This window comes from Vigna angularis, chromosome 3, assembly GCF_016808095.1.
Source record: "Vigna angularis cultivar LongXiaoDou No.4 chromosome 3, ASM1680809v1, whole genome shotgun sequence".
NCBI classification, from domain to species: Eukaryota; Viridiplantae; Streptophyta; class Magnoliopsida; order Fabales; family Fabaceae; genus Vigna; species Vigna angularis.
The window spans coordinates 15,517,364-15,640,693 of NC_068972.1; the positions used below are offsets into that span (position 1 = coordinate 15,517,364).

General features: G+C 31.1%; 12 protein-coding genes, 3 long non-coding RNA genes, 2 other non-coding genes and 1 pseudogene across 29 annotated transcripts; 10 read left to right on the forward strand and 8 right to left on the reverse strand.

Annotated features, from left to right (window-relative positions):
- The first annotated feature begins 7,569 nt into the window (after positions 1–7,569).
- Positions 7,570–9,735, forward strand: LOC108324280 (dormancy-associated protein homolog 3). Of its 2 annotated transcripts, none has more exons than XM_017557188.2 (3): positions 7,570–7,800; positions 8,019–8,183; positions 9,294–9,735. In XM_017557188.2, exons 1-3 carry the CDS (start codon positions 7,686–7,688, stop codon positions 9,395–9,397), a joined length of 384 nt encoding a protein of 127 aa, XP_017412677.1. In that variant the 5' UTR covers positions 7,570–7,685; the 3' UTR covers positions 9,398–9,735. The 2 variants fall into 2 exon arrangements, with proteins under 2 accessions (XP_017412677.1, XP_017412676.1); XM_017557187.2 differs by having other exon boundaries at positions 7,630–7,800; positions 8,019–8,188.
- Positions 9,736–12,444: 2,709 nt separating this feature from the next.
- On the forward strand, positions 12,445–15,455 carry LOC108324952 (uncharacterized). The gene is made up of 4 exons (XM_017557909.2): positions 12,445–12,629; positions 13,906–14,255; positions 14,587–14,921; positions 15,225–15,455. Exons 1-4 carry the CDS (start codon positions 12,539–12,541, stop codon positions 15,352–15,354), a joined length of 906 nt encoding a protein of 301 aa, XP_017413398.1. The 5' UTR covers positions 12,445–12,538; the 3' UTR covers positions 15,355–15,455.
- Positions 15,456–18,124: 2,669 nt separating this feature from the next.
- LOC108326089 (60S ribosomal protein L18-3) lies at positions 18,125–20,304 on the forward strand. The gene is made up of 5 exons (XM_017559359.2): positions 18,125–18,271; positions 18,362–18,451; positions 19,089–19,217; positions 19,298–19,480; positions 20,003–20,304. The coding sequence occupies exons 1-5, from the start codon at positions 18,269–18,271 to the stop codon at positions 20,159–20,161; spliced, it is 564 nt and encodes a 187-aa protein (XP_017414848.1). The 5' UTR covers positions 18,125–18,268; the 3' UTR covers positions 20,162–20,304.
- On the forward strand, positions 18,489–18,585 carry LOC128196074 (small nucleolar RNA snoR69Y). Its single transcript, XR_008248174.1, has one exon. It is a non-coding gene; the product is annotated as a small nucleolar RNA snoR69Y (small nucleolar RNA).
- Positions 18,826–18,910, forward strand: LOC128196075 (small nucleolar RNA snoR53Y). Its single transcript, XR_008248175.1, has one exon. It is a non-coding gene; the product is annotated as a small nucleolar RNA snoR53Y (small nucleolar RNA).
- A 692-nt stretch (positions 20,305–20,996) lies between the features above and the next one.
- LOC108326090 (uncharacterized) lies at positions 20,997–22,560 on the reverse strand (annotated as a pseudogene).
- On the forward strand, positions 21,215–22,165 carry LOC128195759 (uncharacterized). The gene is made up of 3 exons (XR_008247592.1): positions 21,215–21,351; positions 21,628–21,927; positions 22,030–22,165. It is a non-coding gene; the product is annotated as an uncharacterized LOC128195759 (long non-coding RNA).
- Positions 22,561–23,992: 1,432 nt separating the features above from the next.
- LOC108326088 (uncharacterized) lies at positions 23,993–25,655 on the reverse strand. The gene is made up of 3 exons (XM_017559358.2): positions 25,098–25,655; positions 24,561–24,805; positions 23,993–24,371 (listed from the first exon to the last, which is right to left on the reverse strand). Exons 1-3 carry the CDS (start codon positions 25,569–25,571, stop codon positions 24,122–24,124), a joined length of 969 nt encoding a protein of 322 aa, XP_017414847.1. The 5' UTR covers positions 25,572–25,655; the 3' UTR covers positions 23,993–24,121.
- Positions 25,656–27,157: 1,502 nt separating this feature from the next.
- On the reverse strand, positions 27,158–29,038 carry LOC108324693 (putative pectinesterase/pectinesterase inhibitor 28). The gene is made up of 2 exons (XM_017557631.1): positions 28,003–29,038; positions 27,158–27,858 (listed from the first exon to the last, which is right to left on the reverse strand). Exons 1-2 carry the CDS (start codon positions 29,036–29,038, stop codon positions 27,158–27,160), a joined length of 1,737 nt encoding a protein of 578 aa, XP_017413120.1.
- Positions 29,039–29,883: 845 nt separating this feature from the next.
- On the reverse strand, positions 29,884–32,044 carry LOC108325407 (pectinesterase). Its single transcript, XM_017558476.2, has 2 exons — positions 31,089–32,044; positions 29,884–30,687 (listed from the first exon to the last, which is right to left on the reverse strand). Exons 1-2 carry the CDS (start codon positions 31,981–31,983, stop codon positions 29,987–29,989), a joined length of 1,596 nt encoding a protein of 531 aa, XP_017413965.1. The 5' UTR covers positions 31,984–32,044; the 3' UTR covers positions 29,884–29,986.
- A 3,213-nt stretch (positions 32,045–35,257) lies between these two features.
- Positions 35,258–37,447, forward strand: LOC128195760 (uncharacterized). Its single transcript, XR_008247593.1, has 3 exons — positions 35,258–35,427; positions 35,576–35,653; positions 37,227–37,447. It is a non-coding gene; the product is annotated as an uncharacterized LOC128195760 (long non-coding RNA).
- A 965-nt stretch (positions 37,448–38,412) lies between these two features.
- On the reverse strand, positions 38,413–42,510 carry LOC108318706 (glycine-rich domain-containing protein 2). 6 transcript variants are annotated; one of them, XM_017556381.2, is made up of 9 exons: positions 42,001–42,506; positions 41,804–41,921; positions 41,313–41,717; positions 40,818–41,096; positions 40,064–40,381; positions 39,861–39,928; positions 39,647–39,771; positions 39,238–39,398; positions 38,413–39,141 (listed from the first exon to the last, which is right to left on the reverse strand). In XM_017556381.2, exons 1-9 carry the CDS (start codon positions 42,195–42,197, stop codon positions 38,599–38,601), a joined length of 2,214 nt encoding a protein of 737 aa, XP_017411870.1. In that variant the 5' UTR covers positions 42,198–42,506; the 3' UTR covers positions 38,413–38,598. The 6 variants fall into 6 exon arrangements, with proteins under 6 accessions (XP_017411870.1, XP_052730253.1, XP_017411869.1 ...); XM_052874293.1 differs by having other exon boundaries at positions 39,282–39,398; positions 39,861–40,381; positions 42,001–42,509; XM_017556380.2 differs by having other exon boundaries at positions 39,861–40,381; positions 42,001–42,505.
- A 9,425-nt stretch (positions 42,511–51,935) lies between these two features.
- On the reverse strand, positions 51,936–53,391 carry LOC108325392 (F-box protein PP2-B15). The gene is made up of 3 exons (XM_017558461.2): positions 52,877–53,391; positions 52,657–52,775; positions 51,936–52,541 (listed from the first exon to the last, which is right to left on the reverse strand). The coding sequence occupies exons 1-3, from the start codon at positions 53,129–53,131 to the stop codon at positions 52,103–52,105; spliced, it is 813 nt and encodes a 270-aa protein (XP_017413950.1). The 5' UTR covers positions 53,132–53,391; the 3' UTR covers positions 51,936–52,102.
- A 2,285-nt stretch (positions 53,392–55,676) lies between these two features.
- Positions 55,677–59,042, forward strand: LOC108324191 (uncharacterized). Of its 6 annotated transcripts, none has more exons than XR_001831760.2 (8): positions 55,677–55,973; positions 56,180–56,246; positions 56,326–56,365; positions 56,536–56,668; positions 56,764–56,835; positions 57,976–58,049; positions 58,666–58,748; positions 58,838–59,042. XR_001831760.2 is itself a non-coding variant. In XM_017557050.2 (8 exons), exons 1-8 carry the CDS (start codon positions 55,722–55,724, stop codon positions 58,902–58,904), a joined length of 774 nt encoding a protein of 257 aa, XP_017412539.1. In that variant the 5' UTR covers positions 55,677–55,721; the 3' UTR covers positions 58,905–59,042. The 6 variants fall into 6 exon arrangements, 3 of the variants coding, with proteins under 3 accessions (XP_017412539.1, XP_017412540.1, XP_052730876.1); XR_001831761.2 differs by having other exon boundaries at positions 58,687–58,748; XR_008247833.1 differs by having other exon boundaries at positions 57,969–58,049; positions 58,838–58,876.
- A 1,252-nt stretch (positions 59,043–60,294) lies between these two features.
- LOC108325615 (uncharacterized) lies at positions 60,295–64,467 on the reverse strand. Of its 2 annotated transcripts, XR_008247510.1 has the most exons (8): positions 64,118–64,467; positions 63,642–63,905; positions 63,461–63,533; positions 62,992–63,072; positions 62,834–62,893; positions 62,237–62,303; positions 61,458–62,123; positions 60,298–61,115 (listed from the first exon to the last, which is right to left on the reverse strand). It is a non-coding gene; the product is annotated as an uncharacterized LOC108325615 (long non-coding RNA). The 2 variants fall into 2 exon arrangements; XR_001831849.2 differs by having other exon boundaries at positions 60,295–62,123.
- A 4,342-nt stretch (positions 64,468–68,809) lies between these two features.
- On the forward strand, positions 68,810–78,654 carry LOC108324250 (phospholipase D zeta 1). The gene is made up of 20 exons (XM_017557144.2): positions 68,810–69,145; positions 69,999–70,100; positions 70,492–70,607; positions 70,754–70,895; positions 71,233–71,400; positions 72,374–72,547; positions 72,646–72,888; positions 72,960–73,076; positions 73,210–73,349; positions 73,443–73,592; positions 73,837–73,993; positions 74,076–74,525; positions 75,358–75,468; positions 75,883–76,029; positions 76,113–76,310; positions 76,505–76,606; positions 76,681–76,812; positions 77,342–77,407; positions 77,689–77,750; positions 77,853–78,654. The coding sequence occupies exons 1-20, from the start codon at positions 68,957–68,959 to the stop codon at positions 78,100–78,102; spliced, it is 3,216 nt and encodes a 1,071-aa protein (XP_017412633.1). The 5' UTR covers positions 68,810–68,956; the 3' UTR covers positions 78,103–78,654.
- Positions 78,655–96,904: 18,250 nt separating this feature from the next.
- On the forward strand, positions 96,905–99,918 carry LOC108324335 (probable protein phosphatase 2C 34). The gene is made up of 6 exons (XM_017557271.2): positions 96,905–97,126; positions 98,114–98,434; positions 98,534–98,848; positions 99,029–99,146; positions 99,237–99,460; positions 99,602–99,918. Exons 2-6 carry the CDS (start codon positions 98,192–98,194, stop codon positions 99,806–99,808), a joined length of 1,107 nt encoding a protein of 368 aa, XP_017412760.1. The 5' UTR covers positions 96,905–97,126; positions 98,114–98,191; the 3' UTR covers positions 99,809–99,918.
- Positions 99,919–109,098: 9,180 nt separating this feature from the next.
- Positions 109,099–111,200, reverse strand: LOC108325341 (9-cis-epoxycarotenoid dioxygenase NCED2, chloroplastic). Its single transcript, XM_017558400.2, has one exon. It carries the CDS (start codon positions 111,175–111,177, stop codon positions 109,285–109,287), a length of 1,893 nt encoding a protein of 630 aa, XP_017413889.1. The 5' UTR covers positions 111,178–111,200; the 3' UTR covers positions 109,099–109,284.
- Positions 111,201–123,330: the final 12,130 nt, after the last annotated feature.

Below are 123,330 nucleotides of genomic sequence, written 5' to 3' on the forward strand. Positions count from 1 at the left end.
TGTTGATTTTGAGGTGGTTGAATTGATGGACGTGTATAATCACATAAGATGAAATGTATTTTGGAGGAAAGACATTGGATATATGCACCACAACTACATAAAGTCAGCATAGACAAATTGATGAAGAAGAATGCAACTAGTTATGTTTTTGTGTGGGATATATATGAACAATTATCTAAGGATTAAAGTTAAAAAAATAAATAGAGCAGTTATCATTTTTCTTAAATAATTCACAAAATAAGATTGTGGCATACATCAGTTTACATTAATTTCTGATTCTATCTTAACCTTTCTAGCTCATTTATTTCTTTAAAATGATTTATATTTATGCACTTGGTAGTAAATAATAAACTATTATGTTATAACTTTATTATGTAGGGTACATGGAGATGGTTGTATTATTGTACATTAAATGAAATTAATAGTAAAATGGTTTTTTGGTTTCAAATTTCATGATTGCAAGTAAGATTGTAAATTTAATATTGTCAGACGAATTCCACATATTCCAGCCTAACAAACCTCATACTGTCCACAATGAGGTATAATTCTAAACCAGCCACCACCTACTAAAGGGAAAGAATTCGTACAATCAGATGGCCATTTGCACCACTTGAAGTCTAAAAATATTTATACAAATTAATTTTCAACCTCTTGTCCTTTTTATGCAATAAATAGTAACATGACTTCAATAACAATGTACAAATTTTATTACATTTCATTTTTATTTTTTCTTGTTTTCAAGGACAGATACAACACATTATTGAAGAATAAAAGAAAAGTTGAACTAATTTTTTATGATTAGCTTAATTCTTGTAATCAAAAACCAAACTCATAGTCATTTATATATTTAAAATATTTACGATTAATAGTCACGTTAACATATTAATTTATATATTATACTTTTGTATAATTAATTTTTACTATACAAAATTATTGTATAATATATTAACATTAAATATGGTTAGAAAATTATTAATGTTTATATTTTCATTATAATAGAATAAATCATTAGAATAAATATAATAAATTTTATAATATAACAAAGATAATAATAACTATATTAATAATAATAAAATTATAAAATAATAATAAATTATTAATAAAATAAAAAAATTATAAAATAATAATAATAAAATTGTTATAAACACAAAATAACATAAATAATAAACAATAGTACTAACAACAGTAAACTTTTAATTAAATTAAATTATTCATTTTTAAAATATATTGTTTTATCATTTTTTAAAATTTATTATATCAATGAAACTCTCATTCTCATCTTCAATCTATCTAAGAAAACTGTGCATAATTATGCTCTCCTCTCTCCTGATTCGGCACATAAAATAAATTATTGTAAATATAATTTTACTTTTTACTATTATTTTCAGCTACAAAGCTTATGTGTTTACATAACTAATACTAAAAGGTAAAACTAAAATTTATTTCTTACAAAGGGAAACAGAGTTTTCACCTTGTTTATTTTTTACAATAATTAGATTTAAAATGAAAGTAATGAGGAAAAAAATACTTTTAGTAAATTTAATTTACAAAAATAAAGTTTTTTGAAACATAGATTTATAAAGTTGAAATATAAAATTGGCTTAAAAAAAAAACCAACCTAGAAATCTTTGTTTAAAACAGTGAAGGTCATTTTTTGAGTTTTAATCTTTGTTTCTCCAGATAAATAATTCAGTGTTGATTTCTGTGTAAGTTACGTAATTTCCCTGGAAATTTTGGCTTGTGTGATGCCATTAGTTCTCAAGCCATGTGACATAATCATAGAACATAGTTAGTTCCGATGACTCTGATATTTGTGCATTGCGTGTTGAAATGGTCCTATATTCATTATCCCAATTGCTTGCGTTTTAAGGTTCTTCTGCTTCTTGTTTTTTTTCCACATTTTTGACCTTACATAAATGAATTAAGTAATGAACTCTGTTTCACTTGCATGCAGAACCAACCAAGATGAGTAAAGTCCCCCACCTCTTAAGCTGAAGTTTCAGCTTCAGTCTTTCCTTTTGGACTATCTCTAACCATTAACATAACATAACCACTATCACTTCATTACATCATATTCTACATCACATTCTTTTTTGGTCAACCATGTTAAAATTCTCTACCCTGTAATAATAATAATACTATTCAGATATTAAAAAATGTGAAGTTAGTCTAACATTATTGACATTATTTCTCTTAACAATAAGTTTAGCATATATTAATAATGATATTAATGTCATTATAGGACACACGATTCACATCCATTTCCAACAAATGAAAATTCATCAAATGTTCATTATGTTTTTTTGTTTAGTACTGTGATACTGATAAGAGAAGGGAAGTTTTGGAAAAATTCATCTCAAATAGTTTGAAACACAAAAATGGTACAGAGTAGTGATAGATAACCATTTAACATCGGTTTCCAAGAAAACATTTGCTGGTGGGGTAAGAGATTTGTTTTGAATTTTGCTTACATATATATATATATATATATATATATATATATATTTAAGAAAAGCATGACAGTTTTGAGTTTGTTAAGAATTCTGCACAATGAACAATGAAAAGAAAAAAATAAATAAAGCTTTGTTAAGTTCCAAGAGGTAATTCCATTGATACCAGAAGACAACAGTCACTTGAAATTTGACCAGGGATAACATATTACTGAACTAGGACAAAGAAATTACATAGCCAAAACTGAATCTATCCTAGCTATAACCATGAAGCAGATCTGTGAGTAGAATCCAAGAAATGGAAGTGTAGTATGCGCTGGTCAGTGCAGAGCAGCACATGTCATCCTTGGCTGCAGTTAACTTGAGAAGTTTGTATGAATTACAATTCCTTTTCATTCTTCTTCTTCTATGTGCAGTTGGCAAGTACATTCCATCTCAACCTGCAGAACACAAAATCACATGCAGAACTCTGTTTCTGGATAACCATGCTGTTTCTAAAACATGTGCAACAAAAAGAAAAAAAAGTGAAGCATATTCAACTTATAAGATGAAAATCTCATGCATGCAACTATACTCAGGAAGACAACCTCAGTTGAACAGGAACCTAGTAAGAAAACACAAAGATGGAGCAGAAGGAGGTAGGAAAATCGTGTTGGAGAAGGGGAGCACGTGCAAAATCAAATGAACTACTGAAAGTGAGTTGCACGTGCCCTGCTTCTCCAACAGGACCTAGCCACCAATGGAGAATGCAGCGAAGCATGATGACAGTAGGAGTGAGTTGAGAGTGGTGAAGAAGGTGGAAGAGTGCATTTATATACTGGTTGTAAAGAGAGAGACAAACAGAGAGTTGCTGTGTGAGTTTAAGACATTGAGTCTTCAAGTGGACATTCTTTAATAGTAGAGTATGTGACATGATATCTATGATGACCTACACAAGTAATCAACCCCTCATTTCCAAACCCGATTCAGAGTCTGAGATTTTGGACTCTTGTACCAAGATTTCTATGTTCCTGATATACACTTAGGCCAATATCATAAATAAGCTGTTTTTGGAGAGTGTGGTGCAGGATCTGTTATCTGTGGAAAATATGTGTAATCCTATTTTGGATTTGACCCTGAATTTGACATGCATCATGCATGCCTCAGTAAATCTTATTCTTTTCTTTCTGGGTTCATCAAACCCTGTGATTCAATAACTATGCTCATATAAATTACACATTTGTAGGTCAGTTATGTTGACAGTTTGTGCCGCCAAAACAGAGAATTAGGCCCCCACCTGCAGACATACCTTGTGGGCATGGTGGAAGCAAATTTTTTCACCCATAATAATTACATTTACTCGCCTCAACTTCTCTTTTTCTACTCAGATTGACGTTGATTGACACTTAACAACAGAGATAACTTAGATAAAAATCAATAAAAATAGTCTAAAAACTTCAATCTCACCATCACAGTTCATAATCAACCTATCCATTTCTTAAACTGTGAGAAGTTACTTTCAGATGACTATGGCTTCTCATAATTAAGTTCCACACTTTATGTCATTTTTATCAAATGAAACAACACACTTATTTAATTTTGAGAAATGAAAGGGGAAATGAGCGAAATGTATGGTGTAATTTTTTTGAAAAATTAAATGACTTGAGAAAGATAAATATATCTATAGCAAAAGGATAGACTGTTTGTAAAGAGTGCAATCTGAACACGGTGGTTGGAGATTATTAATATAGCTTACTTTATAGATGCACTTTCTATTATTTGAAAATAAAATAATATTTTGATAACTGTAATTATATATTATTCATTTTTCAAATACTCGCATCTTACAAATATATCCAAGAAGAATATTTTACATAATAAAATTAGACTTGAATTTATTTTTACTTTTTTTTTTAAATTAGGTTACTTTTTATTTTCGTTCTATAAATTAAAAAATATGTATATTGTAGTCTCTTAATTTCATACAAAGTTCATTTTAATCCATCAACACTGTTATTGGTCACACTACAGACAGAGGATGTTTAACAGCAATAATATCTATACTATCATAAAAGACATAATTCGGTTAATTTTTTTTAGTGGATACAAAATTATTTATTTATATTTAATAAAATAAATAATTGAGTACTATTTTTATTTAAAATTAATTAGATAACTTTTGTTTGTTAAAAATAATAGTTATATAATTCTAACTTAATTTTCACAAAAAAGTATATATATTTTTAAATTGTATCGTTTTTATATTTTAATTATTTTATAATTATAAATAAAAGGATTCTTTTCTTGAACTCAATATAATTCATTTTATTGTTTTTATTCTTTAAGTTTTGTAATTTTTTTAAAACTCAATTAATTATATATAATCAAATAACTTTTTATGATCAAATTATAAAAAATATTTATTTTATAATTATTTTTTATGAACATATTTTTTATAAATTTAATAATTATAATTAAAATATTTTTAATTTTTATTATATAAGATAAAAGTGGATTCTAATGTGTAGAGTGCATTTGTTTCTACTAGTACATTTAGTTAATATTTAAAAAATATATTTATATATATAATTAATACAGTGAAGACAAAATTTATTCTTTTAAATTTTTAATTAAAATAATTTTCAATCCTTTGAATTAAGGTTAATGTTTATTTTAGTTCTTTGAATTTAAAATTAATCTTTTAATTATTCATGTTTACAATAAATTTTTAATCTCTCATACAGAAAAAATAATCCCAAAAATTATAATTATTTTTTAGTTAGTTAAATCTAAAATTGTAGTCCCTTAAATTTAAACAATATTTTCTTGATCCTTTTTTTAATAATTCTGGATTCATTCACTAAGCAAAAAAAATTAAAATGGAATTGTAAGGTTATACTGAATCTAGATTTATCATTTTGAGTTAATCTCTCTAATTTTAAATTAGATGTGAAATTTTCATGTATTTAGACTCTTTCATAAAATTTGAGAAATAAAGATAGAGAAATTGTCCCAAAAATTATATGTCAACTTCTTTTTTATATTAAATATATATTGTTTAATACATTCCAATTACCTTAATCTCCAAAAAAAGAAATTGTAAGAGTTCAACTTCCTTTTTATATTAAATATATATTGTCCCAAAAATTATATGTCAACTTCCTTTTTATATTAAATATATATTGTTTAATACATTCCAATTACCTTAATCTCCAAAAAAAAGAAATTGTAAGAGTTCAACTTATGCCTATCAATTTAAAGTGAGGAAGATAGAAGATATAAAGATTGCATGATTTATTTTGATGTATCCCCATGTCATTATTAGAATAAGAGTGAAAAGTGGAGAAAAAAATAATTCAACTTGGAAGATAAATTAAAAGACTTAAAGAATCATTTATAAATTTGAAAGCTAACAAAAATTTTAAAATATAAATTTCATGTTTGAGAGAATAAATGTTGATCCATAATTTAATTGTAGGAAAAAAAATTGATACATATTCTACATAGTACCAATTTTTAAGTTAAAGTTTAGGTGACATTAATGTTTGTTGTTTTTTTTTTAAAAACTAAACAATTGTACAAAACTCATAATTATTTAATTATTTGATGCAATAGAGAGATAGACTGGTGCTTGTTTTTCAACACCATTCATGGTTTCATTGCTTTAAGTTCTACCTTGTAGTTATCTTCTGATGGGGTAACATTTATTTTGTCTCCACAGCTAATTTTGTTAAACTATATAAAGTTGTAATTTTAAGTGATTATTGATGTGAATGTAAATAGTAGTTAGTTAGCATTGAGAACTAAGAAAAAATGAAGAATTCTAAAGTTGAACTTGTAAGAGACAAAAGAAGTGAAATGTGATTTAGTAATTAATTATAAAAGAATGTTATAAAAATTGTGTTGAGTAAAAGGAGTGATTTAAAATAGAGTGAGTAAGGAGTGGTGCAGAAACTGTAACGAATTGTCCTTTGAGGTTGCGTCTTGGAGTGTAGATTTTGGATTATGCGAGGAAGAAAAAATTCTGGTGGTGACAGGAAACACCTGGAGCACTTTCTAACTTTCTATACCTTCACTCTTCAACCATAACTCACACTCCCAATGCTCATAACCCTATTATACCTACTCCTACCTCCATTCCAAAATTCCATTCCTCATTTACTTCCTTTTCCTTCTTCACCAACTTTACCTGCTTCCTTAACTCAACTCAAATATTAATACAATTTTCTCTAATTCCAATATTCAATATATTCTTAACAGTGTCGTGTTCTGTGTGTTTTTCTCTTTTTTTTTCTCTTTTTCCTGTTTTCCTTTTTATCTTCTACATTTTAAAACCTTCTTGCTTATCCCTTTGACCACGATTGATGGAAAGTTATATCTTACTGTTATTGATGAAAGGATTAAGATATAAGAACCCTTTTGGTCATTCCAGTCATCTTGAGAGGATTGTAAGTTCAGAAACTTTATCATGTTGAAAAGTAAACACAGTTAGCCAATTGTTTTTACCCTCTTTTTGCAAGTGGCTAAATGTCTCTCTCTCATCTCCCATGTCAATTTTCAAAACCCAATAATAGAGAAATAGGACACACAAAGAGAAGGGATTAAAGCAGAAAGAAAACAAACTAACAAAAAAGACAAAGCCACAAACAAATAACAAAGAAATGGATTTCGTTGTCTCTATTAGACACTAATCATGTTATATATATAGAGAGAGAGAAATATATATATATATATATATATATATATTTCCACACAACAGAATGAAATGTTCTGTGTAATTCTTTTTTTTAATTTTGAACTGTGAGAGTTTTAGCAAGTTAACAAGATTCTATTAGGAATTGTAAAAAGGGTTCTCTTACAATTTTGTTAAGAAAAGTTGCAATAAAACTATCTCATAAAGTTCTTATCTTTGGGATTTGGACAACAGTCATGGGCATTTTGGAACATACTCCTTCGGGAAAATGACATGTCACGCAAAGTTTCCTCCTTCATACACACATCCAACGTCACGTGTCGCCCACTCATCCTAATCCTACAAACTGTGGGACCCACTAGTACGGGAAACCTTATCTCTAGCAGAATCTGGATCCAAAAGCCACGCAATATGCACCCACGTGGTGCCTGACAAAATCGACGGTGCAGATTTCCTCCTGGGCCCATGACTTGTTGGACCTTTAACGCTTCGCCGTCGTTAAATATTCCTCTCACGCTGCTTATTCCCGGAACCTGCTTACTGGATCCATCTGTTCCGCTCTCATGGGGCTACTCGATCACTTGTGGGATGACACTGTCGCCGGCCCTCCGCCGGAGAACGGCCTCGGCAAGCTCCGAAAGCACAACACCTTTGCTTTCCGATCCAACTCTGGCAAGGGTACGCATGCATGCCCGTCGAACTTCATTCGACTTCCCGAATTAATTTTAGCTATTAAAGAAAACGTGAATCGCAACAGGAAATGACTTTTCGAAATTATTCTTACACACTCACGCGATACTGCATGTGTTAAATCTTAAAATGATTAAAAACAAAAAAATCTGCTTATGCTAACGAGAAAGCGTTGTCGTTGTGTGATTTTGGTTTTGGTGGATCAGAATCAGACAGCGGAAGCGTGAAGTCATACGGTGAGGATTCGCCGGAAGATGCGATGAGAGTTACACGCAGTATCATGATCGTGAAGCCACCTGGATACCAGAGTCAGAGTGGATCGGCGCCGGTTTCACCCGCCGGTTCTACTCCTCCGCTGTCTCCGTTTTCAGGTAAGGTTGTCCTTTACCATTTTTTTTATTGTCAGTGAAATGACGAATTAGACCTTGGATTTGGTTTCGGAACTGGGGTTGTCTTATCTCCTGGGAAACTGGAGTGACAGTGTGACTGAGGCGGTTACTCTGAAATTTTTTACAAGGGTAATTCTGTCTATTCGAACAGAGTTTCTCTTTCCTATGATAGCGTTAACTAGGGTTAGTCATGGTGGCGGTTTTGTTTCCTTTCCACACATCTTCAGCAATGTGCTTATCCATATCTGGATACACGTAGTACTACAGGTCAAAAGTACTTATAGTAAATTTTAAGATTACTTTATTTTTTATCAATTATGTTAGTGTATTTCAATCTTTAAATAATATTATTGGTGAACGGAGGGAGAAAAGATAAAATAAGAAGTTATACAATAACTTTATTAAAATTAAGAAGTTAAGAAAGTTTGTTATATTTTTGGTTTTATAAAATTAACTTTTAAAAGGACATAGGAAATGAAAACTAACCCTGAGGTAACTTTCAATTCAGCTCGTTACATCTATATATAATAAAAGGCTTCTTATATATATAAGAATTTCACGTGTTATTTAAAAACAGAAGCGGCTGGATATTTATCTATTATTGTTGGAAAGTTTATTTTAGAAGATGCTTTTGATGACATTAAAGGTACATACAGCATAGTAATAATATCTGTACAGATGATGAAGTGATTCGTATGACAGTGAAAGCATCTGTATAGTTTAACTCTCAACGCTACGTTTTGTTATTGTCCGAATAAAATCTATGAAGAAAACTGGAAAAGGTCTGCAATCTGATCACTAACCGCTAATGTAACGATGGTCGCAATATGAAGCAGTTTAATGAAGAATATATAGTATGATATAGTTGTTATCGATAATATGAAATTTGATCATGAAGTGAAGAATATATCATGATATATATATATATATATATATATATATATATATATATATATATATATATATATATATATATATATATATATATATATATACACTCACACACACTTGTTATTGATAGTGAAGTTTTGTCATGCAATGAAGAATATAAGATGTATACTTATTATGCATGGATGTGTGGTACTGATATAGGAGGAGCTAGAGAGTCCTTCCGCTTTCGAAGAAGGTCGACATCGGATGCGTTCGAGAAGACTCGCCAGAACAGACCAAGCTCTTCTTCTCCTTTCGATGTGTGAGAAATGACCCTCGTCGCTCTCCTCCATGATCACTAAAAAAATGAAATTATAGTTTGTTTTCCTCTGCTGTTTTTGATCATGCTGTATCCATTTTTGTTTACCTTTTGTGCATATATATATGGGTGTGTGTGTATGAGTTCATCAGTTGAGCGGTTGAAATCGTGGAATGATGCAGAGGTAGGTTTGTGTGGTTTAACAGCTCAGTGTTAGTTTGTCTATGTTAAACTAGTTATGGTTATGGTCGGTTAGCTGTAAATATGTAAAAACGCAGGTATGGGCGTGCTTTTGCTAAGTGTTCTGTGTATATATATATAAAGCCTTTTGAAAGGTTTGTTTAATAGTGTTTGCTTTCACGCTCTAAGCTGTTTCTGGGTAATTCTTTCCACACATTTTGTATCTGTTTTCTGAAAAATGAGGTATCCCTGAGAGCTTGAAGTTGTGTTCTTGTATTCATGGAGGATAGAGGGAGATGAACATAAAAACTAAAAGTTTGAGAGAGGGTCCAATATGTCTGGCTTTAAGGATGGCGATGAGTTTTGTGGAGAGGTGGCCTTGTCTTGAAGCAGGGTTTGGAAAGCGACACTTTATAATGGGCTTGGTCCACGAATATTCGTTAACATATTTTACCTATCTTTTTGTCGGAGCCTCCTTTTTTAAGCAACTCGTGAAAAAGTTTATTTTAGAACTTCAAATCTTTCTTATATATGCAAACCAGGTTATTCTCCTTTGATCTTCAAACAATTGAGTCGTTTTTCACTTTGAGGAATGACTGAATGAATCTGATAAGTAAATTTTTTTTGTTATTTTTTTTTGTTATTTATTTGAGTAGATTTGAAGGTAAGGGAAAGTAAATTTAAAAATAAATGTTTTTAATTTGTTATATCAATCAAATTTTACACTAGTTGTATAACATATTCTGACAGAGTTGTATAATATGTTACGGACATGTTCTGATAGAGTTGTATAATATGTTACATAGATTATATGTAAAATTTTCTTTTTCCTTCGCAACATGATAATTTTGGGGACGTAATTTGGAACAATAATTCCAAATCAACAGCCAGTACAGTGGTTTTTATCAGCCATTACAGCCGGACAAACTAACCAAAACACAGTAAATAAATGAAATTTAAACGGAACGATTGCATGAATGTAAAACTTGTTTTGCTAAAGCATTCTCTCCGGTCTGCTTCCCAAATCTTCTCATTGAATTTAAAGGTAATTTTACAATTTATAGAAAAAAAATAACATTAGTTGATTGTCATATAAAATTAATAAAATCGTTATAATCTCGTATCACTAGATAATTTCGTGCTATATTCTGCCTGATTTATGAAAAAATAAAATAAAAATACTGAGACTAATGGAGAATGGAACCAAAAAATCATCCTAGTATATTTATTTGACTTTCCTTAGATAAAAGGAATCCCTAATCTATTAATTATAGATTATAAGAGAAATTTGCGTGGAGAAAATATACTAACCTATGACCACTGTTTTTCTTTTTTTATCAGCCGACATATATATTAGAGTAAGTTGAGGGGTCTTTCGAATAATTAATTGGAAATATACAATATGCCTCGTGCTAACATCTAACATACTTAAGGTGATATTAATATAATCTTTTAAATGACCATTTTGTTTACATTTAACAGTTCTTTTGATTTAACTTTTTTTAAAACTAATCATCTTTAATTAAAAAAAATCACTTTTGATTACAATAAAAATTATTTAAATTTAATTTTATAATTATAATAATAACATTAATAATCATTTTATTAGTTTTATTATCATAAAAAAAAAGTAAACACATGTCGGTTGTGTTTGCACTAGTATACATTCTTTTATATCTTGCTATCAGTTAGAGGGTATTGATCCCTCCACCACCACCTCTTACTCCCTCCACAACTCCATTCCTGTTTTTTCTCTCTCTTTATTTTTCCATTCCTATTTTATCCTTAGTAAAATTTTAGGGTTAATATTTTTTAACCTCTATCCACTCCAATCCTCTATATGTATGCATCGACAACTTTTCTTTCTCTTTATCGTTTGTCCCTCATTGTTTCATTGTGCTCTTCTTTCTCTTTTTCACGTTCCACTTCTTCCTCTCATTCTTTAATTGTGATAGAATTGTGGTCTCAAAGTGTGGTGGACTTTCATTAGCTGGTGCGCTTAGTGAGAGATTGCAAGTGGTGGTGGAAGCAATTGATCAGCCGTGCCAAGATCAGTGTGTGGTGGTGGTGGTGTAGTGGTGCTTTAAGGATTCGTCGTGAAAGTGCGTAATAAACCCTAAAAAATAAACGTATAATCTTTAAACGGATGTCAACATCCGTTAATGGATGTTGACATCCGTTGACGGATGCTCACATGTATTTTAATAATGTATTTTTGAAGATCTTTATTGTTATTAGTTTATATTTATATTTTTTTGTATTTTGCAGTTATATATAATTAGTTTTTTGTTTTAATGTTTTTGTATAATATATATTTTTTATATATGGTTTTTGTATTCTTTAACAATTTTATAATTATATAAAAATTTATTTATTACTTTAATTATATATTTCAATTTTATTATATTAATACTTTTGTAATTAAAACAAACGGATGTGGTGGAGTTGGGGGTGAGAATCTGAAAAGAGAGAGGAGAGTTGGGAGGTGGGGCTGAGTGAAAAGTAAAAATGGGTAAAAAGATAGAGTTTGAGTTTAAAGTAAATAAACATGATTAAAAATAAAAAAAGTTATTTTTGTAATTAAAATTTTTTGCAAAAGATTGGGAAGGTGAAAGAAAAGTGGTGGTGGTGGAGGGAGCAACACCCTCAGTTAGAAGATGTTATTGGTAAAAATAAATAATGAAATAAAAATTCAAAAACGTTGTTATTTGTTCAGGCTCGTCTGTGTGCTCGTTACGTATATCATATGGTTGCCCAATTAGAATAAGCTACCTGGAGGAGATTGGGCTTTCCTATGTGGGCCATCTTTGGAGGAGTATAACGAATTTGGGCTTATAATTTTTAAGCCTTGATGTATTGAGAAAAAGAAATGATTTGGAAGGTTCCCATTTGGATTGAATAGCACCGTGTTTGGCTGCAGCGTAGTTAGTGTTGGAGACTCAATGAAATCTATGGTGGTTTAGCGGGTATGGATCGGAAGCAGTCCCGGCTTGGACCCATGGTTTATAGCTTCTTGCTTTTGCTCCTCCTCTTTCATGGCGTCCTTCCTCACTCTTCTGGTTTACCTTCTCTCTTTTATACCTTTTCACTTAAAGAAAAAATAAATAAAAAGACATCTTCTACTGATTTTACAATTTTTCATTGTGATCATCATCGCGTTAAGATAAAATTCGATATTAAGCTTAAGCATGGATACGCCGAAATAGAAAGGGCAGTTATTTTATTCTTTTTGAAATGCTTTGTAGTTTGAATAGTTAGTACTGTGATCGTTTTCGATCCGGGTAATTCTTCAATTATGTTCCTTTCTGATAGATACGCACTCTAGCGTTGCTATATGAATTCGCTTCTTGAATTGTTTTGGAATGTTCGGTAGACGCATAGTGATGTTTTTGAGTTGGTCTTACAAGGTTCATTTCTGATTAGTAGTAACTTGACCCGCGCTGGCAGTGTTGGTCCTTGATCTTTGGTCTCATTTCCGTGATTCCGTCTTTCTCAGATAGGACATTCTATCAGAACCAAAATACCAAATGTGACATTTGTTTTTCTTTGTTTTGGCCATTCATTGTGTTGGTGAAGTATACTCCTCAACAGGACTATATAAATGGAACTGATTTATTGGATCACGTGTTGATATAAAGAAAAATTGAGTTTGTTTCAGCCAACCAAAAACCTTAATTTTGTTGCGAACGTGGGATAAATCGATGTACCTGTTATTACGACACATATGACGTATTTACCTACTTTGTCTCTTTGTTTCTTGCTTATTTCTCATGGACACACACATGAAATAGTGTAATCTACCAATGTCTAGTCTTTGCGCTTTGGCTTGCCTTGTCGGGATCATCGTTTCATCCTAGTTTCCGCTCACTTCTTTTTTCAACAAAGCTAAAATGGACAACTGAGCATGCTTGCCATTGCTTATGCATATCCTTTAGTAAGCATGATGTTGTTGGAAATTTATCATGGTAATAAATCCTGATCGTAAGTTTACAATGAGTAGTGAACTATTTTTTTTAGTGTTAGCTTATTGTGGATCATAATGGGCAAACCATTACTGTTCTGTCATAATCGCAATCTGCCTTGTAATTCAATTTTCATTCCATTTTATGCATTTTTTGTTTGCAATTAGTAATGCATCTTGTGATAAAATGTGTAACAACTGGTTTTTATGCAATTGAGAAGGTATCTACTCAAATGAGATAAGCAACAAATTGTTTTTGTAGGTCTTACTCTAATTTTATCTTACTTGTTACTGTTCCTTTGTTACATAAACTTATTAGCAGTGTTCTTCTATGCATTTAATTCTCAGTTCTCTTTATCTTTTTCTGAATGAAGGTAAATCCAATGGAGTGTGTGTTTCTCAAGGAGGTCGTTTTCCTCCCTTCAAATCTGAGGGTAGTGTTCCCAAAAAGGGTCCTAAAGATTTGACCCTCTGCCGGATATTTCGTAAAAAGACTTGTTGTGGTGTAACCCATACACATCCTGCTCTGATGTCTGTAAGGAAGCTAGCTACAACTGGGGAAGCTAACCCAGAGTGCTTGCACTTATGGGAACTGTTGGAATGTTCCATTTGTGATCCGCGTGTTGGTACTCAGCCTGGACCTCCTCTTATTTGTGCATCTTTATGTGAGAGAATTTATGAGGCATGCTCAAATGCTTACTTCTCTATGGATGTGAAAACACAGGTTTGTGGATGACTGTCTCTTTTTCAAAATAGTTTATACAAGATTATGAAAAAGCATAGAGTCTGCATCAGTTGGTTAAGAAACAAAAATTTACATGTCGTTTGTCAAACATTAATTTGTTCTTTTGTCAAGAACCAAAAATTTACACATGATTGGTTTGTCGTTAATAATTCACAACAAAATGTTTTTAAGCTTTTAGCTCTGACATAAGCTTTTTATTTTTATTTTTGTGGAATAGAGAGTTTGGTATGTTTATATTATCCTTTTTAATACCACAACATTGTTTAACATGGCACCTTATACCCATTTTTTGAATGATTTGAAACACCAGATTCTAGCACCCTGTGGCGTAAATGACTTTGTATGTGGTAGAGCTGCTGAATGGGTCTCCAACGGTACAGATCTTTGTGTTGCTGCAGGTTTTCGAGTGAGCTCATCTGATATTGGATTTATTGCCTCAGAAGAGGCTTCTTGCTATGGTGATAAATCCAGTCTAGGTTCTGTTGCTGATACATGGAAGACTTCACAGTTTGAGTTGACCCAGAAAGGTGAGAGCTTGAGGATGTTGGATGATTTCCACCAATGGGTGAGGGAAATGCCATTCGGTGAAAGGGTTTCTTGGGCTATTGGAGGGATGGTTCTAACAGCAGGCTTGGTGTTTGTAAGGTCCGAATGTACTTTTATTTCCTATTATTGAGTAGCTGTGCATTTTTGTATGGTCCCGTTCCTATTAGAAGCGATTCTTCATGATTTTCTGTACTCGATGCATGCTGTCAAATTGCAGATAGTTGTGATAAAATTAATATTTTGCCCTTTGACATTGTACCAAATTCAAGTAGAGTTGCATCTTAAGCAGAATCTTGAATTTTTCTTATCTACTTTCTTAATGTTCATTCATTGACAAATGATTCCTTCATAATTATTCTTGGAATGGTGCTTATCTTCTTTTTATATATTGTACTCATACAGCAAAAGAAAAAGCCATAGCCAACGCCAGAAACTAGCTGCTATAAAGCGAACTGCCAGAAAGCTTGGGGGCAGGATGGTGGAGCAACTGCCTTCTAATGCTCAAGAACATAGAAGAAGAATTTCCAGATGAGTGTTCCTTGTATGTGATGTTGAGAACATAATTAACGGTGCTAATTTGTAGTTGAATCCTTGAGTTTCTTGTTATAATTATCAAAATGAAATCTTGCTGTATTTTGTACTCTCGCTTTTCTTCTTTTTGCATAGTTTTTTTGTAGTATTTTTCCCTTGAAGATAGTTTTCTTCAGACCGAAGTATAGTTGTTAAAAAGAGTTTGTTTGGTCTTATGGATTTTTTTCTGTAGAAAAATTATTGATATATGAAAAACCATAGTTGTATAAAAGCGGGAGGTGCTTCCACATCTCTAACCCTTGTCCTCTCAGATTGCTCACTGCCTCATGCACCATGAGTCAATTCTATCGAGTCATTGATGTGCAAATGCTGTCAGGGTATGGGAGGTATTATACCCTTCTTTAAAAGATTAGCAAAGGATGTCAGTACCTTCGGGGTAGTGGAGAAATGTTAGAGGCATTTATAATTACATTTAAGGAAGAAAACGGACAAAAGTGATGCTGATTAAATCAAGAATATTTTTGGTCTTGGAAATATGATAGATTATAAGTTAAAAAAAAGTTCTCCATTTATTTTAAAAGTTTTATGCTAAGTTTGTGAGGAGTACTATGTATATCATAGCACATTCGACTTTATATATTATGTATTATGTCGGTTAAAATTTATTAAAACTACAAAATCAGAAATTGGATTTCTGTTAGCTAATAGTGAAGTGATTTTACCAATCACAAAGTTTTATACATGAGATTTATAAAATGATTAGATGTCCAATAAAATTTAGTTAAGTAGTGTTAAAAACTCTGTTGCTTACTGTTTTCATACTTCTTTTATGATAAGAATTAGACATAAATTTGAAAAGTTCTGGCTGATTGGAGCACTTCTAATTTTGTGGTAGAATTAGAAGCTGCTGATGAAAGCATTGACAGATAAAGGTTTTCGAGCCATAGTCTCAGACGTTCAAATCTTGTTCTTCAGAGAAGGATAGGAGCTGATTATCACGAATTTTAATATTCTACTCCATTTTTAAAATACACTGATTTTGATATTTTAAATATAATTTTTTAATATATTAACATTAGTATATTTTGAAGGTTGAGCAATGAAAAATATAAAAAAAATCAATAAAAAGTCTAGACTCTAGTATCATTGCTGGACAGTGGAGTTCAAATGGGGTTATAGATTTTATTTGTTGGACTTTACCATCTCATTTTGTTGCATATCCAACATATCTCTTAATTAACTGTTAGAAGCTAATTCTTTCCAAACACACTGATTATTAAAATAAGTTTTATTTTTTTCCATATACACCTAAATTAAGACCAATTACATAGAATCAAGAAATGGATTCTTTTCACTTCTAATTGGAATCAAACTAATTATATTTCATTGAACTGTTAAATTTAACTTATATGAATCAATCCAACTGTTCAATATAGTTTATATATATATATATATATATATATATATATATATATGTATGTATTTATCTATATATATAACTTATAATTTATTGTTATTTGCAATCGTTTTTTTTTAAATAACTGATTTCTAGGAGAAACAATTAAAATAAAAGCTTTTGATTTTAATAAGATTTTATATTTATATTGTTTTCGTGGGATTACTTGAAAAACATAAAATTTATGGATGTTTTTTTTTAAAGTCAATTGTTTTGTTTTAAAAATTATAACAAATAAGTTCTAATACATTTTAAGTAGAGCTGTCAAAATGGATCACAACCCGCGAGCCAACCCGGTTCACCACGGGTTTGAGCCGGGTTGGGTTAGAAAAAATTGTATCTTTTTTATGCAGGTCAGATTTCAACCCGCCTCGTTTAAACCTGGCTCATGCGGGTTGAACCCGTGGTGGGCCGGGTTGGCCCACCAACCCACTTACCTAATTTTATTTTATTAAAATTTAATTTTAATTTTATAAAAAAATATTTATTATTTTGTTTTTGCTTGAAAAAATTATTTAAGTTCCTTATTTTCAAAATTAATTAAACAATCATGTTGGGAGTCAAATTTGAGAGTGAAATTTGTTTAGATTTGTATTATAGAAAATTTGTAATTTCTTTTTATTTTAAAAAAATTGTAATTAAGTGAGCCAGTAAGTCAACCCGTGGTGGGTTGAGCCGGGTTCGAATTTTTCTGGCTCGCTAATAAATGAGCCGGGTTGGGTTGGCTCACTAAGTGACCAATCCGTGGTGGACCGGGTGACCCGTTTTGACAGCTCTAATTTTAAGTTTAATGGTATTTTGAATCTTTACTAAATTTGAAAACCTTTAATTCAATATCTATTGAGTTTCTGTTACAGGTATTTTAGTTTGGTCATAAAATTTATTATGTTATTTTCGTCATATTCTGGTTAAAAATTAATAAAATTTTATATAATAAATACAAAAAATAGATACTAAATAAAGCACATAAATAATCATTTAAAATATTTTTTACTTTGAATATAAAATAAACTATAAAAAAATATACTACCATTTAGTTATATTATCATAGCTCATTTCCATATCAAACTAACCTACCTAACTTAACTAAATTGATTTAGTTTGGGTTTTCAAAATCTAAACTAAATAAGTTCTTTATTTGCAAAATAAATCAAATCTATCTAATTAAACATGACAAACTAAATGCTATTTTATGTGAAACTCGAACTGATGCAACTGGCGAACATAATATTATAAAGTTTGATTTGATTTTAATAATTGTGTTAGGTCTTTGTTACGGAAATTTGGGCCGAAGATAGTGAGCGAAGAGTTGAGCCCATGTTTCAGAACCAAAGCTGGCCCATATTTTGAGCCCTATTATGAAAGTGTAGAAGTAAAAAACCCTAATTTGCTTGCTATCATAAATCGCAGGTGTAGCGGCAAAGAGTGAAGGAGGTTCGTTCCGAGACCCGAAGCAGCAATGGTTCTTCGTCTCTCTCTGTCTCATTGTTCCGCATCTATAACAATGTTAATTTTCTGTCTCTAACTATGTTCATTTGAATTGGACACACAGGGGATCGATCTGAAAGCCGGAGGTAAGAGCAAAAAGACGAAAAGAACAGCACCAAAGTCCAATGATATCTATCTCAAGCTTTTGGTTAAGGTAGGTTTCAACTCACTTCTCTCATGCTTTTTTCTTTGTGGTCAGTGATGATAAATGTGATCCCAGCTCATTATGAGACCTTCACCATTGAAACGTCCGGGAATAGAATTTTCCACATTTTTCTGAGCCACTTTCTCCCATAAGCAGTGCCGTTTTTATTTTTTGTTTGATTTCTTCTGTTATGATGTTTTTAGAAGCTGTTAAAGAAAGTTTCATTTAACCCTTGTGAGACTTCACCTCATTTTTTGTTGTTGTATGCTTGTTTGTTTTACTGCAGTGCAGATCCGTTTTTACCTTAAGGCTGAATTTTAAATTTGAAATATTAGCTCTAGAATTCCCTTGATTATGGATTGATGGAGCTTGTACATGGAAAGGTTCCCGATGATGTTTTATCTCATTTTACCATGCTAATTCTGATTATAGATGATTAATATTTTCAGTTTAATTACTGAGGGAACTAGTCTATTTCACTGGTACTTGACAATATTGATATTCAAGTTTACAGTTGTTATTATCTTTCTATTATTTTTTGTACCGTTTCTTCTCAAAATTTTCCCGTTTTATCTACAATATTTATTTGAATATGTGCATTTTTATATATACTTTGAAGTGTTCTGATTTGTTTTAAAATGATCAGCTTTATCGCTTCCTTGTCCGGAGAACTGGCAGCAATTTCAATGCTGTTATACTCAAGCGATTGTTCATGAGCAAGGTTAACAAGGCCCCACTTTCTTTGTCAAGGTTGATTAAGTATACCAAGGGAAAGGTTCGTTTGTTTTGTAATATTTTTCATTTTTAATTTTGCATTTGTTTCCATTGGTTTAATTTTAAAATTTATCTATGCAGGAAGATAGGATTGCTGTTGTGGTGGGGACTGTAACTGATGATATCCGTGTTTATGAAGTTCCACCCTTGAAAGTTACAGCACTCAGGTTTACAGAGACTGCTCGTGCAAGAATTGAAAAGGCTGGCGGTGAATGTTTAACATTTGATCAGTTGGCTCTTAGGGCACCTCTTGGACAGAACACGGTATGCTTAGAGGCTACTGTTGGCTTTTTCGTTATCTGAATATCTGCTTTTGTTCTCTTGAAAGCTTTTGTTTTTTTTTCTCGTGTTATATCAGACATCACCATATCCTTTATAGTTCCTCCTTTAATCTTCTGTTTTTCTTGAAGTTATTTTTTCTTATACGTTTGGTTCGTCTCAATTTCTTTTGCTTTTTGATACATACTAATCAAACCAAAGATTAATATTGATTAATAAAAACTGAGTGATTAGATGAGAAACATGGGATACATATAGTTTAACCTATTTGTGCCTAGAATTAGTTCTTTTTCTGAATATTGAGTGGTCTGCTCGTGGTTGAATTTTTTCATATTACCTTCACATTGTTTCAGTCATTTGCTTTAAATATTTTATGATGAATTAATAATCCTTACTACATGTTGTATTGATCTAAGTCGCGTACTTTTTAATTTTATCTGGTTGCTGAAGCTTTTTGTATGTATTGCATTTGCCGAGTTACCTGAACTGTGTAATTACTGAATGCAGGTCCTTCTTAGAGGCCCAAAGAATGCTCGTGAAGCTGTGAAGCACTTTGGTCCTGCTCCTGGTGTTCCTCACAGCCACACCAAACCTTATGTTCGATCTAAGGGAAGGAAGTTCGAGAGGGCTAGAGGAAGGAGGAACAGCCGAGGATTTAGGGTGTGATGTGATAGCAGTGTTTAATTCTACGCTGGTATTATTACCTCTGGGATGCAAATTTTTCTTATATTTTAGACTGTTGAGGCAGTTTTCTTGTTATTTGTATTCTGATAATGATTTAAGTACGAAGTTTTCATTTTTGGCTTTTATTTTCCGATTATGTGTTTTGTGAATGCTTTAACTCAGTTTTGATGTCATAGATTGGATAATCGTTAATTATGTGATACATACTTTGGCCTCTCCTAAATCTTACCATATCCAGACTACGAAATTTTTGAACGACTAGCATCTATTTTTTTTCTCATGAAAAGGCTATACTTAACTCTTCGGTACTGTTTTCAGTGATATTTCTGGCACCCAATCACTTTATGGCTAAACTTCAAATTATTGTAGATAAATTAAACTTGTATCTTGATGCGCTGATGGCTTTTAATCCTAGACTAAACAAAAACATTGTCACGTTTTTTCTATATTGAATATATATTTTGAACCCACATTGATTATTCGTGATTGATTTGAGATCTGATTTTTAGAATTTGCATACACTTTTTTTTATACTTGAATAGTCTATTAACTTTTTCTTGTGTAAATTACCGTAATAAAAAGATTATATGTTAGAAAAACAGTTACTACATAAATTTAATAATAATGATAAGATTATAGGAGGGCACGTAAAAGAATATTTTACATGGATCAATTCAATTTATTTATAATCTGTGAATCAGTTCAGTCTAGGATATACTAGTTTAGTATATAGTTAAGTTTTTCCCAATAATTGCTCATAGCAATCTGCTTACGTTTGTGTTCTTGCAGGAAACTGAACAAACACAACACGATCTCATGAAATAAAAGTTGATATCATATTTTTACCTTGCCAAACAAGCATAAATAGAGCTTTAAGAAACGGAGCTAGCAAAAGTTGCCATAAAATAGAGTCTGTGACATAGTTTGTAATAACATGTTGGAGTGAGTTATTGATATGCCCATGATTCAGGGTCCGAACTTCTTAAGAAAATGATAGATGTGATTGCTCACATTCTCTGCTGCTTCTTGGTTGCTGAAGTGTGCAACACCTTCCAGCACCACCACTTCCTCCAAAGTCGGCACATCTTTCTTGAAACCACCGTTGTGAACGTACTCCTTCGTCCCCGGTGAAGTGTACATCAAATCATCGCCAACTGTAATGAACTTTACCGGTACATTCTCGATTCCAATTCCAGTCCACGATGCTGTTAGCTCCCAGTTTCTGCAAAAACCATTCAAGATGCTACTATTAGCCACATGCTAATTTCTTATTATTTTTATCCAACTATAATAATATCAAAATGAATAAAATTTAGCACATGTCGTTGAGATTGAACAGAATCATTAAAATGAAAACGTCGTAGTATTAGTTTCTCAGCACACAAGCACATGTACATAAGAAAACAAATGAATGGATATCACAAGTTGAGATTTCTGTTGTAGCTCAGGCCTCCGGTGAAGCCAGTCTTCTGAAATTTAGTAACGTAATAATGAAGATCTTGTTGAGAGAGCCAAGACGGCAAGGTGGGTGAAGAATGGGGATTAAACCCAGTTCTATGGCCCGCTTTTGGAAAAACTGGTGGACCTGATATGTCTTGAAAACCAGCACAAAGAAGAACATAAGAGAACAGTGATAAACTCAAACTGTACTCCATGATGAATGTAAAACAGATACAATTGTGAGACCAGTTTTACGGGACGTAAATATGTTGTTCAACAGATACGCAGGCCATGGCAGCATCAATCATGTTCATACCATAAACTAAAACTATTTCATTTGAAACCACACTCACTGCTGCAAATAAAATGGCAGATGATTCATACTAATAAACCATTCTTTGTGTTCTCAGATTTGATATGCAGAGAAAGAATATACGAAGTATTTGATTTACCTGAAATCTGCATATGTAGTAGTCATCTCCATACAAGGCACGAAAACCGTATACGGTCTTCTGTTGAGGATTTTTTCCGAGGAAGGGTCGGAAGGGGACACTGAGGGAAACATAGGCGTTGATTCTGTCTGGCCGGAACATGCAGAGGTACCAACCGATGATGGCACCCCAATCGTGTCCCACCAAGAACACTTTTTTCCACACCCAGAGAATCTATGAGCGCAACGATGTCTCCCACGAGGTGAAAACACGTGTAGCTGCTCTCCGGAACAGGGGCCTCCGTGTCACCGTAGCCTCGGAGATCAGGCGCCACAGCACGATAACCGCGGGAAGTGAGAGCCAGAATTTGGTGGCGCCAGGAGTACCATAGTTCAGGGAAGCCATGCAAGAACAACACCACTGGGCCTTCTCCTTTCTCCGCAACATGCATCTTTATGCCATTTACTTCCACCATACTGTGCTTTATGCTCTCCATCTCTCTTCTCTCTCTTTTCCTCCTCCACACCCTACCCAAACTTCCCAACAATCCAAAATTTAATATTACGGCCTGTTACGTTGGGGACAAGCTAGAAAAAGGTAACCTTTTATTCACACCATATAACTTGCTCTCCAAGTTCATATTTTACTTCTCTTTTTCTTGTTTCGAAACTAAAGTTCTCATTCTCATCTCTCTCACACCCATTTGCCTGTATCCCCTCCCCATCTCAAAGTCTCAAATTTTCCAGCGGTGCTTGAATCTTGAAAATTTCCACCATTCTCAAGAACTCTATAGCTCACTGTTTTCTATATTAATTTTCTAGTCAACCTTGGGCGTTGAGATTTGCCAGTTTTGACTTCGAATTATTTGACCAAAGTCTGTGTTCCAATAGTTAGAGCCTCTTTTGGGGCTCAAAACGTTGAGATCAATCTTTCTTCCTGTAGAGCATTTTCAACAATAGAAAGAAGCATTAATGCTTCTTTCGTATAGTATCAAAATTGATACTGTGCTTCTACTGTTTCTTTAAGTTTTCTTTCTTCATCTTGATATTTTTCATAACAGTGTTTAAACTGCTTCTAGTGTTTTTATAACGCCGAGCGCAATCTTTTCGCACTGCAAATGGAAAGAGGTTGAAATAATACTCAGAACAAATTTAAATGCAGAAAAAATTGACAAAAAGACAAATTCTATTTTCGTATTAAAATTTAAAAGTTAAAAACATATTTAATTCTTAAAATAATAAAAAAAATAAAACGAATATTTTATTTATTACATAAAATATTATAATTGATTTTTAATAATATTTAAATAATACAATAACTATTCAAAGTAAGATGATCAGTAAAATAAAAGTATAATGTACAAAGTTGGAAAAAAGTATATTAACTAAATAAACATAATAATTTTTATTTTATGCATTTAAGAAATTTTCTAATGTTAGTCATACCCTCAACAATTTTCTAATGTTGTCATAATCAACAAATTTTATATGAAAACGATTTATAATTGTTGTGTAAAAAACTATTATCCATTCACCTGGATAATGATTTTAAAATGTCTAAAATTTGGAAAAAGTACTTTACATTATGTCATCAATAAAATTTTACTCCATTATTATCTAATGCAATACTCTTTTGTTTTCCTGAAGGATGCTGTAATAAATGGTGCAAGATACCTTAACATATTAATTGTAATTTTATTTGTATGACTTTTACATGAGCTGCGTTTCTAGTAAAGTATTTTGTCGTATCATTAAAAGCTTCTTGACTTATACTCAATACTAAAAAAACTATACAGTAGACATTTTACTCACATAATTAATAGTTTCTCTGTCTATACACAAGATTAATAGACATATTAATTAATGATCTTTTTATCTGCCTTCAAGAATAGGACATTCTTATGGAGGAAAAAGTGATAGTACTTTTGCTTAAGATCTGACTATAACTCTGGGAAAAAAGTAATTTTATTGAAATCATCCCAATAACTTTTCTTTGTTAACAGTTTACACGCATAACCGAAACTTGATTTGCAGAATTGAAAGTGGGTTTGCTTTGAGATAGAAACTGTGACTCAGAACTTGTTGATGAAGTCATGAATGTGATTGGCCACATCGTGTGCTGCTTCTTGGTTGTTGAAATGGCCAACTCCTTCCTGCACCACCACTTCCTCCAGAGATGCCACATCTTTCTTAAAACCACCATTGTGAATGTACTCCTTCATCCCCGGGGAATTGTACACCAAGTCAACGCTACCTGTAATGAACTTAACCGGTACATTCTCGATTCCTACTCCAGTCCACGCTGCTGTCAGCTCCCAATTTCTGCAAAACCATCACCAAAATCATAACTTTTTCAAACCATATTGCTTAATGCTTCATTGTATCAAATCTCATGTTAAGAACATTAGATAGATTAAGCTATGAAGCTCCCAGATTCTGTGCCAGTTTTGTTTTCCTTTTCTGTAAACAAACATCTGATATAATCCCAAATAGATTACTAAAGGAACTCACAGGTTGAGATTTCTGTAATAGTTCAAGCCTCCACTGAAGCCAGACTTGTTGAATTTGGTAACGAAATAATCAAGATCTTGTTGAGTGAGCCAAGAGGGCAGGGTATCTGGAGTATGGGGATTAAATCCAGTTCCATATTCCCCTTTCGGGAAAATGGGTGGACCGGAATGGCGCGTTGTGAGTATGTTCTTCATCAGATATGCAGTGTCAACGCGAGCCAGCTCAGCTTCCATCTTCCCTGGTTCCTGTGCGACACATCACATCAACACATACACTACTATGCTTAAAATTTATGAGATATAACATAACCCACTTCAAGCAAAATACAATCTCGTAACATCAATAGCAGTAGCATAGATTCACAAGGACACCACTCTATATGTAGCAGTACCATACACTTTTGGTGCTTACTTATCATTCTTTACTTTGATTTTTGTCTTGTTCCAGAGATATAGATCTCTGATATTACTTTATTGGAAGTATTCTAGAAGCAGTGTTGGTAGCTGATACGGAAGAGTTTAAAAGAAGAGAAAGTACCTGAAATCTGCATATGTAGTAGTCTTCTCCGTACAAGGCACGAAAAATATCGACGGTTTTCTGTTGGGGGTTTCGTCCGAGGAAGGGTCGGAAGGGGACACTGAGACAGACATACGCCTTGACTCTGTCTGGTCGGAAGAGGCAGAGGTACCAACCGAGGATGGCACCCCAGTCATGGGCCACAAGGAACACTTTGTCCACACCCAGAGAGTCGATGAGCGCCACGATGTCACCCAGAAGGTGGAAACACGTGTAGGCGGTGATTGGCGCAGGGGTATCGGAGTCACCGTAGCCTCGGAGGTCAGGGGCAACAGCACGGTAACCGAGGGAACTGAGATGGAGAATCTGGTGGCGCCATGAGTACCAGAGTTCGGGGAAGCCATGCAAGAACAAGACCACTGGACCTTCTCCCTTCTCTGCAACATGCATCTTTATGCCATTTACTTCCACCGTTCTGTGAACTATGCTCTCCATCGTTTCTTTTATCTCTCTGTTATCTGTTCTGGTTATCTTCTGCAGATGAACACCTCCTTCCCTTACTTATACTTCCCACCTCATTCAAAACAATTTATTCTTTTTTATTATTTATATTCTTTCTTCTTCTCTTTTATCAAAATATTTCAATTTTAATAAAAATGCGGCATAAGTACCATATATGATATTACAGTATTTCAATTTTCATATGATGGAGTCTATTTGAATTTTCTTTTTAATAAATTTATTGGTTTAACTAAATAAATTGTTTGACTTTGTTTAAAAGATAAATTTTATGTAATATTACATGAAAGAGTGAAATATTTATTACAAAATAAAAATAACGTTTGCAAGTTAAGATTGCTTTTAGGGACTAAAAAGCGACCAAAACATATTAATAAACAAAAGCGACCAAAACATATTAATAAACAAAAGCGACATATATCGGTGATAAAAAAAAGTGATATATGTATCACATGTTATTAATATAATCTTTGAAACTTTAATCAGCGGCGGCTCATCTTTTCTAATATAATATAGTTTGGGATAAAGTCGGGTGTATCAAATTCAATGCATGTAGTACTGTTATAATAATAGTAGTAAAATAATAGATTTTACTTTTGTTTACGTGTGAATGGACAGGTCCGCACTCGGTGTCTTTTTACTTTTTCAAACACTTTTTTTAAAACATTATAGTAATTCTTTAAAGTTAAAAACAATAATAATTCATGCACACTAAAAAGATTTATCAAGACTTAAAAAATACATTTAGAGAGAAAATTTAATTATAGGATATATCATATGATAAGAAAAGAAATAAAATAATAAATATGTAACAAATGTATATAAAATTAAAATGTATTACTTTTTGAACATGCTTTTTTATAAAGAAGATCATTTTACAGAAAGTATAAACAATAATAAGTTTATAAGATATATAATGTAATATGAAGAGAAAAATATAAACAAGAAAACATGTGTTTAAGATAAAGATGTATAGTTTTAGGATGAATACTAAGATATGTTAACAATTTTTTGAAAAGGAATTTTTTTATAATAGATCATGTGTTATTATTTTATTGGTATGTACATTTGAAATGACTCACAAAAATTACGGTAAAAAAATTATAAAAAAACATTTTCCTTTCATTGTTTAATTTGGTTTCATTGTTCCGCTTTCATGATGCTATATATAAATCTAACACTTTGATTTTACTTGAATTTTCTCTCACTGACGTCAGATTACAATGACTTTTGAAATTGGACAAGTTATCATGTTAGTAGGACTTTATAAGAAGTTGTATCGATCTGAAAAGATTTGGCATTTGAAGTGATGAGAATAATACGAAGTATATATATTCAATTTTGTTAACAACAAAATCTCCTAAGGAGAGGTTTAATTACATTAAATCTATGTACTCCTAAAGGAACGAGTGATGATCTTTCTGCAGTTGGAGAATTTTGGCATTACAGAATATAGAAAAAGTTGAAACTAATGAAATAAAAGTGAAAGATAGAAGCCTTAATTAAACGAGTCTAGTCTCTGGGATGCATATTAGCACGCATGCTCCTTTCTAAAAAAATGTTTAGCGCTTGGGGAGGATGTCAGGGTAGTAAGGAATCCTAGTAATTCTAACCCATTGATCTCCATGAAAAAACTTGAGTGGTGTGAATTGCCTCGCAGATTTTGAATTGAGTTTCTTGATCCCACGCCATTTTACACGCTTGGATTTGTTTGAACCAGGACCACTGTTATTGTACTCACCATAGAAACAAGTGTTCATACCTGAAGGACCCCGTCGTCCTTGCTTTGCCATATACCCCTCAGGTTTAATAATGTCCTCCATGTAAGTGTTCATGAAGATGGTCCTCGAGTAATTCTTCAGTGGACGACCAAGGTAAGCCTTCCTATCAGACTTCACTTTACGCTTGGCCACGATGGAACTTCCTTGGATCACTATTCCTGATGGTTGCTGCTTCTCCTTTCTACCTTGAGAAGTCACAATCAATTGTTGGTTTTTCAATGGCTTTCTCACCACGAAGGTGCACTTTTGAAAAACAGCCACTGCATCACCGAAGACAAAATCCAGCGTGCCTGAAACGGTGCATTCCCGATAAAATTGACGCATGGCATGAACATGCAACGTGCCCTCGTACCCATCTATTGAGCATCTGTAGAAAATGGATCTGTCTGCTTGGACCCTTAGGGCTACTGCTTCATGTTTCTGAGGACCAGCGGAATTCTCAAACCCTATATTGAGGGCCACAAAGTAATCTCCATGGATAGCTGCATGCATACAACAACTAATTAACATGGCAATATAACATGATCACTTCATCACCACCGATATTCTTCAAACTGTTTGTAAAAAAGACTTAATTTTGTTTATTTTTCGTAGCAAGATCCTATTTAAGGAAAGGATATGCATACCAACTGAGGCGGTTTTGTAAGTAATCATCCCATCCACGAAGTTTCTCTTGCCTGTGATTCGTGTTCTATTGGGACCATCACCGACAAACACGACCCGAGTCATGGTTTTAGCGACTTCAACGTACTCACGATAAACACCCTCCCTAATGTAAATCACGAATGGCTTCTTGTTCTTCTTAGGCACCATCTTTAATGCCTCGCCGATGCTCTTGAACTTTTCGCTACCATCTTTCGCCACAATCGCATTGGCCTTCAGTCTGTGAGAACTTTGATGAAGGAGTCTACGAACACCAGCACCACTATCATCATCAACAACCCACGAGGGAATAACCTCACCGTGACCAAAAACGTGTTCGCCACCCTCAGCAAGTTGGCGACTCCCGATTTCCGTACCCAATTCGACAGTACTAACAAGTGCTGAGATGATGGCAAGGGCGTTGCTGCTCAAGTGCATGGAAGTGGTCAACAAGTTCCTCATCTTAATCCGTGCATGGGTGGTGGTGTTCTTGAAACCATCCAGGCAAGTTTCTTGGTACGTGATTGCACCGCTAAGCCAAACTTTCAAACTAGTGAGAATGTTGTTCAGATTGTCGAGATCAAACTTGCCCATTTTCTCAATTGACCTTTTGAATTCTCCAGTGGAAAGACCGAGCAGTTGCTTGCATGTTGCAAGCGCCATCTTGGCTCTGGGGTCACTCTCATTCTTGTGCATGTTATCTATTTTTTTTAGTTCTTTACCTATTTTCTTCAAGGTTACATTGAATGCAATTTTAATGAGTTCTCTGGAGTCTGTGATGTTCCCAGCATCTTTCATCAGGCTTTTCTCACATTCTTTCTGGTACATTGTGGGTTTACAAAGGATTTTCACCGCTTTCACAGAGGAAATAACGCGGTCCTTCTGTCGTCCTGCATTGTTGGAACTTTCTGTCTCCACGTTAACGCTAAATGCGATGCCTATGACACAACCCACAAGGAAGATGGTACAGACAGTAATAAAGGCGATATTCCTCTTCCTTGGTCCATCTTCCTCGCTCATTTTCAATTAACCGCGCCCTTTCAACACTTCAATAGTGCAATACAATAAGACTAAGCGTAACGCATACTTTACTAATAACCAAACAGGTTATTAAACCTTGTCGGTGGTTTTTTTATTTTGGTTCCTGCGCGTGTTGTGTAACAGAAAGAGACGCGCAGAGAAGTGAAGAGAAAGGGCCCGCTGAGGCTGCGGCAATCCCCCGTCAAACCCTTTTGGAGTTTGCATCTCTGTGATCGGTATGGCCAAAATAGAAAATCCTTTGTATGTAGATCAAATAGTGGTTCAGAACTTGGTTATGCTCAAAATAGTAAAATATCCTTTCTTTTCTAAAACTGATCAAGCTCAGAAACCGCACAATATATAGAAACAATTTGAGGTTTCTGTTCTTACCTTGGATTCTGATAATTTTAGCATCATCAGCCCTGTTTTGAATCCTTCATCTCATTTGCAGATCTTTGTTCACGCCATTTCGCCATTTCCTTTTCCTTTTGTTCATGAATCAGCGGGCACCAATTTAACCCATGTGTCATTTATTAGCTCGGGCAAACAAAAACAAGAAAATTTAGCTAGCCTGATAAAAGGAAATTAAAAAATGTTTCGACGTATCCTAACTTTTTTATTAAATGATTTTTCTTCTCTAATGTTATAGTGTTAAATATATTTTAACTCATATCATCATCACATTGTGAACTAAGGGGAGAGATTTTTTAACAATTAAGATATTTAATCTCTCTTCTTTCAAACCAAACAGGGCGTTTCATACATTTTTCCATTAATAATAAGGCAAAACTTTCCTTAAGAACTCATTTGATTAATTTAATTTTTCAATTTCTTGACATGCATAATATGCGTTCACAATATAAAGGTTATAGATTTACATCAGGCATCACTTGATACGATCAATTTAATCAAAACAAGTTGAAGTGTGTAAGCTGCACCAAAGAAAAATTACTGTAACCCAGCGTTGAAAGGTACTCCTGTGGAGGGTAGCCATTTATCACCTTGAATAAACTTCTGCACCGTGAAGTCAAGTGCATCGTTTTCATCTATGAGATGGTAACCTTCCCATGTGACCCTATTGCTGGTGTTTGAACCAGGTCCCCAGTTAGCAAACTCTGCATAATACAGTGTGCTCAAAGCAAAATCCCCTGACCATTCTGTCCACCCCTTCGGATCAATTAGGCCATCCATGCAAGATTTTATGTAAACAGTCCTAGAATACTCCTTCCAAGGCCTACCCAAATATGTCTGTATCCCATTATAGTTGCTAGTAGCATCACCCAATTCTCTGGCTCCTATTATGCAGCAGTTCTGTATGGAGATTCCAGTGTTTTGGTTTGGATCTGTTCGGCCTTGTGCGGTGATTGCATTGAACTGGTTTTGCATTGGGAGTCTTGGATACATGCTACAATCCTGGAATACTGTTGCTGCATTGCCGAATATAAAATCCACTGTGCCATAAATGTCACAGCGTTTGTAGAATTGCCTTAGGGAGTGTACGTACAGTGTGTCTTGGTAACCCTCAAAACTGCAATTATAGAACGTAGACATGTCTGCCCCGTTTCTCACAGCCACAGCTTGATGCTTGCTGGACCCAGCAGTGTTACGAAATGTTATGTTCACGGCAACAAACCCTTTTCCAACAACAGCTGCACAACAACACAACACAGTTGTAGCAGACACAGTAGTCTAACTTTGACACAAATATATATATTTTTTATATATGTATGTATGACAATTTTAGTAGCCATACTATAGATAGTTACTCGTATTAATGTTGAATTTGACAGCATGTAACTAACTAACTTCGTTTCCGTCTTTTTCATGTTGAGAATCAGAAGACTATGTCCACTAAAAATATAGGGATTGAATTAGGTTTAAAAACTCACTTCGAATATAATATTAGATTAACTTTTACGCATGAAATGAAATGTCTATGATGTGAAACGGTGTGTCACGTCAAACTCACTTTTCTAATACAGTGCTGGAAATTAATGCGCATGCATAAGCAGAAAATACGTGACATAATATGCAATCGAACATAGCTTACCAAAAGTTGCAGATTGGAAAGTGGTCCAGCCATCGACAACGCTTCGATCGCCAGTGAGTACGGTGCGGTTGATACCATCTCCAACCAACATCAGGTTCTGCTTGCTCTTAGGAATAGACACGTACTCATTGTAAATCCCCGCGACAACATAGATTACATGGTACCCGTTGTTGGTGCCGCTGTTTTCAGGTGCAGCAGCCACAGCATCATTTATGGTGGTGAAATCACCAGACCCATCAGGGTTCACCACCACCTTTTGCCTCACCTCCACATTGTCAACGCTTGTTTGGAGTAACTTTCTATTAGTAATCGTCTCAACTGTGGCTGATCCTTCCATGGCATCGCTAACCCAACCACGGGTGAAAAGGGCCAGAGATATGCTATATAGTTTGATCGCATCGGAAAGTGGACTTGACAAGGCATTAGTAACTACAGGAAAGGGAGTCACCTCGTTAAAACCATTCAAGCACGTTTGTTGATTGGTTAAAGTGGCACTGAGCAAGGTATGCAAATCGTAGACTTGATAGCCAGTGACGGTGCTATGAATGGCTTGGAGGACATTGGAGAAGAAATCAATATTGAGTTGTGAAAGGTTGAAGCAATCTTGAAGGGCGTGTAATGTTGAACTAGGAATTGCGTAGTTGTTTGAGAGATAAGAAGAGAGCAATGCAGCAAGCGTTTTTGTTGTTGATAAGGATTGGTGAAGGAGGAAACGGCATTGGTCATGTGTGGATAAATATTGAGGTGGTAGAGTGGTTTTGCAGAATGCAGGGTAGGGAGTAGTGTTGCATTTGCTATCTGAGAAGGAGAAAGCAACATGAGAGGAAGAAACGAAGAGAATGAAGAGGAAAACAAGGGTGTACAATGTGGTCCAGGTCTTCATTTTTGTTGCCATAGCAATGTGTTGATGTCTGTGGAGACTTATGCTTTTGTATATTTATATTTAGCTGCATTAAATTCTGGGTACAAAATCTGGTCGATTTTTCTAAAATAATTATGAAGTTAAATTTTAGTTTAAATCTGAGTCTCTATATTATTCTCATGTAAATATATATATTTTTCCTCCTCAGACCAGAGTTATATCCTCTTTCATAGTGTATATTAAGAAAATGGGTTTTTTAGAATACATTTGAAAACACTTATGAAACATGAATAAAAGAAACTAATTATAGATTAAAAATTTAGAAATACATCCTAGATTGATTAAAAGCTAAGAAAATGGATACTCGCGATGATAAAGTGTGCAACTTCCACGTTCTTTTTGTATCTTGATTGGTAGCAAACACGAGGATATTAGGCAAGACGTGTGAGAAAGAAATAACCTTTGATTTCACTGAAGGAAGAAAGGGTTGAGTTAGTGAGTGGAAGGCATGTTTAAATTCCAACGTGCGTAGAAGTCAATAGTTATTTGGTGATATCGTCACAAATAGATTATACTTGTAAAATCGCATATCTTTTATTCAATAATCACTAACAAATCATCAACTCTACACAATTGTTGACATTGTCTACTAAATAAATAATTATTGCAAAAATATCTTTATTATAGCTTCCTCCAAACGAAATTTAGTTATTATAAATTTTTCATAAGTGTGTTCAAATTCATACAAAACACGAAAAATAAATTAAAATCAGCACAAGTGGTGACTTAGACACTGTATAATATAGAAAATTTGATAGCTATATTAGTTTGTTCTATTAATTCTAACTAATATTTCAAAATATAGTATCACTAGTTATTTAAACTAATATACTTGTCCTCTTTTTCCATCATAATCATTTCATTCACAATATCACAAAAGTTTTACAAAACAATCAAACATTACTATTCATAAGATATTTCTTTCATACCTATATATCATATAGTATAATAATTAATGAATAAAAATAATTAACTTCCAATATCTTGACTTAAAATCTTAATTTAACTAAGTTTCAAAGACTCTACCTCATACATACATGATATTATATCTATACAAAAAAAATTCATATCAATTATAAATATATACTAATGATCATATATGGATACAGATTCATTTCGAACCCAAAAAAAAGTCACATATACAAGCATATTTTCGAAATTGGATTCTCAACTGATTTTTTTCCCCTCTTCATAATACACTTATGACACTTATTTTAATGTTTTAAAATATATTTAAAAGATTTGCAAAATATTAATATCAATGTATTAGATTTTCAAAATCACTCCAAACCAAAATAAAAGATAAATTTACTCGATTAAAGATTTCGATTAAAGATTCTGATTTACTAGTATTGTAATATTTTATCTAAGACTCCTATGCTATAGAGGAAAGGCAAAAAGTAACTCTAAGAGAGATAGTAATTTTTATAATATAAAACTCAATTAACTAATTCTTTTTATTTGTAGTTTGACCTTTTTAATAATGAAATAATCAAGTTCCATTTATAAATACTACTTCTACTCTTAGAGACTTTCTATATCTTACAAAAGTCTTATCAATAAATGAAATATAACAAGAGATAATTCATTAAATTAATATGTATCTTTCATTTATAAAATATGACATTGCAACGAGATTTATTATTCATTGAGTTTATCTTGTCACATCAAATATAAACAAGAGAGATTTACAATATTTAAATGGGTTGTTCAATAATCATCTAACAACGAGATTTTATATCATATTAAAATACTGCTATTTAAAAGGAAAAAGTTTTTTTAACAACTTTTTTTAACAACAACCTATGTGGTAGCTTGTGATTAGTCTATTTCAAATATACGGATCAATAAAATAGTGACACATATTCTACTGTCAAAAAGTTGTTAAAAAAAGTTGTTAACATATCATGGTCCTATTTAAAACCCTCAACTCCATAAGATTGACTTACTATATAAGATTTATCTTCAATTATATACTATGATTTGATATTATCTATGATCAATATTGTAGGATCTTTCACATAGTCACTCACCTTAAGGATTAAACATGGGAATTGAAGAAGATCCAATAATAAATGACTCGATAAAAATAAAAATTAACTAAGATTTTTTATTTATTTTAATATTATATTAAAAGGAAAAAAATATTTATCTATAATATCTAATCATATTTTATTTTAATATAAAATGTTATTCCTAAATATCTACCTGAAGTTGACATTTTTATGTTTGATTAAATTTTTTTAGAAGTCCAATATGACTCAAATATTAATTTGACAGGTTTACAAGTATATTTAAGAGTCTGTTACGTGATAATTTAACATTAAGATGAGACAAAATTTGTAAGTAAAAATTTACAAGAATCAAATTAAAACTATTTAAATGATATAGTATATTTTAAAGGTGTAGCGTGAAATTCATAACAACTTGTTTATAAGAACAAAATTTGCAATAAGATATCTAGATAAAATAAACCATTTTTAATGAACTTATTCATCAATTTTTCATTTATTTTGCATGTAATGAAACGCATTTAATATTTTAAAATATAATTAAATATGCAATTTAAATATATTACAAAAAAATTTAATATCGTAATAATAATTATTATTATATTTATGTAAACAAGTTTTTAAACAACTTGGTATGTGAAGCTTGAAAATATTTTAAATTAGTTACATTATAATATTCTTAATAGAATAAATTTTAATAAAAATGTTTGTTTGATTTAGTTTCTCTAAAATTATACTAATATGATATTATACTTGTGTATTATTTTCAATTATAGTAATATGACATGATTTTAATTTTACAAAACAAAAGAATAGACAAATCTTCTCTTAATAATAATTTTCATATAATTTCACAAATATGTTAAAAGTTAGGTAGACTAATTATACATTTATCTTGTAATATTTATAAATTTGATAAATTGAACATATATTATTTTATAATATGTTTAGACATAGTAAAATAATTTGGAATTATTTTGTTAGAGAAATTTTATCAGTAATAATGTATGGTTTTTTTATTTATTATATTTCACTAAATATACTTTTATTAATCACTATATGTTATTGGAATAACTACTTATTAATAATAAATTAAACTATGAATTTTTTTAATACGGTAAAATTAGTAATGTAAGAGCCTGAAAATGTAAGGCTATTGGACCCTGCAGCCTGGCCCAAGAAGCTAAGGACACTAGGACCTTAGAAGAGGTCTCATTTTCCAACTCTGAGTTCTTCATCCAGTTCCTCTTTCTCTCTCTAAGTTCAGCTTCATTTTCTTATTCTTGCTCTGACTTCTCTCTACTTTTCCACCACTTCCCACCGTTGAAATTTCAAATAGGTAGTGTGTTTCGTTCACGGAGTTGAGAGCTTTCCCTTCATCCGATTAGATTTTCGTTTTGGACGGGTAAGTTATCTTTTTCTGTTTCCCCTTTTTCCTTTGAACCTAGGGCATGCAATTTTCTAGTTGCATGTAGTCAATGGTTTTCCTCTCTAGATTCTCTATCTATTCTAACTCTAAGAGATGTCTCTGTACCCAATTTGACGTTTTGTAGATCCTGTTGAACTTGCTTCTGTGCAAGAGTACTGTTTTGGGGTTTCCTCTAAAGAGTGTTGTGCTTGTAACCACTAAGGTAAGGGGAGCTAATTATTTTTGTATGAATTTATTTTATAAAAATATATGCATATGAATGTTGAACTGGTGTGCTCTTGTGAAACTGTTTTATGACTTTTATTGTATTGGATGTTATAACTGAGACTGTGAAATTGTGCATGTTGTGATGTGATGAATTCAATCTGTTTTGAATGAGTTTGTTGGCTGAAAATGATCTTGTTGGAAGGTCTGGAATAAGGGTTCTGTAATAGCATGTATATGGGTATCAAATAGACGTACAGGTACTGTTTGAGGTTGCTGTGAGAGGAAGTGAAAATATTAAAATTAGGCATTTCAGATTTAGAGCATAAGAGAACAGGGTAGATAATTTAAATAAATTAATTGTTAATTGTTGAGAGCCTTTCTTTGTTGGTAGGATAGAGGAACCTTAAAAACCTGAGTTGGCACATCCCTGATCATAGAGCAGCCCTGGCCTGGTCCAGTTGTGACTAGTCATATGTGTTGGCGTCGAAGGTGAGTTTGATGCGTTCAGACATCTGGGTCCTCTCCGGTGACCAATTGGGGTAAAGAAAGATCTCTACTAGGATGAAAATAAAATAAAACAAGTTGATTGTAGATGCATAAAGTTATCATGTGTTAATTTCTAGTAAATTATAATTTTAGGAAATCAGTCACTGTGTGATTGGAATTTAAAGTAAGGATCCATATATAAATATATATATATATATATATATATTTAATATAATATATATTAGTTTAATATAATATAAAAATATATATTTATAACGTTACGTATCATATATATATATATATATATATATATATATATATAATAAAGTAAGGATAATTGTTTTTTATATTGAAACGTGAGTGTTAATCAATAATTATATTACTTGTAGGTATGTATAAATTGATGCATTTTATGAGCTGTTATGGGTTAGTTGGAGCTGTTTGGTTCTTGGTATTGATTAACTTAGATTCAATTGTGGAGATGTTATTTTTATAATTTGTGAGTGGTGAGTAATGTATATTGTTGAGATTGTGTATATGTTGATTGTGGCAGAAAGTATATGATTACAAAGTGATGAAAGTATGATCCAAGTTGTAAATCAAGTTCCATCTGTGTAGGATCTCTTGGTGAGATCCTTAGTATTTTAGAATGAAAGTAGAAGCTCAGTCTTGGGGGTCATTTTGAAACTCCAATGGCTAATCATACTCAAGTAGAGGGATTAATCCATGTGGTGAGGAGTAGTAGGAGGTCTTAGTCTTGGGGGCTTCCAGTATGCCTCAAGGCCCGGAACAGGCTAACCTCGTGAGTGTGGCAGGGTGGGGAACCCAAGTTTCATAAGTCACCACGAATGCAAGACCCGCCATAGCTCAACTATCATTCTAAGTCCGGACGAGTCAAGTCTAGTTTATGACATGTTTCTTTGTATGATTTAACTTGTTTGGCTTAAAGTATTTATTTGATGAATTGTTTACTCTAATATAGTATGATTGCTTGTAAAACTAGCTCACCCTTGCTTGTGTGTTCGTGCTTTGTTTGGGTATGCTTTCTTTTGCAATGATCATCCAAAATTGGATGTGGGGAGATGAAGAGGAGGTGTCTGTGGAGCAAGCGCTGGAAGACGGTGATGTTGCAGCTTAGTATGTCTAGGATCTTGATTAGTAGTATTATTCTGATGATAATTCACAGTGGTCCTTTATGTTTAAGAGACCAACTCTGATTTTATTTTGGATGACTGTAACCAATATAGTCTGTTATATGTCTCTAACTACTTTTCAATATTATAATTGAATGACGTCTTTATTATATATGCATGTCGTATATTTTGGAGATGTCACAAGTAACACTAGCATTATCATTTAAAATAAATACATGATTAAATTATTGATTATAAAATTAATGTAAAATAATTAATAAATAGTTTTTGAATTTTAGAAATATATATATAATTTTGACGACTTTATAAAATATGATATATTTTTATGGTGATTTTTAATTTTCAATATGATATAAAATATTATAAAATAAGAGTAATTTGTGTAAACAAATTTTATTAGTCAGTAAATTCTTTTATTTTTCTAACAATAATATCAGTATTTAAATTTTTTTTTATGTCATAAATAAGTTTTTGACACATGTAATTAAGATAATTATTATAATCTTCAGAAACTTTACTTGTTATAATTTTTAATTGCTAAAGTCTACAATGTTAACCTCCACAATATTTTCTTTTAAGTATAATATGGGTAAGTCACGTGACATTCTCAATTAATTTAGTTTATTTCCACTCTTTATCTACGAGATAATAAATTGAATTCAGCACCTTAAATATCGTGATACCGAGCACACAAAAATGTAAATCAAAATTTTACCAAACTTAAAATCAGACTTAATTTGTACATATAAATAAAGTATATAAAAAAAATTACGGTTAATCGAATTTTGAAATATAATAAAAAGAAATTCACACTTAATCATGAAAACAAAAACAAAAAATTCACGAACTTCAAAATTCGGTGACCAGCTCCTTTCTCTCTCGGTTCCTCCATTCTCTGATTCCTATTAAGTAGCTCCAATTTATATGCACCTACCACTGTGGGTTTTTTTTTATTAAAATATTAGTGACGAAGTTGAAAATTTATTGATGATGAATTGTAAAAAAAGATGTTGTAATTGTTGAAATTGGACATAAGAGTTATCACATGACTGATAATTAAATTATAAAATTACAATTTATACATGCAAACAACTAAGGTCAGCAAGGAGGCAGGTACTCACAAGCCACAAACAAACCAATTTATTGAACTGGTTTTACAATATTTATATAAATTGTTATCCTCCAACAAATTTTTGGGGCTCAGGGTTTTGAATTCCAATAAAAATGTGAACTTGAAGCAAGCTAAAATTTTGGAAACAATGATAGTAATAGATAGTATTTGCTAGAATTGAAGACAGGATTAACTTAGAATGCTTTGTTTGTACAACATGTCAGTACCTTCCACTGGTGACTGACGTAACGTTGGATACCTCTTTAGCTGATCTACTGCATCAGATTTCATGACAACCCCAGCATGCCAATGCCAAGGTTGAAGATAAGTTGAATCAATGGATGAGGACCATGAACATGGATGAAGTATCACAGAACCCCAATCTCTACTTCCAAACCTTGCTTCCTTTAATCTTCTTCTCACCAACAACCCTCCCACGTCTTGTTTCTTCATTTCTGATACACTTCTCAGTATTGAAATGCAAAGGAGAAGCATCAGCACTGCATCTTCTTCGGGCGATACTTCAACAACCAATAGCCTCCAATTTAGAAGTGCAGTTGCTTTTCCATCTTGGTTTTCTTCTGTCAAACGCACTACTGTTACAAAATAATCCTCCTCTTCCTCTTCCTCAATCTCTTTCCCCTCTAACTCTATTCTCATGTCTTCACCTTTTCTCTTTGACTTTGTTTTCTTTACTTCATATTGCATTTGCCTCCCTCTCAATAACTGCACCTGCGATTATTTATTGCAAACTTGGGAGTTAGCCAAATTAGGAAGCAAAAAATTGCATTTGTTTCATGACAACATTTAGGAAAGTTGACACTCTACCGATGACTCTGGAGAGGTTTGATTTAGCAAACAAAAGGTGAGACCTGACACTGATTGTGATGACTCCCATTGTATTGTTAGCTCATCTCCAGTTGAAAACTTCCATGCAGCTTTACATTGTTCAGTAGGTTCCTTTGGCGTTGCAGTGGCCACCACCTTCTCTGTACTAGACAAACAAAACTAGAAAATATTACTAGATCGAAACAAAACACGACAATATTTCAGACAACTTTTGAATCCGGACTAATATGAATGATATAAGGTATGAGAACAAGGCATTTGAAAGCAGAATTGTGGTTTTCTTATTATTCAGACCAATATCAATTCTGCAAGGAAGATAAGACAAGACAAACACAAACACAAACACATTGATCGTCATTAAATTTATGTAACATGTCATAAAACATACCAGGGGCTCTACCAATGGGACCAGCAACATAAGACCAAGAGCCCTCACGTATCTCTATAATCCTATCTTCCCATTTAACAGCTGAAGGAGTTTCGATCCCTCTTCTCCAAAATCCTCCTGCTACCCTGTAGTTCAAACATTTGCCATTTAGTTAGTAAAAAAATGCTATAAACCATGCCAACTATATCTTACTGGAAGAATTGAAGAACTTCACCTAATTCTAACAACAAAACACACTCTCCCTGCATGATCAAGAACCGTGCGAGACAACCATCGCCCTTCCTGTGGACGATAACTACTCATTTTCAGAATGACATCAGATATCATTGACCCAGCATCGTCAGTGACTCGATCAGGTACACATTTCAACAAGTACGGTGCTTGAACTGGTGGAGTTATTGATGTAAAAACATTCACCTGTTGACTAATTTCCTTTTCCAAAGTTAAAGAATCTGCTCTCAATAAATCATTCCAGCCGAATGAAACCGTGTCCAGCAGGCTACTTCCTCTCAGACATTTACCACCATGACGACGAAACTCAAGCATAACTCCCTTGGTTCCAAATTCACAGTAAAAGTGCCAAGCTTTTTTCCATGAATCATCGGTGAAATTGGAGAAGGCTTTATCTAGCTTTAGTTCACTATGACACCTTGTTATTCTGAGGCGTAGGAAATCACGGTTTATATCCTTCTGCAATGTTTTTATTCTCTGCTTAAGTCTCACGAACACACAGGCCTGCATGATAAAAATTAGCCGCACTTCATTCTTGTGTAATACTGTCACGTTTGTCCATGATATTCTGTTTCAGGGATTGTTTGAAATATTTGTTATATATGGTTGCAACACCATCACTTATACTCTATTGCATAGAAGCTTCGGTAAGTTCATCATACATGTATGAAAATATTACAAACCAAAACATCTGAGTGATACTGTACAGCAAATTTCCTGTTTAGGCAAACTCAAGCAAAAGAACGTAGCTATAGGATTACACTTTTCCTACCACAAAAATTGATGATGGTGTTTCCTAACATTAACCGCACAAAAACAACTTCAGGTCATTTACCACAAAGACTTGAAAGAAAAATAGGAATCCAGTACACAACATTCTGACAAGTATACTAGAAAAAAAGACAACAATAGAAGGAGAGAAAGAGAGTAAGAAATTGACCTCAAGTAAAAATCTTGGAAGCATGGATCTGTATTTTGTATTGACATCTGTGCTTGATTCTTCCCAATAGACAGGGGATTTAATTGAGGTAACACCTTCCAATGTGAAAGGCAGCTCCCCACCTGCTTTCTCATAAGGTTGATTGAATGCCCTATCCCACAATTTCTTGGTTTCTTCAAAATCCTTTTCCTTCGGGGTTTCAGACAAAGTTACCACCTTCCGCAGATCATTTTCTACGGCTAATGCTTTCAAATCATCAAAATACACTGTTGGGTAGCTCTACTCCGTTAAAAGCAAAACAATTGAAAGAACATAGCAGAAAGTCAGAAAGAGGAATTGAGAAAATTAACTGAGGCTGAGTCATCAAAAGAACAAATAGCGAAATAAATTTCATTCTAGTGGTTACTTCATCCGGGAGTGAGAAATCAAGACTTAAGATGTTGAGTGTGAAAGCATTTAATTAAGAGGAGAACGAAACGCAACAAAAAGACACACCTGGTGGGTCAGCCACATTAAGAGGATGTCCGAAGCAGGAACAAAACGCGAAGAAAACTCATGCGCGAACCTCTGCAGCATAAACAAGAAAGCCCTGTATCGCTGTCTGGCGGCAATCAAGTACACAACCTCAGACCTGTACGGCTCAACGAACATGGAGCACAACAACAACCTCTGCTTCTCAACTTCCTTAAACACACCCTCCTTCAAACTCCCCCCAACAACCTCGCCACCCGAATCCTGCGAATCCGAACTCGCCTCGTTCTCAAACGACTCCAACGGGTATCTGCTGCTCCAAATCTCAATGCATCGCATCAACGCGTACTCTCGGTTCTCTTCGTCGAAAATTCCCGCCCTCCCTATCAGCTTCGAGAATCTCGTCTCGCAGTACTCCCTGTAACTCACCTAAAACGGTAAACAACATTACAAACTGATTTACTTCACTTTATTTTTCTTTAATTTTCACGAAAACAAACGATAAACGAACTCACGGGGTTTAAAGTGTGACAGAACCAAACCCATTGGACGTCAAGCGCAGGAAGAATTACGGGAGGAGGAGAGTCCGGAAGCGTGAGATCAGCAATCAACGGCATCCAGAAATCATGGTACCTGCAAAACCGCTCCACCGTCAGATGAGTTAAGTAAACCAAAACAAACAAGCGAGGTAACTTTTTTCCATAGAGTTTACCTTCTTATGGCCTCCACCATAATGGACGTGTGGTGAAGCCATACCGAATCGGCCACGGTCGTCAAGAAGGCGATATTTCGCCTGGCCGCCGACACGAGATCGATCCCGAGCCGTATCGCGGCGATTTCCGGTAACTCGCCGAGACTTGTGGAGGAGGTGCTGGGCGAGATTTCGGAACCGTGGAGATTGTCCGACATGGTTTTGGTGGAGGAGTATGATAGTGTTTTTTAGTTAGTGAGAGGCATGATTGAGTTGCGTGGAGAGGGAAACATAGTTGCGTCTTTCATGAGAGTAAATAATATCTGGTGAAATGGATGAAGACGATGTTGTTGTTGTTGACTTGTTTGCTGTCGGAATTTGGAACAAAGAGAATGAGAGTAAGTAGAAATGGAGTTGATTGAGGAAGACAAGAATGACCGTGAGACTGAGTTCTGAGCTGTCCCTGTTTGAACACGTGTGACCATCCCCTCCCTCATTCACTCACACTCTGCTCCCAAGGTTAAGGTTATGGGATAGGGATTAGAATAAATGATCATTTTTCTAATTTTGGAATAGAAAATAAACAATAATATATTTAAAAGAAAAAACTAGATTTTCCTTTAAATGATATGTCAAGTCCTTTGAGGATTCAAAATCAACTTTGTCATTATTATAGAAAATTTACAAAATAGAATGTAGAATGAGATTTGTAAGAGCATACATATTGTGATTTTGCTAATCATATGAGTTTGTAAAACCACTTAACGAAACAGGGGAGATAAAATTCTGTGTTCTGCCATGGTGATGGTAGTGTTGTGGTCCCATGCATAGATCAGAAAATAATAATGCGATGCACATGTCAGAAGGTGGCTATAAAAAGTGGTATATCATGTCACTTGCATATTGGTACAGTTGAAAGGTCTTATATGGGTTAAGCACAAATACTTACCTTGATCGCAATTAAAGCTACCCACTACGTGATGTTATGTTCCATCACATCTTATATGCGTTGTTGGTTTTGAAATTTGGAAAGTGTAGTCCTTCGTATAATGCATGTTTTGAGTTTTTTACCTAGCCACTCTCTCACGCTACTCGCTTACATTCCCCACTTGTCTTGCGTTGAGGCTATTACACGTATCTCTTGTTTGAATAAAAACATATGTATTAAAAGAAAATCAAACTATGGAGAAAACTTAGTTTTACTGTAGATTTACTTCAATAAAAATAAAATATAAAAAACAAAAAATATGAAGATTTGTAAACCAAGTTTTCAAATGTCCAAAAATCAAACGAAACATTTCACAATATTTTTTACCAATAAACAAAAACCATACTTATTTTATAATATTCATGGCATTAATATAAGTTTTTTTAGTTCAAAACAATTATCTATATCTCAAAATGCTAACTGCATAAGTCTAAAATCGAAGCAAAACCAGCATTCTTCTAACTTATTCAAAAGCTTTACAAATTTTTTGTCTTCATCAAATTATACTTACAACCTTAACATGAGTCGAAGATCCATCATCTGTCAGTGGTTCACTTTCAAAAGTAATTTCCTCCACATCGAAGGTAACATATCAACATTCAACTGTTTGTGTTAATAATGTAAAATGTTCACAATCAGCAACTAAAAGAAGTTGAGACAAAACGTTTGGCCTCATCTTAATTGCGTATGTCTATATTAAAATTTAGGTATAACTATCGTTGTAATATACAACTTTTTTTTGTCTTTTTAAATTTTTCATTCTTGTTAAAATAAAATATTTCAGGTTGAATTTCCCATCAAATCTAACAGAAACACTATAAGAAAAAAAATAACACTAATTGCACTTAATGAAATGACATGACTTCAGCATATTAATTCAATTATAACATTTGTTATAAAGAAAAATATTTTTAACTCCTAACTATGATGATTACTGTAAAAAAAATTGAAGTCGTGACACCTCGACTTTAACTAACATAAGAAAAATTGCTTCTATCCGAAATATTGCCATGTGTTACTGTTTAATGAGAAAAAAAAATCTAATCTGAAATTTGTTTAGGTCATACTTGAGGTGAAACAAAGCTAATTCACATTTTCAATTTTGTACTTGCAAACACAATTTCACGCTATATTATATGATTTTAAAAATTCAACCACATTACTAAATATAAAAGTAAATCAATCCTCATTTGATTAATTAACTGTAGTTTCATCATCAATTAATTAATTTTGGTTCGGCTTACCAAACTCTTTCCGTTGAATACTTATTTCAATTTTGGTTGTTTTCTATGTTATCTTCTTAACTAATTTTATAACTTTCTTTTTTAATACTTGTTAATAATGTTTACATTTAAGCACCTAAGGTCGTGTTCTTTTGAGTGGATTTGAGAAGATGGATTTGAGGGGATTTGAGAGGATTTGAAGATAATTTTTTTTGTCGTTTATTTGAGTGAATTTGAAGGTAAATAAAAGTGAATTTAGAAATAATTTTTTTTAATTTGTCATGTCAATACAATTCTATACTAATTCTCACAAATTTTATTTCCAAATTCACTCTCATTTACCTCCAAATTCACTCAAATAAACGACAAAAAAAATTATCTTCAAATCTTCTCAAATCCCCTCAAATTCATCCTCTCAAATCCACTCAAAAGAACATGACCTAAAAGAAATTGAGGCAAAACGTTTGGCCTCACCGTAATTTTATAGGTATAACGATAGTTATACCTAATTTTTAATATTGACTGTGAACATTTTACATTATTAACACGACAGTTAAATAATATAAACATTATTTTAGTTTGTTGATGGCTACATAGAATTGTCAATAAAATAATAAAGGTTCTTTCAGCGATGAAAATTAAAATTCCATAGATTATTAATTGTCATACGACAATAAAATAAATCAATCGAATTTTTTTTTCGATCAACTCTAATATAAAAAAAACATTTTCTATCATAAAAATAACATTAAAATAATATATATCGATTAACGTTCTAATCTTAATTAAGTTGACAGTTAGCATTGAGTTAATTAAAAATTTTGATTAGAAAGAAACATAAATTTGATAATATAAAAAAGTTTAAATTTATAAAGGTGATTTTTTATAAAGAAAGGCCAATGCAATCTGTTTTAGGAAAGATATTAGTTGCAATACAACTTATAATAAAAAAAATTATAATACTAGTCCTTATGTACGTGTTTAAAACGAAATTTATAGCTTTTCTTTGTCGTGCTTTGGATATTTGAGGTTTAAGAAAATAAATTTTTTTCAATAAGTTGAAATTTTAACAAGTATTTCTACCATATTTAATAGTTTTCTTTCATAGTCTATTAGATAGTTTAAATGTTTTTTGATTTTGATAGGTTTTTAAAAACAAAATTACGATGAAATACATATTTTAAAACCGATAATATCTTATTAAATATAATTAATCTTAACTATAACAATTAAAGCATTTATAATTGAAATATTGAGACCAATAACAAATTTTGATACGTTTTAAAAACAAAATCATGAGATAGTTCCACACTCTAAAATAAACAATATTTTGAATAAGAGATAATTGACTTTAACGATGTAACTCTAAAATTGTAATAATTTATATTAGTATATTATTTTTTGTTGAAACAATAAATTGTATAGTTAGTTAATAAAGTTTAAATTGTAAGTGGTTGAATTATTGGAATAAAATAGAAAGTATTGAAATGTTGATATCTTAAAGGAAATTATCTTTGAAAGTAAACCGCTGACAGATGATGGATCTTTGACTCATGTTAAGGTTGTAAGTATAATGTGATGAAGACAAAATATTGTAAAGCTTTGAATAAGTCAGAATGCTGGTTTTCTTCAATTTTAGACTTATGGAGTTAGTATTTTGAGATATAGATAATCGTTTTGAAGTAAAAAATCTTATATTAATGCTATGAATTATAAAATAAGTATGGTGTTTGTTTATTGGTAAAAAATATTGTGAAATGTTTGGTTTGATTTTTGGACGTTTGAAAACTTGGTTTACAAATCTTCATATATTTTTTTTCATTTATTTTTGTTGAAGTAAAATTGACAGTAAAACTAAGTTTTCTTTATAGTTTGATTTTCTTTTATTACATATGTTCTCACTCAAACAACAATAGATGAGATGAAACCAATATTTCTTATGAAATGTTTTCGTTCAAGTAAGAATCATATTGTTTAAGCGATGGTGATTTTTTCCAAGCAAGATTGTGTAATTGAATTAAGATTTTGTGATAATATTTACTTATAAACAACAACAAGTTTGTATTCAAATATTTAAATATATTATGTTATTTATTTTATGATGTATTTGTTGTTAAAAGCATTTGAATTCATCACCAAAACATGTGGGTTGATTGTTTTGTAAATATTGTTTTAATAATTTTACCTTTTAAGCAAAAGGTTTGCAAGCATAGCCTTGATTGAGTGTGTAACATTTCTATTTTTAAATAATTATATATTATTTATGTTATTTTTATTTTAAAAATAATAGTTAGAAAATCATGTGTTTTGATTCTTGTGATTAAATTTATCATATATAATTGATATATAATTGGAATATTAAAAAGTAAATTAATATGTTTTTAAAAATTAATATGACTTCAGCATATTAATTCCATTAATATAAATTACTTAATCTCTTAATAATTTATTAAGTCAGTTAAACTCTTATCGCATTCATCTAAAGACACAAAAAAACTCATAAGACAACGAAGAACTTCATCCTATAGGATATTACACTGATTTATACAATAAACTCATAAGCTATTACACTGATTTATACCGATAATATTTATATTAGGATTATTATTTAATATATTTTTTTCAATTATTTTATTTTAACTATTTTTTAATTTTTTTTCAAATTCTTACTAATATAAATGACTACAATTTTTCCTTGTTTTATTGTTTTTATCATGTATTCAATTAATTAAATTAATTTTAAATATTAAATTAATTAAATGAAAAAAGATAAAAAAACAAATATCATTAAAACATAATAGAAACAACTTTAATTATATATAAAAAATGCTTCTAATTGAATTGGTGTCGGTGTGACCATTTTAGTGGAAAAAGAAAAAATCAGTCTGAAGTATGTCTAGATCAGTGAGATAGAGCTGTTGCCAATTAGCAACATTATTATTTGACTTGTCATGGAAATAAGAATATTAATATAGTTTATGACTTTCTTTATTTCCTAAAAGGTCACTTGTTTTTTATGTTAAGAAGAAACTAATTTTAATAATTAGATGTGAGAAAAACTTAATACCATTTCATTTAAAGATTTGCATAAATAATAAACTAATTGTTTTGTGGGAATATGTAAGATATGATTAATACAAGCACACTTTTAAATTATTTTTAAAATGAAAACTAAGATATAAATTGAGAAACAAGTTTTAATAAAATTTAAAATTAATTAAACTAAATTATTATATATTTAAAAAAAATTAAGTTTATTTGTTGACGTGCATTTTCATTAATAAATTTTATTCATTTAAATTCTCAAGACATTATTCATTTTATGTAATATTACATCGGTTATAATATAAGAAATTTCTTTTTGAAGTAATAGTCATTGGAATCATTAATATTATTCAATAAACAACATAGTTTTAGAAGAAGAAAAAAACTTATATTTTTACACATAAATATTTTTATGTAATTAAGTACATCGTAGAGCATCATTTTCCTATTTTTTGTAATTTTTGAGTAAAACTTTTAATTCTGAAGTAATTTTAATTCATCAGTATCGAGCAAATCTTGTAGTTACGTTTTTCTTTTAAATTCTTCTAATTTAGTAATGTGTAATTAATATTTGCAGAATGAGGGAAGATTATGAAGTGATGATATTTTTCTGAGGAAAAAATATTCAATGGATATTAATAAATTTAAAATAATTATTGCGTATTTTTTAACCTTTTTTATTTTATTTTTTATAAATGATACTAGTACAAACATTTTTTTTTATTTCTCACAGAATGCTTTACACGTTTTGGGCCCAAGTTGCTAGCGGTCCATTTTGATATAAATGAATTGGTGACCTTTTTTATACGGTATATTGTTTAATAAGTTTGTTTTTCAATAATATTTTTTTTGTTTTTATTCCTATTTTAATAATTAATTTTGTTTTTATTAACGATTTTGTTTATGTTTAGTAAGTTTGTTTTTCAATAATATTTTTTTTGTTTTTATTCCTATTTTAATAATTAATTTTGTTGTTATTAACGATTTTGTTTATGTTTTATTTTTTTTCTCAAAATTTTTATTTATGCATTTATTTCATTATTCAAAATACTTTATAAAAACAAAATAAAAAACGTATTATTGACAAATAAATTTAAGAAAAATTATCAGAGGCATAAAAAAATAGAAAATTTTTTAGAGAAAAAAAACATGTTAAAGCATTTAATTTTCATACATTATGATTTTATAGAATTTGTTTTCCTCACTTTAACGTTGCCTTTACATTTTAGTCGGTCGAAAATATGAATTTAATTATGATGCACTACAGTAATATTATATTATCATTCAATCATAAAATGTTATTGATGTGCTTTTAAAATAATATCATAAAATTTTGAAAATTTTATATAAAACTATTTAGTAGGATCATGTTTTCTTTTTCAAATTATATCACATAATATCTAAAGTAATTATTATAAAAAAAATATTTAACTTACCATAGATACACATTAGACAATATGTTATAAATACCTTTGACCAGCAGGACATCTAAATTAAATTATAACATTGTAAGAGACGTCGCTTGCACAGCATAATTAAAAAAAAAACAAAAATTATAATGTATTGTGTTGATTTTCACATTGTACCTAATTTAATTTGATGCTAAAGTAAGTTCAAAAGACACCATGAATGAGACAGATATAAAAAATGATAAAAAAAAACTGATTTTTTTTTTTGCAAGTGTCTTCAAAAAAATGAAATAAAATAAAAATTTTCTAAAGAAAACTATAATCAATTTACATACATGTTACGTTGCAAATTAATCAATATATAGATTAATTTTACCTCATTAAAAATAAGTTTAATTTTTTATTTACTTTTTACAATTACTTACAAGATAGTTCGTTTAGACAAGTTCTATAATCGTATTTAATTACTTTACATACTCCACATCGTGTTTGTTTTTGGATATTAACGGTTCATCAAGAAAGGAACACGTGACTTTTTGAATATTCAATAAAAGAAAGTTGAAGCTATTTATTGTTTTGAAATAATTCAACTTCCAACTTAAGACATCTATGAAGGAAAGTTGACATTATAAACTTTAAATTGGCGTAACAATAAATAGCTTTAAAATTAGTTTACGTTTATTCTAAATTTTAACAATAAATAACTTTAAGTTGACATTTAATTTGCAATTTAGAAAAGTTTGAATAGAAACTTACATTTGAAAATTTAGATTTAGTAATTGTATTTAAAATTAGTTATATATTTTTATATATTAATTATTGTTAAATTGTTAAATAAATTTTATTATTTATTTTTATTTAAAAAAAAATTAGTTTACGTTTATTCTAAATTTTATAAATTATATATATATATATATATATATATATATATATATATATATATATATATATATATATATATATATATATATATATATATAGTTTTGAAGGGTATTCAAAACCTAGTTGGTCATATAAGCACACAATTTTTTTTTTCAGTAAGCGCGGGTATGGTTGATTTGGACATCGTATTCCAAAAAGACACGTTTTAAGGTTTTTGTATTAAAAAAATTAGGTTGTATGTTACAATGGTTATTATTAAAGTAATTTGATGATGATGTTTAGAAATTTTTTCGAAACTTAAAGAATGAATAGACATTAAAAGTTAAATAATTTTGTTGTCAAATTTTTGTATCCCTGGATTTGTTTTGGTGTTAGATGACTAAGTATCTAGATACTCAAAAGTCTAGGAACTCAAGCATTTAATCATTCTAAATGTCTAAGCATTCAAGTATTTAACATCTTTGAGAGTTTAACACTTCAGATTGTACAACATCTCAGACGTTCAGACGTGTTTAATATCTCAGACGCTCTAACAACCTAAATATGTCTAACACCCAAACATTCTAGACGGTTTAACACCCAAACCTCATATGCGTCTAACACCCCAGACGATCTAACATGACCAACGCGTCTCACACCCCAAATGATCAACGTCCCAAACCATCTAATACCCCATGCAATCTAACAACTTATACTCGTCTACCACCCAAGACCGTGTAACATCCTAGAAAGTCTAACACCCTAGATGCGTCTAACACCTCAGACAGTCTAACACCCCAGACATGTCTAACAACCCAGACGGTATAACACCCTAGATAGTCTAATACCCTATATGGTCTAACCGTATAAATGGTCTAAACATCATAGAGTGTCTAACACCCAAGACCTTCTAACACCCGAGACTAACACCCTAGATGGTCTAACACCCCAGACGGTCTAACATCTGAGACGATCTAATATTCCAGACGGTCTAACACCCTGAATGATCTAACACTATAAACAGTCTAACACTGTAGACAATTTAACACCCAAGATCGTTTAACACCCAGACAATCTAACACTCATAAGACGCGAGATGGTCTAACAAATGTTTAGAAAAATTCCAATAATTTTCACTATACCCGTTCCAAATCAAGAGGTTTTTAGTCATTTGCATTATACTGATTTGACAGATAGCAACTTTTGAAAAGTTCGGTATCAATGTAAACAACTCGGCAAAGTTGGGAAATGAGCTTATGAAGCTCGACCAGTGTGCATGGGGCATCTCGACAACATAGTGAACAACTCATCAAGGGTGGTCACGGAACTTATTAACACCTTCAACCCATTGTTTTTTGTTCAGACAATGATATTTTAACAACTTTTTGACAACAGACTACATGTCATTATTTTATTAGTCCGTATATTTGAAACAGACCAATCACAAACTACCACATATGTTGTATTAAAAAAGTTGTCAAAAAAAATTGTTAAAAAGATATTTTTCTTTTTGTTCAATGCATATTGTGAACAAATTTGCGTTCATTAGTAGATAAATTGATATAGTACATAGAATATATGGATTTGCAGAACCAAAGCTAGCAATTCATGATATGGATTTGCATTATGCTAAAATCCATTATGTCTGCTAAAATCATTCTAAACTACAAAAAATTGTAATCACAATACTTGTGTACGAAATATGGGTATGTGTTGCGGATTATAGCTTGAATCTGATGATCAAAGTCCAAGATTAAAAATAAGTTTAATTTTTTATTATACTTTTTACAATTACTTATAAAAAAGTTTGTTTAAACAAGTTCTATAATCATGTTTAATTACTTTACACACTTCACATCGTGTTTGCTTTTGGATATTAACTGTTTATCAAGAAAGGAACACATGATTTTTGGAGTGTGCAATAAAAGAAAGCTGAAGTTATTTATTGTTTTGAAATAATTCAACTTCCAACTTTTAAGACATCAATTAATGATAAACTTTAAATTGGCGTAACAAACCATTTAATTTGCAATTTAAAAAAGTTTGAATAGAAACTTAAATTTGAAAATTTTGATTTAGTAATTGTTATTTAAAATTAGTAAATATATTAATTATAGTTAAATTATTAACCAAATTTTATTATTTATTAATTTTTCTAAAACAAAAATAGTTTACGTTAGTCTAAATTTTATAATATATATATATATATATATATATATATATATATATATATATATATATATATATATATATATATAGTTTTGAAGCGCAGTACGGGCATTGAAAACCTAGCTGAAATATAATAATTGGTCATAAAAGCACACAATATAATAATTGGTCATAAAAGGACACCGGTATTCAAAAAACACACGGTTTAAGGTTTTCCTAGTTTTGGGAGAAACTTTTTCTTCGAAAATGTAAAACAAGGAGTTGAAGAAGGGAACGCTGATATTTATTGAAGATTAAAAAAATATACATGGGAATTAGAAAATAAAAGAAAATAAAAGAAAAGAGAGAAATTAAGTTGTTACATTGGATGTGTTTAGTTTTGGTTACTGTAAAAAACAGTGAAAAGAATGAAACATTTGATTGGAGAATTAAGAATGATGATGTTTGGGTCTAACTTCGATGCCTTCGACGACAAGTCCTCCCTTCAACTGGTAACCTACCTCCATCAAACTCATCGTAACGTGTTCGTCATTTTCACCACTGAAGAACTCACCCACCTTGATTTCCATCCACCCATCTTCTCTTTTTGCTGCAACTCCCATAACTTCCTCTTCTTCCATCTTCAACACCCTCCCCTTCTTACCCTTTTTCTCATCTTTCTCGCACAGATAAACCTTCCCACTCTGCACTTTCTCCCCCACTGCAACACTCACCTCACACGCCACCCGATCAAGCCCGTACTCGCGGTGCGAAATTTTCATTATCAGATAAACCGCATACCACGTGTTCGCTGTTAGAATCCGCGTCCATATTTCCCCCCGAATTTCTAACCAGCTTACCATTCTCAGCTCTGCCACTTCTTTGAATCTGCATAATCATTAATCGTCCATTCTAATTAACATTCATCGTACCACACTTCATCTCCAAATTCCTCAATATCGTACAAATTTGAAAGGGTTGAATTAATTAATAAATTAATTACCTTGATTCTGGGACCGTTCTCCAGCACCAGTACAAGGGGTCACTGCTCCACGTTATCGACAATTGTCTAGCGGATAGGATGTACGATTTTTTACCTGAAGACTTCTCTAATTTGAAGCTCTGCATGTTGTAGACAGAGGAACATGAAAATATGAGTTAGTAATTTGTAGAAATGAAAAGAAGAATGAAAGGAATTGATTTTATTAGATAAACATATGTACCATGTTGCCGCCATCTAGGAGAAGTGGATGACAGAGAGAACAGAAGAGGTGTTTGTAAGAAGAGGAATCAAGGGTGTGGGGATGAAGAGCCCTTGATAGAATGCGACGATAATCAGAGGGACAGAAGCTTTGCCATAGGAGGTCAGAGTCAGCGGCTGAACGGAGGGTTGAAGACACCATTGAGAATCTACATGCGTCATGTGGAGATGTGTACGACAAGATCTTTGAAACACAATCATCCGGCAACGAATCCATGATGAATTTAGGAGAAAGGAAAAAATATTGAATGTATATAAAAGCGAAAGAGTGTGTCTTGTTTTTTATCTGACAGCCGCCAGCGTTCTGATTCTCGTGAACATGGGACGCTGAGCTTTCCCTGTTCTAAACTCAAAGCAGTTTCACAGGTGTAACTTTGACCTTTCGTAAATGTGTAGCTGTCGACTTTCGGAGACATACTAGGCTTTCCAAATCGTGGTACTTATACTCATCCACCTTATCACATAACTTTCCCCACACCACCACAAATAATTTCTTAGGTTGTTTTTTAATATCAACATCTATTAGGGACTAAAATTAATTAATGTAATACGAGCACGATCCAAACGAGAGCACCGTACTAACAAACTTTTTATATTCATTGTTTATTGTTTTGGTGGGTGAAGAAACTCTGAATCTTGAAATATTTATGACCTGATCCTTGGCGCGCTACTTTTTATCTTTTATATTTGCGGTGTGCAAAACTCAGACGGTATTATCTTTTGTTAACAGCCGGACAAATACGAAGGATGAGAATGACCCTCAACTAATCCGACCACTAGCTAGTGTCTTCTTGGATCATTGCACAAAAAGAAACATTAGTGGATTTTTCGTCATTATTTTAATTTCCCACATGACACAACTTTCGGATTTTTGTTCAATCAAATTAAATAATCTTATATCACTTTAAGAGTCGAACATAAAATAGATAAAAAACCTGTTTTTAAACGTTTTGTAAAACTAAAATCGTAACGAATTTTTAATCTCTTAAAGCCTCCATTAATGATTAGCGGTAAGTAAATTTTAATGTACAATAACTTCAGTAAAAGTAGCTTTGTTGACATCTTTCTACCCAGTTGGCACATTTCACGCAAAAGTGAAATCAAACGAGACCTTTTATTTATATACACACACATATATAAGAAAGAAAAAGATTTAATAATACTCTGTTAAGCAAAAAAATTATATCCGTCAAAGAAAACTTTTTATTCTATTTTTATTTTTATATAAGAGATAAAACTGCACTGGTTTCGTTAAGATATTGAGTAATATGACTCATTAATTAAGACTAAGACATTGAGATTTTGTCCATAGATCAATTACGGGCCGATTAAAAGAATGATATAACAACATTGGAAAATAACTCTTTTAAGGTTTATATGATAGTCTACAAAAGTAAGCACAAGATATAATGTCTGTAAAATAATGTTTAAAACTATGAGTGCACAAAATTAATTGCATTGTATTTAATTGTTAAAAGTTATACTCAACCAACAAATAATTCAAATAAATTATTTGAACGGAATTAAAATTTAATTCAGACAAATTAAATTAAACAATTTCTTTTTTCTAATAAACTGAACTGATATTAACTATTATTTAAAAACTTGAAAAAAGAAAAATTAATTAAGTAGATAGAAAAAAAATGTTTTCTTATAAAGAACAAAGTTTAAAAGTTGAGATGAATTGAATCAAGTCAAATATTGAAACGAGGGTAAAATGATAAAACAGCGCCAAAAATCGATTGAATATTGCTGGTTGAAACTCGGTCGAGTCAGTCTTAGTTAAAAATTAGTCAAATTTAGTTGGAATGACCATAGGCTAAATTCGGTCGAGTCGGTCCTAACAAATAATTGGCTGAAGTTGGCCAAATTGGCCCTGGTCAAAAATCGGCCGAATTCAACCAGGATGGCGATGATTGAAACTTAGTTAAGTTGGTCCCAATTGAAATCAACCGAATTCGACTAAGTCTGTTCGAGTTGAAAATCAACATAATTTAGCCAAAATGACTATGAATGATCTAAAATTGATCGAATTTGGTTGAGTCAGTCCCAACCAAAATTCAACTGAACCGATCTTTATTGAAAATCGGTCAAATTCAATAAGTCAACTCCTTTGACCGAATCAAAGTTTGATCGAATCGATAATAACCAAACTATAATTTTAAAAAACTATCAAAGAAGTAAAAATATAAAACAAATTAATTTTAAGTTATTGAATAGTTAACTTAACTTTAATTTTAAAATTTCAATTTTCTAAAACTTGAACTATAAAATGATATAATTAATTTTTTATTATAAATAATTCCATTTTTTTAGTCAAAGTTAATTGATAATTTACTGTAATTTAGTTAATTTTGATTATTTTTAGTTAAAATAATAAAGTTTTAGAAAATTCCAAATAATGATGAGGACACTCACATTGGTAGCCCCTCTTTCGTTCCTTATTCAACACAAACCATGGTTAATTTATGATAGTTGACACTAATAAAATACTTAGCAAGGGGAATACTTCTCGACTCAAAATGCCACAAAGCAATCCACACATGATTTTACTTAAATGATATATTTTCTTAAAGTGGATTCCATATATTTTGTGTCTCCTACCATTCACTTCACATATTAATACTTTTATTTATATTCTTTTAACATATAATAATCTGGTTTTATTTCTACAATATATATATATATATATATATATATATATATATATATATATATATATATATATATATATATATATATATATAGATGAGATAGCATTTCTGGTCACAAAATTTGACACCTGATCTTAGCTTCCAACCACAACCATGTCAGCCTTCATGTCCATTTCCCACAACCTTAAACCCTCGATATTGGTGTCTCCTTCTCTTCACCACTCTTCCTCATTCCCAATACTATTGTCTTCCAAACAACCCTTCTCTCTCACTCATCCTTTAAACCTCACACGAAGACTCTTCCTTCCCTCGGTTTCCGGCATCTGGGACGCTCTCACCGGCGCCAGTAACAATGCCCGTGAAGCCGTTCTCGCAATTCGACGCGGAATGTCTCTTTTCCGTCAGGTTTCTTCTTCAATTCTACTTTTTCATCGTCACCTTTTTCTTTTCCATTTTGTACCACTTTGGGCATGTATCATTGCTGCTTATTTTTATGTTATGATGTGTTGCTGTTACTCATACAACATTTTATTCAGTAACACTTTTTGTGTCTATCTCTGTTCATTATGAATTGTTGTACATGTAACATTTGTAGTTAATTTATTGTTAAGGGTGATGTTTCGGGGTCTCTTGTGGAGTTCGACAAGGCAATTCAGTTGGATCCTCGTCAAAAGGCGTGTAGGTTTATACACTTCTGGAAAACGATTCATGAATTCACTTTGATATTTCGGTTATGAGACATTGTGATTGTTACCAGATCTTTGGCAAAGGGGCTTGTCACTTTACTACCTTAATCGGTACTTACTTACACTACACCTAATAACACTTTCTCTAGCTAAATTTAGGAAAGAATCGTTGTTGAACTTTTTATTGACAAAGTAAAATAGGTGTGGTGTGAGCAAGCACAACTACAATGTGCTGCTCTGAGTGCATCCAAATGAGACTGAATCGAACCCTTTTATTGTAGATTTGAAGAGGGAGCTGAGCAGTTTCGATTTGATGTTGCGCAAAATCCAAATGACACGGAAGAGTCCATATGGTGCTTTCTGTGTGAAGCTCAACTATATGGAGTGGATGAAGCAAGGAAGCGATTTCTTGAGGCAAGTAGCTGCTTCTATTTCTAGCCACTAGGAAGTGAACATGAAATGGAATGTTTACACATGCAGATAATTATCATCTTTCTAAATGAATTTAGGTTGGCATAGACCCGAGGCCAGTCATGCGAGAAGCATATAACATGTTCAAAGATGGTGGGGATCCTGAAAAGGTGTGCTGTAGTTACATTCTTAATTAGTGTGCAGTTATTTCTGTTATGTATATAACCATGCTTAATTCTCCCCTTTATAGCTTGAGCTAGTTTTAGGAGAGTTGTTGTTGGTCCGTGACCATTTCTAAAGCATGCAGTGTTTTTTTTTCATACACATTCACCTCTTAATTTGGTCCCCCAAATCGAGTCCTCTCATACTTAAACTAAGATTATGTTGGCAACTTGTTAATCTGGTCTAATTTTCACGAATTATGATATATTTTGTAGGACAGATTGTGTAACATTCCCTAACATTTTACTCAACTATACAATCCTGCTTCATTTATACAATAATATGGAACCGTATTTCCCTTCTGTTAGCATAGACCACCCCTGAATATATCGTTGTTATATGAAGAGAGGGAGATTGTTGTAATGTTGAAAAGATGAAGGATATCAAGTATAATTATGTTAAATCTCAGGGTTGTTAGTAATTTTCTCTCTATTTCTTATGTTTGCACAAATGCTTAACTTGAGCTTGTCCCCTTGAAGATGAATCAATATGCTGTCATGCCCTATGTGAAGCGGGCATTGCTTTGTTCCTAATCAGTTCTGCCTATTATTAACTATAATATAGAGTGTGTAATGAAAAATTCACTTATTTTTAGTGAGTAAATAAGAAGTAGGAAATTAGCATAGAGGACTTTCTGAGGCTGATATTTATCATCAAGGATCTGTTAACCAGATCAGCAGCACACTGACAATCAATTCAAAAACTAGGAAGATAACGCTATTCAAATTGAAATAGAAAGTCAAAATTTGAACTTTGTTAGAATTAGAAGTAGAGGACCAAAAGTTCAAAGCCTAATTTTGTTTCATTTTTTTTAATGTGAGTTTTGGATTCGATAATCTCTTTTGTCTAGTGATAAAATTTTGTGTGTCTGACAGTTAGATTAAGGTAATCTTACAATTTTTCCCGTTGGTTATTTGATCAGAATCAGAATTGTAAACTTAAAAACAGGTTTGCAGTAACTCTACTTTCAGTTCCCTGCAAAGGCACTAGAATATTTTTATTTGTCTTGTTATTGGCCATCCATTATTCCTTATGCCTCTGTAGATGCAATCTGATGAGGGCAATTGATTTACCTGTCTAGCTTGTAGCTGCATTCTCTGGTGGAAGAGATAGTGAGTATTTTTATGCTTCATTATATGCTGGGCTTTATTACGAATCTCAGGTATTCTTGCAACTTCCAATCCTAAACATATTAAGAAATTATTATTTGGTACAATGGTTTACATCATTATCCCAATGGAACTCTGTTTGGTTTACATAGCCTCTGTTAGGTGGAAAATTTATGGGGATGGTGATTTGACAGAATTGATTTTTTCTATATTTTTTTTTTACAAAAGGAAAAATCAGATATATGTTGTTAAAATGATAATTGTACCAACTTAGCAAGAATTCAACAAGATCTTCTCTGCACCAATGAATTTATTAATAAGAAGCTGGTTTTCTTGTCTGTTATTTGATTGTTTAAAAGATTTTAAGGTGCAAAATTCTTGGATTGAATCCCTGCAATTGCTTTATTCCTCTTTCTGGACACCTTGCATGGCGAAACATTTCCAACAATAAAAAGAACGCACCAACGAAGAAGCTCATATTAGATAGGATAACCATTCATTAGTTTACACACTTTGTTATTAGTTTTTGGAATTGGTGAGACAGTTACAAGTTTGAACAAAGTGGACCAAACTGGAATATTGTGTATTAACCTGCCATCTTGTTCTGTCAGAAGATTTGTACTTTTTATGGTTTTTATTTGGTTTTAAGTTGCTTTATGAATTTCGTAGTAATGATTTTTCCATGGGTAGAATGAAATAGATGCTGCCAAAGTTCATATAGTTGCTGCATGCCAGTCTTCTTATGGGCAAAGGTTTGGTTTTGAATAAGTACACATTTCTTAGCCAGTGAAAAGAGTGCAAATTCGGAACATGAAAGGTGCATATTCATTCTTTAATACAGGTCTGATGATTATATGGCAGCTCTTTCCAAGGTTCACTGTCAATGTCGGAATTGGGTGTTCAACTAAAACTTTTTGCAGTGTGACCATTGTTCACGATGAAACTGCTAAGTGTCTCTATGTTCCACAAACATATTGAGTTACTATGCTGCTGGAACGGTTAAAAGAATTTTTCATATTGCTTTATTCTATTACTTCTTCACTTGATGTTGTGGCCTATATGAATATTAGTAAAAATTTTAAACATGGAAATTATTTTAACAATGAGATAATCTTTAGTTGATTAATATACTATTTGATTTCTAAAAGGTCGATTTCTCACCAATTTGGTCTTCGAAATAACACTTTGGTCAGCTTATTACGGCCATAGTGAAATGTAGCCCCGGAAATTCGTTTCATCAAATTTTGAAACTTGGTCAATAGATATGTATAATCTGTTTGATTAAATTGATGTAATTAGACGCTCTACTTTTGTATGTTATCATTTTGGAATTTAATGACTAAAAAAAAGAGACATATAAGTTTCTTTTGATTTGACATATGGGATAATTTTTCTTACCATAACAACAACTATACTAGTCCATAATACGGATCGGCCACCGCGTTGACACCGTTTCCATATTCATAGTCCGTTTCCATATTCATACTCAGTTTCCATATCCATATTCATAGTCAATAGATATAGGATATAGTCAATAGATATAACATGTTTTATCTTATATTTATTCCAGTCAAATAACTGCTATACTTTCTGTACCTATGTATATATTTTTATTTTCTTATTATTTTAATATTAATTAATTATTTTTATAAAAAAATAAAAAATACATTAAAAATATAAAAATATCAAATATTCAATATAAAAAAAAATATTCTCATATATTTAGTGCCAAATATTTAAAAAGGCATTATATTAGTATAAATTTCAAATCAAAATACAAAATAATAATTAGATCAGAGTAAAAAAATTATATAAAATATTTCATAATTAACATAAATCAAATTTCATAACCAAAACATGTATAGATTTTGCTAACATCAATGAAAAATATTGATAAAATTAAAATTTATTTTAAAAAATTATAAAAAGAAAACAAATATTTAAGTTTAAAAGTATTTCAAATGTTTCTTCACTATTCTTTTTATAGACTGATAAATATTATATAGCGTAGAAAAAAAATTAAACTAATAATAATTTACATTTAGACATAAATCTTTTATTTTTTTTTTAATTTCAGTGTTAAATGGTGCAAACAAAATTAATGATAATAACATTAATTTATTATATAATAAATGATAATAAAGCCTATTTTAGTAAAACAAAAGTTTTTTAAATGAAACAAAAACTAAAAATAAAAAAGAATAAAAGAAGATAAATTTTTATATTACCTAATAAATAAGTTATTTGCATGATTAAACACTTAAAATTGAAAGTTAAATTTTTTTATACGAAAAAAGATAACAATAAATAAAAATATTAAAAATTTGTAAAAATAATCAACCTGATGGACTTTTCTAATTCCAACTTGACAACCAACCACTGGATCATCGAAGGCCCCAACATCAATCCCGTCAAAAACTTTGGTTCTCCATTCCATGTAATCCGTCCCACGAAGAAAGATGGAAATTGAAGTTGTGGGCATCCAAGAACTGATGCAAGAATATCTAAAGGTTCTCTATGGTTATTGATGACGCAAATGCAGCACAGCTAAAGAAGAAACGACCTTCAACTCTTTTGCTGTTACAGTGTTACTATTCTATCATTTATTATAAGTGTGAGGAAATGGTTCCTTTCCTCACAGTAGTGCATTGACACACAACTCACGGCTATTGTTATTGGACTCAGGTAGCACTACACGCTTCTCAATACAAAGTTTCTGAATCATTCTGCTTACTTTTATTATTGAAAGAAAGGGTTTTTATAACCCAAAATTACAATAGATTTGTTATAACTCCATTAAGGGAAAATTGAAAGAGTTAAAGAAAACCCTAATCTAACAAAGGGGTTATAACATCTACCCTAATGTTTGAGAGAGAACAAATTGTATAGGCATTTCCAATCAATCAATAGGACAAACTTCTAAATGATAAAACCCAACAAAATAACAAGCAAGATGGTACAAATATGATCCAAGAAACAGGACATTCTAACCTTGAGCTTTGAATAAACAACACGATAGGTTCCACAAAGTTAAAGGCTCCCAATAGGTCTAATATTTCTCTGGAATCAGAGCTCCGATAGATGCAAGCATAGCCCACCAAGCATGCAATATCTCAAAACTTATTGATAAAAGAGGAAAAATTATCATATATAAAGCTTCACACAATATAACATCATTAATAAACAATTCTGTTTTATATAATGTTTTTCTGTTAATTTTGAAAACAGGCACTTCAGATTATCGATAAACTATTTAAAAGAAACAGGAAATTATTGTCCAAAGAATACCATAATAATTAATACTTTTTATTTTCTATATAAGTAAATAAAAAATTCAAACTTTTTATCATATGAAAAATTACCATACATGACAAGCAGCAGCAACACATGCATAATGGCTTCCATTAAAATATTAAATATAACATACTTGAAGTATTTATGCAGCGCCACATGATCCTTACCTATCCCCGCAATGTCATAGCCATAATCCCCAAGCAAGTCTCAGTAAGATATGATGGGTATTCATATGATATAGGACCAAGCCAGCCGATCTTCTCCGTACCAACAGCTGGAAATTATTTCAATATAGTATTGAATGTTTAACGAAATTAGCTTAAAATTGGACACACAAGCGTCAGTCGGATAATAATCAAGCAGTGAAATGATAATTTGAAACTCTCTTTTCTCTTATGCATTCTCTATTACAACCCCTCTGATAACAGAGCAAGAGATTAATTAAATTGGTGCTCAAGGTATTCAAGAGATCCTTACCTCTCCTCATTCCCTAGTCTCTGATTACAAACCTTTCACAAAAGATAAGATCCCCTTTTTCTTTTTTATAGGCAACATGCCTTCTTCAAACTATCTACATAACTAACTCACTATCATAAGATATAGCTAAAAACGGTTAATGACTAACCTATTGTAACCAACTACTCCTTCCTTCTCCTAAATATTCACCTTGTCCTTGAGGTCCCAATTGGTTCAAGCCTGATGATCAAGTCAATCCCCACCTTGCAGCCCATAATAGCTTTACCCATCCTGGATCAAACACAAGCAAGTGCTTCCAATCTCTTCTCGTGCTCAATTTTTACTATGATATTATCCCGATAACAGAGCATCAAAGTCTAACAAGAATTGTAATGAACAGTTAAATAAGTATTTAGTCTGTTTTTTATAAAGTTGAATCAAGGAAAACCATGGATAAGTGAAACAAAGAGTGTGTAATTAGTGAATGTACCTGGAGAGAGTAAACTGAAGCAGATTTGGTTGGCAGGCTTTTTAATGATCTGTTAGCATTCCCACTTCTACTTATGTGAAAAATATGAGCATTAGAAAAGAAAATTCCTAAAGAGATGGTTCGTCAGATAAACGACTTACTTTTCTAAATAAAAATGATATGGCATCCCCACGTCAATTACATTTAATTTAAATCTTTAAATTTACAATTATCCCTAGAGTATATGTAGAGTTATTCAATGTCATGACATCCATTATAATTATAGACGTTGATCCTAGATAACCAAGAATATTATATATTAGGATGTTTTAATTTATTCCCATATCATATCTTTATCATTAAAAAATATCAAATCTCCTCTATTATTGTATTGACTACTTTTTCTCAATATAAATAAAGTACTCATACTGTTTGAGAAACACAGTTTCAGTATTTCTCTACTTTGTTTGTATCAATGAAAGTATCATGTGTAAAATAAAATTTCATTGACAAGTTAATCAGTTAATGTAGCAGACAAAATTATGGCATAAAAGAAAAGAAAATCAAGCATCCCTCAAAGGGAATTGACTCTGGTAATAATGGATATAATGTAGATACCTGTTGGGCGATGACAGGATGACCAGAGATATTTGTGAAAACAAATGTATTGTTTGTTCCCTGTACAAAATCTTTTGTCAAATCAATAAAACAACAAGTAGCACAATAGAAGTCAATCTATCAAATAACCAATAAAATAAAATGACTTTTGGTATGACCTGGTATTTTTTCTTGCTAGATGATCTGAGAGGTGCTTCAACAATGCTGCCAAATACTGCTCATGTTTTATCTCCAACAGTCTAGAATGGAATTTATGACAATAAGAACTAATCCTTGTTAGGAAAAAAGTAGCTCTCCTAAATTATTAAAGAACAGAATAATGCATATAACAATTTCAACTCGGTACAGACTATAAGAAGGCCACAATCCACCATATAGCAAGATAATTACTAGGATGTGGCAGTATAATTTGCAACATAAAATTGTTTAACCATTAATCTTGTAAATGTGGGACAACATTTGGACACCTTAAGCTACTGCATGCTATTGTTAGCTACAGCATATAAACTATTTACATAATATTCAAGCACCATTTAGCATTTGACCTTTACTAATTTTCTAATGTAGATTTGAGACAGATAAATGCATGCTTAAAAGTAACACAGCTGATGAATAACTAAGCTGTACCAGCAAACTCAATCCAGGCCAAATCATGTTTCTCCGGTAAAGAGTGGAAAGTGATATATCATGCCTCCAAGTGCTGCAAACAATGTATAGAAGTTACAACAATGACAGTACTCTAAATAATAACAATAATAACAGTAATACATTTATCTATAGCAAGATTAAGAACTTCAGAAAATAATACACGAATGGCTCTGCCAAGTGATTGCTTGCTTTTGGAAAACAAACTTTTCCTCCCAACATTTTCCTTCATCAACGAGTCTGGTAAAGGGTTGTGATTAGGTGCAGCACCTTTGCTATCATCACTCTGCGCGTGCGAGTTTGCATTATCTCATGGGTCAGAGGAAGACAGTAAAGAATAGAGAAACTCAGTGAAGGATGAAGTATCAGGCCAATAAGCTAAACCACGATTAACCTCTTCATCATTCTCTGATCCACCTACTTCTCCCTGACGAAATAAAATGCACACCTAAACTTTACTTTGAAGCAAACACGAAGAAACTTACTTTAAAAAAAAGTGAGAAAAAACAAATCAAAATGAGAGGACATCCTAAGGATAAGATTAAAACTTAATAAGGTAAATACAGAAATAATGCTGAGAGACGGGACATGAAGACAACAAATGAAGACAACAAGGGTGAAGAAAGAGAGAAAACTTACGGAAGGAGGCGTTGGTGTTGGAGTGGGTGGAGGGTGCTTGGAGGAGGGTTTGAAGCGTCGGAGTCCGAAATGGGATTGAGAAGGACAGAAACAAAGTGGGTTGCTTTGTTGCGTAAAGATTGCCGTTTTCCCACTTACGAAACTCGAATCCTGGTATTTTCAGAAACGTGGGATTTTCGTCGTGTGGGAAACGACGATGCAACGGTGCTGAGGATGTGAGGATGCAATGGCGACCACGGCATGGGGACAATAGTTCGTAGGAGTGTACGTGAAAACAAAGAAGGGAGAGGTGCTTCGGATAGGATATGAACTGAAAATTAAAATTAGGAATTTACACCTATGATACTTAAGGAACCAACAATCATATCATTGTAGAGTTTTATTACTATATATCTTTTAAATTGTGTCCTAATATATTTTGATCATAATATCAATTTTATCAGTCCACCCAACATGTGGATTTTACTACTTTTATTAGGAAAATGTTACACTATATTTATTATGAGAAGTTTGTTAAAATATATAAATTATAATATCTTTCAGTTTTATTACCAAAATATCATATATCAATGTATTATGACAGGTGGATTTCACTTCTCATAATAAACTGTCCATCCTAGATTAAACATGAGCAAGTGTTTCCAATTTCTTCTTGTACTTAATTTTTGCTATTATTAACTCCATAATAGAGCTTCAAAGTCTAACAAGAATCTAAGGCTCCGTTAAGAACTTAACTTGTAAATGGCAAGAGATGATCCTCAAAGTCCTTCACTACCTTTTGTCAATTTTAACATTTAACAAGTTACAACAAATTTCACAATTTCTGGTTTACAATCCGCCCAATTGGCAAAAACTATTTAACTCTTCTGAGTTAAACAAACCAAATGTTTTAAATCACTCCACTTTATCCAAAAACAATTATGTGTTTTTAAAACAAGTACAAGTATAGATGAAAACTCTCTTAAAAAGATATGATCAAAACAATATAGAAAATAGATTTTAAAAATCTTAATACTATGATTCATACTAAATATTTAGACCTTACAACTGAACTTGACCCAAATCGGACAATATCTTACCAGTATAGAGATCTATGTGTATGTGTGTGTGTTGAACCTAAATGATTATTGGAGTGTTAGGATAACTTACAAGACCGAGTCCTTACATCAATACATCACATTACTAAACTCCACCCTAGGAGCTACCCCATAACCATTGAAATACCTACATGAAGTCTTACCACGAGGTTCATAAAATCATGGCAATCATCGATATCATATCATCATATTCATCAACCATAAACATACACATAAACAGATTCACAAACCATAAATATCCATTTATTCAAATCAATTAAGTATAGTAAATTTATAAACTAACCCAAATAAAGAATCTAAAGCAAAGAAAACATATAAGAACTTAGAAACAAAGCGCTCAATAATTTTTTTTAGGATAATCAATTATCTCACTTGATAATCAATTATTCAATAGAGTTTTTAAGAAAAGATAAAAGTTTGACTAAAATAATCGATTATCAGGTCAAATAATTGATTATTTATGTTAGTTTTTGACAGAAACTTGATTTTTTGATTTGGTTGCACCCTAAGACCCATCTAAATGACCAAAATGGTATCCTTGACACTATAAATGATTTAAGAACATGTTTATATCCAAAATTGAATATCATTTTACTTATTTGGTCAAAATTAAGATGCACCAAATCAAAATCACACTTCAAAACTCAAGATATAAGATTTTACAAGTTACTATTCATATTTTGGTGCACAATGTGGCTAGACAAGTCTTAAAATACCTAATGACAGGCTACAAACACCAAACTTACTTCTACATTAAATCCTTTTAGAATTTCACCTATCAAGATTCTCTTTTAAACTAATTTCATAGCTTTTTGCGTATGTAAATATATGACAATAGATTAAACGCACCACAAACCATATTTCGGTAAACTAAATGACTACATAAGTTTTAAATGGTTCAAGAACAAACCACAAACATCCAATTTCTCCCCAAAACAACTCCTCTAGAATTTTACCTATCTAAACCCCCATTTTTTTAAAACGAAACCAACTATAACTCTATCATTCTATCACATTACAATTCAACATCACCTACCACTCATTATGATATCGGTTTCATTAATTCAAGCAACCTAAAACCAATGCATTCAACATGCAATCAATGTGGATCCTTTCAATATCAAACAACACCCATTCAATAGAATTCGCATAAGCACTTCACATACTAAATTTATCTATTTCAAATCAAACCAATCATGCATCACAATATATTAAATCATTGGCAACATAAAAAATAAGTAGTTAACTTCATTTACCTTACAGAGAACCCAATTGTTTTATACGAACGACTTCACTCACTAAAGGAACTCTATGTGCACCTATAACTCACAAAAACATGATCAAGGTGTACCGTTAGAACCAGTGATCCGTAAAAGTCTTATAAAAGACGAGTGTGCCGACATGAAATGAATGACTTTTTATAAAGAAATATTCTTAAAGTTAGACTATGCATTATCAAAGAAAGATGATTTTGGCAGCATAAGACTATGTGTAATTGTTTCTTGTCTTCTCTTTTTTATGTCGTCTTCTATTTATAAAAAAAAATTCAAAAAAGATTTGTTAGTTTTATAGTCTTTTGTAAAATGTTAGATGCTATTGTGTTTTTGCATAGAAAATAATATTGATGTATAAATTCGTTAGACAATAAACTTTCGTATATCTTAACATGTTTATGAATTAAGACATAACTTTAAATAAAACACTTTATTCTTTATACAATTTACATAAATAATAATTGACTACACAACAACAAAAAATTACTCGTATTAATACAGTTACCTATATTCAATGTAATCTCTAATCAAATTAAATTATTATAGTGTAATTCCAGAAAAATTAATGCATATCATAATTAAACTATATTACACTTTAAAATATTACCAACATTCTTTATAATCGATAAAGAATATACATTTAAATTAAAAAATATGAATAAGCTATTTACCTTCACATCTTCGTGTCAATTCGAGAACAAAACCCCAAACAAAAAGATGACTTTTGGAGTAAGAAAACTTGAAAAAAATAGAAATCGACAAACCTAATTATACTTCTGTAAAGTAAAAGAAAAGAAAGTAGAAAGTTGTCAACTGAAATATAAGATTATAGAAAAAAGAAACTCAAACAAAAGTAAAAAAGAAAAAAAAAAGTTATGCATTATAACACAACTTCTTCATTTTGAATACTTATTTTTAAGCACGACCTGTTGCAAGTTGGTAAAAATATATCCAATTTAGCAATTTTTATATAAAATTGCACCATTTTTTCTTAAACCATATATATCATTTTACGAGTCTTTCCAAGAAAAATTTAATATTGAGGAAACTTACACACAATTCACACTAGAAATTGGCATCAATTTTTATTCAAAACATTAAAATAGTAGATTTATGGCTCAAAAGTTAACATAAATTTTTATTCACAACATTAAAATAATAAATTTATAAATCTTTCATATTATAAAGTGTGAAACTTTCATATTTTTATATAATATTTAACTTAAACTTAAAAATTTTCAACAATATCCAATATTCAGTACAGAATGTGAAAGACACAAAAAGAGAGTGAGATGATGTAATCATGACTTTGACACATAATATGATTGATCCACCTAATATCAATATTTTGTCCAATTATCTTAACCACCCTGCCACTGCCTGCTATTGGTTCTTTCTATTCAACTTCCGTCACCTACTTTCTTCTTCCAGATACCAAACAATCAAATAATTTTTTTTCTTCATTTTAATTTTCGGGCTAGATTACTGCAAACTACTAGAGGGGAAAGGAAAATATTTTTTTAATAATTTTTTTTCACAATTTTTTTACTTGTGATGATTTCATTTCAAATATATATATTAATAAAATAAGATTAATAAGATAATGCCATATCGTGAAAAAGTTGTTAATATATTATATGATGCGAGTGGAAAACACAAACCAAAATATCATATGATTTTCAAATCTATTTTCGTCCTATGAATAACTGGGCGCCGCAATTTATAAATAAGCTTCAATCCTATGTTTGGATTTTGACTTGGCTCCTTTATTGTAGAATATAGAATCAATTAGATGCTGTTGATCCCTAATATTAGCTTCAATTTGTTATTATTAAACAATACCAATCATAAGCCATTTTGGCATATACTCACTCACAAGCATCAAAACTTGGATATTCCCTTCCAAACTCAAGAATATACCAATTTTCTTCACTTCTCCATTATTGGACAAAAAGTTAAATAATACTAACTCTTTCAGGGGCCTAATCAGAAACATACAAAGTTTTGGCCTTTCATTTTTAAACTTTATGTTTTATAGTATGCAAAAAATTCCCAAATTTCTGTTAGAGCTTTGTTCTTTTTTCAGTTGCAACATCAGATTTTGTTGCTACTCCGTCTTATATGGTTTCCGTTGCTTTTCTTACTCCATCAAACTCAAGGGTGTTATAAATACTTACTGTGGAAAAAAAGAAAAATATTTCTCTGTAAATTAATTCAACTTTGTAAAATAAATTTATTTAATTTTCTTTTCTATCTGAAGATTCAGCCATTTAAACAAACCTATCTCTTACTTTCCAAAATTTAATATAGGAAGAGATATTCCTTAGTTACCCATACGGAAAGTGAAGAAATGGCAAACCTCTGACATAAAGTATAAAACCCGCAACACCGTTGTCTTTTCTTCATTAAACAAAGTACGGTGTTTTGAACTCAACCTGGGAATTAGCTGCTGTCTCCCACATTTTCCCATGTCGTTTGAGCCGCTGATTCCACCGTCGGAAGCATTGTCAACTTCTTATTCCTTCAGGCGATGCGGCGAAACGGTGTGGATTTTCGATGAGTTGCCGAAGGCCACCGTCGTTTCCGTGTCGAGGCCAGACACCGGAGACATTAGCTCAATACTCCTTTCTTATACCATTCAGTTGCAGTACAAACAGGCACAGACTCACATACTCATTTGCTTTTTTCTAGTTTTCATCTCACTTTTTATGTACAAAAGATTTTGACTTGTCGATTTCTTTTCACGGTTTTTAAGCTTGTGGTCCAAGTTATTGGCCACCATGGCACTTGTGATCTCATGAATATTATTATTCTTTCAGCTGTCCAATGTTATTTGGCGAATTTGAGTGGGACAGACGAATGAACATCTCTGGTTTTGTTTTGTTTTTCCAAATGATCTTCAATTGGGTGGTTTCTGTTTCTATTGCCACTTGCTGAATCCAGTTGGATGGATGCATCCGTTTTATTTACTTTAGTTGTACTCTGCTACAATTGGAAGATGTTAAGATTTCTGAAGAGAACTGTAATAACAAATTATTATTTGTTCATTATTTTTCTTATTCAAATATGAGTTTTCTAGGCAACTTTTAAGGAGGTTATTACAGATGTTAGTAAATTTAATGTATATATATATATATGGTGATTTGTGGTTGAAAGGCATTGTAAAATATTTTTATATAGTGTTATTCATTCTTTTAAGTATTTTGCACAATTCATTTAGTGGTAAAATATTATTTATTTATGTTTACCACCTAGTACTCGGTCTGGATTTTAACATGTATAGCTGTCAATCAGCGTGTCTTTACGTGTATACCTTCTAATCAATTTCAGTTATTCATAAATAATATGAATGCCAGTTATTTACACTTTACACCTGAATCATTTATATCTCTTTGGGACGTAGACTCTAAGCTTTTTATGTATTGAATTATGATGTGAAGTGTAGTTCCAAATTCCAATCCAACATCCAAACTATAATGTCTGGGTAACTGTTACATTTGTATTTTGCAGTTTAATTGGCGTCTAGTGAAGAAGGCGTCACAACTTCTTTATTTACAGTTCTGTCTGCGAAAACGTGCAATAATTGAAGATTTCCATGACAGGCAAGAACAGGTTTGCTCTTTAATTTTGCAGGGTTGTTTCTTTCATTTAATCTTTAGTACCTCCTTAATCTAACACATTCACATTTACGTTCCAATACCTGATTCTTATATGTTATTCATTTGCTATTAAGTGAGAATACATATTGCCAATAGTTTAGTTTTTGCTCCACCCTCAAGTCTACTTATTGACATAATTAAAGTCATTGCATTTGAAATATTGTTCTCTTTAGTCTTCAGTAGCTTTGTCATTGTTGGACGGAGCTATATCAAACATCAAAGAAGACAATATTTTAGATGTTGTGATTCTAATTATACTAATGAACTTGAACTTGAGGTGTTTCCTTCATTATATTTGATATATATGATTCAGCCTAATTTCTATCTTAATACAACTCGTGAAGTTGAAAGAATGGCTCCAAAACTTGGGAATAGCAGATCAAACGGTAATAGAGCATGAAGATGAAGAACCTGATGATGGAGCTGTGCCTTTACTTCATGAAGACAGTGTTAAAAACAGGTATTTTAATTTGCTAAATGCTAACCAATACCCTGAAGGTAATGGTTTAAGTAATTCAAAATAGAATTGTTATTGGGATCATAAAAGTGTGTTTCTCTACTATTTTCAATGCGCTCCCGTACTCATTAATTTAGTCTTTTGTAAAGATATGTTCCATCCGTTGCTGCTCTACCAATAATTCGTCCATCACTAGGAGGGCAGCAGTCAATTGCAGATAGAGCCAAAGTCGCAATGCAGGGTTATTTGAACCATTTTTTAGAAAACTTGGATATTGTGAATTCTCAAGAGGTAACAAATGAAGCTTCGAAGTTGACATTTTATGGATTTATTTAGATAATGCTTAGCAGACAATCTGATAAATGTAGGCGATGTTGCTAATTGATAGCATTACGTTTTATGTATGTATTTATGTATAAATTGGTTTACATGATGAAACTGTTTTTTGTTATCTTCTCTTGTCTAGTTCAAGACCTGTGCCTACTTTGAGAGAATTTATGAACCATAAATCTGTTTTTCCTTCAGTTTCTTCTAAACTTCTATGTATAACTAGGGAACTTTTACCATCCCCTAATGTGACTTCTCCAGAGCTAAATTATCTTTTGTAACATATGGTTTTGGATTATAGGTCTGCAGGTTTTTGGAAGTCTCCAAGCTATCCTTTATACAGGAGTATGGTCCAAAACTGAAAGAGGGATATGTAATGGTGAAGCATTTGTCAAATATTTCACAGGAGTTGGACGTATCATGTTTCCCGTGTAATTGGTTTCGTTGCTGTAATAACAGCTGGAAGAAGGTTTGGTTATGAAGTTTATTTTTGGTGATAATAGCTAGTTTAGTTTTTATGGTTGCATACTATCGAGAAGTAAGATGCAGGTACAGTTGTGGACTGAAATAATCTAACATGTGGATTTAGTACTTCCTCTTATGTTTTAGCACTAACTACAAAACTTTTCAGTGATCTCTGGATATAAATTTTTCAAGCCTTCATCTCTTGAGTACTTGTCTTCTTGTTTTCAATCGTCTTTGGATATAACATTACATTTTTCTGAGAAACGTAGTCAATTCCAACCTCTATGAATATCTGCTTCCACATCTTTTGCTTTATTAATTTTTATGGCTGAATGCTCCAATGCTAGTCAGGCATATCATTTTCCATACCAGAAACATAAATGATGTAACTTGGGTTGGTAGTTTCCGCTTTTAGGATTTTGATTTGATTTTTGCTAGAGGATTTCATCCTGGTAGTTGGGGTTTTCATCCTTTTGTTTGTGGATTCTATGTTATTAGGACTGTAGATCTTTAGTGTACATGTTTGAAGCTGTTTGATTAATTTAGGCTATTGAGTATTTCTTATACAGAGAGTATCTGATTTCTTAGTCAACCTTAGAGGAGTATTTTAGGTTTATCATAAATGTATCCTTCCAAAAGTGTACTCCTGGATTTTTCTGCATCAATAATGTCTGTAATGGGGACAAAAGTGATGGGTGTGGTCAAAAGAAAAATTGAATTTTTCTGTCATTATATTATGCTTATACATTTAAATGTCCAAGATTTTTTTATTCTTTGGGGTGTTCTGTGACCTATCAAATTCATATTAATGGATTGTAATTTTACATGTTTAAACACAATCTTAAATTAGGGACAAATTTAAAATATATCATACCTTCCATATGTTGAAATGCCTCTTTATGGTTATATCTGGTCTCTTACAACTTTTTTTCTTTTTCATTTAATCCTAATTGTAATCTAGAAATTGTTGTCTGCAGGTATGGGCTGTTTTGAAACCTGGGTTTTTGGTCCTCTTGGATGATCCCTTCAGCAACAAACCACTCGATATAATTATTTTTGATATCCTCCCTTCCTCTGATGGAGCTGGAGGGACCAAAGCATATTTGGCTGATCCTATAAAAGGACGCAATCCTTTGCGTTATTCATTCAAGGTAGTAAAAATTGTCTCTTAGGGAGTCTTTTTGACCTTCAAGATTAGAAATGCTTTTGCTCCCAAAATTTATTAGAAATTGTTTGGAATTATTAATAGGTTACTAGTGGAAATAGGAGCATATTGTTGAGAACTACCAGTACTCCTAAAGTAAAAGCTTGGGTTGCTGCAATAAATGAATCTAGTCTGAGACCACTTGAAGGTTGGTGTTGCCCTCATCGCTTTGGTTCCTTTGCTCCCATAAGAGGCTTGACTGAAGATGGGAGCCAAGCCCAATGGTTTGTTGATGGACATGCTGCATTTGAAGCTATTGCTACTTCAATTCAAGATGCAAAGTCAGAGGTACATATATATAAGTTGTTTTGGCTTCCTAATTCAATTTTTAATTACAAGAGAATGAAAAATGGCTGCAGATCTTCATCACGGGCTGGTGGCTATGCCCAGAGCTATATCTGAGGCGACCTTTTGATAGTTTTTCTACCTCTCGGTTAGATTCCTTACTAGAAGAAAAGGCTAAGCAAGGGGTTCAGGTACACACACATTCAATTCTCGTCAATATAGTCCATTTTGTTTGCATTTGTCAAAGTCTGGAGGTTGAATTCTTTACAAGATTGAATTATGTAACAAATAGAATTATGCTTATGCCATTAAATGATTCTGCAGATCTACGTGCTTCTCTACAAGGAGGTTTCTTTAGCTTTGAAAATCAACAGCTCATACAGTATGAGAAGACTGCTAAAAATTCATGAGAATGTGAAGGTATTGCGCTATCCAGATCATTTCGCTGCTCGTGTGTATTTATGGTATGTACTATTATTTAATAAAGGAAGTTTGAATATCATCTTAGGTGGACCTTTTTGGGGTATATATAATGACTAATTTTGGTTTTGTTATAGGTCGCACCATGAAAAACTTGTAATTATTGATTACAAGATTTGCTATATTGGAGGATTAGATTTATGCTTTGGTCGGTATGACACACCTGAACATAAAGTGGGTGACTGCCCTTCTGTAATATGGCCTGGAAAGGACTACTACAACCCAAGGTATTTCTTTTCCAATTTTGATTATTCAAAAAAACGTGGAGAATTTCTTGAAGCAGTGTTTAAATATGTTACTAGAAGAAAAAGTCCAAGTTCCTTAACACTCTAGGGTCCGTTGTAATGCTTTTAGACATGTTTGAGCCTTCGCTGTTGCTGTTGAGTGATGGCATCAAAGACTTGGTTGGTGCTATACTAAGTTTATAGTATTATTGTTATATGATTTTCTGTAATTTTTGTACGTTGATAGGGAATCTGAGCCAAATTCATGGGAAGACACCATGAGAGATGAATTGAATCGCAAGAAATATCCCCGTATGCCGTGGCATGATGTCCATTGTGCTCTTTGGGGACCTCCCTGTCGTGACATTGCTCGACATTTTGTCCAACGTTGGAACCATGCTAAGGTATACAAAATTATGTTATTTCTTAAATATTTTCTTTTTATTATTGTATCCGCCCTATCTTACATGGCGAATCTTATCATAGAGAACCAAAGCTCCAAATGAACATGAAATTCCTCTACTCATGCCTCACCATCACATGGTCCTTCCTCATTACATGGGAAGAAGCAGAGAGATAGACATTGAAGAAAAGAAAGATGAAGACAAAAGGAAAGAAACTGTCCGGCAAAATTCATTTTCTTCAGAGTCTCCAGTGCAAGATATACCACTACTTTTACCGCAAGAAGCTGATGGAATTGTTACTTCAAATGGAGATCATACAAATTTTAGTGAAATTTCTCCATTGATGGAAGACGAAACTCTACTTTCAGACAATCAGACGAAAGGTTGTGAAGATGAAGTTGTTCCTTTACACTTGGGAGCACAATCTTTTGTCGATGTTCTAGATGATTGGTGGGAAGCACCAGAAGGCACCAATGATGACACAACTTTGGAGTATGGACAAGTTGGTCCACGCATCACCTGTCATTGCCAGGTTAGTCATGATGCTTGAATAATTAGCTTCTCTTTCGTAGAACAATTAGTTTCTCTTTGATAGGTTTCTTGGTAAGAAATCTATCTAAACTCTTCACTGACACACCACACAAGAAGAAAAGATAGTAAAACTGAGTAATTCGGTTATTATTCCTCCAAACTATACACTCAAAGCCTCCAAGGGAGCCAAGTTCCCCTCCACAGGATAAATGCGTCCTGTCTATACAAAGAAAGAATTTAAAAACTAAACTATTACAACTTACAAGAGTGTCCCAGCTCTTTATAAGAGCTTCCTTTTCCCGCCACTAACTGTTATTACAGTTATTCTAACCTCCTCATTCCCTCTTTTCTTTCTCTCATAGACTCTCCATATCCTATCACTCTTTATTAGAACAATCTACTAGGACTGTTAAAGTACGAATCTAGTAGTTATTAGTAGCAAATTATACCAATATATGATCATAACTATCACATGCGGTAAATTCTCTTTACAAGGAAAAAAAGTTTACACCGGTGTGAAGCATAATTATTTTATGGATGATATGCCACATGCAATCGCGAGTATAAAAATTTTATAAAAAAATCGTACGATTAATACTAGGGTATAAACTTTGCAAAATTTTGCTCCTACAATAATTCTGGGAAGAATTCAGACGGTGTTTCTGTTTGGATTTGCGATATGATTATATTTACATGTACTGAAAATTGGTCATATTAACAGAATCTACCATTAGATATTGGTTCTTAGTTTGGGAACTATCAATTTATGTCAATATAAATTTACATAATGATTTATCTGCCACAATCTTGGATGATGGATATGAAATCCACAGGTAATCAGAAGTGTCAGCCAGTGGTCTGCTGGAACAGGTCAGCCCGAAGAAAGCATTCACACGGCATATTGTTCCCTTATTGAAAAAGCAAAACATTTTATCTACATTGAGGTAAGTTAATTTTGAGGAACTCCTATTTTTGTACACTTTTCCTTTGAGTATCTTAAGATATTTGGCCTTTGGGGTTATTATGTGTTAAATACATTAGTATTTCAGGTATTAATTTTCCAGTTTTTATACTGGGTTGGTTGATAATTTTCAAATAAGATCAAGATCCAAAGTCATGATATAAATAAATTCTTGATCTCCAAGTCATTTAAAAAAATAGTATTTGGGTATTATTTTAACGAACTGCACTTCAAGAATGCAAATCCTTCATACAAAAAATACCTTATGGCAATACTAGGTCTGTGATAAGTATTAAGTTCTGCTTTATTGGTTTCTTACAGTGTACGTATATCATAGTGGTTTCTTACAGTGTACCCATTTCCCCCTTTTTGTCTTTCTCATTTTGTTTCCATTCAGAACCAATTTTTCATATCAGGTCTATCAGGGGATGACACAATACAGAACCGTATTTTGGAAGCTTTATATAGGCGTATCTTGCAAGCTCACAAAGAACAGAAAGATTTTAGAGTTATAGTAGTGATTCCCCTCTTACCTGGCTTCCAGGTAAATTCACTTGCCATTTTTTTATAAAAGAAATCCGCCTTTGGTGTAGTCTTTAATCGTTTTCCGTTGTGAACTATTAACAGGGTGGTCTAGATGATGGTGGTGCTGCTACTGTGAGAGCCTTAACACATTGGCAGTATAGAACGATTTCTAGAGAAAAGCACTCGATACTATACAGTCTTGAAACTATACTTGGTCCTAAGAGTCGTGATTATATTTCTTTCTATGGTTTACGATCTCATGGTAGACTCTATGAAAATGGTCCTGTGGCTACAAGTCAGGTATAATATATATTGAGACATCTTTTGATTTTACCAAAAGTTTACAATTGTCTCATCAAGCATTTTTCTTTGGGCCCTGGAGAGTTCTTTAAAAGTTTGGATGTCTTAGATGTAGTACACAACTTTTAGCTTTTATAATAATGATTTAACAGCACATATTTTTCTTGTTTAATGAATATTTCCCATATCTGCAGGTGTATGTGCACAGTAAATTGATGATAATTGATGATCGTGTATCTTTTATTGGATCATCTAATATAAATGACCGCAGTTTGCTTGGTTTAAGAGACTCTGAGGTGCAATTGATATCTGCTTTTTGTCTTTTTAATCAGCTGTTTCTTATCTAATTGTAATAATTTTCATCAACCAGATTGGAGTGCTTATAGAAGATAAAGAATATGTTGAGTCTTTGATGAATGGAAAGCCATGGAAGGCTGGAAAATTTTCCTATAGCCTCCGCTGCTCCTTATGGTCTGAGCACCTTGGTCTTCATAGCGGAGAGGTTAGTAAAAATGATAAAATTTGGGTTTTTATGCTATATCTCAGCAACACAGACTCTGCCAGGCACTGTCTGCCATTGATTAACGGGAAGAATAAACAAGTTTGGAACAATATGGCACCTTGTTTTTTATTTTATTTTTTATTGTTGGTTTGATGAACAAAATTATAAACGTGCTCGGTGCAATGACTAAAATGTTGCATCTCGTACACTTGTGTAAAACTATGAGATGATGAAGTTGCATTAGCAGCTTCATTATTAGTCATAGAGGGAAAAGCCATTGCATTGGCTCACACAACCATGTGCTACACACTTGTAGTTGACTCCATTAAAATAATTGGCAAATAGCTCAGTTTATTTACTTCTTGCTTTTCTTACTGTTTATCTAGTTTTCTCAACTATAATTTCCATGAGCAACCATACTGACTATGTAACCATCATTTTCCTGTTTGTCTGTTACGACAATAGATATGTTCGTCTGTTTGCATTACTTGATGAGGCCCTCTTAACAATATTCTCTTTCTCGTAACAGATCAGTAAAATCAGTGATCCGGTGGTAGATACAACCTACAAGGACTTGTGGTCAGCAACTGCAAAGGTTAGATTTTGTCTGACTGGTTTGTGTTTTTCCTCTTTTCGACAGTGATTCAAGACTTTAACGGGAGCATTATTTATCAACAACATCGTAACCAGTCAAGATGTTAAAAATTTGATTTCCTTTAAGCCCCTATATTTTAATAACTGAGCTCATTTTTCAACTTGACAAACAATATTCTTCAACAAACATGATACAGTCACATGTTGACTTTGTTTTTGGATGAACACACGTTATTTGAGTTTCTTCTCCAATAGTAATGTAAACTCCTACACTTGTGACAGGAAAATGCTAGTATATACCATGAGGTCTTTGCTTGCATTCCCAACGATGAAATACACTCAAGGTATGTGGATTTTCCCCGTTTCTTCTAGGGTCTGTGATTATCCCCTTTTTGCTATTGTTTTATCCTTTCTTATTAAGTAATAAACTTTACAATAATATGCAGAGCTGCACTTCGGCAAAGCATGGTTCAGTTGAAAGAAAAACTTGGTCATACCACCATAGATATGGGAATAGCCCCTGATAAGTTGGTCTGTCATGAGAATGGAGAAATCAAAACAATAGACCCGATAGATAGGTTGAAGTCTGTGAAGGGACACCTTGTTTCCTTTCCTTTGGAGTTCATGCGTGAGGAAGATCTAAGACCAGCTGTTATGGAGAGTGAGTTTTATGTTGCTCCTCAAGTCTATCATTGAGAATGGTAGTTTGGAGACTCAAAAAGGGGAGATTTCATGTAAAGAGAGAACTACCAATTGCTTTGAGGGTGCTGCTTGGAAGGAAATGTGGAAGTTAGGCTTGGAGTGAAAGGAATTTGTTGGGAATACAAACGAGTCTAATTCTTACTTTAATAGAGATGAGATGACAAAGTTAAGCATCGTTCCTTGAGGTTCAAAATGATGTCAATTCTTTAAGTAGATTGGACTCGTGATTGATTGATATTGTATCTTCAGTGTTAATCCTTCATCTAAAGACTCATCAGAGCTAAAGATTGAACCCAATGGAAAAGAAAACTGAAAGAGAAAGGATACAATGTTGTTTTCAAATCACCAGAAGAATTGCTGGCAATATGCCGTGCAACATTCATATGTGCAGTACTAATTCTTTTTTTTTTCTTTTACGGGATACATCCTTCGTTCATTGTGAAGGAAATTGTATATATATTCTTCTTCAATTGTCCTGGGATTTTTTTTTAATGTAAGATGATTCTTTTCTTAAGGTTATTAATAAGTATTGCAATTGCTTGTTTATTTTGGATTATTCTCAATAAAATAATTGTGTTGTTAGAAAAAAGAAAAAAAAAATGAAAAAACTTAGCACAAGAATCTAAGATGGAAATTCACATTGTAAGGAGGTATAAGTACGATTGAGGAACCCTCTCATTAGGTTTTTTATAATGTAACATGTTGCTAAGTCATAGAGAAAATTTCAGAGAAGGAAAAAATACTTTAATATTATTGTCCCTTTTCTATTACAGTGTGTTATATATGCACTTGGTCCCTGTCTTGCAGTACTAATAATGTGCAAATAACAATAAAAGAAAATATAATAATAATTTCAATCATTCCTTCTTAATCGAATTTTCCTTTTTACTGGTTGTTGGACATACCACATAGTTCTTTAGGTAATGTGACTGTTGTGTGGCTCTTTTGGTTCTCTCCTCTAACAGTTTCTCAACTGCTAGTGCTGGAGTAGCAACCGTGTTTTTTAGACAGAATTGTATCCCATAATTTATTAAATTTTACACATTTTAAAAATATACAATTATTAAAAGATTTGAAAAAAATTAAAAAATTTATTTCATTTTACAAAATGCAATTGAAAAACAAGTATATGATATTTGTTAGTTGAAACTAATTTTAAACTTTTTTCTATTAACAACTTTAAAACGGCTATTAATAAAATTAAATATAAAATATAAATATAAATAAACTTAATTTTATTAAAAATATTTTAAAAAAATATCAATTTTAATAAAAATATTTATATAAAAAACAAATTTTGTTTCAATTTAGAAAGAAATGAAATTGATTAACTTTAAAAAAAAGTTTATGACTGAATCGAGACAAAAGTAAAAAACAATGATGAAACTAAGATAATGATACCTGATGTAATAGTGTTATTATCAGTATTACTTTGTATTATCATTATCGTGATACGACGTTAACTTTGACACGTGAAATTTACCAAAAATAAACAATAATACAAGAATTTATAGAAAACATAGCGTAACACATGCACCTCTTTAAGAATGTTGATATAATATTAATAAAATGAACTTGATTGCATCACAGTTTTTAAAATAAAACCTAAATTGAGATACAGAAAGAAAGAGAAGTACTTTGATATTTTCTTACAAAAATGGACGAATGACGTAATGTAATCTATAACAGAAATATTAAAAGAAAAGAAAATAAATATCCTTGAAAAAGAGTTTGATATTCGAAAGAAAAAAGTAGATGAATATTCTAACCTTTATCAAAGGTTTAATATTACCGTCAAATAATCACAATAAAAAAATGTGATGGAAAAATGTTTTATTCTTTACATCTTAAACTGATTATAATATTTGAAAGGTTTAATCATTCACTAAGTCTCTATTTTCGCATGGAATCTCAATTTCGTCCTTTTCTTTCTGAAAATATCAATTGGGTCCCAATTTTATGAAAATTGCAACAAATGGATCCTTTCCGTTAAATAGTGTCAAACGGCATTACGGTGTGTTTGATGTGACACGCTGTTGTGGACGTGTTATCTGACATGGTTGATTCAAGCAGGAACAGTGGGCACGTGGAATCTCAAAATGAAACGCGACTAGATCAAGAGCACAAGATTTCCCACACCAGAATTTTGACACTCAAAAAGTAAACTGGGAAACAAGAATGGAACTTCTCAAATTAGGGATTCTTCTCAGTACTTAGACCACATACCAACAAATTCTCCGTGTTACACATTCGAAAACACTCCGTAAACTGTTCCTCAGTCAACCACGAGCAGTCCCTTAACCGAATCTCCGTGGGAGTTCCACGCACAAGAAGCTCCAGAAAGTGACCGTTAATTCTCCTCGAGTCACTGAGCAACTGACTAAGCCGGTGCCTCAGCGCATCAGGCACACTCTCGAGCGATGCAATCGCGTCAACATTCTTCACAAGAATCTTAAAGCACATATCTTGCAACGAAGGAACCGATAAAATGCCCAAATCCCCTTTCTTCGCATTGGGAACCCACTTAATAGATTCACACAAGTTCGTCTGCGAACTTGTTTGAGCGTTCTGAACATTCATCCCTCGGTCTCTGATGATTTTCATAGCCGTGGAGAAAGGACCGGGCACGTCGAAACCGGTTGAGTCTCTATTGCGCTTCCGGCTCCGGGTGGAAACCCCAACTCCGGAATCATCTGCTACAACATTGACATTGACGGCTGAGTTTTCCGTTGTTGTAGTTTCTGGCGTGGTGACATTGACATCAACCGCCACTGCAACATGATCAGTTTCATCGTTTGCGTCATTGCCTTGTTCCTCTGCGTCGTCTGTCATCGCTCTCTTGAGAACCCTCTTTCCCGATCTTAAGTTAAGAAATGTCTGGCGGTTGGAGGCGGCGGAAACCCTAGCGGCAGGGGAGGCGTCGAAGAGAGAGGCGAGACGGAGGCTACGGCGGGGGAAAGGGGGAGAGGTAGAAACGGATGAAGGTTCGTGGGTTTTTGCCGGCGTGAGTGGGTGGATGGCGTCGGCTTTAGAGGGGTTCGGTCTGCACGAAACCTCAATTCCCAATTTCGTTTAAAACAATTCTTTTCTTTTTACTTATAAAATATTCAATTTCCACGTGCCCCACTGCTCTTGCTTGAATCAACCACGTCAGATAACACGTCCACAACAGCGTGCCACGTCAAACACACCGTAACGCCGTTTGACACTATTTAACGGAAATGATCCATTTGTTGCAATTTTCATAAAATTGGGACCCAATTGATATTTTCAGAAAGAAAGAGACGAAATTAAGATTTCATGCGAAAATAGGGACTTAGTGAATGATTAAACCTATTTGAAAAGCATGTGAAGATAGATTAATAATGAGAAATAAATAAGTAATTATGAAGAAGGTTGACACTTAATGTGTTTGACCATCTATTGAGTAGACCTTTTTAAACGTTACGCATGGTAATGAGGAAGTTGAAGAATGATTAAAGAATTTACATGTTTCACATTTTACACGAGAGACTTTAGCACACCAATCATTAAATGAAGCTAATTTCAATTTCTCCACTAACAGATATCCTACCAATCTTCAGAATAACTATGTCCTATCAATATCTATCCTTCCTTCTTGCTACCAAACTTGCCCACATCTGTCTCCTGTTTCAACACACCCATCACCACAACATGTGAATGCACAATGTCTTCCTGTTCTTCTTTCTGGAAGTTGCACTCACAAAAGTTAGTGCAAAGTTTCAGGTCATCCATCTCAATCATTATTATCATGGAAATACCATACTTTATATTCATTCATACACCACAAAATCTTATTCATAAAAGATAATAATAACACATCAACAATCAAAAGTAATACAGTACGTAAGAATTTACAAGGAGAAACAATAACAGAAGATGAGACTAATAATCAAAACATATACTTTTAAAGCTTAATATATTTTCTTTTTGTTCAGACGATATTTAATTATTTATTAACATTTTATAACCACATCATAATATTAACACTTAATACCAATAATTCTTTTAGATGAATTTGTTTTTTGTAAGATGAAAGTAATTTTCTGCCGTGATTAATCTCCACTATATCGTGACAGTGTTTAGAAGACGTTTGTGTTACTTCATGATTTTATTGGTTGCATTCGTATCTCTAACTTCTAATATTTTGTTAACTTGAATGGATTCAAATGGATTTGGGAGAGAGTGATCGAATGAATTTGAGAGGATTTGAAAATAAATTTTTTTATTGTTTATTTGAGTGAATTTGAAGGTAAGTGAGAGTGAATTTGGAAGTAAATTTTTTAATCTGTCATATCAATCAAATCCTTCACTAGTTTTCACAAACGTTGTTTCCAAATTCACTCTTACTTACCTCCAAAATCACTCAAATAAACAACAACAAAATTTATCTTCAAATCCACTCAATCACCTTATCTCAAATCCATTCAAATGAACAAAAAATAAATTTTCCTTTCACATATATCCACAAATCAACATCAATTCAAAAGTCTTTTCTTCCTTTAGAAGGTGAATTGTGAGGAATTAATAAATCTTAGACCTAGCTCTGGAAAGTCTAGTCACATGATCTTCTAAGTAAAACAAAAATGTTATTTTACTAATATATATATATATATATTAAATTGATGACATTAAAAAAAAATATTTGCAAAACGGCCATGTGCAAGGATCTTTCACTCATGAATTGATTGATATCTTTTTATACGCGTTAGTTGAATATTGACGTACCCTGTACTAAGTTCCTGTGCCTACAAACAAAATCATTATAAATAAATATTTATATTTATTAACTAATATTTAAATTCAAAGAAAACATTAAACATCTCGCAGAGAGTGTGTTCGTGTACACTAATGGAGTCAACATGTGTGCAAACTTTTATGTTTACCAAAGCTTCAATTTTTCTTCGTTTATACATTTATTAAGACTGGAAAATTGTATGTTACATTATCTTCTTCCATTCGTTCCAACTTTTTATGAAATGTTCAAGCTTCCATAAAACACATAAGAATTTAGGATGTTCAATTTGATGTCGTGTAGGAGAATCATAATTTTTCTTATTGTGATATTTAAGTATAATTTATTTATCTTTGTAATGTTTCGAAAACTTGTTAATATTAATAAATTTTGTTTAAAATTTCACTAATTTTCTAAAATGTAATGGTGGAATTAACCAAAAGATTAAAAATAAAATAAATTTATAATATATAAATGGATGCAAATTTTATATATTAATTTTATAAAAATAAATTAACTTAAAATTCATTTTTTAAAATAATATTATAAGTTTGAGATAATGTTAGAATTAATTATCATATTTAAGATATTATTTATTTTGGAACTTGAAGTTTCAATCAATTTTATCTATAAAATATGTATAAAAGAATTGAAGAGAAAAATATATTTAAATTAATATTAACTTTAATAAATATAAAACTAATGTACCAAAACAAACCCTAAACAAAGATTGGGAGAGTTTCCTTCCTACGTATAACACTCATGTTTGGGAAATTAATAGTCACTATTATACACTGTTTATAATTTATCTAGTTATCTTTTAATCTGTATTTATTATTTTTATTATAATCATTTAAAACATGCACAATATAAACATTAAATTTAAGTTTAATTTAAATTTATCTTGTCTTTAATTTTACATTAATATATATAAATATTTAATGTAAAATTAAATGTTAATAAATAATCACATAATGAATAGAAATATGTGTTCTATTATGATATACTTCATGATGTATCATTTAGAAACTGAGATTAAACATAACTTAAATATATTTTTCTTTTTTATCTCCAATATATTTTCAAAATTACGCACCGCTTCCAGAAACTCCGCACCAGCAATAGTCGGTAACGTATAGCCCATGCACCGCCCCACACATGATTGTTCACTGCCACGTGTCCCGTCTCTGTCCGTGCCTTTATTGCTTATTTATGACCCTCGTCATCACGTCCTCTGCATCATTCCCGCAAGATTGTGGACCGCAGTTTTAGGACTGTTTTTGCATTATAAAATAATAATGATAATTTTATAATATTTTAATATTATTTACTTATTATTACGTGATTAGTTTAAAATTATTTTATAATTAATAATTATTATTATTATTATAAATATTAATATAAATCAATAATAATTATTATTATTATTAAAATATTATTATTTTTATAAAAATTGACAACAGAATAAATTCAGTTTTCTAACAACACACTTTTACCTTGATACAGATGTAAAGATGAAATAATAATAAAAATTTAATATTTAATATTTTTCTAAAAAAAAAGTAATTAAGAACAATATTAAATAAATGTAAAAAATTTAAGTGTATCAAAAGATTTTTTTTCTTAATATTCATTTTAAGGACTGTGATAATAATAAAATATACAAAAAAAAAATCAAATTTTACACCTTATTTATTTATTTTTAATTTTGAAAAATTATTATGACAAGCTGTCCAATTTAAAAGAGATAAAAGAGAAAAGAGTTTGCAGTAGTTAAGAAAAATGTAAATTTACAAATCATTTAGTAGTTTTTCTTCTTAATATTTGGATATGATTTTTCAGATTTCTTTTTTATTTAGTTTCTATTCTATTTAAAAGAGTCAATATAATTTTTTCATTTGAATTAGTACTTACACAATATAAAAGTTGATAACCTGTAAGTGATTCTATGTTTATCTACGAAAATAACTGTGAACATACAATGAGTAAAAGATTACAAGAGCTCAGAAATACTGACAAATTGTTACCTTTTAAAGAGTATCAACATTACTTTAACAGAAAAAACTATATTAATTCTTTCTAAACAAAATAAAAATTAATTTAAAAGTAAAAGAGATTTAACAAATCACATAAAATAAACTCATCAAATATTAAGAAAAAAAATGTATTAATTCAAGCATGTCCAAAACTTACAAAACCTATATATAGAACGTGTGAAGCTCGTGGAACATAATTAATGCATGCTACCGACAGGGAGGCCATGACCCATATGAATGAATGACCATACATACATTTCCATGGACCAGGGCCCACCAAAATACGAGTTAAGTCTTAGCTTTGCTTTCTGTTGATATATTCATCAATCATGCTTGGTGAGATACTAAACATGGGAACATCATCAATAACAACCTCCCAATAAAATAAGGTATGGTAAGATTTTTGGAAGGTAGGTTGGAAAAATTTAGTATTAATAAGTTACGAGTCTGGAAGCGGAATGACGAATACTTTCTATATGAGTATTATTTGAATTTGATTTGTCTTAGGTAGGAAGAATATTTAATTTTTTAAATTGAATATGCCATGGAGATAGAAACACACATATTTTTATTTTTATCTTCATATACTTATTTCTATCCTTATTTTTATTTTTTATTAAATTATTAAAATATATAATTTATTAAATAACTTATATATATATATATATATATATATATATATATATATTTGTCTTTTTGTCTTTAGTTTTGTAATTTTTGTTTCTTCTATTGTATATCTTTTTCTTTTTCTTGTTTTTTTTATATAAACAAGATTTTTAAGATATTTTTCTTTTATTAGAATCTTAATTATACTTCTTTTTGTGTCTATGTTTAAATGAATGTTCTCAATTTTATTAAGTTAAATAATTCATAGGTAATGTGTTTGATTATTTCTATCATTTTTAATATTTTTATTTATTATTCTTTTTACATGTAAATGTTTTACTCTAAATTTTAAATTTTTAATTGCATAAGCCTTTAATTGACTAAGTAACGTGAAAAAGAACTTATTATATTCTTTATTGTCTTTTATTCTTAGTTTTTTTTTCATTCAAATAATTTTGCACAATGTAAATAATTTTGATTATTTTTCAACAATTTGACGATTTGATATTTAACAAGTCTTTTATATCTTTAATATTTTCATTTTTATCATACTATTAATTATATTTTTTTTTCTTTGTACAATTTCATTAGATGGTATATCAAATCATTTCTACACACCCATTTGATAATTTTTAATTTTTTTTAATATTTTTGTTTATTATCAGATCAGGTAAAATATTAGTTGGATGAATTTTTATATAATTCCATGTATTATAATTCATTCTCATAATAACAATTTTACTTCACACGTGAATAAATATGTTTCATTTATAACAATTTATTGCCCTAAATATCTATGTTTAAATTTGAATTGTTATTTGTTATAAGTTTATAATATGGATTTTTTTATTGAAATTAAAATGTATAAAATAACATTAATTTCAACACTTAGGTATCAAGTTGATATATAAAATTTTAAAAAGAAATATTTTGATATATACATTGTTGTAATTAAGCTTAATTATTAATTTGCTATCATTTTAGAGAGTCACAAAATTGTTTTATTAAAAAAAATTAAATTAATTCAAAATTTCTAATATAAAATTAAATTGAATATACGACATTGTCATGAGATACTGATATTACACTTAACATGACACATAATTATTGTCACATGATACTACAAATATCACGAGGCATGACATGACTTGAATCTGACACGTGACAATTTAAATAACAAATAATAAAATTAAAAAAAATTTGAAAATAAAATACTACACGTTGACATCATTTTTTAGAGAGTGGGTGTAGTAATTATTTTGAGGTTGAATATAAATTAAATTGCACCTTTTATTTTGTTATGTTAAAATAACAAAGAGAATATAATTTTATTTTATATCCATATTTTAAAGTGAAATATTTTTTAGTGTGATGGTCAAGTAGTGCATTTTTGATAGCGTCCTCCTCGAGCTAGGTTGGGCCAAAGCACGAAGATGAAGCTATGGAGGTGGAATTTGTGCGGAAGCGATGGATATGGTGGTGGGCTCACAATTTTGGTGAGTATTTGTGGTAGGATGGAGGTGTTTGATGGATCTCCGGAGAGGTTAGGCCAACTCTAGAGAAGGGTGGTTAGAGGGACCTCATGGGATGCTCTAGCCTTGACTTGAGACAAGATATGTTTACACACATTTTGGCATAATAACATTCAAATTCATCAAGTGATTTTACAAGGAAGGAGACCCTTCTATTTATAGAGAAAGGTGTCTCCTAAGTAGACAAGAAACCCTAAAAACTATCCACTCTTAAAGAGACATGTGGCAATCCTCTTTTACAAAGTTTCTCCACTCTTAGAGTGCCATGTGGCAATCCACTTTTGTAAAGTCTTCTCCACTCATGTCGTAATCCACTTTTGCAAAGTTCCTCCACTCTTAAAGTGCCATGTGACAATCCACTTTTGCAAGAGCTTTCCACTCTTAGAGTGACATGTGGCAATCCACTTTAGGAAGAGTTTCTCCACTTGGAAAGTGACACATGGCCACTTCCTTTTTAAGAAGTGTCTTCACTAAGAGCTTGCCATGTGGCCATCATGTCCCATGGTGGGACACACTCTTTAAAAATAAGATTACAAACCATACAATACTTAGCCCTTAATACAAGGCCTAAAATTAAATACTATACTATTTGACCCTTAATACAAGGTCTAAAATACACACAATTTTACCATGGCTAGGGCATATGCCATCATACCCTCCCTCTTAAAAAGGATTTGTCCTCAAATCTTTAAGTTTCTTCAAAAACCCTCTTCTTCATATTGATCAACTTATGTATCAACAAAACCCTCCGGGGTCAAATAACTTTCTGCAAAAAACAAGAGATAAAGTAAGTGTTATTAGAATAATCAACCCAATTATGTATTTTCCCTTTAAGTCCCGGCTTATCTTGTGTTGAATGCATATGCATTTGGAGTGACTTCCTTTTTTACCACCAAGTCTCATTTGGTCTTGTCTTTCCAATCTACTAAAGGAAGATGGAAAGAATACCCCTTTTGAATCTTCACACAAGCTTGTGGCCCTTAACATGAAGGCTCTTTTGTTGGGACACTCATTGGACATGTGTGTATTGCTTTGACACTCTGAACATTTGATTTTGTATATGTTAATGTCATCTCTTTCCTTTTCTCTCTTATTTTTCATTTGTACTTGGTCTATTTCAACTTGAGATGGTGTGTGATGGCATATGCCCTAGCCATGGTTAAGCATACTTAAGAAGAGTTGGATTCATCTATGAAAGGTGGGTCCGAGCTCTAATCATCATGAGCCATCAACATGTTCTTAGTAAAATTGTGTGTATTTTAGACCTTGTATTAAGGGTCAAATAGTATAGTATTTAATTTTAGGCCTTGTATTAAGGGCTAAGTATTGTATGGTTTGTAATCTTATTTTTAAAGAGTGTGTCCCACCATGGGACATGATGGCCACATGGCAAGCTCTTAAGTGAAAAGTTTTTCTTAAGAAGGAAGTGGCCATGTGTCATTTTCTAAGTGGAGAAACTCTTACTAAAGTGGATTGCCATATGTCACTCTAAGAGTGGAGAAACTTTGCAAAAGTGGATTGTCACATGGCACTTTAAGAGTGGAGGAACTTTGCAAAAGTGGATTGCCACATGCTACTTCAAGAGTGGAGAAGACTTTACAAAAGTGGATTGCCACATGGCACTCTAAGAGTGGAGAAACTTTGTAAGAGTGGATTGCCACATGTCTCTTTAAGAGTGGATAGTTTTTAGGGTTTCTTGTCTACTTTGGAGACACCTTTCTCTATAAATAGAAGGGTCTCCTTCCTTGTAAAATCACTTGATGAATTTGAATGTTATTATGCCAAAATGTGTGCAAACATATCTTGTCTCAAGTCAAGGCTAGAGCATCCCATGAGGTCCCTCTAACCACCCTTCTCTAGAGTTGGCCCAACCTCTCCGGAGATCCATCAAACACCTCCATCCTACCACAAATACTCACCAAAATTGTGAGCCCACCACCATATCCATCGCTTCCGCACAAATTCCACCTCCATAGCTTCATCTTCGTGCTTTGGCCCAACCTAGCTCGAGGAGGACGCTATCAGTGTGAGAGGATGAAGTACAAAATTTCTATCTTTATGGTTGAAGGTTATCTCATTGGTACGACCATGATGTATGGTTTCCTTTTCAAAAAGCCAAGGCCTTCCTAACAAGATGTGACAAACTTCCATAGGTACTATGTCACATAGCACACTATCTTCATAATTCCCTATGGAAAACTTAACCTTCACTTGTTGATTAACTATCATGTCTTCACCATCATTAAGCCATTGAAGTTTGTAAGGTTGGGGGTGAGGCAATATAGTTAAGGCTAACTTTTCAACCAACCTAGTGCTACAACAATTGCAACATGAGCCACTATCCACAATAAGAGAACACGTGTTTTCTAAAACTTGACATCTTGTATGAAAGATGTTCTCTCTTTGGGTTTGGACTTGGGGACTAGGTTGATTCTTCAAAACTCTTCTCATCATGAGGAGATCTCCCTCGCATGGGTAGGAATCTTCTCCTTCACTCTCATCCTTACTTGTGTCTTTCTCCTCCTCCTCTTCACTACTATATGAGTCAACATCCCTCAAGATTATGGTCCTTTTAGTGGGGCATTGTGATGCCATATGACCTCTACCTTGACATTTAAAACATTTAATTTCACTAGTACGAGTGTGTAATGATGTTCCCTCCCTTGATCTATCTTTTTCTTTCTCCTTCCATAGATTCCTAGAGGGTTCCTCTTCCATCACTTGCTTACCTTCCCTCCTATGGTCTTTCTTAACACTAGAGTTAAAGTGGTTAATTTTCAAACCTTTTCTCAAATGTTGTTGCTCAACTTTTATGCAAATTTGTACCAAATCATTGAGATCTTGATAGGGCAACAATTCCACTCTATCTCTAATATCAAGATTAAGACCACTTAGAAATCTAGAAATTGTGGTTCCTTCTTCTTCCCTAATTCCCGCCCTCATCATGTAGAGTTCCATCTTTTGCCTATACTCTTCCACACTCATGGTTCTTTGTTGGAGCCTTTGGAGTTTATCCATAAGCTCTCTATGGTAGTAGGAAGGTATGTGTCTTCTTCTTAGAGCACTCTTCAAGTCATTCCAATATTGGACTTGAGGGGAATTGGAGAGTCTTCTTTCTCTCACTAGGGCAGTCCACCAATACATGGCATTCCCTTGAAAGCTTAGGGTGGCTAGGGATACTTTCCTTTCCTCTATTATTTGATGACACTCAAAAAGTTGTTCTACTTTCATTTCCCAATCTAGGTATGCCCCAACATCTTCTTTCCCATGGAAATGAGGAAGGTCTATCCTAATCTCTCTTGGTGGTTGTTCACTCTCCCTTCTATACCTTCTAGGTGGAGGATGTTGGTAGAATTGTGCAGCAGTCCTACTATCTTGTTCAGGGTATGTGTTTTCTGTGGGAATTTTTGAACTTCTCCTTGAGTGACTCCTACTTCTACTTTTCTTTATCTCTTCTTGGACCTTTTCTTGTTTTTGGGCTAGAACTCTAAGTTCTTCTTCTAAGGTTTCAAGATATTGTTCTCTTTCAACTCTCTCTTTTTCTTTCAAAATGGATTCTTGCTTTTGCCAAAGTTTTAGTGATTTTAGTTCCTTGGCCATTTGTTCTAAATTTGGTTGGGCCTCTTCACTATAATCACTATCAATTTGGTAAGAAGGTTCCTTAGACATTCTTAAAAAAATTCAAAATATGTAATGCACACACAAACTTGTATTTCAAAAGTAAATTCCTTTAGAGATTTAAGGAGGCAAAATAATCTCAAGTTCACTTCCAGGAAAGAGAGGAGAATCACTAAGGATCACTTAAAATCCAAGCCTTTCCTAGCCAAAGTTTACCTCAAGTTCTCTTGCACCAAACTTCTCAAATGGAATTAGGTTTGATACACAAGTAGACACACAATAAATTATAAGCAGATAAAGACAACAATTAAACTAGACTATGCGGCCTAATGGTAAAGTTAGAAGGCACTTTGGAACCTTCAAACTTTAACCAACTAAAAACGTTTTCAATATGGTTTACAAGTCTTTGTTAGGATATGGGATTGAGTATCACAGACTACCCCAAGATACCTAACAAGGTTATGAGTTACAAATCCAAAAGCAATACAATTTTACAACTCAAAAATGCGTAATACAAATAAATAATGTGTGTTCCTCTCTAAAGTGTTTCACTCCTTTTCTTCTTGTCTCTTCCTCAAGGTTTCAAGGTCCATAGAGGTCTCCGATCACCCAATATACTATGTCCAATTTCGTTTTTCCTCCAAAGAATATCCTACACCAAATATCAAACCAAATCCGAAAGGTAGGAATCCAAAGAGAATGCAAATCAAGGGCCAATTTGAACAATAGCTCTTCAAAAGGAGTTATGTTGAGACAAAACAAAGAGTAATGAACAAGACAATCAAGAAAATAAAGCTTAAAAACAAAGGCTAGGCACTCAAAAGAATTACCTAAAGAAAGGCACTAGAATAGATGAATAAAACCAAAAACAATTAGAATAGAGAATTATTACTTCTTATCTTTACAAACACTTAGCTAATGGTGCAATGTAGGCAGAAACAATATTTTGCCAAAAGTGTCATGTCCAAGTCTCATATCCAAGGGTCATGTCCAAGTGTCATGTCAAGGTATTATGTCCAAGTATCATCTCCAAGTGTCATGGTAAAGTCTCATGTCAAAGTCTCAAGTCAAAGTAACTTTTTTTTTTTCACTTTTGCTTTTACTTGTACTTTTACTTTTTTTTTCTCTCTTTTTTTTTTTACTTTGACTTTTTACTTTTGTCTACACTTTTGTTTTTCAACACAAATTAGATTGGACAATTTGTTTGTGTAACTCAAAGTTCATGACTCAAAGAAAAAAAATGGAAGAAATCTTACTAGAATCAAAAATAGAGCATGAAACTCAAAGAAACACAAGAGAAACTTAACTCTAAGAACTTGACAATGATCTAATGACAAGCATGAACTCAAATATGAAATAGAAAAGCACTCAAATGGATGTATATACTGTAATTTCGAAATCCCAATGGGACATATTTTTTTATGATTTTTGCAAAGCCCGAACTAAGAGAAAATGACATAAAAATGACTACACATGACTCTAGACAACATGGATGGAATTAAAAATAAAAAATAACCCAAAAATGACATTAAAACAGAACCAAATATATGAAGAAAGACTCAAAAAAAATATAAAAGCATGCCACAACACATGTATATGGAAACTTAGTGGTAAAAACCGAATGGTTCCGCAAAAGAACAAACTAGAACCATAAAAATAACATATATGGATGTAAACAATGGAAGACAATAAAGAACAACACAATAACAACAAGAAATACACAAAGATAGGTAAAGGACCAAGATACTTAGCTCTTGTAGACCCAAAGCTCTGATACCAAATGATAGCGTCCTCCTCGAGCTAGGTTGGGCCAAAGCACGAAGATGAAGCTATGGAGGTGGAATTTGTGCGGAAGCGATGGATATGGTGGTGGGCTCACAATTTTGGTGAGTATTTGTGGTAGGATGGAGGTGTTTGATGGATCTCCGGAGAGGTTAGGCCAACTCTAGAGAAGGGTGGTTAGAGGGACCTCATGGGATGCTCTAGCCTTGACTTGAGACAAGATATGTTTACACACATTTTGGCATAATAACATTCAAATTCATCAAGTGATTTTACAAGGAAGGAGACCCTTCTATTTATAGAGAAAGGTGTCTCCTAAGTAGACAAGAAACCCTAAAAACTATCCACTCTTAAAGAGACATGTGGCAATCCTCTTTTACAAAGTTTCTCCACTCTTAGAGTGCCATGTGGCAATCCACTTTTGTAAAGTCTTCTCCACTCATGTCGTAATCCACTTTTGCAAAGTTCCTCCACTCTTAAAGTGCCATGTGACAATCCACTTTTGCAAGAGCTTTCCACTCTTAGAGTGACATGTGGCAATCCACTTTAGGAAGAGTTTCTCCACTTGGAAAGTGACACATGGCCACTTCATTTTTAAGAAGTGTCTTCACTAAGAGCTTGCCATGTGGCCATCATGTCCCATGGTGGGACACACTCTTTAAAAATAAGATTACAAACCATACAATACTTAGCCCTTAATACAAGGCCTAAAATTAAATACTATACTATTTGACCCTTAATACAAGGTCTAAAATACACACAATTTTACCATGGCTAGGGCATATGCCATCAATTTTGTTTCATTACGGTATAGATTCATTTATATGGACATATGATTGTTATTTTTAAATCTATTTGATAAGAGAATTCCTTCGTATAGAACGGAAGAAAATATCACTATTGGACACGATTATTATGTAAAAAAAATGAAGTTTTGAATCCGTTACTTGACTGCATCATACGACTAATATAAGTTATAACACTATATTTAATTTATATATATATATATATATATATATATATATGAATATTATTATTTATTTTGATTGTAATATAAATAATGTTGACGCAAATGTTTATTTTAAATATTTGAAATGTTTTGAAAGTAGATATAATTTTAATAAAATAGAAGGTAGTCATTGATTGATATTTATAATAACCTTATACACATTAATTATATGTAATGTGATGAATTTTTACCCACTATAATTTTCTTACATTTATATGATTAATTATGATAAAATATTATATTATATTTCTTAAATTACACATAATTGAGAAAAGAAACATAGTGTAATACTTTTATTATTTGGTTATATGAGTATAATTGAGTAAACTTCCACAATCAATATATCACTAAATTCATTAATTAAAACATGTTTGTATCGGTATGACATAATAGTTTTATTATTTGGTTAAATGAGAATAATTAAATAAGACTTATTCTAGAGTCAACTTTCACATCACTAATCTATCCATTAAGACATGTTTGCATCGATAAAACATAATAATTTTATCATTTGGTTATATTAGTTTAATTGAATAAGACTTTAGCCACATATTTTTATGTCATTAGATTCACTCCATAAGACATGTTTATATGAGACTAATTGAGTAAGACATTAGTTCACAAACAAATTTTATGTAACTATATTCACTCATTAAGATATGTTTGCATCGATAAAACATAAGAGTTTTATCATTTGATTATATGTGTTCAATTGAGTAAAACTTTAGCTAATAGACAAGTTTATATAAATAGATTCACTCATTCAAACATGTTTGCATCGATAAAACATAATAGTTGTATCATTTCGTTATACATTACTATATTCATTAATTCATTAATGTATATTTATATGGGTAAAACATGATATTTGTTATATTTTCAAATTGTAATAATAAACATGTATTTTAAAATTTACAATTTCTCAAGTAAATATTTCAGATATTCATTATGCTATTTTCTAATTAAAAAGAAGATAATTATAAGGTTTGGAATGAGAAAATTCTTTTTTATTTGGACATTAATTATACTATTAGAAAAATAGAGTCACTACTATTATGATTTTGATAAAAAGTGGGAGAGATTAAATTATCTATTTGTAATATTAATAAAAACCAACCTTTCTGCTCGAATTTGAATTCTTATGATATATATGAGAAATTTAGTAAGTTATTTATGAGTAATGACGATAAATCTCTTACCCAACACTACTATTATTGTGTATTTTATTCAATTTAAGATTTAACCTCACATTTACAAAACTAACATATATTATTAAACTTTTATTGAGTTAAGTCAGAACTTAATTTTCTTAGTAAAGTGTATATAGTGTGGCTGAAGAGGACAAAAATGACAGTAGAATGTAGGTGTGAGTGGACCTTCAAATCTTGACAACTCACTAACCTTTCACATTTCCTCCGGTATTATCAAAATTAATTACAACTACCTAATCACACCACCCAAGATTCATGCTTACCCTGATGTATATTTCCTTACTTTATACTTATTTCTCATTTCAATATTTGTTAAGAAACATATTTTATACGTCAAAAAAATTACAATACTTAAGTTAAAATAACTATATATATCCATTTATTTTTAAACTTTAAAAAACAAAATTTTATGTTAGAGTTCGGGATTAAAAATATATTTAATGTTATTTACTATTTACAAACTATCTTAACTTAATAATATATTGGGATGTAAAGAATACTTTTATGATCCAAATAGCATCCCATCTATTCTATTTTATTACGAGAAAACTGCTAAAAATTGTTGAACAATGGTGAATGGTGTCAAAGAGTAAAACGTTTCATTAAAATATAGGAATATATAATTTTTATGATTTTTCAAATGTGTTTTTTATATTATTTTCAATAAAATGGTTTTAATATTCTAAATCACAGTCTTAAAATTTCTTTCTAATAATACTTAAAACAACTCAAGGTTTATGATAATTACAGTTTCTTATTTTACAAATTCATTACCTTGTCTTAGAAAAAGTATAGTTTTAGATTCACATTCTGTAATTATATTTTATGAATTAAATGGAAATGATAATCACAAGCGAGAGATGACAACTGTTAAATGTGAATTCAAACATCTTTTTTATAAAACTTTTCTAAATTTAAAATTGTTATTAAAACATATTTCATTTATTATATTTGATATTATTTTATATTATCATTAAATATTTATAATTTATTTCAATTTATTATTTATCTTTTCATGATAATGTCATAAATATTTATTTCATGTATCATATCTGATATATAATATAATTCTTAATAAAAGTAATCTCAAATTCATTTATTAAAGGTCTTTTAAAATCGTTTTAAGAAAAATAAAGTTTTTTAAAATGTGGTGACATTTTTAAATTTTTGTATAAATAAAAATTTTGGTTTTAAAATAACTTAAGTCTATATTAGTATATGCTTCCGTCAGGTCTATTTGTATGTGAGGGTTAAAATTATATTTTTACCAGAGTATTTTTTATTTGCATTCATTCATGTGCGTCAGTTCTTTACTGCAAAAGTAATTTTGCTTTCTTCCTAATCGTTATATGTAAACCACATTGTCACTTTTGATGTCAACCAATCTGTTGTTAATTTTTTAAAAACATATATATAAAGTTATTGGAAATTTAGGAAACAAGACCAACGACCTAACATAAATTTAAATTTATAATAAATTTTAATCAATAAAAAATAATATATTTTTTTCCTCGTGATACTTTTTTACATTATTATACCATTATACACATACTATTTTTTTTTTCTATATGAAGTTCCTCCAAACGCTTTAAATATGAGATATATAGAAGACATATTAAAGTTCATTTCCTCACAAAATGCCTTCTGACAACAACTCCATCTTATCTACCTATTATTGCCTCATTTCATTTCCTATATAATAACACACACTATCAAACACTAGGAATCTTATCATTAGTTATATAAACATACATCTTCCTCAATTCCTATATGTGTGGAAAAAGCACATGGGAACTCAATAATATCCTAAATAAATTATACTCAAACTTAATAACATAAATAATCAGGTAAATCAACATTTTAGAAATTTATTTACTACCATTTTTTTTCCTACACCATATCCTCGTTTTCATACTAATTCATAAATAGTACGAGGTCTGAAGATTATTTTGGTCAAAATAATAAACCTCTCATTTAATTATTGCGACACTCCTGAGGAAAAAAAATTGGTAAATGGTAATGTTGTTTTTTCTCCATTTCGTTTCTACACATAAATTGTCAGAGTAAAACTTTTTTTTTGTTTTTGTAAAAGAAACAAGGCTTAATTTGAAAAGGAACCAAAGTCAACAGAGGATCAGGGTAGAGATAATTTTTTTCATTATAGATTTAAATAGTTTTATTTTTATTAGTCTGATGTAGTGTGGTACATGCCCAAATACAAATCTACATGGTTGTGTTGTATGCATAGAAAAACTATCTTTGTTTTGATCTCCGTGGATAAAAGGGAACTGAAGAAAACAGAACCAAACAAAAACAAGCAAACATGGACACCGAGCCCTCTACGCCTTTGCTTTCTCGAAGTCTCAGCTGGCTTTGTCGGAATTGCGTCCTGTTCTTCAGACCACAACAACTCCTCCTACGCTCTCTCTAGTTCCTTCTTCCTCAATCTCTCTACCAAAAACTCCAAGGTCTTGTATCCATTCCACTTTTATGTTTTCTTTTTAAATCTTCTTCAAACACTTTGTTTTCTTCTCTTCACTCCATTTCAGATCAAATGAAACAAAATGAGATATCACAATTGGATCAGGGACTTAACCATCTGTTTTTGTTTTTCTCTTATGATGTTCTTCTGGCTTTTTGGGTGGATTGGGAGGTTAAAATGGTTGCTAAAATAGTTGCTGCTTCTATAAGCTTTTTGGGATATCCTTCATGAAAAAATTCAGTTTTCCTCAGGTTCTATATGCACAACCTCTTATTTTATTCTGGACATACCAATAAAATAGGTTTCTTTTACATGAGGTGAAACATCCAATCTCTGAAAAAGCAAGGCGAAAAATGATACTTTTTGGGGTCCCAATTCAGTTACGAATAAACAAATGACTCTTGAGCAGTTGAATCCTGTTATCCAGACTTTTGTATGCTCTGAATTTTCTCCTACTTTTGGTATCCTTACTGGAAGAAGAAACCAACAGAAACTATGGCCCACGCTGTTGATTTTTTGAGCCTAGTAAGGAAAATTATATAGGCGTATCAGATTTTTTTTCTTGTAGCTTCAATCAAACTTGGCCGCATTGCATGATTCAGACTTGCTGGGCTCCAGTTTTGGTAGTCCTTGATTTCTCCAGACATCTTCCACATAGAGAATTCCACGTGCAACGTTGGAATTCAGACTAGGAATGGTTTTTTTTTTCATTAAGCTCTTCAAGGATTTAGCCCTTTTCTGAATGAATCCTGAGTCCTGTTCCTTCGGACTCGAAAATTGTCTTTTGTTCCATTACAACATCTCCCAGGATTCCCCATCACAGTATACACACAATTGTTTCACTCTTCTGGTAATCATTAAGGAAAGAATAAAATACTAATAAAACAAAATGAAACGGTTCCTTCCCGTGAACTATTCGAAAATTTTCATACCTGCGAGTCATGCTTAATTGATATAATTTTTCACTGTCCAGTTCTGTACTATATACATCAAGGGAATACAAGAGGCATAAGTAAGCAGCGTGCAGCGGTGGAATCATACTGCAGTGTTGATGGGGCATTTTTCATCTGCGTTCAATAGGTTGGCAAAGTCCTTTGCAACCAAGAGAAGTGGGAGTTCTGATGGATGCAACGGAAGAGAAGCTGCGGAAGCAATGGCAAAGGAAGCCAAAAAAAATCACTTCATGTTGCATAGCTCCGGCACCATTAATGTTGACGGTTCAGACAACTTTGCCTCACTTTTCTCCAAAAAAGGAAAGAAAGGAGTCAATCAGGATTGCTGCGTAGTATGGGAAGTATGTAGCAGTGTCGAATATTTCCCTACTTGTGTTACCAGTATTTTCTTTTCTTAATGGGTATTTACTATTCGAGATTTTTGTTGATGTTGGTTACAGGAATTTGGGTGCCAAGAGGACATGATTTTCTGCGGGATTTTTGACGGGCACGGGCCATGGGGTCACTTTGTGGCCAAGAGAGTAAGAGAGTCAATGCCACCATGTTTGCTATGCAACTGGCAGGAGACACTTTCCCAAACTTCACTTGATCCAGATGTTGATGTTGATATTACGGCAGAGAAAAAGCAACACCGGTTCAATATATGGAAGCACTCTTACTTGAAGACCTGTGCTGCCATTGATCGAGAACTAAAGCAGAATCGCAAGATAGATTCATTTTTCAGCGGAACAACTGCCCTGTCCATTGTTAGACAGGTAAAGATAATACAAAAAGCTTGTCAGAATGAACCAAGCTTAAACACAGCAACTCAAATGATTTTGGTTTCGTTGTTTAATTAGAATTAGAATTTCACCCTCAATAAACTGCCAAGTCAATTTGCACAATGAATCTAGTGACCTCACTCACAGAACATTATCCTGATCTGTGATGGGCAGGGTGAATTAATTGTAATTGCAAACGTTGGTGACTCTCGCGCCGTGTTAGCCACAGCATCAGATGATGGAAGTTTGGTAGCAGTTCAGTTGACAGTAGATTTCAAGCCCAGTTTACCTCGTAAGTGTGTTTCCGTGCATCATTGTAACTGGTCTAGAATGAGTAATTTTTGTGTAAACTAGAAAATGTGGTTACATGGAACTGTTGCAGAGGAAGCGGAGAGAATAGTGGAGTGCAAAGGACGAGTTTTCTGCTTGGAAGACGAGCCTGGGGTGTACAGGGTGTGGTTACCGGAGGAGGAGTCACCAGGACTTGCCATGTCAAGGGCTTTTGGTGACTACTGCGTCAAAGAGTATGGTCTTATTTCAGTGCCTGAAGTAACACACAGGAACATAACCAGCAAAGACCAGTTTGTTGTACTAGCCACTGATGGGGTATACAGCACACTATTTTCCTTAAAATTGTTGTCTATGTTCATTCTGATTGAAACAAAAAATATGAAAATGAAAGAACTTAACATTGTAGAGATGTGTGACATAGTTTGTGCATGTGGTATTGATGTGATATTATTATAGGTGTGGGATGTAATCTCCAATCAAGAAGCAGTGGATATTGTGCGTTCAACAGCAGACAGAACAGAGTCTGCGAAACATTTGGTGGAGTGTGCGATGCGTGCATGGAAACGCAAGAGGAGGGGCATTGCAATGGACGATATTTCAGCTATTTGTCTCTTCTTTCACTCTTCACCATCACTTCACCAAGTTCATGCCACCCTAGAATAGAACAGAACATTTATCATGTAAAATTGGCAAGTCAAGTGCCACTTGCTGTTGCATCCATGTAAACATGGTCCCCTCCGATTAAGGTTTATTCAAATCGATGTCGTGTCTCAGTCTCCTCTTTAATTTGTTAACCTAATTAATCACGTCTATCTTTTTTGTTTTTTAGTATCAACATGTCACCACCTACGTGCTTAAATACGCAGTTTTTTTATGACTCTCACATTGGAATGAAGAGAACGTAAATTGAATTAATTTTCCTACACAAATTGGGTACGGTTAAGTCAAGACTTGGGCCAGTGTTAGTATTCATGGACATAGGGTTGGCACCTAAATTTGACCAAGTGGCCTACTCCACCGTAAATGATTAAATGCGCCGAGATTAATTTTTGTGCCCTAAATTCCAAGAAACCAAGGCATTGACACGCGTCAAGGCATCGGCATCTTTGTGTGGATGTAAATTGACAATCACAGAAGTTTCTCAAAAGTCGAAGAAGGATAGGTTGTCGTTTTAGCACAAAAGCTTTTGTATTTTTCTTCCTATTCAGCTGTCGATTATTGGAATCAGTACGATTCCAATATTATTATTTGATACATTTTATTCATCTCAAGAAATTAGTGCATTTTAGAGGATAAATTGTTGTGATAATGTTAATAAATTAATCATAAAGTTAATGATGGAATTTTATAAGAAATTTTTGTAATATTTGCACTTTATTTTTTAACACGTGTTTTTTTTATTGTTTTGGCTAGATGGAAATTGGTTAAGTTTGTCGTAACTTTGTTTGGCTAGTTTTGGAATTCAGCTATCTTGTATGGATATGTAATGTTGTCTGAGTCGGATAAAATAATTATAAATATTAAAATTATCTTTAAATATATATAAATTACATATTCATAACTTGAACTTGATATCACTAATTACCTTAACTAATAAATTTTACTTCTCCTTCTCAATTTGTTTTTTTGTTTCCTCATAATGCTAAACTATTCCTTATCTATCATATGAAAGACCGAACTAGATTTGGTATAGTTTGTTCTTTGAAATCATATGCAAATTAGGTCTAAATTTGGTATTCCAAAATCATATTGAAACATCAAATATGTTAAACAAATACTGCACGATTTTATTGAACTATAATTATGCATTATGTGATTAATTTCTTGCGCTTACATCATTAGAATTATTTCACAAGTTGACCTTCACAACCATTTTATGTCAGCAACCTCGTTTTCCATCACTTTCCCAATAACAACATCTATATGATTTAATCATTCAATTTATTTTAATAAGATGATAATTTTTTTTATTTGTAGGTGATCAAAATCGTTTAGTTTTTAATTTTATTTTATTTTTCAAATGAAAAACTAACTATTATATAACACATTGTTTAGGAAGATACTCAAACTTATATCATCTCACACAAAGCCATTAAATATCTCGCTCATGTGAAATTACAAACTGTTACTCTCACCATGTCTACACACATGAAGGAAAAACTAAAACAACAAACACACTTGAATTCAAGAAAGCAAGAACGAAAGAACGTTAGCCCCATTTAACTAGACATGCAAATGTTTAGACCAACTAACATTTTATAAAATCTCAACCTAAAAATCCAATTATCATCTAACAAAATATTAACTAAAAAATTAGTATAAATATATTATTATATTCATAAAATCTTATTCAATTTATACACCATTTATATTCATGTTATCTCTTAAAAAATTTGTTTAATATTTTCTTAATTGAAATAATATTCACTAAATCGTATTTCTTAGAAAATCTTATAAATGAAATATTTTTTAAATTAAATAATTATTAAAAAAAAATTATCTCTTAGAAAATGTTAAACAAAATAAATATTTTAAATTAAATAATTAGGAAACCCTTTTTAACTTTTATAAAATATTCAAATAAAATAAATCTTTTAAAAGATGATTTCATCTCTCATAATAAATAAATCTTCTAAATTAAATAATTAATAAATTATTTTATTTTTAATCATAACCTTTTTAAAAAAGAACTTCTAATTATATAACGATTTATTTAAACTATTTTTTTTTTTACTTTTTTAATTATTATAATTTTCTAACAACTCACAAACATTTTATTTTAAATTATTTATTATTTAAACTAATAAATTATATTTTATTTTAAATTAATTTCAACCAATCATATTTTTATTCAATTAATTACATCAATTAAAACTTTTTTATTTAAAGTAATCACTCATATTTTAATTTAATTCAATTTAAGTTAATTAAATTTTATTTTAAATTAAATCTAACTACAGGGACAAAATTATACTTTTATGATTTTATCAATTTAAACTTTTTTATTTATTACCTCCATCAAATTATTTAAAATTTTTACAATTTTTTTTCTTTACTTTCTATATCATTTTCTTAATTCAAACTATTTTACTTTCCTTTTCTTTTTTCAAATTTTTTTATTTTTTTTTCACGTTTTCAAATTCATATTTAAATCTAAATAAAATGTGATCGTTCTATATAACAAAACTCATGGTCATACAATGAATTATACAGGTATATTACAAACTCAAATGGGTTAAGCCCTTTTATCCACTCTCTTTTATCTTGCACATAGTTTTCATCTTTTCACATTTTCTATTTTTGTGAAACTGTTGCCTTCAAGTGCTGTAGCTTCATGAACATAAACTTCTTCGTGGCTTGGTTACTGTGCCATTTTTGTGGAACATATCTTATATTAGAAACAGGCAAAAAAACATGTAGACAAAGTTTCCCCTACTAGTTCTAACAGCATATATGAACCACCTTTGTTGAACAAAATAATCCAAACTTGCTTAAATTGTTAGAAAATTATTTAAAAACTATTTTTAAAACTCAATAATGGTTTCACTTTATTATTCTATTCTATTTATAATAATATTAGATAAATCTGTGTAGATTTATATAATTTGATATGTTGGGCGAAATCTATTAAAATTCGTTTACTATCATTATGTTTATTGTTATTATTTGCATTCAAAAATATTAAACTACAAATAAATTTGAAGGGAGGGAGTAATTATTATTTTTTAATAAAAACATAATTTAAATCACATCATACAAACAAAGTCCTCACTTATGCACAACTAAGCATGTTTTATTTTTAGATAACAAGTCTATTAAGTATAATTTAAGATAATACATTTGTCATTCTTCATTCATGTTTCTTAAGAGTTATAGTTACATCATACTTGAGTCACAACTTTACTAAAGAGTATGACAACATAAATTATTCTACATATGTGAATAAAGTTGTCAACTTGATTCATGATCCATGGATCAATCTTAATTTATTCTTGAAAAGGTCTATTTTAGGAAGTCCCTAAAATGGAGATCAAAAAGAAACCTCAATCTCTATAGTCCACTCTCAAGTGGATTAGGATCAGAGTTAAGATGGATTTAGCCACACTACAAAACTTTAATTAACTTTTAAAAGCAATATCATTTATATATATTTAAATCAATATTTTTATATCATACTTATGTTACTAAATAAAATATATATTAAACATTTCATATTTTTTTAGTTTTTATATATTAAATAAAATATGTATTTTTATATTTTTATATTATACTCATATATAATAATTTTCACATATGAAATAACATTTTAAATATATTTTTCATATTTCACCATACAACCACGTCAAATATTTAATAATTTTATTAATTGGTAACTTTTTAAAAAATATAATAAAACTCAAGTTGTTACTTCTAACCTATTTTTAACTAAATGTAGTCTTTGTTAAAAAATGTATCTAAATTAGATGCAATAGTACGTTAGAATAAAGTTTTAAATATTTTTTCTTATTTGAGGATTGCTTAATAGTTTTGTTTCGTACTTTATTTTTATATAACTTTCTAGTTAAACAAAGAAGTGTATACTAATTTGGACGGTCTGTACACAAAAAAAAAAGTGTTTTTCAATGGAGTTTTAACATATATAATACAAACCCAAAATGTTCATGCCTTTATTAATGGCGGCATAGATGTCAACCAAACTTAGTATTTAATTTTTTAACTTGAAAAGTTCTAACTTTAAATTGATATTTAATTATGACAATTAAATTATTTGTTAAGACAAGTTGTTAGTATTGAAAATTTATTTTTAATTTTAAGATCAAATATATTGTATAATAGCAATGTCTTAGTATTAAGACTCTGAGTATTTTTAATTTAAGACATTCGCTAATACTCTTACATTAAATTAAAGATGCTATTAAATACAAACAAAAGTTTATTTCAAGAGAAGATATTATTCATTTTCTCTAAAATTATACTGAATGATAATAACATTTCATATACTTTAAAATTCCTGCTTAGCTCTTATGTTTTCGAAAAATCACATTAACCTTATATTTTTTTAAAATAAACATTCACTTTCTTCATGATTTTAAACATATTATGTTTTTTTTTTTATAAAAGGACATTGACATTTTATTTATAGGAAAAATATTTTCTTAATTTTTTATATAAAAAATTCTTTAACTTTTGTATTTTGAAATTTCAATTTGTAATTTTTATAATGTTTATTTAAGTTATAGTCAATTTTTCTCCAAATCTCACTGTGAGATTTATTGTTCTTTTTTTTTATCTTGAGAAATAGGTAAATGAATAATGATGAAAGTTATATTCTTTATTCACATATAAAGAAAAGGAAAAACTCATTTAAATTATTTTATAACGTATTGAGAGCAAAATAATTTTATGTTTAGATTATACATTAAACTTATTCTTAATTTAAATATATTATTTTGTTCTTTTTAAAATTATTAATCAAAACCATATCCTATGCAAACATAATTTTACCTAAAATAAAAAAAACTATCCCAAATGTTAACTTTTGTTAATGGAGATTCAATCCTACTACTTATAACTTGTCTTCCATTTTATCTAAACCATCATAAAAGAGATAAATATTGATTTAAAATTCAGAATAGATTTAAATATTATATATATATATATATATATAAATAAATAAGACAATATATGTAAAATTAATTTAATTACTTAAAATAAAGTTTAAAGGCATATATTAATAAAGAAAATTAAACTGGTCCAAAATACTGAGAGGTCCAAAATACTGAGAGAGAAACTGTTATTATTATTTGCTTAACAAGTTATGACTTCTAAAAAAAATCCATGAGTTGACCTTGGCCCATAGAGCTTTTGATATTTTGGTTGTATGAGTTTTTTTTATGAAGATGTTTTGGTCCTATGAGTTTTTTCCTGATCTCAAACTATGTAAAAAAAGCCAAATTGACACATTTACACGTGAGATGTGATCTCTTAATTATATCTCATATTATAATCATAAATTACTTTGACATTAATATCACAAACATTTAACTCGAAAGAAAACCCATAAGTTGAATTAGAATAACAAATTTATATTTTCAAATTACATTTCACTAAGTTGTCTCATACAACAAACCTATACCATAGGAACACATCCACTTATGTAACATGTCCCTGTGACTTCCCAACCAATTATTTTTCATATTATAATTTAACATTCACAACTCCAAAAAAATAATACATAATCTAACCATCTCAACCTCAAAAATAATTATATCCAAAACATATAGCATGTCATATCACTAACTTAGCATCATATATTCATATTCATATACATTTTAAATCAAATAAAATAATAATATTCATCACATTATAATAATATTCAAGTATAATATATTGATAAAATATAAAAATTTGGTGAAATATAAAATACTTTACCACTTAAAAACATTTAAATCACATGTTTTTGTTTTTAAAGTTTACAAACATGTCTCCTCAACTAGTAGTTTGTTTCCTTACCAAATTAAGTTCATATCTATATGTCCAATCACTAGTCTACTTACTCAACCAAAGATTTTTTTATCAAACAATTAAATCTCTCATGTTTTCGATTAAATAAATTTTGTTCAATGAGAACATAGTTCCCTAATAAGTAAATCTCTCGAGTGCTTAATGAGGAATTTGGTTTTCAAATAACTATTTATAAAAAGATTTTGCAAAATTTCATATTGTAAAAATTTGGTCAAAAATTTGTTTTACTTCATTTTTTCATTCATATGATTGAGCAATCTTTTTTTAGGTAAGAATTATTTTAATTCTACATCTTTTAACTACTAAGCATACAACATATTTGCTGAGAATTTTGTTCACACAAACTTAGAATTTTGCTTAGACAAACTATATAATTTATCATATCCATCACTTCAATTACATTTCATCTATAAAATACATTACTAAACGGTGAAAGTGTATAAAGAACATTAACTCTATTTAAATAGAATTATTGTAATAAATATCTCAAAATAAACAAACTTCAAATGTTATGAAGTGTTTTATTATATCTTACGATGGATATCAAAATGTTTCTAATTTTGAGAATAGACCTAGTTTAGAAACATTTAAATGTATTTATGATCTTTAATGACGTGTAGAAATTTATTTATAAAGATGAAAACACTTATCTCCACTCTATTTGCTTATAAGTAATTAAGTAATGATATTGTTATTGGAATTTCTTATTTTAAGCGTCTAATCTCAAATATTATATTACTAACTTTTTGTACATAGAGACTGCGATCTGATTTCCCATACCATACCAATATGTATCAGTCATAAAAAAAATTAAAAACACTTTTTGAACCACTTATCTAAAATGTTATCAAAACTATAACTAATTTATCTTAGTTTTATAACTTTTTCATTAACCTTAAACTCCAACTTCACTAACCTCACAAAAAATATTAAACATGTATATAAGATATTTTGGTAAACAATTAAACATTATACTAATAGAGATTTACTTTTCCTCCATAAACATCATATGCAAAGCCTTAACGTATGTATCACATCCTATAAACCAACTCGAGAAAAAAAAAACTTACCCAAAAACTACTTCTGTTTGATAAAAAGTATTCTACTATCCAATATTATCTCTAAGGTGAATTCATATATAAAATAAAATGAATAATTATTTAAAACATATAGAGAAAAGACAAAATATAAATTTTTAAAAAGATTATATGACCAACTATTTGAATAATAATATTTTTTATTTATACTAAATTTATCTGAAATAATAAAATATTTATGTTTCATCTCATTTAAAACAATTATACCCTCAAACAAATTAATTTGGTTCTTACATTTTCATTTTTAAAATTTTACTTTCATTTTATTTATCTATTTTTTAGTATTATATGTAAGTTAAAATATATTTTTTAAAATATATTATTTAAAAAATTAATTTAATGCATTAATAATAAAAAAATATTATTCTTATAACAAAAAGAATTACCATTATTAATATTTTTATATTTTAATAGTAATAATAATCATAGAAGATAAATAAATAAAATAACACAAGATAAAAGACACAAAAAAAAATCAACAAATACCCATCTTAAATCAATCCACCAAATGCGAGTCCGGTAATAATTTGTAGGGTGTTGCTTCCTCCACCATCACCCTATACTTCCTCCACCTCTTCACATTATTTTAAATACAATTATATCCTTAGGTTAAAAAGATTTTTACTTTTACCCTATTTTAAATAATTTGAAACCCTAATTTTACTTTCCCAGCACCCACCCACATAACTCTCTTCCCCTTTCCCCATTTTCGTTTCACCTCCCCACCTTCCGCACTTCCATTCCTTTTTCTTTCCAGTTCTTTTTTTGTTTGAAAGCTTCCATTGCTGCCGTGGTGTGAAGGAGCGTCGCCGCCATGGTGTGGAGGAACATCGAGGAACGTCCAGAGCATCAACCAGCGTGATGAAGTATACATCAACGGAGATGTAACCTAATAAAACAAACTCTAAAATAAAAAACGTAACCTTTAAACGGTGACATCTTCAACGGATGTCAACATCCGTTTAAGGAAAAACGGATGTCGACATCCGTTTTTCCTTAAACGGATGTTGACATTCGTTGAAGGATGTCCGGTTACGTTTTTTATTTCAAGATTTATTCGAATACGAAGAAGCACTCCACACACTGCACCACTCCACGCACTGCATCACGAGAGGGAGACTGCTTGATAATTCTTTCCACCACCACCAACCTTTGCAACTTGTAGTATCTCACAACGACGAAAATAAGAGAGGAAGAAATATAATGTTAAAATGAAAGAAAAATATTTTACTCATGTACGGGACTAGAATATGTTATTAATGAAATAGGTTGTGAATGAGTAAAATTAAAAAATAATAACCCTAAAAATAAAATTTTACTGAGGGACAAAATAGTAAAGAGAATATGGAGGAAGAAAAGTGTGATGGTGGAGGGAGCAACACCCTAATTTGTAATTGTTTTTCACGACTTAGATGTATCCTAACATATATGAAAGTTATCATTGGCTCTCAAACATAGAGAGGTCTCATTCCCGGATTAAGTTGGTGTGGGACACTACACTTTGACCTTCTGCTTCTTTCTTTGGATTTTCATCTATCAATGTTAGTTTATCCATATGATTAATTAGCACTTCACTATCATATTAAAACCAATGCCATACATTTTTTTTTCATACACTTTACTTTTAAACCAAGTTACTTACTGTACGATCAAAATAGTTCAGTTGATTGTGAAAGGTTGCATTTTTATTTATAAGATATAAAGATAATAATAAAATAACAAAAATAATATCTAATCTATCTATTAATTATAAATCAGATTTGGGTTCAATTTTTGGATCCAATATTCAAAGTTGGCTTTCAAAGGTCCGATGGGTGTTACTCCTTCCACCACCCCAAGTATTTCTTCACTTTCTTACTATTTTCTTTTATTTTAAAAATATTCTACGTATCTTCCTATTTTCATATGTTAACAAGATTGCTGATCGACCCAACAACAATGCGTGCTTTCATTTTTTTTTCATCTTTTTTTCTATTATATCCTGAAGATTAATAATAAGATGACACACATTATAAGACTAAAATAATTATAAAAAAAAATTGTATTTTTTTTATTGAGTTTCCTAAGATAAGATGAGATGGTGTGTGGTAACGTGGATGGTGAGCAGTTGGTGGAAAGAAACTTGCTTATCAGAGCAACATGTGAATGCCGACAATACTTTCACAGATGAATAGAAAAAGAGAGTGAGAAAAACAGGAGTGATGATAAACTTGCAAAACCGAACCCAATACGTAACAAAAAGTGAATTCATCAAAATAAATAAATGTATATTAAAAAAAAAACAGAAAGCAGCTGAGCTCCATGTATGGTAGATGCATAGTCCACCCAGAACTACAAGCTGATTCCAGAAAAAGCTTATATATTTATTTAGCAATGACTCACTAGAAAGATTAAAGAGGAGCATCATAATCTATGTTGTGGAGAACCTGGGAGGGACCTGTCTGTCTCCGTATACGCAACCCAATAAAATAGTACACATGTGCCACATGCAGCAGCACTGGGTCACTGCAATGGTGATTAATCAGTGCCCTGTGAGGCCAGATCCTTAGCCTCCACAAAGGTCCCATGAAACCCATAGGGCACTCGGGTTGGCAGAATCACAGTAGCCTCTAACTTCAAGTCCACGCCATTCAAAATCTGCAACTCAGACTGCCATCTCATCTCATCATGCACAAAAGCCATAACGTACCCTTCATCTTCGTTTCCTCCGTCGCCTGTGGGCAAAAAGAATGGCTCTCCACCAAACCTTCTCTCTCCGTATTCGTGTTTCATCACCTCCCCACTCACCAGGTTCACCTTCGCCAAACCAGATACCTTTGGCCACGGTTCGGCAATAGCCATGTACGCGAACCGGGTTTTCCTCCCCAGTCGCTTCCGGTTTACCATCCCAATTTCCAGGTTCATGTTGGGAACCAGAACTCTGCGCCTCGAGGATCCTGTTCTCAGATTCAGTCTTATTTCTGTTAAGATGGTCCTCAGATTTTCCTCGCTATCATTGAAGACGGAATCCGGAGGCGTCATGCATGACCCGATTATCACCACCTCCTCTGTGTCGAGTTCCTCCCACGCATTGACGAGGTGGAAGCAGAACGTGTCCGGCGACTCCACCCACAAGATGCTCGACTCGTCTGTGGCGTGCTTAGGGAGGACGCCGAACCGCGATGTCTTCTTGCCGTCGTACATCACCGGTGAACCTCCATTTAACATTTGGCTCAGTTTGAAAACCACCTGTTGGTCGGGGATTACCGCGAAATTCTCCGTGATCGCAAAGTCGTGCGTCATCGTCGGAATGTCGAGCCGGATTTCGACGTCTGGTGACTTCACCTCCTTCGGCGAGAAATTAAAGTACCTGAGGCAGGGACTGGTAATGTCGTAGCTCAGAGAGAAAAGCTCTCCGGATATAGGATCAATCTTAGGGTGCGCGATCATAGAGGAATCCAGTTGATCGTGGAAGCTGTAACGACCGACTGTTTGGAGGTCACCGGAAGCGGTAACTCGAAGCTCGTAGGGGAGATCGTCTTCGGACATGGCGAGGAGTTTTCCGTTGAAGAAAACGAGGCCAGCGTTAGCGGCGCCGGCGCCACGGCGGTGATCGACGATGCCACAAAGACCTCGAGCGTAGAAGAGAAGAAGCCTGGCGATGCCAGAAATGCCATGGAGTTGGCCGATTGCTTTGGGGAACACTGGTTTTCCCAGTTGGTGCTCTTGCATGAGTCTCTGCGTTTGGGTGAAGCGGCATGCGTAGCTTGCAGTGCCGTCATTGATTTTAACGGCGTGGACCATGCCGTCGCCGTCGAAGAGGTGGTGTCCGGACTTGGGCTGGAACAATGGGTTGGCGCCGTTACGAAGATAGACCCCATTAATTTCCTCGGGGATTGTGCCGATTACGGGTAAGGAATGTTGGACTGGGTGTTCAGGGACGGGGGCGTAGTTTCCGGCGAGTTGGACGCGTGGGTCCGTGGTTTTGGAGAGAGGTTGTCGAAGCTCGCGTGCAAGCAACGCGCTCTCGAATATGTCTAGGGCCATTGCTGCGGCTTTTTGGAATGGGTTCAACTGAATCCTTTTGGGAGAGTCTGTCGTCAACGCAGGGGTGGTGGGTTCTTGGGTAATTTGAGATTTATCTCGGGGTTGTTTTGGGAAATTGATGACTGAGGGAGATTGTAGAGCACAATCTACCACCTTTCTAATGGGCTTCTTCTGAATCCTTGTGGTGCAGCCCAAATCTGTTAATGAGGATGAATACGAGGAGAGTGGATGTTTGGCACAAGAGGAAGAGTTCAGTGTGATCATCATCATGACGATGACGATGACGATGATGCTGATGGAGATTGTGGCGTGTTTCAAGGAAAAATAATCAAAGAGACTGAAAGTAAGAAGGAATTTTAGGGAAGAAGGGTGGGGAAATTGCATACATATATAGAGAGAATGTGGAACAGAGATAACAAAAAGAAAACAACTCATTTTATTTTAAGGTCTGCTGTCTTATAAAGAAAATAAAATAAAATAAATTATCACTTTCAAAATTAATGCATTAATTAAATATTTATATAGGTAAGTTTTTATTTCTAAATGATTAAATACATTTTTGTACTTCAAAATAATCATCATATACGTTATTTTAATACTATATTTATAAATTATAATATTTAACGTTTGTGTCGGGGCAGGGTAATTCTGCTTGGGATTGCTTCCAGCCATCCTCCAACAAGAACAGTCCTCAATGCAGGACAATTTGAATTTTACTTCTACAGTTTTTGTCTTTTCTTAATTATGGACTATTTATAACTATTAATGATGTCATTAATGCGTTAAATATATATTTTTATTATTTTAGCTTTATCAAATTTAGATAAAAATAAATAAAAAGGTTAAACAATTTATTGGTCTTCATTTTGTACAAAATTTCAAATCAGTCTTTGTATTTTTATTTATTTTAATTTAGTGTTTAATTTAAAAAAAAATTGATACAATCATATCTTTATCGTTAAATTCATTACAATGACCTTTGAAGATTATGAGATGAACAAAAATACGTCACATTTGATTTTGAAATATTGTGCAGCACACATGTTAATAGATGTTTTTCAACGTGTCAAATAATTCTCCTATTTCATTAAAGTCTTAAATTTCTTCAACGTTCTTCGATATGTTTTTTTTATTTCATGTTATTTGGTTCTATTATATGATTATAATTAATAAAAAATTACTTTTATGATTATTATTTTATGTGACTTTTTTACACCTATGAATTTTAATAATAATTTTTATTTTAATAGTTATGATATTAATTATTTTTTTATTTATGATTTCTTTTTATAAAAAAATTTGCACTCGTACATGCATACATATAATCTGGCACTAGATAGTAATTTTGTTTATTAATATTAGATTTCACTAGATAGTATTAGTAAAATATATTTATAAACCCTTCTTTTTTTTTTTACTTAAAAGCAGGTCATCGTGGAGTAAAAATAAAACACAAAGTATAAGAAAAAAAAAATAAAGGTTTATTTAAAGGCAGGTCATATAGAAAGAATAAAACATGAAGTATAAGGAGAATCAAAATAATAAAGGAACATATTAAAGGAGGAAATTTGTTTAAGTTAAAATGGGACAGCCTGTCAAAAAGAATAAATATTAAGAATAAGGAAATTGAAAATAAAATCAATTCATTAAATGAGCATAAATCATAGTGTGCAAATTGAAGACAAAAACATATTATTTAGTATATGTATTAAACCATATATTAAATGCATTTAATATATGTATGCATAAAGTTAATATTAATTATTATTTAATGTTTAATTAGTGCTCTTTCAGAATTTTCTTTGTGTGAAATTTGTAACCGTAAGGATTTCATTATAGAGAAAAGTATAGTAAATATATATAGATGAAAAATAAATAAATTTCTCTCGTGTTTATGTATATAAAAAGACTTAATTAAAGGTCAATTTTTGTTTTAAATTTGAGTATTTTCGATTATTTTTTTAATTTTGTTTATTGAGTATTCAATTTTTTTTTATTTGATTTTCTCTTTGTTAACTTTTTTTTTCATTAAATAGGTTAGTGGATGGTATCTTGTTTTGTAGTCTTGTTTAGTTGTTTTTACATGTTAGCCATGTGAGACATTTTAGTTAATATAAAACAATATTGTGGTTAAGGTGAAAAAACTATTGGTTGGTATTGTTTTTGATTAAAAATGTGTTAAAGTAAGTGTAGTTTTCGTGGATATTTCTTTTGTCGCACGTTAGGTGATGATAAGGAAGACATTTGAGATAATTAAAAATATTTAATAAATATTCAAATAAAAATAATCAATTTATTGCTGGGCACAATCTTTATGTATGTTTTGAAACAAATTTAATTGAAGTTCTCCATAATAATTTATTGGGAACCCAAGTGTAAGTTCAAGTCTCACATTGGATAAAAATGAAAAAGTATAACACTATATAAAGGTGAATGACCCATTAATCCATTGTCTTATGGTTAGACTTAAATCTCATTGGTGTTATCTCCTCAGTGAACCCTCCTTATCAGAGTCGATGGTTTGTCTTGGTGACTGACTCAAATGAGTTTAATAGTCCCTATATCGAAAGCCTTCCTAGCGAAGGGTTACTCGTGGTTATAGTTGGTTGAGAATGCTTTCGCTGAAGGGGGAGTGTACCAATGTGGAAGGAACTCACCTTGGAGGGGGAGATTTGTTGGGAATCCAAGTGTGAGTCCAAGTCCCACATTGGATAAAAATGAGAAAGTAGAGCACTATATAAAGGTGAAAGACCTATTGCCTTAAGATTTTGGGTAGAGAGTAGTGTCAATCCCTTATATGATTGGACTCAGATCTCATTGGTGTTTGTATTTTCTCGGTGAACCCCTCCTTAATAGACCTAACAACTTGGTGGGTTGATTATAGATGCACAACTCATGTTTTTAGTATGATGCATAAAATCCTTTCAACCTAAACCATAAACCCAAATGTGAAATTTGTCTTCATGGGAAATAGAATGAAGGTTCCAGTGGAAGCTAGTAGGACTTATATCGCACAATCTTTGATACTGGATTTCATTTAGACTTGACTAATACTTTTTATGCACCTATTATTTCTAGGGATTTAGTTTCTTTGTCGAAACTTGATGTCTTGAATTTTTTTTAGGTTTAGGAATTTTACGGTGATTTATGTGAATTGAATTTTGGCAATTTATATGTTGAAATTTTTATGACTTTGCATCATGTTTTGCTTACTTGTGTGCATAAACATTTGGGACACATTTTCAAAGAAGGTGTGACGTCCTAATTTATTTTTTCTTCATTTATCTTAGAAAATTATAACATCTTCATTATTTATCAAAATATTTCACAACATTTTTTTATTTCCATAAAGTTGGTATTTTACATATATGCATACCATAATTATACATAATAGACTTATATTACATATATCATAATCTTTCAAGAATTTCATTCATCTTGTTTGTCTCATATTTAACTTCTTTTGATCAAACAAACATTTGAGACTCTTATCATCATAGACATAATGTTTCCATATTTTAAGTGCAAAAACAATGGCAAATAGTTCTAGATTATGGTCTGGATCATTTTTCTCATGTGTTCTTAGATGCCTAGAAGCATATGCAACTATCTTTCTACCTTGTATAAGAACACATCCTATCCAATTTTCGAAGCATCACAAAATGTCCATTAGGATCAAGTAAAGTTAAAATAAGAGAAGTGGTTAATCTTTTATTGAGTTCTTGATAACTATTTTCACAGTTTTCTATCCATACAAAAGTTTAACCATTTTTAGTGAGTTGAGTTAAAGGCATCACTATTTTAGAAAATCTTTTATGAATTTTCTGTAATATCCTGCCAAACCAAGGAAACTATGAATATGAATCAATGTTTTCAGTCGTTCCCATTGTAAAATTGATTCTACTTTGGTTGGATCTACCAATACTCCTTTAGAAATTACATGTTTTGAGAATTTCACTTCTTCTAACCAAAAATAGCACTTAGACAATTTAGCATACAATTGTTTATCTTTCAAAATCTATAAGACATTAGAAGGTGTTCCTCATGCTTTTCAAGAGTCTTAGAATAAATAAGAGTGTCATTTGTAAAAACAACTACAAAATAATATAAAAATGGATGAAAAATCTTATTCATGTAATCCATAAATATTGCAGGAGCATTAGTCACACCAAAAGACATTGATACTCATAATGACCATACCTAGTTCTAAATGCAGTTTTTTTGTATGTCTTACACTAATATGAAGATATTCTAACCTCAAATCTAATTTTGAAAATATAGAGGCTCCTTTCAATTAGTCCATTAAATAATCTATTTTTGGAAGAGGGTGTTTATTCTTTATGCTAAATTTATTTCACTGACAGTAATCTACACATAACCTAAAACTTCCATCTTCTTTTTAAACTAACAAAATTGGTGTTCTCCAAGGTGACACACTAGGATGAATGAACTGTTTTTCAAGTAACTCTTTCAATTGTTTCTTTAGTTCATCTAATTCAAAGGGTGACGTCCTATATAGTGCTATAAAGACTAGTCCATTTTCAGGCATTAAATCTATGGAAAATTTAATTTCTCTATTAGGTGGTAAACCAAGAGTATCATTGGGAAAAACTTCAAGAAAATTTTGAACAACTGTTATATTTTTTAAATCAACTTCCTCTTTTATTTTCATAAAAGATAATAACAAATATTCTTGAATTTCATTCCTTAAGGGCTTACTTACTAAGTCGATAGGTGATTTTAAAAGATTTTTAGAGTTTGAAAATATTATTGATTTCTCGACACAATTCAAAAGGACTTAATTGAAAGATAACTAGTTCATACCTAAGATCAAGTCTAATTGAGACAAAGGTAGACAAACTAAATTTACAAGGAATTTCTATTTTGAAAAAATATAAGACAGTTTAAACAAACTTTATTAGTAATTACAAATTTATTTATAGGAGATGAAACAACTAAAATAGTGTCTAGAAAAGAGGTCGACAAGTTAAGGTATTGAATGTAATTGTTGGAAAGAAACGAGCTGTTGCACCTAAGTCATACATTACATTTAAAGTTTTTCCTTTAATAAAACACATACCTTAAATTAGATAATGGGTTTTCAGCATCTCCAGCTCCAATCATAGCATAAACTCTTCTTGTTGTAGTAGGTCTTGCCTTGGTGTAACAAGATTAAAATATGGTTTATGTTATCTACACTCAGAGAATATGTGACCAGGTTTTCCATACTTGAAATAAGATGAAAATCTTTAGTATAATGACCTTGTTTGTATTTAAAACATTTAATATTATTATTCTGATGTTTACTATAATTTCCTAATGAAGATTTGGTTGGGTTGAAACCTCACTTGGAAGCAATTACAAGATTTTCCCTCATGTTTTCTTTTTTACTTATTTGAGGTCCAAAAATGTCTTTCATTTATTTTGGTTATTTTCAAATTCTTCCAAAAATCTACATTTGTGAATAAGCATAGGCAAATAAAAAATTTATAGTATTTCTACTGCTTTTCTCAATTCAATACTAAGTACATCTTCAAATTTTATACACTTCATCCTCTTCTCTACTTGTATATATATAGTCACGGTTACTTAATTATATATATATACACGAAAATAATAATAGTATTACTATTAAAATAGATAATAGAATAATATAAGTATATTTCAAATAATAAATTAGTTATGGATTTTTTATCTATAACAACTATAAATATATCTGTACGAAATAATATAATATATATATATATATATATATATGAAAAAAAAAATCTCGTATATCATATATAAAAGATATTGTATTGTAAAACTTTGGGTGTTACCAAAGGAATAGAAAGATTAATAATGAAAGAAATTATTTCGAATTTATATTTTACTTATTTAAACATACGTGCAGATTGCATAAAAGGAAAGTAAACAAAACACACAAAGAAATAAACCATAATAAGTAATTAGTTTCTTGAAATTATACACATTGATATACTCAAACTTTTGATGTAAATTCCTGTAGAACATAGAACATATATTTTGGTGATGTTCGGTTGAAAACTTTAAAGAAAAAAGTTTAAAATAATTTCAGGTGAGTACAAAATTTTTAAAGAATTTATTAGAAAATGGTTTTAAGCCTAATTCAATCTCACAAAACCGGTTTCTATGGTGAGGTTTGTATTCCACTTATATATTATTTTATATTAGAAAGTGGTTTTAAGCCTAATCCAACCCCATAAAATCGGTTTGTATAGTAAACTTTGCACCCCACTTATATATTACTTTATATTAGAAAGTAGTTTTAAGCCTAATTCAACCCCTAAAACCGGCTTGTATGATGAGGTTTGCACCCACTTATATATTATTTTATATTAGAAAGTGGTTTTAAGCTTAACTCAATCCCATAAAACTAGATAAGGTTTGCACCCCACTTATATATTATTTTAATATATATATATATATATATATATATATATATATATATAATTACAAATAAAAGTTTGGAAAGATTTAACTCTTTCTTGTTCTTAAAACATATGACACTGTATATATTTAAATAATAATAAAATTATACCTTTTAATCAACATTAGTAAATTAATATTTTTTATAGCATCTGAGTGTTATTATAATTACATTTAATTAAATTATTATTATAATTACATTTAATTAAATTATTATTATAATTATTTTTACATTTTCATTTAATTCAGTTATCATTAATGAGGAATTTCTGAATTGTCATTAATTGTTATTATAATTGTATTTAATTAGTTATAATTATTATGTTTAAATAAATTGTTTATTTTTTTATACAAGTCAAAATAAAAAATACAATATCCCATTTTAGTAGAATAAAACTATCAAAATGAAACATTATACAGATAATAATTTATCAAAAAATACATACTATCGATGAAAAAGATCTTACACGTGGAGAACAAAATTCTATCTATGTTCCAGGAAAACATCATCACCCTACTTACATCTACTAGATGATCATAACTAAGAAGAGAATCAATAAAACATACAAACAAAGACAAAAGCAAGGGTAAACTAGATATTAAAGCAATTCATACAATACACTAATATATTAAACATCATAATTAAATCACATATAACAATTAAATCAAACATCCTAAATATGTCAAGACTTATATTGGACTGTCCGGACCTAGAATAAATGTTGAGCTATGACGATTTGTGCACTTGTAGTGACTTCTACTACTTTGCAAAACCATTATCAATGGGTTTCACCCTACCACACTCACAAGGTTAGTGTGTTCCACGCCTTGGATCATACTGGAAGCATCCAAGATTAAGACCTCCTGCTACTCTCACCACATGTTTTAATCCTCTCTATTTGAGAATGAATGATCATTAGAGTGTTTGGATAACCCCCAAGAGCTCCCTGCATTCAGAATAATGATACTTGAAATCACACCAATAAGTTCCACCTTTGAAACTTATATCACTACTTTGAAACCATCAATAAGAATTCCACCTTAGAAATTATTTTCAAACCACACTTTAATTCAATCATAAACTCATCCATAACTCATTCAAACCTTTCATATATTACACCAAACACATATTAAATCATCAATATAATCATTATTCACAAAAACATAAAAGAAAGAAACTCAAAAACTCACCGTAGAAAATTACCCCCTAGTGTTAGAACGCTACCCCTCAACGCTAGAAACTACCCCTCAGCGCCAAAGCCACTGGAATGTGGCGCTCAACGCTAGAAAACTATCCATTAGCGCCATATCAGTTGACAACACATTGAGTTTATGGACTTTGATGCATCTAAGACTTATCCAATTGATCAAAATGATTTATTACACACTAGAATTGATATGAAAACACATTTTTAACTAAAGCAAAGTACCTCTTTGATTATTAGACCTAAACTAGGTGCATTAAATCCATATGACAACATCAAAAGTATCCAAACTCAAATATACACTTTTTAACTCAAAAGTCTGCAAACTAAAATCATGGACAAGTCATAATACACTAAAGAACACTCCCTAACACCTCAGTTTTCTCCCAGCTTTACTACTTTCATTTTCCAATACTCAAAACCTTAAAAATGTACTAAGAAACTCAACCTATTAAGCAATTATCACTTCCATGGCAGATTTTTCTGATTTCAACCTTTAGACAAGTCTTAATTGGTTTCATAATAAACTTCCAACTCTCCAAAACAGTTTATACCCCTTACCTCAAAATCTCACTACTCAAAATCCCATTTTTCTTACTAAAAACACTTCAAAACATCAACAATGTATACATATCTGTTTTGTATTAGATTTCACTCATTCAACAACTCTAATAGGTCTTAAATAACCCTATGAAAGCCCTGCAATAGTTGCTTCTTTCCCCATCATCTATTTCTCAAACTCCTCTATCAAAATCTCACATTTTGACCTTAAAAACTATTAATTTGGTTACTCTTTTATCCAACCACTTGGAATTCAATTTCAAACAACAAAACAACTTCATCACACACAATCTTGACAACAACAACATTTGTAACACAACATACCAAGCATACAACATCATACAATCATTTATCATCATCTAATCACAAAGAGCATTAACAACAGCATAGCAATTTCATTTAAGTCATTTTATTATTCATAGAAATTCTAAAATTTACCATACAAACACAAACTAAAGAAAGAGTCTAGCTTCCCTTACCTCACAAGGAACCGTCCAACTCTGAAACCCCTTACAGGTTACTTGAAACGCAAGGAATATCTAGAAGGACCTACGAAACATCAAATTGAAAAAGGAAATAGTCACGAGGACTTTAGATTGATAAGGAAACCCAAAGAAAAAGCCAAAGTACATATGCAATGGAACTTCCATGCATAGACTCGATTAAAGAGTAAAGAGCAAAAAAGAGCTAAAACTTACTTGTTCTATTACAAAAACCGATTAGATAAGAAAATAGACCTTGTCGTCGTGGTCGATTAGGTACCTCTTGATCGTCAAAGAGATGACTCAAGGGTTAGAACTCTTTAAAAAGAATGTAAAGAACTCTAGAAAAGTGGTTTCTAGAGAGATGATACGTTTTAAAATAATGAAACTCGTTTATAACAAAACTATTTATAAATAAATTATTTAATATTAAAATACTCGATCTTACTATTTTTAAAATACCATCACTTATAAAATACCATGGGTTTTTAAAAAAAACATTTTAAATGTATAGAATTAAATATACTTTTTCCTCTTTCAATTATTATAATATATATATATATAATATATATATATATATATATATATATATATATATATATATATATATTATTCTTAACTTTAATTATAAAGTATTTACTTCATGTATGAAAATTACAAAAAGCATCATGTTTATATTTTTATAAGTGATAAATGAAGTTTCACATTATATTATAATATAATTTCTTATATTATTGGAAAAATATTTTACATAACTTTTACAAAATGTAAAGATAAAATATTTTATAATTTAATTTAGAGAAAAAATACAATTTTTATAATAATTTAGGAAAAAAAAATTAACCTTATCTTTTAATTGTAAAGGACATATATACAAACAATATAATATAATGAAAGTTCGAAGTATACAATATCTAGTATATATTTTATTTTGTTTTGTTTTATAATTAATTAAAACATTTTAATAGAAGACTAATAGTAGAATACGTGAAATAAAAAAATATAATGATTGAAACCAAAAGAAATACTAAAAAAAATATTTTAGAAATGAAAAATATAATATTTGTAAATAAATAAATAAGTTCACTTACAGAAATTTTAAAATAAATTTTCATCAATGAAGTGAAAACTATTATATAAAATCATATAAACATGCATAAAGTTTTCACTTTATATCTATAATCTATTTGAACATATATTATTCTATGAAAATTATAATTAAATGAATTGGTTCAACAACTTTTACAACTCTCAACTATAAATTTTTATCTCGGATTAGTGTTTTAGATTTTAAAAACTTTTTTTACTTTAAAATACTCTTAAAAGATGAATCAATAAGTCAGAAAAAAAACAACTGAACAAAAAAAGAAAAAAAATTATTATTATTTTGTTAAAATAACAATGATATAGTTTGAAAATAAAGCTATAAAGAACTATTTAAATCCTATCACTTAATAGATACTATAAAAAGATTTATTATTACTTATGAAAAAAATCTATTAGTAAAATATATTTTATGATGAATTTTACTCACAAATTTTATATATTTTTTTATTAATGATAAACATTTCTACTATAATAGATTCGTTAATAAATTTATTGACAAATTAATTATTTTACTACTAATAAATATTTTCATCAATAATTAATTTATTAGTAAATTCAACTAGTCCTAAAAAAATAGATTTATTAATAAAAGATATCTATGGATAAATGTCAAAATTCGTTAACAATATAAGCTTTTTGACGGACTCAAATAAGACTTATAATGAATCAAATTCATTGGTAGCTAAATGAATTATGATAAAATCAACATTAAAATTTTCATATTTAAATTTTGACTATTTAATAATAAAATTTATTGGTAAATATTGGTAATTGAGTTTTATAAAATTCAATAGTAAAATTTGTCGATAAGTAAATTTTTTTAAATTAATTAGTGATTGAATTTTTTTAAAATCTTCACAAAATTTGTTGATGAAGTGAATTTTTTTTTTCAAATTTATAAAATATCTTATAAATGAATTAGAGATTAATGAGGAAAAAAACGACGAATAGAAAGAAAAAAAAGAAAAACTAAATAATTACTGATAATGTTTTGCAAACAAATTTTTAGTCATTATCTTTTTTGTGTAAATAATTGTTTCTCTGACAAAATTTCACTACATAGAATTTTATGCATCCACAAATCTATTTTTTCTTGTAGTATAAAGGATACTATAGTTTTAGAAAATGTCTAATATAATATGTTTTAAGAGTTTTTATTGTGTGAGAAAATTATTTAAAAGTACGAGGTTCTATAGAAAAGTCTTGTATCAGACAAAAATTATATAGAACTCTAAGATTATAACATATACTTTTAAATATTTAAATATTATTTATTTAATTTAAATATTTTGATAACTAATATCCCATAAGTTTAAGTGTAGGTATATAAATATGGATACATGTAAAATAATATGGAAAATAAAATTTACGATATATATTAGTATATCTATAACATCAATAAAATATTTTTTTTCAAAATTTTTTAATAATTATTTTTTAAAATTCAAATAACTACTTATAATGAACAAAACACCTAAATGACACACTTCTCTCTTTCCACCATTTTCATTTTCTCTTTACCTCCACCACTATCTTTCTCACTTTCTCCTTCTCTTTAAATTTTAAGAAAGTTGATTGCACCTCACATCACATAAGAAGCTAGTGTGCAGATTTGTTTGATCAAAATTTTAAATATATTAAGTATCTATTTATTCATTTTGTAGATTTCTTCTACTTTTACTTTTTGTATAATTTTGTCATCAATTTTGATGGGTTAGTAGAGAAAAGTAATTCTTTCCATTTGTTTAACCATATACTAAAATTATGTTATATTTGGATATTTTATTTTAGATCCTTAAGTTATAACTAGCTTTTTATTTTAAATTTGGAAGATTGTTTAGTAGATAAACATTATAGACAAGTGAAATGATTTATGTTTTGATAGAACATTAGGTTAGATGATGTGAATGTCGGGTGACATGGTCATTAAATATGATGAAAGGTTAAAAATATCTTTGTATGATGTATTGTGAGAATGTCCTGGGCACTTTGTTTAATTTGAAAAATGTAACTGGTATTGATGAAATTTGGATAGTTGATTTTCAATTAATTTTAAGTATAAAGGCTAACTGAAAGTATTTATGTTTTACCATGTGTTGTTTGAATTTGTTTTTAGATGTTTGAATTGAGGTTTATATAATTGAATGAATGATGTTTGGACTAGTCATAATATAGTTCGATTATTCTAAACTGTTTAGAAGTTGTGTGGTTAAATGCTTTCGAAAAGAATTTTGAAATTGACACGATTTTGCTTTAGAAGTTGGTATTTCTAGTAGTTTTGCTTAATTTTTTTTCCTAACGATAAAGTTTTTGCTCAAGTGAAAATGTAGCTCAAAATAACCTCTTTTACAAAATTATTTTTTGTTCACTTTTTTGTTTAAACAAGAGTATTTTTGTTCAAGTTAATTTTTTTTCTTTCCTCTTTATAGTCTCTTTTAACTTATTGAATATATAAGTTTACATTTGAAATGATGTGTGAAAAAAAAATCCTTTTGTTTAGGTGAAAATTGTAACGTCCCGGCAACTCACAGGGATAATCGACTTTCTGGGAAAGTCATTCCTAAATTATTTCAGGCTAAGCACGCTTAATCATGAAGTTCTTATAGGTTTAGGCTACCGAAAAACAAATGCATTTGGTGATATAAGTAGCCAAATCAATCCCTTTAAGCTATCCTTCAACTGTATATTCCGGTGTATGTTCGATTCATTCATGTGTCCCTTCCACTCGAAGCCTG

What these genes read in the sequence shown, in the direction of transcription:
- LOC108324693 (XM_017557631.1), bottom strand. Translation starts at nt 29,038, where the DNA reads ATGAGCGAGGAAGATGGACCAAGGAAGAGGAATATCGCCTTTATTACT. An exon ending in TTACAAAACCGCCTCAGTTG is followed by an intron (nt 27,859 to 28,002) that starts GTATGCATATCC and finishes GTATGCATGCAG; the next exon opens with CTATCCATGGAGATTACTTT.
- LOC108325407 (XM_017558476.2), bottom strand. Translation starts at nt 31,983, where the DNA reads ATGGCAACAAAAATGAAGACCTGGACCACATTGTACACCCTTGTTTTC. An exon ending in TTTCCAATCTGCAACTTTTG is followed by an intron (nt 30,688 to 31,088) that starts GTAAGCTATGTT and finishes GTTGTTGTGCAG; the next exon opens with CTGTTGTTGGAAAAGGGTTT.
- LOC108324335 (XM_017557271.2), top strand. Translation starts at nt 98,192, where the DNA reads ATGGGGCATTTTTCATCTGCGTTCAATAGGTTGGCAAAGTCCTTTGCA. An exon ending in CCCTGTCCATTGTTAGACAG is followed by an intron (nt 98,849 to 99,028) that starts GTAAAGATAATA and finishes TGTGATGGGCAG; the next exon opens with GGTGAATTAATTGTAATTGC. An exon ending in TTGTACTAGCCACTGATGGG is followed by an intron (nt 99,461 to 99,601) that starts GTATACAGCACA and finishes ATATTATTATAG; the next exon opens with GTGTGGGATGTAATCTCCAA.
- LOC108324280 (XM_017557187.2), top strand. Translation starts at nt 7,686, where the DNA reads ATGGGGCTACTCGATCACTTGTGGGATGACACTGTCGCCGGCCCTCCG. An exon ending in CCGATCCAACTCTGGCAAGG is followed by an intron (nt 7,801 to 8,018) that starts GTACGCATGCAT and finishes TTGGTGGATCAG; the next exon opens with AATCAGACAGCGGAAGCGTG. An exon ending in TGTCTCCGTTTTCAGGTAAG is followed by an intron (nt 8,189 to 9,293) that starts GTTGTCCTTTAC and finishes GTACTGATATAG; the next exon opens with GAGGAGCTAGAGAGTCCTTC.
- LOC108324191 (XM_017557050.2), top strand. Translation starts at nt 55,722, where the DNA reads ATGTCAGCCTTCATGTCCATTTCCCACAACCTTAAACCCTCGATATTG. An exon ending in GGATCCTCGTCAAAAGGCGT is followed by an intron (nt 56,247 to 56,325) that starts GTAGGTTTATAC and finishes GATTGTTACCAG; the next exon opens with ATCTTTGGCAAAGGGGCTTG. An exon ending in CAGTCTTCTTATGGGCAAAG is followed by an intron (nt 58,749 to 58,837) that starts GTTTGGTTTTGA and finishes TCTTTAATACAG; the next exon opens with GTCTGATGATTATATGGCAG.
- LOC108324952 (XM_017557909.2), top strand. Translation starts at nt 12,539, where the DNA reads ATGGATCGGAAGCAGTCCCGGCTTGGACCCATGGTTTATAGCTTCTTG. An exon ending in CTATGGATGTGAAAACACAG is followed by an intron (nt 14,256 to 14,586) that starts GTTTGTGGATGA and finishes TTGAAACACCAG; the next exon opens with ATTCTAGCACCCTGTGGCGT. An exon ending in GCAGGCTTGGTGTTTGTAAG is followed by an intron (nt 14,922 to 15,224) that starts GTCCGAATGTAC and finishes GTACTCATACAG; the next exon opens with CAAAAGAAAAAGCCATAGCC.
- LOC108325392 (XM_017558461.2), bottom strand. Translation starts at nt 53,131, where the DNA reads ATGGATTCGTTGCCGGATGATTGTGTTTCAAAGATCTTGTCGTACACA. An exon ending in TCCTAGATGGCGGCAACATG is followed by an intron (nt 52,776 to 52,876) that starts GTACATATGTTT and finishes TACAACATGCAG; the next exon opens with AGCTTCAAATTAGAGAAGTC. An exon ending in AGAACGGTCCCAGAATCAAG is followed by an intron (nt 52,542 to 52,656) that starts GTAATTAATTTA and finishes ATGATTATGCAG; the next exon opens with ATTCAAAGAAGTGGCAGAGC.
- LOC108326088 (XM_017559358.2), bottom strand. Translation starts at nt 25,571, where the DNA reads ATGGAGAGCATAGTTCACAGAACGGTGGAAGTAAATGGCATAAAGATG. An exon ending in ACTACATATGCAGATTTCAG is followed by an intron (nt 24,806 to 25,097) that starts GTACTTTCTCTT and finishes TGTGTCGCACAG; the next exon opens with GAACCAGGGAAGATGGAAGC. An exon ending in TATTACAGAAATCTCAACCT is followed by an intron (nt 24,372 to 24,560) that starts GTGAGTTCCTTT and finishes ATGGTTTTGCAG; the next exon opens with AAATTGGGAGCTGACAGCAG.
- LOC108324250 (XM_017557144.2), top strand. Translation starts at nt 68,957, where the DNA reads ATGTCGTTTGAGCCGCTGATTCCACCGTCGGAAGCATTGTCAACTTCT. An exon ending in AACATTTTATCTACATTGAG is followed by an intron (nt 75,469 to 75,882) that starts GTAAGTTAATTT and finishes GTTTCCATTCAG; the next exon opens with AACCAATTTTTCATATCAGG. An exon ending in CCCTCTTACCTGGCTTCCAG is followed by an intron (nt 76,030 to 76,112) that starts GTAAATTCACTT and finishes AACTATTAACAG; the next exon opens with GGTGGTCTAGATGATGGTGG.
- LOC108325341 (XM_017558400.2), bottom strand. Translation starts at nt 111,177, where the DNA reads ATGCAATTTCCCCACCCTTCTTCCCTAAAATTCCTTCTTACTTTCAGT.
- LOC108326089 (XM_017559359.2), top strand. An exon ending in ATCTCAAGCTTTTGGTTAAG is followed by an intron (nt 18,452 to 19,088) that starts GTAGGTTTCAAC and finishes TAAAATGATCAG; the next exon opens with CTTTATCGCTTCCTTGTCCG. An exon ending in CACCTCTTGGACAGAACACG is followed by an intron (nt 19,481 to 20,002) that starts GTATGCTTAGAG and finishes TACTGAATGCAG; the next exon opens with GTCCTTCTTAGAGGCCCAAA.
- LOC108318706 (XM_017556380.2), bottom strand. Translation starts at nt 42,197, where the DNA reads ATGTCGGACAATCTCCACGGTTCCGAAATCTCGCCCAGCACCTCCTCC. An exon ending in ATGGTGGAGGCCATAAGAAG is followed by an intron (nt 41,922 to 42,000) that starts GTAAACTCTATG and finishes GCGGTTTTGCAG; the next exon opens with GTACCATGATTTCTGGATGC. An exon ending in TGTTTTGTTGTTAGAATTAG is followed by an intron (nt 39,772 to 39,860) that starts GTGAAGTTCTTC and finishes TTTGAACTACAG; the next exon opens with GGTAGCAGGAGGATTTTGGA.